This window comes from Gastrolobium bilobum, unplaced genomic scaffold, assembly GCF_033153095.1.
Source record: "Gastrolobium bilobum isolate Gb01-03AN ecotype WA unplaced genomic scaffold, APGP_CSIRO_Gbil_v1 utg9664, whole genome shotgun sequence".
Taxonomy (NCBI): Eukaryota; Viridiplantae; Streptophyta; class Magnoliopsida; order Fabales; family Fabaceae; genus Gastrolobium; species Gastrolobium bilobum.
Genome location: NW_026896200.1, coordinates 70,417 through 209,157, shown reverse-complemented (window position 1 = coordinate 209,157; position 138,741 = coordinate 70,417). Strand labels below are relative to the sequence as shown.

Genomic DNA, 138,741 nt, shown 5'->3' with positions numbered 1-138,741 from the left:
CAGAAATTAGGTTAAAAGGTGAAGAAATTCGAAATTTGAAAGAAAACAAGGAAATGATTTGGCGCTGATCGTGCAGGTGCCATGAATGCAGTCCTTGATTTGTGGAGTCACGGGGCGCTGATCGTGCGGGCGTCATGAATGCAAAATCCTTGAATTGTGGAATTATGATCAATCGGATTTGGTGCTGATAGCTTGTTGTCCTTGAATTGTGGAATTATGATCAAAATGAAAAATTAATGAAATTAAATTTAAAGATTATAACCTGATTGACCGGTTGCCTATTTAAAGGGTGGTCCTCCACCATTCCAAGAGATTGGAGACAATTTCGACCTATTTTCTTCAGAAGGAGACCGACGGCAGAGCTCAGGAGGATTCTTCCACAGTTCTTCTTCTTCATCTATTTCTCTGTAATTTTATGCTTTGGAATATTGGATTATTGTTAGCCATGATTATGCTTGGCTAATTCTCTTTTATTGTAGTTAGGGTCACGAGCCCTATGTGAACCCTTGTTACGATGGATTGATTTAGTTTTATTCATTTGTATAATTATCTTTGTCTCTACCTTGTGCGTATTTCCTATTCTCTTTATTAGAACTGATCAATCTGATAGTTGGGAATAGTTTGAGGGTTAGAACCCTAGATAGGAATATTGGGGTTTTCATCTTGAAAGGGGGTAGGACAACAATTGGTATGCATGCTAGGAATAGATGTGTATTTAATTGCGAATGCTTAAATTATTGCGTTCATTGCTTAATACCATGAGGAACATTGCAAGGAATTGGGGTTCCAATTGGGAATTAAAGGGTTAACCTTGCAAGGAATTGAGGGTTAACTAATAAATATTTTTAGATAATAATTTATCCGAGTAATTATATGAATAAATATTGTGAATCAATCCAAAGTAAGAAGTGGGGATCATAAGGTGAGTGCGCTCTAGCTACAATATTTCTCATATTTTTATCCAAATCATTTTGCATCATTCTCTTATTTTTAAAATCCAAAAATACGTCTTTGTCTTTAATTTCTATTGTTCTTCAAATCACTTGGGTTTTATATCTTGAAAGGACGTTTATAAGATATTCGCTCACAATCCCTGTGGAGACGATAACTTACTTATCACTTTATTACTTGAACGATCGGTACACTTGCCGGATTGTATCAAGTTTTTGGCGCCGTTGCCGGGGATTGTGATTTCTATATCTTATAATCTTGAATTTCAAGATTTTTCTTTCTTTTTGTGATTATTTTATTTTATTTTCTTCTGTTCTTTTTTTTTAATTTGTTTTGAACACTGCTGCTAATCTTCTCTTGAAGTTTTATGCGAGGCAAGGTTGATCATACAGAATTGTTATTTGATCCTGGAATTACAAGGTTTGAAAGGAGAAACAGGAGACTTGTTGAGAAGAAATCAAAAGTGTCAAGTGCTCAATCTAAAGAAGCACCTGAAATCCCAACCATGGCAGCAAATAACGAAGCTGAAAATCCACTTATGGATACCATCCTCACTCCATCCTTCAATAGGCCTAATTCAAGTATTGTCCAACCGAATATTGCTGACAATAATTGGGAGTTGAAGTCTTCCATAATTCAGTTAGTGGAGAGAGTTCAATTTGGAGGAGATGAGCATGAGGATCCTCACAGGTTCATAGACCGGTTCTTAATGATCTGTGACTCAACCAAGCACCCTCGGGTGTCTGATGATGCTATCCGGTTGAGATTATTCCCTTTTGCTGTAAAGGGAGAAGCACTTAGCTGGCTAGAGAGGCAGCCTGCACGGAGCATAGCTACATGGGATGATTTGTCTACAAAGTTCTTTGCGGCGTTCTTTTCCATGGAGAGATACAATTAAATGGTGAATGAGATCACCAACCTCACTCAAACTGAGGGTGAAACATTGTGTGCAGCCTGGAACAGGTTCAAGGACTTGATGAGGAGGTGCCCTCATTATAATTTGACTGCTGGTAATCAAGTTAGAATATTTTTCAATGGCATCACACCTGAAGATAGAATGGTTTTGAATGGTGCAGCTGGTGGTACTATTAAAACCATGAGGGCGAATGAAACTATGGAGCTGATAGAGAGGATGGCCAGGAATGAAAATCAAGGGGTATCTTCAAAGTCTAAGAAAGGTAGCCTTCATCTAGAAGGTAATGAGTCAGTTCTGGCTGAAAATAAATTGCTAGCTCAACAAATGGCTAGTTTGACTTCCAGGCTTGACAAGATGCAGATCGCGGGAGTTCAAGCTCAGTCTGTTGCTTTTGTCTGTGACTACTGTACGGACAGTCATGCTCCTAATGAATGTCCATCTCTTGCTTCTTCTGATTCACCTCAACAAATGCAGGTGAATGGTATATGGTATGTCCAGCGCCCTCAGCAGCCAAATCTTCAGAGAAACCAGAATTTTTCTGGTGGTGGTGGTAACAATTTTCAGCAGAGAGCTCAGGGAGTTGGCATGGATTTCAAATATAATAATTATACTCAGCCTCCACAGAGTCAACAACGAGAGCATGCTGAGTGGGAAAAAGCCTTTGCACAAATGGCCAAGACTTCTATTGAGATGGCTCAGACCACTAATACCTTTATGGAGGAGACTAGAGCCAACAACAAAAATACAAATGCTTCCATAAAGAACCTGGAGAATCAGATAGGCCAATTGGCAAAGCAAGTTTCAAAAAGAATTCCAGGTACTTTTCCAAGTAATACAGTTACCAATCCGAGGGAAGATTGTATGGCCATCACAATTAGAAGTGGAAAAATACTTCCATCTCCTGAGGCTGAAGAAAAGCTAGACACTGCAGGTGAGCCAGAAAAAGAAAAAGAAATTGAAAAACCTGCTGAAGTGGTGAAGCCAGTGGAAAAGAAGAAGCATGAATTGAGTCCCGAATATGTGAGGGCTATGGCACCGTATCCTGAAAGATTCAAACAGAACATTCAGAAGAAGCATTATGAAAGGTTCTTGGATATTTTCAAAAAGCTTCATGTTAATATTCCATTTGCTGAAGCTTTGGTCAATATGCCAAATTATGCTAAATTCATGAAGGATCTTTTATCAAGGAAGCACAAGTTACAAGAGTGCCAAACTGTAGCACTTACTGAGGAGTGCAATGCTATCATTACAAGGAAATGTCCTCCTAAGCTTCGTGATCCTGGAAGCTTCAACATTCCTATTGAAATTGGTAACACAAAAATCAGCAGGGCATTATGTGATCTTGGGGCTAGCATTAATTTGATGCCTCTTTCTGTTTGCAAATCCTTAGGGATCACAGAACTAAAACCCACTATGGTTTCTCTTCAACTTGCTGATAGATCTTTAAGGAAGCCTAGTGGAATAATTGAAGATGTTCTTGTGAAGGTGGACAAGTTCATCTTCCCTGCTGATTTTGTGGTGCTGGACATGGAAGGGGGAGTTGATATGCCTCTTTTGCTGGGTAGACCGTTCTTAGCTACATCTCGTGCCATGATTGATGTTGAGAATGGGAAGCTAGAGTTAAGGATGAATGATGAGTCAATTACCATCAATGTCTTTGACTCTATGAAACAAGCTTCTGGCAAAGGAGATTGTTTTAGACTCGAGCAAGTGGGTAAGGAAGAAAAATCTTCTAATCAAGAGCTTGATGAAGAACTTGAGGCGCATAAGATTGTTTCCGCTAAAGAAAAAAAGAATGTAGTGTTTGAAGTTCTTGAGAAAACAAATGATGACAAAGAAGATGGTGCCCCAAAATTAAAGTTGAAAGAGCTTCCTGAAACTCTGAAACATGTCTTCTTGACTAATAAGGAGGCGGTGATTGAAGCATTGAAGGAAGAGGAAACTGAATTGAAAAATAAAGATCCCTCTTCCCATACCAACAAAATCCCCAATGAGGATGATGACAAACATGGGAGGAAATCCAAAAGGAGGCGCCATCTTATAATGAAGAAGGTATTAAGAAAGGAGGTAGTGAAACTCTTTGATACAAGTAGGAAGAGACATCAAGAGCTGAAGTTTGACAAGAGACACCGAGACTCTATCTCTCGGAAAAATCAAAATTTCAAAGAGTTCTTAACATGGCTCCATGGTTTGGAGCAAATCTGGGAATGGTGGTCTCATACACCAAGGCAACCAGTACCACCGGACCTTCCATTTGCTGAGTCATCCCACGCTGCTGAGGGGGATGACATGGAGGGTTGAGGTTATCTCCTTGCTGATGGAGATCTTGTATATTAGTTTATTTTTTCTGTTTATCATTTTTCTTTTTTAGTTACTTTGTGTTAGTATATCTTTCTCTGATGTTTTAATGTGCGCATTATAGTTTCTTCTATATGCCACTGTTTGTTCTATTGTGCAGGTTTTTCTTCTTCTTGTGGTTTAATTATTGCTGAGGACAGCAATTCTCTAAATCTGGGAATGGTAGGCTTGCACCTTAGAACTGCTGCAATGCTTCTATCAGGGGAGATATTCTAACTCTTTTAATTTTCTTAGTTATTTTTATAGTATTTTGTGTGCTATATATAAAAAATAAAAATAAAAATTTTGAACATGTTTTCTGAGCAAGTCCCGGGTTTAGATATGCTTTCCCTAGTTAATTTTCCTGATTCATCCTAGGAATCATGTTTTGTATGTACTTCTGGCATAATATTGTATTGGCATGAGTAGATTTCATGATTGCTCGTTTGTCTGAATTTTGTGCTTGAATGATTAATGATGCCTGATGTTCTTTTAGAAGTCTAGCTTAACATCATAGCTGGTGAGGTTTTGTGCTTAAACACTTATTTTATTCTGAGAGACCTCACTGTGATAGCATTCTAGAACTTGCTCTGTTTCTCTGTTATGCATGTATTGATTGATATGATAAAGGCATTTTGTTCTTGTTAGCTACTGGCCAAAAATAACTCACCTGAATGAATTTTTCCATTGTTAGCCCCTTGAGCCTGAACCTATTTGTTGTTAAATGTCCTGTGGCCTGATTGATGGCTTAGCCTATATCCATATGACTTACCTTGATTGAGATTGAATTACTGAAATGTTGAAAAGAAAACAAATAAATTGAGGTAAGCTCCACAGAGGTCAAATAATTATGGGAGGTAAAATTTCATTTGTGCCCTTAAAACAAAAAGTTTTGAAAAAGAAAAAGAAAAAGGGTGAATGTAAAGAAAATGTGGTTGAAAGGAATTAATTCCCGAAATTCTGTGGGAATGTTAGTGGAGCAAAATCATTGAGTTGAAGGTGTTAAAAATGAAATAATATCAGTTTTCAATCTCAGTGTTGTTTGAGCTACTTTCCATATATTCCTACCCATTAAACCCGGCCAAGTTACAACCTGTGAAGTCCTTTTGATCAATTATGCATGTGTTAATGTTCCTCATCTTTAGGAACTTGAGAATATGATCAAGCTTATGGTAATGTTATTGCTGTGATGGATTGAGTGATTGTTACTCCCTTAAACACTTGAGTGTTGAGCGTTGTATGATTATCTTGGTGAGGGGTGTTCAAGTTAGACTCTGACATTTTCATGAGAATAGAAGGCATTGTTAGGAGTTATTTGCATTGATTCAGTCATGCTTAGCATAGTGATCTCTTGATTGTCTGTGTGATATTGTGTTGGAATAATTGATTGTTTCCTGGATTGAGCCTTGTACATTGCTGAGGACAGCAACGTTTAAATCTGGGAATGATTTGATGTGCCTCTGGCAAGTGTGGTTTTTCCATGTTAAAATTGATAAGAATTGGGTCATAAGAGAGCAATTTAAATACATAATTGCTAATTATATTGATTCTTTCTTTTCAATTATAGTTCTCATCTATTGGTTGTGTTTTTACAGGTAAAAGAAGTGAAAATTACAAAATTATAAAAAGCCTGTTGACGCGATTCCACGAGGGTATTTTTGGAAGAAGAAAAAGAGTCTTATAAATAGGAGACTTTGCACAGAAATTAGGTTAAAAGGTGAAGAAATTCGAAATTTGAAAGAAAACAAGGAAATGATTTGGCGCTGATCGTGCGGGCGTCATGAATGCAATCCTTGAATTGTGGAATTATGATCAAAATGAAAAATTAATGAAATTAAATTTAAAGATTATAACCTGATTGACCGGTTGCCTATTTAAAGGGTGGTCCTCCACCATTCCAAGACATTGGAGACAATTTCGACCTATTTTCTTCAGAAGGAGACCGACGGCAGAGCTCAGGAGGATTCTTCCACAGTTCTTCTTCTTCATCTATTTCTCTGTAATTTTATGCTTTGGAATATTGGATTATTGTTAGCCATGATTATGCTTGGCTAATTCTCTTTTATTGTAGTTAGGGTCACGAGCCCTATGTGAACCCTTGTTACGATGGATTGATTTAGTTTTATTCATTTGTATAATTATCTTTGTCTCTACCTTGTGCGTATTTCCTATTCTCTTTATTAGAACTGATCAATCTGATAGTTGGGAATAGTTTGAGGGTTAGAACCCTAGATAGGAATATTGGGATTTTCATCTTGAAAGGGGTAGGACAACAATTGGTATGCATGCTAGGAATAGATGTGTATTTAATTGCGGATGCTTAAATTATTGCATTCATTGCTTAATACCATGAGGAACATTGCAAGGAATTGGGGTTCCAATTGGGGATTAAAGGGTTAACCTTGCAAGGAATTGAGGGTTAACTAATAAATATTTTTAGATAATAATTTATCCGAGTAATTATATGAATAAATATTGTGAATCAATCCAAAGTAAGAAGTGGGGATCATAAGGTGAGTGCGCTCTAGCTACAATATTTCTCATATTTTTATCCAAATCATTTTGCATCATTCTCTTAATTTTAAAATCCAAAAATACGTCTTTGTCTTTAATTTCTATTGTTCTTCAAATCACTTGGGTTTTATATCTTGAAAAGACGTTTATAAGATATTCGCTCACAATCCCTGTGGAGACGATAACTTACTTATCACTTTATTACTTGAATGATCGGTACACTTGCCGGATTGTATCAAATACTCTATTGATATACCTTCGGGGCTCTCAATGATGATCCCGGCTCCACTCATTTTTGAATTGGAGGAGCCATCTACATATACTTTCCACATATCTGGGTTGTGCGCACTCTCGGTTTGGATTGAGGTGAGCTCCCTGACAAAATCTTCCAGTGCTTGAGATTTAATTGCTTTTTGATTTTCGAAGGTTATGTCGAACTCTGATAGTTCAACAGCCCAGTTCATCATCCGTCCTGCTAAATCAGGCTTGTGAAGGATTTGCCGAATTGGCAGATCCGACCTGACAACAATTTCATGCCCTTGGAAATAAGCCCTGAGCCTTCTAGCAGAAATTAACAAGGCAAATGCCACTTTCTCCAACTTTTGATATCTGAGCTCCGCTCCTTGTAAGAGCCGACTTACGAAGTAAATCGGCTGTTGTCCTTTCTCATCTTCTTGGACTAAAACCGAACTGACGGCAACGTCACCCACATAAAGATATATTATTAAAGTTTCCTTCTCCCTTGGTTTTGTCAAAACCGATGGAGAAGCTAGCTGCTTTTTTATCTCTTGAAATGTGACTTCACATTTCGGGGTCCATCCTTACTGTACTTCCTTCCTTAGTAATTGGAAGAATGGTAGTGCTGTTTCTGTAGACAGAGGTAGGAACTGGTAAGGGAGGCTATTTTTCCTGTTAGCTGCCGTGTTTCCTTTTTATTTTTAGGAGCCTTCATATCTAGAACAGCTCTGTACTTGTCTGGGTTAGCTTCGATACCTCTGTGAGTTAGCATAAAGCCAACGAATTTTCCTGCATAAACTCCAAAAGCACACTTTGCTGGATCTAAACGGATGTTGTGCCGCCTTAACTTTTCAAAGGTCTGCTCTAAATCTTCAATATGCACCAGAGACTCCAATGACTTGACTATCGTGTCATCTATATACACTTCTACACTTTTGCCTAGCTGGTCTGCAAACACTTGGTTCATCATCCTTTGATAAGTATCCCCCGAGTTTTTTAACCTAAAAGACATCACATTATAGCAATAGTTTGCCTTATCCGAGATGAACGCTGTTTTTTCTTGATCATCTGGGTGTAACAGAATTTGATTATATCCATAGTAAGCATCCATAAACGATAACATCTGGAATCCTGACGAAATGTCAACCAGCTGGTTTATATTGAGCATAGGGTACGCATATTTTGGACATACCTTATTTAGGTCGGTATAATCCGTGCATACCCTCTACTTTCCGTTTGGCTTTTTTACCATCACCACGTTAGACAACCAGGTGGTATACTGTATTTCCCGAATGAACCCAGCCTCTAACAGCTCCTTGACGTGATCTTCTAGCACTTATCGGTGCTCAAGGCTGAGCTTCCTCTTCTTTTGAGCTACTGGCTTAGATCCTGGGTAGACTCCTAACTTATGACAACAAAAAAACATGGTTTACTCCAGGAATTTTTGTTGACTTTCAGGCAAAAATATCCTTGTTGTTCTTCAAACATCTGACGAGCAAGTCTTTAATGTCATCCTTCAACCCTTTGCCGACCTTCGTGGTTTGCCCTTGCTCCCTAATGGTTACTTCCTCTAATTCTCCATCAGGTTCTGGCCTCGGCATCTGGGTGTCATCCCTCATGTCCAATTCAACCATGTTAACTAATTCTCCTTTCTTCTGGCTTGGACCGACTTGGCCATTGTTGTCATCTTTGAGTTGGGTTGAGGATATGGGACCCTTCTCTACCGCTCTAACCGACTTAAAGTAGCATTCTCGATATTCTTTCTGATCTCCAGAAATGGTGATCATCGTGTTTTGTTTACCAATCATCTTCATTTTCTGATGCTTTGTAGACACCAATATATCCCAATTATGGATAGTTGGTCTTCCCAATATCACATTATACTCCGAAGGAAAGTCGGCCACAATGAAATGTACTCTTTCTGTCTTGAATGCCTCCTTTGACCCGAGAGTAAGTCTGAGATCGATGTATCCTTTAGGGTAGGCATTCTGCCCACTGAATGCTATCAGGATCGTTTTACAAGGCTTCAGATCCTCCTCATCTAGGTTCATTTTCTTGAATGCCCTCCATAAAATTATGTCAGCGCAACTACCGTTGTCAACAAAGATCCTCTTGACTCGGCAGTTGACTAAGTCCCTATTATGACCAGTCCGTCAACATGTCTTGGCATTACGTCTTCTAGCTCTTCTTTGGTAAAGAATAGCAACGGCGGCTCTAACTGTTTAGGTCATTCTTTAAATTTGGGCCGCCCTTGGATTGACAACACCTCCCTTAGGTATTTCCTCCTAGCATTCATCGTGTCACCTTCTCCGCCAAAGGCTCCACTAATCACGTTACATTCGAATTCTGGTTCTACGAATTCGTCTTCTTCTCTGACCGGCTTCTTACCTCGGCTTTCCTCCTTCAGTCTTTTTTCTTTTGCCGGGCTCATTAGCCGACCTTTCCTTCTCCTGTTGTTCTTCTATCCTTGGGTTCTTATAAGGTACTGACACTTGCCATCCCTGATGTACCTTTCGATTGCGTCTCTTAAATCCCATCATTCATCAGTTGTGTGCCCCAGTCCATCATGAAATACACAGTATTGAGATTGATCTAGCCCGGCTTGATTCAATAACGGCCGAGGTCCATCAACTTTCTTCATCTCGGTAGAAGCCACCTCCTTCCAAATTTGGGATCTGGGTGTATTAAGGGGTGCGTATTTTTCAAACTTTCCTCTTACTGGGGTTCTCTCTTCTTGCTTTTTACCCCAGAAATCTTTTTGTCTTCGATTCCCAAGTTTTTCAAACGTATTTGGGTTCTGCCTCTGATCTATGTTCTCTAATTCTATCTGTTCTAGCTCAAGGTACTTCTTCGACCGAGCTGTGAACTCCACCAATGTTCGAACCGGATCTTTGTAGACCGATTTAGCCAGCCTGGAGGACCCATGCAACCCTGCTATCACCAGGTGTAGTTGTACGTTTCCAGATAACCTTGGAACCTGCAAGGCTGCCACTTTAAAACGATCCAAGTATTTCTGTAGAGTTTCGTCGGGTTGTTGTCTTATTTTCCCCAGTGCGAACTCTGATTTCGGCTGTTTTTTGCTAGTAGCAAAGTTCAACAAAAATCTTTCGCCAAATTCTTCAAAGGATCTGATAGACCCGACTGGAAATGATGAAAACCAAATTTGAGCTGCTCCTGTCAATGTGGTTGCAAAAAGTCGTGTAATTAAAGGCTCTTCTATCCCCTAAATATACATGGCCGTGTTGAAAGTGTCTAAATGCACCTAAGGATCTTGAGTTCCACCATACTTAGGGAGTTCTGATAAGTTTAAATTTTTTGGGAAGGGTGCATCAACAATCTCGTCCACGAAGGGACTATCATTATATTGCCCCCTGTTATATTTCCTCCTATGTACCCCGGATACATCATCCGGGTTTATGATTTGCTGTCTGTCGACTCAAGGCTAGAAGTTCTCCATTTTTCATGTCGGGTTCCTTTCTCCACCTCGGCTACCATCATGTTGTCTCTTGATTTTGAGCCGAGTTAGTAACTAACCTTTGACCTCGGCTGTCAATGTTCCTCATATGACCCAGGCTCCCCCCTCGATCATCGTTACCTTGACGAAGGTTCGTGATTCTCAAGTCCGTCATGACTTGTGTTATAGCTCGTGCAGGATCCGGGTTTCTCACTTGCCAGAGCTGTGATTCCAATTCCCGGATGTGCCTAGCATCCTCCTATCTTTGGAGTTCATTCCTTTTCTCCATCTCATCCATCCTTCTGAGCACCGCAGCAACAGCCAGATCTATCACTCGTTGGTCATTATTTGCATCATTTGGCCTTTGTCCCGCATTCATAGCCTGTCTGTCAATCGGCTGCAACCCTTCCACATACGGGGCATGGGGGTTAACTCCTGGAGTTGATGCCGAGTCAGAATGTACATCGCTAATATGGACACCGTTGGTGTCCACTTGCTGATGGTTGTTGGGCACCTGTCGTCCCGTTGGATTTTCCCTAATCGGGGGAATTGGTTCATGCCTGGGGTTCGACATCGACGACTGCCAATAACTGCTTCTAGTTGTTCGTACCATTTTGATCGTTGATCTTTACCCACGTGATCATGGAAAAGTGGGTTAGAAAATTCCCACAGACGGCGCCAATGTTCTGCCTGAATGGCAGAGGTGTCTAAACGGAGGTTAGCTTGTTGATGTTGGATCTAGTGTTTTTTCTAGATACCTATAGATTTAGGTATCTTGGGGACAGCAAATCACGACACATGATATGACGGCCTTAGCCAAGATGGGGGTTGGTGTGTGTGTGTTGTGTGATTGCATAAATAGGTTAAAAAGGGATCATTCATACATGTGGTCTTTAGCTCTTATTTATAAAACTTACTTATGGACTTTAGGTCGTCTGGGCCTCCCAAGGATATGAGCCTTACTCAGGTCCATAACAATAACTTATAGAGGAAATTTATATAGGGGAATAATATATTTACCACCATAAAAAATTTTCATCCTTACAACCAGTGGCGGACCAAGCAAATTATACGACGGGGGGCAAAAATTTGTATTATTGTTATGAAAAGACAATGTTAGTTTTGGTTGGAATGATCACGCTAAAAATGAAAAAATGCTTGCTAGGAAGAATCTAATAAAATTACATAATTATTTTAGACACACAATTTTTTTTAAGTTATCTATTTCAACCAGCTCAACTTAGCTTAGCTTAAGGTAGTGTTTGGTAGGAAGATTTTTTTGAGATGGATGGGGAAGTGAGAGTGGGTATTGTATTATACCATGTTTGGTACAAGTTTTAAAGAAATATGCCCACTAAAATCAGTTGCCCATGATTTGCTAATTGAGTGAAAATTATGTTGAAAACTACTGTTTAGAAATACCACTTTGTAAGTGGTATTTTTTGTTCCCCAGTAAAGCATGCAACTAAGCAATCAACGACAGCAAAAAGTCACGAGAAGTGGCATAATTATCAGCAGCAACAATTAGTTGTAGGTGGAAGAGACACAAGTTTAAGATAAAAATGTACATAGAACTCACAATAGCATTCATAATTATCTGCATCGAGTTGTGGTATCTACTAAAGATAGATAATATAACTGAATGAAAAATTATAAAGGGTTATTTTCGTATTTTCAACCTATTTTTCCATCAATATTTTACTTTCAACCAAACAAAGACTCAGTAAACTTAATCTAATTTTCTTGGTAATATTTCGGTTTACCAAACAACTTTTTTTTAACTTTCCTACCAAATTTCTAGTAATTGTATTTTCCTGGTAAATTTTTTTTCTCCTCTACCAAACACCCCCTAAGAAAAACTCTAGAGTTAATATAAAGTTATTGGAATCTATATCATATAGACACAAATAATCATGTTCTTACCACAAAAACAAAAGCATCTAATTCCCAATGCTTCCAAGAACCCATTTCCGTTTTCATTACAAGTTTCTCTCTCTAGTCACTAATATCAACTTTGCTATTCAGGTCTCTTCCGCATATGCACCACATCACAATTTTCTACTTATGTGCTTTTATAATTTAAAAAATCTATAATTTCCCACTTACCCAAAGTGTCATTTTCATACATAAAGAAAGAAATTCTTGCTTTGTTGATCTTGCACTTGAATACTTTGCATTTTATGACACCTCTTCTATTGTAATCAAGGTTCTTTTGGACAAGAACCAGTCCAAGAAACACTTCTTCAGTGGTTCAATTTGCGATTTCAAGAAACCTTTGGATAAATCAATGACCAAAGATGGGAACAAAAATCCCAAGCATTTCACTGATTTAATAAGATATTTTTACCTTGGTGGCACCCCTAGCCCCCCATGTAGGTCTGTCTTTACTTACAACCAACCTAATCACCGTTGATTTTCGTCAATCTAATAGTTAAAATTTTGTAAAAATTATTGGTCGCTCTTATTAGTTAATTGTTTATTTTCAATAAATTATAACTGATTAAGTTAGTTGTAAGGGTGGTAAACTTTTTTGGTGATAAGTATATCCCGCCCTATTTATATATATATATACTTCAATTTAAAGGATAAGGAAAAAAAATTAGTTTGCTAAGTTAACCAAATATCTGTAGCTAAGATGATAGAACAAGAGATTTGATTGAATGGATAACATGTTGGTACTTGGTGGTAAACTCCAAAAAAAATCTTGTGTCGCTTCAATATACAATAATCAAATTTTTTTCTACTTCTTGTCAATTATAAATTATCATCAAGTATGTGTCTTATCAATGAAGTGCAGCGATGAGAAACCTTATATATGCAATGATCTATATGGGATCATATACCAAAGCAATTGGGATGATAAAACTATTTAACCAAATCATGGTAAAGAGCATTAAAATATTAGGATCCTAAAATACATCAAAGGAACCTCAGATGTTGCATTGAATTTTGGAGGATCAAAGCTTATTATTAGAGAATATATAGATTTAGATTTTGTAGGTGATATGGATAATAGAAAGTTTGTTACATGCTATGGTTTCACACTTGCAAGAGGAATGATAATTTACTTATCCAAATTACACGTTGTTGTAGCTTTATCTACAATAGATTTTACATGATAACTACCCAAGCATTAAAAGAATAAATTTCGATTCAAAAGTTGGTGAAAGAACTTAGACACAAACAACAAAAGATTAATGTTTATTGTGACCATCATAGGGCCTTGCACATTGTAACAAACACAAAATTTTATTCGAGGACAAAGCAAATAAGGTTCAATACAAGAAGAAATAAATGATGGGAGTGTGAATATGTAAAAGATTTACACCAAAAATAACACAACAAATGTTATGACAAAACTAGCCACCATGGTTATCTATTTAGATATAGATATAGTAATTAGTTAATATTTTTTGTGAAATCTAAACCTTTGCTCTCCTTTTTTTTTTTTGTTTCTTTGCATAAAAAATATTTATTTTAGGGGTTGAAAAGCTGTAGTTTTTTTAAATTGATAGTAGATTTTACTGTGACATCTTCCACCTCTCTTTCTCTTTCCATCTTTCTCTCTATAACAAGTTAAAAGAGTATTTATGAGTTATGTTCTCTGGATTAGTGTTTGGACCTCACACATATTGTGGTTGAAGAGAGGAACAAATATTTAATTTTTCGTATTTTGACCTCTCATATATTAGAGAGAAACAAATGTTTAATTTTTAGCCCCCCACAGAAAAAATTTCTGGGTCCGCCACTGACCACAAGTCGACTTTTTTTTCTAGGAGATTAAAATAGGCCCCGTGATTTTTGTTGAGGACTCAAAAGGTACTTTACTCTTCAAGCTATTAAAAAAAATTTAAATGCTATTTCAAGCTATTCACATAGCAAATCCTACAGTAGTAGAGATGACTCACCAACTATTCACATATATCAAGCTTTGCTATTTCAAATAATTTTTTTTTGTGTGTTTGCACTTACACACATTGGCAAACCATGTAGGTCCGCCAGTGCTCCTCCTGGGTAAAGTAGAGCAACACTCTGTTGTAGGCTTCACAGTTCACAGAGAGATATCGATGGCTATTTTGTTATTGCAACAATGACAGAAATAGAGAAATAACAAGGAAATAGACTGAGACAATGTTGTAAGAAGAGTCAAGTCAGCACAACTCTTAATGCAATACGAAACCAACATAGTTTACAGTTCATTGATGCCTCTGTTTATGTAAAAGAGATCAACTGATGATTTGAGGCAAAATACAAAATAATCTAACATTACAATAAGGATGTGATAACAAGTTAAATAACACAATCCATTACAAACAATCCTAAACTATTAAAAAAACACAACTTACGGAATAAAGACACAGCAAAAGCTACACAAAGTACATAATTTTGAATAATGGTATGCTACATTGAAAGCTTCCACATCATTTAGGTTGAACAAATTTACAAATCTACATACCATTACAACTTGGTAATCCACAAAATTAACCATAAACCATTATATTACAATTCAACAAGATTTTATCATAGCATATATGACAATCCCAAATATTATTACAAGTACAATTAACAAAACAACTAATAGTTTCAACAAATTGTCATTCTTTTTACAGTTATGGCAACTGGGTTCATCAAACCATTCAAAGAAATGACAAGCCTGACTTGTTCTAAAATTAAGACATCCAAAAAACTCTCTTCCTGGATTCCTTGACGTCCGAGACTTACGCAACACAGCCGGCACTCCACAGTAGCATGTCTTCAGCCTCGATGAGGATAAAGATAAAACATGCCTAGAAATTAAGCTTTCACACCCACCTATTCCAGACTGATCTCCATCCACACCTTCAATTAAAGTTCTTGTTGTTTGCGAAACCCTTTTTAGCACCGTTAATGGTGTGTGTGTGTGACAGAGACCAGAGAGACAGAGAAGAGTAACGTTTCACTTAATACAACTTAAAAAAATGAAACCAAAATCCTTCACAGCATTCTTATGTTCTTTGCTATTCTTTTTTGCTTTTATGGGTTTTATTTCTTTTTTTGTTAATACCAATATTGAAAGGGAAAACGAAAACAAAATAAAAAGGATTGAAACCCTCAAAGCAAAGAACATGTTTTAACTGCTTGTAAAAGGTTAACATCGCTTACCAACTAATGGCGGCAGCTTCCAACTCAAATATGATCCTTAATCTCTCTCCTTGTTTGAATCTAGACTTGCTTTACTTTTCGTCTGTGTGTGGGTGTTGACTGAGAAAGAGAGATTGAGAGTTGAGACCAAAATCACGCCGTGCCGGAGTGATGGACGACGACTTTGATCGGAGACACGGAGAGAGGAAGCGGGGAATGAACGATGTTGTAGGAGGCTGAAAAAGCAAAAACGTTATAACCAAAATTAATTACAAGGGTTAGTTTCGTAAATTCACTATATATTCTCAGCAATGTTTTACCATCAACCAAACATAGATATATAAAACTTTAATATTTCCGGTAATATTTTGGTCTATCAAACAAATTTTTTTAACATTTTCAGAAAACTCACTTTCTCACCATATTTTCGGAAATTGTGATTCTCAAATAATTTTTTTTTTACCAAACGCCCCCTAAAAGAATGTTCCACAAAGATATTATTTCTTCCGTATTTTATTTGCATGTTCAAATAGGATTCTGTTCCTTTTTTTACCCCATTTGCTCCTTGCACCAACTTATTTCCTCACAAACCAAACAAACGCTAACTGAAAATACTAATATAATTTTTCACCAAAAAAGAAAAAAGAAAATACTAATATAATTTGCAGATAAAAATTTTCTCTGTATCTCACATAATTTTTACTACTGTTATTTATTTATTCTTTTATATTCTTTTATCCTTTTTTAATCATTTATCAGTATTAATGGTGAATATTTTTAGGAGAATATATATGTCATCTAATAGGACTGTAAATTTTTTTCCTGCACAAACAAATTTTAATGGTCCTTTCATAAAAGAAAAATAAAATAAAAAACAAAAGAAATATCTGCATGCTTATCGATGAGTCATTAGGAAATTTGCTTACATGACATACGTATTACCCGTAATTTTATAGTGTTATACATTACACCCAACTAACAATATTCAATTTGAAAATAATAGGACTCTGTTTGACATTTTATTTTAAAATTAAAAATTACTTTTAAATTAAAGCTAAAAAAATAAAATTAAAACTGTTTGAAGATTATATAAAATTTGTAATTTAAAAAATTATTTAAAAACTCAAATTAAAATATAATAATACAATTTCAAAAATGTTTTTTCTAAAAGTTTTTTTTGACTTTTTTCTCTTTATAAAAAAAGAATTTTTTTATTATAAATATTTTTATAAAAATTTGTTTGACCTTATAAAAAAAACCTCCAGGGCATTATAAATGCCGTGTAACTTTCATCTTACATACGAAAATCTAATTGAAGAAACAGACATGGGACATATGGCAAGGGACACATTTTTTATTCTTTTATTCCTATTTAACAAGAAATTTATGTCTAACCGTAGTCTCTATATACAATCCGTGTACAAAACTAAAAGTGATAATTAGTTTACATTCTCAAATCTTTTTGTCAGATGTAATTATTTTCTATTTACGCGTTAATTACTTCTATCTAATAACTCTTTCACATGTTGATTTTTAATCTCGTCCCTTCACAACCGACACGTAAATTCTTAGTAAAGGAACAAAACCAGATGCGCGCAAAGTCCCTGGCTGATCCCAATCTCTAAGCCATTTCTCGTCAACAAGCATTAAGCAGCGATCGCATTCTTGCACTGTTGCACAGTAGCGAGCGAGGTGTGTGGCCAGTGAAGTAAAAAACCAAAAGTCTACAACGCAATAAAAAAAATAAAAATAAAAAATAAAAAATCAGTGTCTCAAGTCACCACTTCGAGACTCACATTTTCCATCACGTAACAATCAGATCTCACTCGCAGCAAAAAAGAGAGAGAGAGAGAGAGAGAGAGAGAGAGAGAGAGGCGCAAACACAACCGATTCGTCTTGAAATGGAACTGTTACCGTTTGATCTCGGAGACTTGAGTTGAGATGCAGCCGAATTTGTTCCCCTTTGGAAGCGTTCTTGGTAATCCGTTTATTTTCAATGGTGATTTGAGTGAGGGAGGACTCGAGAGCTCTAGGGTTTTCTTGCTCCCTTTCTTCTTGCTCTCCCAGGGAGGAGCAATGGATTTGTCCAAGGTCGGTGAAAAGATCTTGAGCTCTGTTAGGTCCGCGAGATCGCTCGGATTGCTCCCTCCCGTTTCTGATCGCCCCGAGGTAAATCAATCTACGAATGATTTTGATGCACAATTGCCTCTGAATTTGAATTATTATTTATTTATTTTTTTAAATTTTATATTTGTGCCTTTAGTTCTAGATAATGCCGTATGGTTGGATTGTTGAATGGTATACTTTGGTTATGGTTAAGTTAGGATAATGCGTTAGCTTTGTTGCTTCTAACGCATTTGATGTGAGTTTCGGATTTGATGATGGTACGCGCTTGATTGCGAATCCCAATTTTGATGCTGCAGGCTAGCTTGTACTCATTCTTAATGAGCAGGACTTTCTGTTAAGAGTTCACAAGCTTATTTTATAACTATGAACGGTTGTATGTTGGATTCGGCTAGATGTTGAAATCATAAAATAAATTTTGTCACGAAACTCAGCTCTCTATAAGAGCACCTGCATTGACTCGTAAATGTTTAGGTCCGTTTGGTTGTAGGAAAGACAGAATAATTTGTTTGCATTGCTTAGTTGTTTGTGTTTCCCTGGATTAGGAAACTTGTGAGTTTTGGGTGCTAGAATTATTACAAGTGGGATAGAGTTGTACTTGTTATGCTGAAGCTATTTATAAGTTAAATGTGAAAGTCATAAAGATGTGATTTTACATATATTTCATATGGAGTACCAATAATATCTTGAGTATGGCTTGCTTCCATGTGGTTCATCTTCAATCGCAGTAGCTAACTAGCTACAATAATTTTAGAGCCTGTTTGGATTCTTTTTTTTTTAAATTAGAAGTTACTCATAAGCTAAAGCTAAACAAAAGAGCTTAAAAAAAAAGGTAGAAGCTGTTTGATTGTCACATAAAATTTTTAGCTTAAAAGTTACTTAAAAACACATATTTCAAGAAAATTCTCTCTCTTTCTATCTTTATAACTCTTCATTTTAAAAAAAAGCACACAATTCAAAAAAAGCAGATAAGAGCTTAAAAAAAAAACTCTTCCTAGGAGCTTTTAGCTTTTTTCTTCATTATAAAAGAAAGAGCTTTTCGTTATGAGAGCTTTTCCCAAAACCTATTTGGCCTAGCTTATGCTTATAAGTAGTTTCTAGCTTAAAAAAGAAAGGATCCAAACAGGCACTTAGTGAATATTAATTATGAACTGACATTTGTGTCCTTGCTTTTTATATTGAACGATTGAATCTTTCTTCACAATCAAAGCATAATCCTCTCTCACATTGGAGTTGCAGCTGATGTCAAGAATTCTTTTTATTTTTTATTTTTTATTTTTTTTTGTTCTAATTATTACAGTAGTGTTATTTTGTGAGGATGAGGATTTTGTTAGCTTAGATTCTTGCTATTGTTTCGTAGAGTTGATCATTCTGCATTCTTGATAACTTACTGGTCCAGAAGTGTTTTGAATATTATCTTGCAATTTCATCCTTTGGCCCACCAATGAACCTAATAATGCATGCTCTTTATGGTTATCCTGCTATGTATATACAAATACTTGTTGGTATTCTAACAATGACTCCTTGTTAGATTTGTGAGTTAGTCATATTTCATGTTTCATAAATCTTGTTGAATAGGTTCCAGCTCGAGCTGCTGCTGCAGCTGCTGTAGCTCGTGCTCTTGCAGGATTACCTCCTCATCAGAGGTATAGTCTTTCATCAAGTTCTGAAGAACTGAGTTCCATATATGGGAGCAGACCTCATGGCCAAGTAGTGGAGGAACTAGAGGATGAATACTATGAGGAGGTGCTACTTGCCTGTATCACTTTAGTTTCAAATTCATACTTATTTTTCTTGCAACCTCCCTTGTGTTGAATGATAGAACTCTTTTGATTTATGAAGGTTATGTTACCCAATCTGGAGAGATGTTTTTATGTATGTCCATGTTTATTGGAAGATGGCAGAAAGTTATCTTTTAGAAGCTTTGGAATATTTCCTTGTACCATGAGAATTAGTACTCTTCTTTGTAAACACCTTTATTTTTTTGCTAACAGTTTAGAGCACAGGACTCTTCTTTGTAAGAATTAGTTTTGTAGCCTTAGACCATTGACACAACACTTCATATTAGAAAGTTTTATATATACAAACTTCTCCCTCTAAATTTTTTAACATTTCATTAATATTTGATTATCCCTTTATTTAGAACTTGAACTTCTGGGAATGGGAATCCATATTCATTAGTAAATACCATTTCTCTGTTTGGGAATTTTTTATATTATTCTTTTGGTTCATTTACAGGACATATGCAATTTATTCTCTCTCTCCCTATTCAGTTTTGCTTATAACGGCTTCTCCTTATTAGCATAATACTATTGAATGAGTTTTATATTTTATTTTTCTTAATGTTTCTATTGATTATAAAATTATGCCACTATCACCCAATACAAAAAACAAGTAGGAAAATATTTAATGACATAAAAATTGTGCTACAACATAGAGAAAAAAGCCATTTCTATATTCCACGTGCTAATGTTTTGAAAATTTCTCTTCATGTTTTTGCTCCATTGAAATTTTATTCAAATTACTTGTAGTACATCACTATGAATTATTAGGTGAATGGATTCTTCATGAATGCTACTAAAATCTTTTAAAAATATTTTTATGCAGGACTTTGATCCAATTAGGCATGTTTTAGAGCATGTTCCAGCTGAGGAAAGTGAGCTGACATTTTTTGAAAAACAGGTATGGTTCATGTTTCTCAATCTTTGCTATCAGTGGAAATTTTTTGAACTTTTTCTTATCTTCAAGGGTAAAATGTTCTCTGTAATCTGGGTTCTCTGCTGAGCTATTCTTCTGCTTAACGAAAAATAGTGGCATCCATTTATTAATTATCCAATTGATGACATTTATGTACTTAATGCTTCCTCTTTATTTATTTATAATAAATTATTGTTAGCTTTGATGATCATCTCTTGCATTGCAAATTGTCATCTCGTGTTTAATGGTAAATGGTTGTGTTTCCGATGTTGCTTCATTCAAATGGATATGTGGTAGTTTCTTGTGGGCGTCTGTTTGGCAGTAAAAAGATACAAGATGTGAAAAGCCGTTCCTTTATTCGAACCATTTAGTGGGAGGAATAGGTTAGGGGTACTATTGGAGGAGTGGGATTTGCCTTACTGATTGAAGGATTGGGGGTGGAAATTGTTAAGAATGTGACTTCCATACGAGGGGGGTTGAATTAAGTATGACAAGATTTTTTGTAGATGCCCCATTCTTGTTTCTAAATTACAATTTCATGCAAACTTTGATATATGTAGAGCTTATTAAAATATTCAAATAACCTGTAATACATAATCTATCTCAATGATACAATATATACCAACACAAGTTAGATATCAAAAAAGCAATTAAAGTGCTAGAAATAAAGAGTTAAGATTTAGGAAGATTGCAAGCACAATTTATCTTTGTTCTGTCACCACCACTTGTGACCTACTTCTAGATTGCAAGTCGCTCAAACAATTTTTCAACTATAGGTCAAGCTTCGCGGGTGCTTGACAAACTCTTACAACGTTCAAGCTTTCGGGTGTTTGGAAACCTTACAATTCACGAAGCTTCACAGGTTCTTAGCAACATTATAATGTGCTTAGAAACCTTTCAACCACCAATCTTCTCTAGTTCTTGACAACCTTATAATGTGATCTTACAGTTGGAGAATGATGAAGAAATGGTAACTTTCTCAAAGAGCAAGTATATAAGTTGAATCTCTAATTGGGTATTATGAATTTGCAAGAATGAGCTCAAGATTGATAGATTTGTGTATATGATCTTAATGAATGTTTTTGAATCTTTTTTTACTCTCAATATCCGTTTTGAACATATATATAGTGTTTCCATAAAAAACTAGTTGTTTCTAGTCGTTATATTCTCTCTGGTTGCAAAGTACTTATATGCTTTTCGATGAGTATTCGAATACTTGCTTTTCTATATGAAACTATTGGAATACTTCTTGGAGTATTTGAATACTTGCTTGATAATAAGTGAAAAATGGTCAGAAATGTACTTTTTTGCACTCCTTTTCACTTTTAAATGGTTCCTAATATTATTGGTTCACATAACTAGCTTTTGGAAAGATGTTTATAAGGTTTTAATATGTTAAAAACATGTTGAAATCATTTTCTAAACCTTCTTGACTCTTGTGCATGAATTTTACAGATGAAAACCAATTTGATTCAAAAGACCTTTTTGTAAAATGGATTATTAGTATATGTTGGTTATTTTCCTTTGTCAGACAAATATGAAAAGATGATTTTGTATAAAAGTCATGCAAGTTTGAGAAACATGAAAGAAAACACCATAGTAACCTTACAATTTTATCTAAGTCATAAAAGTATATTCTAATAGGAAAGGGGACTCAACTTGTTGCATTAAATCTTGGATCTTGATTCTTCACATGAAGTTGATGCTTGACTAGTTGGATTTGACAATACTTAGTACTTTGTTGGATTTGATCCTCTTTTATTATCGCTTGTGACATTAAGCTTCCCTTGAAGGTTGTTTGTAGTTTGTTGCCTTTGATCTTGGTTTTACTTTTCTAATTCCTTCTTGTTGCTCTTGATTCCTTTCTATCTCTAAAGCTATTTTATGTTGTCGTCACTTTGTTATCTCATTATTTTTCTCTTTTGGCTCCATCATGTATCTTCAATGTCCGTATATGGTTGATTCTTTTTGCTCTTCATCAAAGTTTTTCTCTTTTTGTTGCTACTTTTTTGTTATAATCAAAACATGTCTTGTGTTTACAGAAACAAGTAAGGGTAAACTTTTCCTAAATAGGCCTAAGCCTGTTATGCCAAATGCTGGCTTGAGCCTAGCTTATTATAATAGGCTTTTTGTTGGGACTTGTTGCGTTCACGACAAGTATACTGGTCAAACAAGTAATGGAGTGATGAGAAAGTATCGTTCCCACGAGGATTAAGGACTCCAAACACTATTCTTACTAGTCCCCTTAATTTGAACAAATCGAAAGTAATTTGGAAAAAGTAATGATTAAACTGACAAAAAACAATTATCAAAGAAACAATTAATAACTACTCAGTAATAATGAACGCGAGAACAAAATGCAACGAATTAAAGGATGGATTAAAAATCGATAATGGTCAACTTCTCCTTCGTTTCACCTTGGTAATCTAATTCAATTCAATAATATTTTATCCCAATTGATTCAAACAATTCACTATCTAATAATTAATTAGTTAAATCCTAATGTCTTAGTTCTTTAACCCTTTAACCCAATTGGATCTCTAATGTCTTAGTAATTCCTTTTGGATTTAGCTTTAAGCGCGATGAATTACAAATGCTCGCAATTCCTAGAAGCCTATGTCTGGATCACGCAAGAATTGATGTTCTACCCCTGTCAAAGCTAAGATCCCAATATGTCTATTGTGAACCCTAACACTCTTTATCCCTATATGATTGATCAAGTCATACAAGAATTTAACATACAATTAGAGACAATTTATTAATGAAAAGAATTAAATCAAACAAGGATTATTCACGTCGGATCCATATCCCTAACTATAATGAAGAAATTAGCCAGACATATCTGGCTTAAACAAAGCAAAGAAATAAAATAAAACAGAAGAAGTCATTGGAAGAAGAAAGATGAATGATCTCCACTACACAGCTTTGATCTTCCTCCAATCTTCGTCTTCGTCTCAATTCTCTCGGTTTTTGGCCTTACCGTTCTTCAATTGTGCAGAAGTCCTTTAATTTCTTGCAAAAGCTTGCATTTATAATTGAAGAGCTGGTATCTTTTTAAATCCCGCAGAAATCTTAATTCAAATCCTTGATTAGATATTAAAATTGTATCACTTGAATTGCACGTGACAATTGGCGCTAGTATCACCACTGCCACGCTACTAGCATGGAGAAACATTGACAATTGCGAAATTGACGCTAAGGGCGCTATGCCCACGCCACTAGCATGGGAAGACTTTGAATGCTGGTAAATTGGCGCTTGGAGCTTGGACAGGGCGCTAGGATCTTGGACTCCACGCTTGGATCTTGCACTTTGGCGCTAAAATCTTGGGGTTCACGCTAGAATCTTGGGTGAAGGTTGACTTTGGCGCCAACATCCTTCTTTTTAACTTTCTTTTTTCTTGCTTCCTTGTAATGTCTCCAAATGTTCCAAAATCCTTATAAAACATGATAATTTCTTGTGAGAATATTACTGAAAATAAAATAGCCATTTAATCTCAGTTATCATGTGTATTTAATTAATTTTAGCTCAATTAGGTACTGAGTTAGTCACTTAATACATAGTGTTTTAGAGACACATCAGGACTCACCCAGGTATATTTGTGATAGTATTAAAGCCTGAGTTGACCCAAAAGCCTACATACATAAAGGTCTTGAAAAAGGCCAATAAGCTTAGACTTTATAATTTTGCAATAAGTCTGACCTTATTAAAGTATTATAAATTTTTAATTATATGTCTAAATAATAAAGAAACGGGCCAACCTAGTAAGCCAAATAGGCTTTTTGAAAGGCATAGGCCATTAGGTCTTAGTATCTGTTTGGCCTGACTTATTTCTAGCTTCTCTTCTCCTTAAAAGGAGAAATCAGGCAAATGATTTTAGAGGAGCTCTTGAAAAAAACAGCTTTTTTTATATAAAGAAAAAAAAGTAAATCTAGAAGTTGTTGGGAGGAGTATTTGGCTTCTCCTTTTTTTTTTTTTTGGTCAATCACCATTTTCGACTTTATGGGACACATGTTTGTGGGAAATCCTTTCCCTGAGTCTTATTGACCAATCTTCGACTTCGTTCTTTGCTCTCAGCATAGGCGGCCTCTTTTTCCAGTGACAAGATCTGTGTTTGTTGCTCTCAGCAACAACCTCTTACTTTTGCAATGAGTTCACATTCATTTCTCTTGGTGACGACCTCTTGCTTCGGTGATGACTTTTTGCTCTAGTGACATTTTTCTAACCTCCTTCCCTGATAACATCACTAATCTCCACCATCAAGTTTTTGGTAAAAAATTATTCAAAAGTAAGGGGTTGTTTTGTGAAATAGAAGTGTTCCCACTGCCTCAATACGTAATATTTATTTACATATTTTAATCGTGAGCAGCTATGAAGCACCGATTCCGACACGGCGTTTTTGATATGTTCCCGATACGTTCTCGATACGGGATGTCGATACGATACAATACGTTTCTGATATGTGTATCTGATACTTTGGAAAAAAAATTGAGGAGTATCGGTGTTTCATAGGTGAGCAGTTTTGAATTTAACTCGAACATTTTACGCATTTTGGCAAACAGTTTGGGAGATTTGTGGGTCAAACACCAGACAACTTTAGCTTAATTTTTTAAGAGCTCATTTTTAGATTTAGCTTTAAACTAGCTTTTAAGCTAAAGTAAACAAGACCAAACATGCTCTTAGCCTACTTAGTTGAACAGTCCTTTTGAAAAGCCGAAGCTAGACCTGTTTCATAAATAGGCTGGGCCAAAGTAGGCTGAAAATAGGATTAGGCTATAGGCTCTTGAGTTCTTGATTAGCCCCCTGGCCTTTTTCCATCCCATCAGTGAGTTTGAAGTATCTTTATGATATCTGCTTGATTGGCTGGAGTCTTCAGGCCATTCTCAATGTTCTTTTTTCTGACTAGTTAAGTTACTTTTCTTTTCTGTTTGACGCATGGGCTTATCAGGGTCATCTTGTGGTTCATGAAGTAATTGAGGCCAAAGACATACAAATGACCGTACTAACCTTAGTGTATCTTCTTGCCGGCTGAGCAGATTAAATACTACTAAGTTGACCTATATATCCTTTAACTTATTTTCATGGTTTATTTTGTTAGTAATCTTGTGTGGGTGTGCATGAAGTTCCACTGTTGTGGGTGTTTATGTTAATTTTTAAATTTTATTGTTACATATGCTCAAAGAATCTTTATAATTTTTGCTTGTGTGAATCCCGTTAATTGATTTAGGTTGTATATGTTATCCATTCTCTTGATAAGATGCTTGGTATTGATTTTGTCATATAGGCTGCCCTTAGATTGGCTCAACTGGATAGAGTAGCAGAGCGTTTATCTCGCCATGTTATGGAGCATCATGAAGTAATGGGTAAGTTCAAGAGGTGAATTCAGAGAATTGACCACCACCTTTGTACAAGTTTACATGAGGTTATGCATGTTTGATATTTTGTTTTGCATTTGTTTTCTGCTGTTCACTCTCTTTTTCTTGCTTATTTTAAGGTTATCAATTTTTGATTGCATGGGAATTATTATTAATTGCTCAATAAATAAGTTAGTTACTTTCTGATTGACTTAAAACTATGTCTAGATCCTGAATCTATCATTATGAGTAAATGTATTTGGAAGAATGCAGTATCCTTTCTGGTTTAAATAATTTACAACTTTAGTCCACATTGAGAAATTGGGAAGTTGGGTGCATGCAACTTTCTTGCAGTTGCCAACTTGTCATTTCTGGATCACTTGGTTTTTTAAATAAGTTTTAGTATAAGGAGCTGATACTTACTTTTGGCCAGTGAAGGGGATGAATTTGGTCAGAGAATTGGAAAAAGACTTGAGAATTGCAAATGTCATCTGCATGGTAAGAGCATCATAAGGGTGTCAACAAATAATTGTAGTTACCTTTTTGCTGTATCTTGCTCTTACTGCATTCTTTTCAATGGTTTTGCAGAATGGAAGAAGACACTTAACATCATCTATGAATGAGGTTTCAAGGGATCTGGTTGTGAATTCTTTTAAAAAAAAGAAACAAGCTCTTCTGGTATTTCCTCTCTTTGTACTTAAACCAGCCCCCGCTATTTTTTAATGTGTTTATGCTTTGTTTAACCTTTTCTCAGGATCTTATTTCATTATGTGTTTTGAAACTGATATCTTGTTAGGGGTGTAAATAAGCCGAGTCAGGTTTGGCTTTTTTGAGCCTGGTTTGTCATATTATCATAGTGTAAGTTAAATTATAGGCCTAGCCTTGCTTGTATTTAAAAAAATCAAAAGGCTAGCCTATTTAAAACTATCAAGTCTTCAATACCTATCAAGAATTAGAAAAAATTAATGAAACAATATTATTTCATTAATTTAAATTATTTAAATATTTATTTATTTTTTTAATTAAAATAAATAATATAAAATAGGTTAGCTTGTAGGCAATAGGCCAAACCCTATAAAAGTAGACCTGTGGCTTGTTTTCTAAACAGGATTTTTAAAGGCTTACGCCTATTTGGTTTTACTGAATATATTAGGCCAGACCTGGACCGACATAGGCTTGGCCGTAGGCCCTTAATAGGCAAATTGGCCCATTTACACCCCTATTTCTTCTTATTATTCATGAGTTTTTGTAGGTTGTAGGGGATATAAAGTAGTTTAGTTTAGGATATATGTTCCCTCTCTCTTTTTTTTTGGAGGGTGTGCGTGTGCATAAAATACATGCTTTTAGGCCGTAATATAAGTTGTGGTGGTAACTTCATGAATGCATCCTTTTCCATTCATAGGACATGCTTCCAATCCTGACTGAACTTCGACGTGCATTGGACATGCAATCAACACTTGAATCCCTTGTAGAGGAAGGGAATTATTGGAAGGTAGGCTCCTATATATGTTTTAACAAGCAGATTTACTCAGAAAACAATCAAGTTTCTATTATTGTTTTCCTTGTTTTTGGATATAAGCCATCTTCTAAAATGTTTATTTTTATTTTGATCATTATGCAGGCATTTCAAGTCCTATCTGAATATTTGCAACTCCTAGATAGTTTGTCGGACCTTTCAGTAATACAAGAGATGAGTCGTGGTGTGGAGGTAAATGTTGAACAACTACTTGGAAAGATTTAGCATGATATGTTGAGCACTGCTATATTCTTAAGATTTTCCTTGCATGTTAGGAACTTGTGTAATTAAATCCATTACTTGTACATGTGTTACCAAACATATTCCTGATGACAATGTAGGGTGCTTGTGTATTTAACTGTTTAAGACTTAGTTTTTCCATCATACTTTTAATGTAGGTTTGGCTGGGAAGAACCTTACAGAAGCTGGATGCTCTTTTATTGGGAGTATGTCAGGAATTCAAGGAAGATGGCTATATAACAGTGGGTATCTATTTATTTTTTTTCGAAAATTGGTTTGCTTTCTATGGAGCAAGTGTTGAGTATTTAGTGTCTAGAACAAGCATATATACTTGTTAATTTTGTCTCTCTGCTTCAAGGGGCTGTGTGGCAAATTAAAAACTAGTTTTGAACTTTGAACTTAAACTTGTTTCATAAATCCCTATACAGATGATCTGGTTCAAATTAAACTTGGTTACTGCACTAGTTTAATATTAAATATTGTTTGGTGGACCTTGGTGATAGTGAATCTATTTTTTTGTTGTTGTAAATTTCAAATAAATAGATGGAGGGAAGAGAAAGGATGTTCTAGTTAAAATTAAAAATGATTAAATAAAAACCAGTTTTGTATAGGATTTTGTTCGAACTAGCTTTGGATTAAAAACAGATAATTTTTCAAGTAATTGCCAAACACATGATTTCAAAGCTTACCCTAGTGTATCTAGTTATCCAGGTTTGGAGTTTGTGGAAAACACACTGCATTACATTGATCTTTTCTTTTCGTTATTTGTATGTTCATGCACTTTAATATGCTAGCATGTGCTCCAAGATATGGCAATAATTTCCATCCGTGGTTTGATTTGAAGTCTGAGCTTTAGCTAGTTTTGAAGTTTTTATTTGATGCAAGTAATCACCATTTGATATGATTCGTTGTTTTCCCCATTTTATGGTATATATGTATGCAGATATTTGCTATTGGATTGTTGGAAATATATTATAAATGATGTAACATAAGAAGAGGTGATGCAGGTAATTGATGCGTATGCATTAATAGGGGATACCACTGGTCTTGCTGAAAAGATACAGAGTTTCTTCATGCAAGAAGTTATATCAGAAACACACTCTGTGTTAAAGGCAATTGTGCATGAGGTATGTCAGTACGTTTTCTTGCCTTACTTCCTTTCAGTATCATCTGGATTTTTGAATTGTTTAGGAGGCTGGAGAATTAATAGTATAGTTTCCCTACTTGATATGTGAATAACATTGAGTGTGGAGGTAGTTCATTATATAGCAACAATGTTATTCTTTGTAATTACCTTGTGGACGTTTGTAATTATGGCACCACTGTACCATTCCCTCTTTTGAATTTATATAGACGTATCACGTATGCATGTATTGTAGTTGCTGAAGCATAGTGGTGTTATTCTTAGTTTACATATATTGGTTCAAGTGAGGATTGACAGAACTTTATTCCTCAGAATGGGTAAGAGTAAGATAATTGCTCATAATAATTTATATTTGAGGTCCCAAAACAATAGTACTGGCCATAGCAATGGATTCACATTAAAGTTTAGTTTGCTTGATTTAAAGGACTATGATTTCTTTCTTTTTCAAACAAAACTTGAAGGACTCTTTAGTTGTTTAATTAGTATGTTGATCTTTTTTGTAGGATGAGGAGGGACTTCCGCAAAATAGTAGGTACTTTTTTTTTTCCTCCACTAGCATATTTACCATCCTTTTAATTACTACTTTCAGTATTTTTACATTAGATCGGCTTCATAGTTGTTATTTCAATTCCAGGCTTACTTACAGCGATCTATGCCTTCAAATACCTGATTCTAAGTTTAGGCTGTGCTTATTAAGAACGTTGGCTGTTCTATTTGACCTTATGTGTTCATACCATGAAATTATGGATTTTCAGCTAGAGAGAAAGGTAAGTTTCTGGTTTCTCTTAAGTAAAATTTTTTTCCCCTTCATTATGCATTTTTTCCTCTCTGCTTTGTGCAATCAAATATTCATGTGGACTTGTACTCCCCCCAAAAAAGGAATTCATGTGGACTATATCAATTTTAGCATTTCTATTTTATTATTTTCTTTGCACTGGTTAGAGATAAAAATCACTTAGGCTTCCACCTAATAGCTAAATCTCTAGTTTTATAAGCTCTTCAGATCCAGAAAAGATCTCACTCAACATGTAAGTTGGAGAAGCCTTGATTCGGTTTTGATGAATTGAGCAAAGCACTTTTCAGTGATAGAGTACTCTTTTCACAAACATTCAGTATTTCTATGTATCCAAGCTTAAGACTGGGAAGAAAGCTATTCATGATTACATGGTCTATAGTTGTTTGATATATGTTTTTCAGTCTCATACATATGGTTGATTTTAATCTCAGGACTCAGCAGCACAAACTTCAAATAAGTACTATGAAGAAATTTCATGTAGTCCCAGTGAGGCTCGAGAGTCCAGATCTGGAGATATAATACCCAGCTCATCTTCTAGGGAGGAACCTGCAACAATTAGCTCAACAACTGAAACTACCAGAACTACTGGTTCATCATACAGTGATTCTCCTGATCCAGTTAATGAGGCCAGAAAGGAAGACAATGCAGCATCAAACATTGAATCCCCATGGTACCATCTTCGCAAAGAAGCTACAGCATTGGTTTCACAGACCCTTCAAAGAGGACGCAAGAATCTGTGGCATCTCACTGCAAGTCGTGTGTCAGTATTGCTTTCTTCGGCTGCGGCTTGTTCTGCAAGCATTCATCAATTCTTGAAAAATTATGAAGATCTCAGTGTCTTCATTTTGGCTGGGGAAGCCTTTTGTGGAATTGAAGCAGTTGAATTGAGGCAGAAATGGAAGGTTGTTTGTGAAAATTATTTCGTAGCTTTTCACCGACAAAATGTGCATGTAAGATACCTTAAGGCTTCCCATTCTTCTTGGTTGTTAGAGTGATAATGTTGATTGTGATTTCCTACTCAGTGCCTTTGAGCCTTGTATGATATGTTAAGTACAAGTGCAATGTCACAAGTCGCCTCTTATGTCTGCTCGGTGTCTCTAAGCTGGTGATGTGTTGCAGCTATCAATAAGATTATAATAACTAATATTATTAAATTAATGTAATAATTTTCTGTTTTAAAAATTTATTTACTTATTTTGTTCTTTCTAGTTGCATGTTGGGATGTCTGGCACAACTTGTTTCTGGTTCAGTATTCATCTAATCAAATTTTACTTGTAATAGAAGATAATCAAAATTGCAGAATTTTTTGCTATTTTTGAATTCAGAAATGTTCACAATAACATTTTGTTCCTGATCTAACATGTCAGCTATGTCATTTATGGTACTTTTGATTTTCTGCAGCCTTGGAGGATCAGAAGGTCCAGAATCCCAGAAACTGCTGTGCTATAATTATGTGGAAAATTAAGAACAGTTGCTTTAATTTGATGAAACTATTACAAAATGCAGAAAGTAAATAATTCATACTGGGAATGAAATTTATTATTTTATTATTTTTTTTTCGAACCGGAGCAGTGGTAAAACTGTTCTTTAATGACTGAAAAGTCATGGGTTCGAATCCAGGAAACAGCTTCTTTGCAATTATGCAAATGTAAGGCTGCGTACAAGGATTACCTTCACCCCATACTCGCTAGTCGGGTTTAACGGGGAGTGGTTCAGGCACTCCAAATTTGTGATGCTGAATAGTTTGCTATATAATTGGTAAATTGTTGTTTGGGCTTGTTAATATGCCATCCTCTGAACCTGAACAATGTCTATAATCATTTATAAATGGTTTAATTTGTTTTGTTGCTTTCTAATTTTAGGCACTAAAAATGGTTTTGGAGAAAGAGACTTGGTTGAAATTACCTCCAGATACAGTACAAATTATCAGTTTTGCTGGACTTATTGGTGATGGAGCACCGTTGATTTCTTTGTCTAGCGGTAAATCAATTAATGTCAGCGCAATCCATTCTGATAAATCAGGGAACATGCTTCACACCAGTGCTAGGAGGAATGGGTTCTCTCATTGGATTAAAAGTGGAAACCCTTTTTTGCAAAAATTATCAACCTCCAAAGAAGGTCATGGTTACTCCCAACCTAATGGATCAATTTATGCTGAATCGGATGGAGGTTCAACCAACAACTTTCAGGATGATAAAGCCTCACCTAGAAAGAATGATTCTGATCAAATGAATGGTGCCAATTCTGTTTCAGAAGATGAAAATGAGGATCTTCTTGCTGACTTTATTGATGAAGACAGTCAACTGCCAAGTCGAAGTTCTAAACCCCATATTTCAAGAATTAACTCTTCACATTGTAATGATGAAGAGAATACAACACATACCGGATCTTCTCTATGTCTTTTAAGGTAAATTGCTTTACATTTTTTATTAGAAAAATCAGTTATTTTCCTCCACATAGTTTTCATTATTAATATTATATTTAATGAGATATATTTTATTTCTTAAAATGTAAGGTCTATGGATAAATATGCAAGGCTTATGCAGAAATTAGAAGTAGTAAATGTTGAGTTCTTTAAGGTAGGCTAATTCTGCCCTTAAATGGTTTCCACTACTTTATGTCCCTCCCTCCCCCTCCTTTCTTTTCACGTTACTGCCTGGTGGTGTTTTATTTTTTTCCTCTAAATTCTTTTTTCTTATTCTGTATATTGGTGCAGGGAATATGCCAGTTGTTTGAATTTTTTTTCTATTTTATATATGAAACATTTGGTCAGCAAAACACAAGTTCAAGTGGGAAAAGCTCAACTAATTCTCTTAATTGTAAGTGGCATTGTGTATTACATACTCAAACATGGGTAACTAAATCCAGATTTGAGTTGATTAGTAATTAGTGATTGAATTCAATTGTGACATGTAGATCGCTTGAGGACAGCCTTATCCAGAATAAACCAAGAATGTGAAGAGTGGATGAAGTCCCAGATGTCTTCACCAACAGCTTTGAGTTCATCATTCGTACATGCAGAGTTGACACCTACGAACCCTCCCAATACGAATTTTGGCCACTCCTCAGGGACTTCTTTGGGTCTCAAGGTATATTCACGTGAAGCTCTTGTTTGGGAAAGAAGTTTCTCACACGCTTTATAAAGAAAGGTTTTCACATGACTAAAACAGTGATGCTTTCTATTTTAAATTTCTTTCATTGCTTATAAACTGCTTTGCAATGTTGATTTATTTATTTATTTGAAAAAATCCATCTGTATATTAAGTCGGAATTATTATTATTTTCTATAATTTGTCCCAGAAATAATACAATACTCAAATTTGATGGAGCAGATCTCTTTATATTATATCTGACTTTTCACTGCAACTTGCATCTTATCCTCCGTGTTACGACATTTGATGGTTATTTTTTTTTATTTACTATCCAAGCCACATCATATGGTTGAAAAGAAATGTTGCAAGATGAAACATGTTATATTGGGGAGATTTTTTCTCCTTTCACTTATTAAGTAATGTTATTGGAGTCTGTGGTGGCTTGTAAACTCTGATATTTTCTTAATTTGTATAGTTCCGATTTTGAGTCAAAGATGAAGCTGTGTATTACATGTACATGTCTCTATAAATTCATTAATATGTTTCAGGAAAGATGTGTGGCTGTTGACACCATATCTCTTGTCGCTCGAATACTGAATAGATCCAAATCTCATCTTCAATCAATGCTCTTGCAAAGTAATTCAACTGTACTCGAGGATTTCTATGTGCATCTGGTATGTGAAGTCTCAATATTTAAGTTGAAGTGGTTAAGATCTTGTCAAAATTGATATTGACAGATCTTTTGAGTTGACTTTAGTGACTATTCAACAAAAATTTGTTTGTATAATGACATCATGGAATACAACTTTGATTGACGAAGATTTGAAATGTTATGGCTTAGATGAAGTTGAAATCCTGCTAATTTTGATATTTACTGTGATTCATGTCTAAGCTTTGTTTGGTAGGGAGGATTTGGAAGGAAGGTAATGGAAATGGACCAATGTTATGTACCTAAACTGGAGCTAGTCTGCAACCTTTTCATCTCCTTTCAAATCCTCTACCAAATGTTGAAATCATAGGGTTTTAGGTATAGATGGCAAAAAGGGAAAAACTGAATTATATTGTTGCCGAACGATGTTGTTACAAAAAACAAAACACTAATTCCTATTTATACTAAGGGAATGTTTCTCATGTTGTACGAGATGATTTTATCTCCTATACACATATAAAAGTGTGTGGGCCCCATGTGGAGCTATGTCTAGAGGAGAGAAAAAAAAGAAAACATGGGCTCCACACACTTTTATGTACGTGTAGGAGATAAAATTATCTCCTACAACATGAGAAACATTAATCCCTTATATACTAAATAGAAAACTACTAAAATAAAGAAAAAACTATGAAATATAAGGAAATAGGAAAATTAATCCTAAAAGATCCTCTAATACTTTAAACTATATTAAGATATAATCTTAATATTATATGATATCTTCTAGATATTATACCACTCCCCTTCAAGCTAAAGTTTATTAAACTTTAAGCTTGTTAAATAAATGCTTAAAGAAAGGATATAACCAAATAATATAATTTGGGCTCCACAAAACATTGTTAAGAAAGGCACTTACGGGATCCGGTAGATATTCACCAAGATGATTGGAATGGCCATAAGCCTAAAAGAGTTGGTTGAAATATTGCCTGACCAATGAAGTAGAAAATTCACTGGAATGACCATTATCAGATTTGTCTTTGCAATCAAATGTACACAAGAACTTAAAACTTCTCCTTCAAGTTCATCAAGAACAACATTTGGATGCTTCAACCACATGAAAACTTAAGAGACCCAACCAAAGCATGCGTAGGACAAGGTTCGACGGGGTCAAGCTACACCTAGGAAAAATGTTGATGGGGCAGGTTGCTACTGGGACAATGACGGGGCCAAATAGTATCTGTGACAAAATTTGATGGGGCCAATTTGCATAGAAAATTTGTGGGTGGGTGACTGGAAGACGGTGGACTGTTGTTGGAATGACAACATGACAGTGGGCAGTAGCGAGCAAATGAGAGAAGGTTGCGGAAAGATGATATGACAAAGAGACGCTTGACTACTGTGAGAAGGTTGATGGAAATTCAGTTGACATAAAGTTTTAAATTTTTGGGAATTTAACTGCAGAAAAGTGACGGGACTGGTCACGGAGGATGGTACCGCTGCTTTGATACATGAATACAAAATAATATGTTGTATATTAATCTGATACAAAGAGTTACAATATATAGAGACCCTAATGGGCTTAAGTGAGAAACCCAGAACTAATCCAAAGGAATAATATTTACAGATAGGAAGTAATCTAATCATATCTAATCATATCTATTCTAACACTCCCTCTCAAGCTGATGCGTATATATTGTGAGCACCAAGCTTGCTACAAATGAATTCAACCCGAGGACCTCTAAGAGCTTTAGTGAAGACATCCGCTAGTTGATCATTAGAGTTGACAAAAGCTGTCTTGATTTCTCCTGACTGAATCCTTTCTCGAATGAAGTGACAATCAATCTCTATATGTTTGGTTCTCTCATGAAATATAGGATTAGAGGATATATGTAGCGCAGCTTGATTATCACAAATGAGTGTCATGGGTTGTTTTTGTTCACAAAAGCGAAGCACCTGAATCAACTGCTTTAACCAGATTAACTCACATGTAGTAATTGCCATTGCACGATATTCAGCTTCTGCACTAGATCGAGCAACAACAGGTTGTTTCTTGCTCTTCCAAGAAATTAAGTTTCCTCCAAAGAAGACACAATAGCCAGAAGTAGAGCGCCTGTCTGAGGGTGATCCTGCCCAATCAGCATCTAAATAACCACAAATTTCTGTATTTCCCTGATCTGAATACAATAAACCTTTTCCTGGTGCTCCTTTGATGTATCAGAGGATCCTCACAGCGGCATCCCAATGAGAATCACAAGGGGAATCAAGGAACTGACTAGCCGTACTAACAGCGAAAGAAATATCTGGCCTAGTCACCGTAAGATAATTGAGCTTCCCAATTAGCCTCCGATAACGACCAGGATCAGATAACAACTCCCCCTGTCCGGGCAATAACTTGACATTGGGATCCATGGGTATATCAATTGGTTTACACTCTAACATACCAGTCTCTTCTAGGATATCCAAGGCATACTTCCTTTGACAGATAGAAATGCCTTGTCTAGATTGTGTTACCTCAATTCCCAAGAAGTGACGCAGCTTCCCGAGGTCTTTTGTTTGCAATTGACTGAATAAATACTGTTTTAACTGACGAATTCCAGCTTGATCACTCCCGGTGAGGATGATGTCATCAACATAGACTAACAAATAGATGCACTTACCAGGAGATGTGATCCTATAAAATACAGAATGGTCAACTTTACTGCAAATTAAGCCAAACGCTTGAACACCAGAATTGAAGCGACTGAACCATGCCCGAGGAGACTGCTTGAGACCATGTAAGGATTTTCGAAGACGACACACCTTCCCAGACTCCCCCTGAGCAACAAAATCAGGTGGTTGCTCCATATAAACTTCTTTTTGTAAATCTCCATGAAGAAAAACATTTTTGATGTCAAGTTGAAGGAGTGGCTAGTGACGAACAGCAGCAAGAGCAAGAAATAGGCGAACTGACGCCATCTTAGCGACCGAAGAGAATGTATCGCTATAATCAAGGCCGGAGATTTGAGTAAAACCCTTTGCAACTAGGCGTGCCATGAGTCGATCAACATGGCTATCAGGTCCAACTTTCACAGTAAAAATCCAGCAACAACTAACAATAGACTTCTCTGGAGGAGCAGAAACAAGGTCCCAAGTGCCATTGGAATGAAGTGCAGTCATCTCATCAAGCATCGCTTGGCGCCACCCTGGATGGGAAAGTGCTTCACCTGTGGTCTGAGGAATAGAAACAGAAGAAAGACTAGAAACAAAAGTGAAATAAGGTGGAGAAAGACGGTCATAGCTCAAAAAGGTATAAAGAGGATAAGGGTTACGAGTAGTACGCGTATCTTTTCTTTGAGCAATAGGAAGAGCCTCTGGTGAAGGAGCCGGAGGGGAAGAATCAACAGCAGTGGGCGATGAGTCACAGGAGGCATAATTTCGCGACACTGATAGGTGAGAAGTGGACGGTCCTCAGGCATAGAAGCAATAGGTTGCTCATCTGGAATAGAAGCACCTGCAGCTGGCAAAGACAAGTCAAGAAAAGGAACAGGAAGAACATGATCAACCTATGACAATTGAGATGGGATAGAATTAAAGGTTTGTTGATCAAGAAAGGTGACATCAGCGGAAACTAAGTAACGCTTAAGATCGGGAGAGTAACAACGATAACCCTTTTGAAGACGAGAATAACCAAGAAAAATGCATTTAAAGGCTTTGGATGTTAACTTGTCCTTACCAGGAGTGAGATCATGAACAAAACAGGTACAACCAAAGACATGTGGGGATAGAGGATAGAGAGGAACATCTGGAAGCAATAAGTTATAAGGAATGTCATTATTAAGCACAGATGAAGGCATACGGTTGATGAGAAAACAAGAAGCAAGCACTGCATCGGCCCAGAAGTGAAGAGGAACATGCATGTGAATAAGAAGAGTCCGTGCAGTCTCAATGAGATGTTTATTCTTACGTTCAGCTGCTCCATTTTGTTGTGGAGTGTGAGGACAAGTAGTTTGGTTTAAAGTACCCTGTGTGGCTAAGAAATTAGAAAAGTCAACAGAAACATATTCCTTAGCATTATCACTACGTAAGATACGAATAGAAACACCAAATTGAGTATGAATTTCAACAGAGAATTTTTGATAAATAGAAAATAACTCAGAACGGTTTTTCATTAAATAAATCCAAGTATAACGTGAAAAATCATCAATAAAGGTAACAAAATACCGAAAACCTAAAACAGACACACTACGACTAGGACCCCAAATATCTGAATGAATAATTGAAAAAGGAGCATCAGCTCGTTTATTGACTCGATTAGCAAAGGAGGAGCATATGTGTTTTCTTTGCTGACATGACTGACAATCTAAAGTCTAAAGACCGGTAAAAGAGGAACCATCTTCTGTAATTTTGAAAGACTAGGATGCCCGAGGCGACTGTGAATAAGTTGTGGAGATTCTGTGAGAGAACAAGCAACGGAAGGACTCGGCACAACCAGGTAGAACAGACCTCGTGACTCACGGCCCACTCCAATCGTCTTCCCCGTACCCGGGTCCTGCACAGAAACAGAATGGTTTGAGAAGGTGACAATACAGTTAAGAGAGTTGATCAATTTACTAGCAGATATTAAATTATAAAGGATGTTAGGAATGTAATAGACAGATGTCAAGGTCAATGAGGAGGTTGGACAGATTTGTCCAATCCCATGAACAGGGGCCTTAGTGCCATCAGCAAGAGTAAAAGAGGGTAAATTATCAGAATATGTAAGGGATGAAAAAAGTTCCTTATTACCACAGAGGTGATCAGTAGCACCTGAGTCAAATATCTAAGGACCAAGTGATGCAGAATGAGAAACACAAGCAACGGGATTACCAGTTTCTGAAGCAGAGGCCTGAGACTGAGGAGAGGCCTTCCTGAGAAGGGTCTGGAGTGCTGCATAGTCTTCAGAGGAGAGAGAGACTGTACCATTTGAAGCAGTATCCGATTGAGCTATATTAGCAGCATGAGAAGGTCGCAGGTGAGGATACTTTGTGTAGCAACGTTCCTCGTAATGACCAAGTTGCTGACAATAATGACAACGAGGTCGCTGACCACGTCCTCCTGGGCCACGTCCTCCCTGGCCTCTACCACGACCACGTCCACCACCAATGTTCCCACGAAAGTCAGTACGGGAATCAACAACAGCAGACGATGCAGGAGCAGATTTCTTATTAAGATTCAGAAGACGCTGATACGTCATTGATAGATCAGGATCCCCATTAGTCAAGATAGTATCCTGGACATTATCATATTCTTCGGGGAGACCAGGCAGTGTGGCAACCATAAAGAGACGTTCCACCTGTTTCCGATATGCAGAAGCATCAGTAAGGTAAGGCAACATATCCAAATATGCCTGCGTCAAAGATCGACTTTTGCTAATATGTCTCCATCTGAATGTCGGATGATTTGCTCAGTTCCATAAACTGAGAAATGATGAAATAGAGCTGCTGAAGATCATTAGTGTAGAGGTTTTTTGCTTCCTCCCACACTTCAGTGCAAGTTTGAAAAGAATAGAAGATGTCCAAGACGACTGGATCAATAGACTGCCAAAGGATACTCAGAAGCTGGTTGTCAATCTTTTCCCAATAAGATTTTTCCTCTTTAGGAACATCAGTAGACTTAGTCGTGAGATGATTCCCATGTCCCTGTCCAAAGAACCAAACTCGAACAGAGGTGGCCCAGTTGTTGTAATTAACAGAACCCTTCAACTTTGAAGAGGTAATGGACCCAACATTGGTGGAGATGATATTGGGAGAACTTTTGACAGGAGGAGGTGGAGAACTGACCTCCGAATGAACAGGAGAAGTTGCTGCCATTATATTAAATCACAAAGATATAAACCGAGTAAATAGGAACGAACCTGATCACCGATCAAGAAGAGGCGCGCACAAAAAGTCAGACCCACAGAGAACCAACCACAGATCCGGAAAGAGGAGGAGGAGGCGAGCTTCTCTGTCCAAGACCGACCGGAAAAAGCTGCCGGAACAGTGCACACGCGCCGGCAGAAGGTGGCGCGTGAGGCCCACGCGCAGAGGAGATGGGCGGCGCGTGAGGGATGCGTTGGTGGCCGGACTTCCACATACTTGGTCGCCAGGAGGAGACGGTCCTGATCGCGTGCGGTCTGGGCTGAAAACTCGCCGGAAAACTTCTCCGGCGGCCTGAACAATGGCGGACGGTGGTTTCGGTGACCGTCGGAGGTGCTGACGCGTTCGGAAATTACTCAGAAGGGGCTTACAGCCCTTGATGGCTTGCCGAAAGGACGTACAACAAAGAAAAGATGACTCCTAAGCAGTGGGCTTAGGGTTTAAAGCGAAAACAAGGTTTTAAGCGGAAGCGAGGGTCCCCAGAACAAAAGAGCTCTGGTATCAACTTGAATATAAAATAATATGTTGTATATTAATCTGATACAAAGAGTTACAATATATAGAGACCCTAACGAGCTTAAGTGAGAAGCCCTGAACTAATCCAAAGGAATAATTTTTACAGATAGGAAGTAATCTAATCATATCTATTCTATAATGATATGATATGATGTGATTACAAAAGACAAAACACTAATCTCTATTTATACTAAATAGAGAACTAAAATAAAGAATCAAATCATGAAATAGGATACTCTAAAGAATATTCAGATATAATCTTAATATTAGTATGATATAATATCTTCTGGATTTTATAACACCAAACATGGCATAGAAATAGCACCGTGTTGTAAAAAATTATAATATTTTGGAGTGTCCTTACATATGCTTACATGTGGAGTAGCAATGCTTACATCCGAACTTGTATCCATTGGTGGCTGTAAGGTTACTAGTTTAAGAAACTCATTCTCCTTATCTTGGCTTAGGAAGGAAGGAATGAGAGAGCACCTTTCCTTAACCACAGGTGCGAGACTAATCCTCACTCTGGGTACTGAGGTTGCCCTTAACCACAGGTGCTTTCCACAGGCTTGTACCCTTGGCATTGTGGAGGCCACTTGAGTGCTAAAATCAAGCTTGCTTACCACTTGAACCTCCCCGGTTTCGGTCATTAAAACCCTTTTTGAGCATATCTATACATATACAACGAAGGTGTCAACTTCTAGTGGAAGATCATGTTTGGATTGTATATTTAGAATATATGTTCTTATCTAGTTGCTTATTTCCTGTTGATTCAATTGTTTTTGTTTTATTTTTTATATGAAAAAGCTAAGTATGGAAAACAACAATCTTTAATATATAAGGATTTCTTTAGGTAGATGCTGTACCAGATCTTACACAGAATGTTCATCAGACAACAGTAAGACTACTGCTGCACATTAATGGGTAAGACAAATGTATACCTAGCTAGAAGTCTACTAGATTGCTCTGGAAATGTTGCTAATATATATGACTTTTGTATTATCAAATTGACATCAAAACCACTTGAGAAGGGAAACTATATTCTACTGAAATGTATTTAGTTTAATAAAATTTTATATTTTCTGGTTTAAACTACAAATATTTTCTGTTTGTTGTAGAAAAGAATAATTTCCAAATATATTAAATAATACTCCTTTTTATTAAGTGAAATATTGTATTGTTATCTACAATTCAAATTCATATTTACTATTCCTTTATTTTAAAGGAAATTATTTATTTGAAATTGTTTTGCAGTAAAAATTATTTTGTAATATATTTTAAAGGGAAAAAAATTGTTACCAAATACAACGAAAGGAGTGTGTTTGGTGTCAGATGTGGTTTGGAATGATCAGAAATTGGTTTTAACTCTTGATGCTTGTGTTTTTTTGTAAGCCCCCGAGTCTTTACTGGCCTCCTAACCAGCACTATCGATATTGGGTTAGACGTTATAGAAACAGAAATTTCAACCTTATTTTGTGTGTTTTATACTTTATTATATTGCAATGCCATGGTAACTACTTCAATTTGTTTTTTTAATTTTTGCTCAACTTCTTACAGGTATGTTGAACGTGTTGCGAATTGTAAATGGGAAGTAAAAGAGCTTGGGATGGAGCATAATGGGTTTGTATTTTTTGGATCATCTTTATATTTGAATGCCAAGTCATTCTTTTTTCTTCTTTGTGTTACTTTTAATTGTTTACATCAAGTCTTGGGATTTGCTAATTTTATATCAAAGATAAAAAACTTACTGCATGCACTTAATTGCCCTATTTAACACCTGGATGCTTTTATATGTGTGAAATTTGGAATATATTTGCAATTTTGGATTAGGAACATTACTACTGGATGATTTTAATGCCAACACTTGTATTGTTTTTAGTGTCTAATCATCTTGGGAGAATGTATTATATATCATCAAATAGCCTTTGATATTTGGGTGTTGGGTCAGATACTATAGCTCCTAAAATTTAGTTCCGTTGGTATTATTGAGAGCTGCAAGCCTGCAACCATATCTATAGACATTAAATGTAACTGCTTTTTTTTCCTCAGAATTTTTATCTAGTAAATAAGCTGGCATTCTTTCTGCAGTTCTGGCTTAAATTGTGGGAAGTCCATGGCGGGGGACCACCATCAATGGGCTAAGGCTAAATCAACCGTAGTAAGTGGGTTCGACACCACATCTCAACCAAAAACCTTAAGACATTGGGTTTATAAGTCCATCCACATATATCCACTTCACTTAGCCCATTATTAATCAATGTGAGACTCATCACACTTGAATATCCCAACAATCTCCTCCTCAAGTGTGAAACTTACCATTGATATGCTCCCCCTCAACCGAGTACCCCAGGGCTAAAGTACTCAACTCGCCTCTTAGTCAAACACCTGGCTAGCCCGAACCCAATCCAGCTTTGATACCGCTGTCAGGCCCAGGAGAAGCCCATGGCGGGGGACCACCATCAATGGGCTAAGGCTACATTAACTGTAGCAAGTGGGTTCGACACTACATCTCAACCCAAAACCTTAAGGCATTGGATTCACGGGTTCATTCACTTATATCCACTTCACCTAGCCCATTATCAATGTTATACTCATCACACTTGGATATCCCAACAATTTATTGTAAATATTAGAATTATTTATCTGATCATTATTTTGTATCACTATTTTGTAATAGTTAGAATACTCTACAACTTATTTGGGCTTAGCCCATTAGGTCTTTTTAGTCTCTTTAAATAGAGAGTTTTTGTACAGTTATTGATACAATTTAGTAATATACAAATCTTTTTTCCAACATGGTATCAGAGCTTTAGTGACTATGAGGTCACGAGTTCGATCCTCATCTTGTAGAGTTTCTTAGCACAGATAAGTAGGCCTGTGTATTATCTACCCTTCAAGTCCAGTGGGCTCTCGTGTAAGAGAGTGTGTTAGAGAAATATATAAATAATTGATGGGTGTAATATGATTTGTTACTGGTGGAGTTTTAGAATAAGCTGCATTCTGTCTGCAGTTCTGACTTAAATTGTGTTGATAGGTATATTGATTTGTTACTGGGGGAGTTTAAGCACTATAAAACTCGACTTGCTCATGGAGGAATTCGTAAAGAGGTATTGCAGATACTCATTATATCATGAGACATACTCATTAAGTGTATATGTAACAACTTATTACATGAAGTACATATTTGTGTTTGAAAATCTTGCTTTTAACTTGTCGAAAAGGAAAAGCATAGAAAAGTAATTCCTACTGTCAAACATGACTTTGATTCACAAATTCTGCTTCTGTATGTGTAGATTCAAGACCTATTATTGGACTATGGGCTTGAAATTGTGGCAGAAACTCTTGTTGAAGGACTTTCACGGGTAAAGAGATGTAGTGATGAAGGACGAGCTCTAATGTCATTGGATCTGCAGGTTATTTCTCAGCTATGATAAAATCTTTGTAGTGCTTTCATGTTGGATTTGGAGTTCATATGGTAGATTAATCTTAATCCATTGTTAAATTATAAAAAGGAAAACCCCATGACACAAAGGCTCCTGACTTTGGGAGGGTGGGTTGAGGATGGATTGTACACTGCCTTACCCTTACAATTTTGCAAAGACATTGTTTACTATGTTCGATTCGAACCCATGGTGTTTCAGTTACTTACCACTTCTTCAAGACTCGCCCTGAATCCACTATTATATTATGTGATAAAAATTTTACCTGTGGCTGAATTACTTTTCAAAGTTAAGCTTTCAAGACTGTATTTATTTTCAGATCTTAATAATAATCATATCATGGACGTATTGAAATATCTTACGAAACAAATATGAATTCTGATGTATCGCAACGCAAAGTTGCAACAATGACCAATATTGATGAACCTTCCTTCTCCTTCAGTAATTCTTTTTAAGTTTTTATATGTTGGGTTTGGATTTCTGTCTTTCCACCTTTCAGGTTTTGATCAATGGGCTACAACATTTTGTGTCGTTGAATGTGAAGCCCAGGCTACAAATGGTTGAAACTTTCATTAAGGTAAGGAACAAAGGACATGGTAACACATTCCCACTATTTTGTCTGCAAATACAGATGAGTTTTGGTCACATGGTAGAATTAGTTGGGTGTTGATGCCCGACCTGTTCTATAAATTGGGATCTCACATGTTTGAAACTTCCTTTGGATGCAATCAACATTTTATTACTTACGCACATTATTAACTTGGACTTGTAAACCAGGCTTACTACCTTCCCGAGACAGAATATGTGCACTGGGCGCGTGCTCACCCGGTAAGAATAGCCCCTTCCTACAGCATCGTTACTGTATCTGATTGGTTAGGTTTTAACGAAGCAACCCATCCATTACAGGAATACAGTAAAAGTCAGATTGTGGGACTGATCAATCTTGTTGCCACCATGAAAGGTTGGAAGAGGAAAACTAGGTTGGAAATACTGGAAAAGATTGAATGAGTTGCTGTCTTTTGTTGTGTATGAGGTCAGGCATATAGAAACTTCTGCTCCTTTTCCCCTTAGTCTTTCATTTTTGGCGAGCTCGGTGTAAAGGTAGTGTATATTGCAGGGTATTTGATCCCTATTAATTATGGAGTATTTTCCATATTTGTGCTTCTGGTGTCCTGTAGATAGTCCTTTGAAATTAAGCTGTAATTGTACAATAATTTTACTTCCATATAAAAAGTTTTTCACATAACTTGAGTAACTCTGATTACCGCAATTTATTTCTCTCTCTCACCATCATATTCATCAATGTCAATGGCGCACAATGTACACAATTTCCTATGTGAGTTGAACAGTATGTGCCACTAACATAACTCCTGATTGTAACATTGGATCTCATGATATTTCTTGTTTACGTCAGTATTGTGAAGTCCCTATTATTGGCAGGTACAGTGGTGTAAGTTTCCATCAGAGACAAATATCTAACAGTGTGACCCATTTGTTTCTTTTTACCCATTTTCTATCTGGTCCATACCTGCAACGAACTCCTTCAGCTGGTTCGGTATTTATGTGGGATTCAGCACTTTCCATTAATGATAATCGACATACGAGAATGGTAGGAGAATAGGGAGAGCAGGAGAGGAAGAGGGGAAGAGACGAAGCAAGGGGGAATATTGGTTGAAATTTTATTTTATATGTATACATATTGGTGAAATATTGGTTGATAATATTATATAGTAAAAGCTAAAACAGCTATACTCGCGGTTAAAATATCATGATATTTAGATCAGTAAATTGAAACTTGAAAATCAATTTTTCTTATGACAGCGTTTATTGCATTCTTGTATTGTATCACTGCCTTATTTTCACTGTTCTTCTTTTTCTTTTCTTTTTTGAAAATAATGGAGGGCAATCAGCCCAAAAAGAAAACTGCAGCAAAGAGTGTAGAAACCAAAACAAAGTCTAGGTTATTGGGTCATGAACCCCCGAGCCAGCATGATCGCTAGCCATTCCCGTGGAAGAGGCAAGCACATCCCTTATACCATCAGGCGGTTTACTGTTGTTCTTTGCTTTGTCCTGTTCTTGCTTGTTGACTCCAACTTGGACCCAGGGGACTGTGCAATTTCTTCCACTCATGTTAATGTGAAACAGTGTTGATCAGTAGATAACTGCAGTAGATTCAGATTGTGCTAACAAAATAAATGAAAGTAAGTAGAGACACCCATACCCTACTCTAAGGAAAGAGTTTCAAATTCCTTTGTTCGTCTAGTCATTTTCACAGTAGATGGGTATTCCATTTCTCCTGGATATTTTGAAGCCTCTCCCATCTAGACAGTGAAAACAAATTAATACACATCTAGGTTTGCTTTATTTTGTCACGACTACGGAGAAGGAACGAGAAGTGAGGGGATAAATCAGTAGCCCATAGAGCGAGAGACCAAAAAGGAAGAGTTACTTGAGCTTTCCTTTGCCAAGCTCCAAACTCCCTTGGTTGGACAAATGACATAAAACTACAACAATCAGGCAGATAAATTATGTTACTTTACAATAGATCTGAAAAGACTTTATCAATGATTTCCAAAAAAGAAAAAGAAAAAAAAAGGACCTTATCAATCAGCAATAGTTAAGACAAAAGATGTAAAATCGCCTGAAATGGATTTAAGAGCAACACCGTTCATTAAAATCTCGTTATTTCCCTTCAGGTTAGCATTACTTCCAAATTCAGACAGCATGTCACATAATTGGGGTGTTGCATACCTAAATGAAGAATCTCTTGCCATCGATTCTAAAAAAATATTACTGAGTGTGCTGTCCAAAAAGCCTTTATTTTGTCCTTCTGCACGACAGTTACACCGACTCCCATAGCTAGCATCTTGTAAACCTGAGGAATCAGTTCCATATCCTAATAAGTCAATTTCGATCAAAGACTAAAAATATTGTACTCATAGTGGTACATAAAGGTGTCTCGTAGAGGGTAAAGTATGTTGATATAAGAGGTGTCCATAGTGGCAATGGTAGAGACCAAGGTACTAGCGGAGCTTCCCATGTATGTGCATCAAGGGGGAGTGTGTGTGAGAGCTCTGCATAGAGGCAGAGTGACAGCATAGGAGAAGAGTGGGAAAGAAGATCCCCTCTACATGTGTGAGAGGGGTATTTAGAGAGGAGAAACCTCTCTAGCATGGGAGAGCCCGTTGGTCAACCCCCCTTGAGCTGTCTCATCAAGCTGCCCACTGTCAGTGTACAGGGGCAGCAGTGCAGGGATGGAGAATGCCCCAGTGGTGAGCCTCTATGGCTTGCCATGGGTGTCCTCTAGAAGGTTCTAGATATGGGCTTTAGGAGATTGGGCACATCTGGTGGGCCTAAGGTAAGTAGTATCCAGAACAAGAGCCCCCCCAGCTTGATAGCTTGAAGGAGTCAAGGTGCCAAGATATATGGCAGCTTAGGCCGGATACCCGTAGTGTGTAGTGTTCCAAGCAGGATACAATGTAACCGGTTAGTAATACGTCAGCCTTCATGAGTTGTTTATTTGTTGTCATCAAGTATGAATTGTCTGGTTGGCGATGCTTAAGTGCTTCAAGAAAATATTCTATTATGGCTTGCAATTGTGCTGAACTTTTGTTGTATTCGAAGATGCGTCTTGTTATTGAGGAAGATCTTCAAATGTTTGAAGTAGTAATAATTTAATTGTAAGAATAAGTTGGCGAGCCCATGTTGAATCAAATAGTCTGGAGATTTTAACAGCTGGAATAAAGATGTCTTGACCGTATGATAATAATAAAATAATACTGTAGATGAAAGCTTCCGAAGAGGATAATTGTTCCGAGAGAGAGAGGTGATGAAGATCTTGATGATAAATATATATGCTCCCTTCTTCAGAAATAAAACTCGCGGGTGAGAAATACTATAGTAGATGAAAGCTTCTTGAGAAGAGAATATGTTCCAAGAGAGAAAGAGACTGAGAGTCTTCATAGATGATAAATATGTATATTCTTTTCTTTAACAACAAAACTCTGCGATATGAATGTCTAATAAATAATGCCCAGTGACTTGGGCCTTTGATGTCCGGTTGTTCCAATTTAAAACCTGCAACAACTAATATAGTAGTGTATAAATGACGATAAAAATGTGCCTAGTAGGACGTTGGCTAGACGCCGGCCATCTCGGACTTTTGCCGAGGGGTAGCACATCTCGGACTTTGTTTACCGGGGGTGAGATCCATGCCGGCCTTCATAATTAATTACCCGGGGTGAGAATCGTCCCAGCCTTCATAATTAATTACCGACCTTCATAATTAATTACCGGGGTGAGAACCATCTTGGACTTCATAATTAATTACCGGGGGTGAGAACCATCCCGGCCTTCATAGTTAATTACCCAAGGCATCTCTTCACGTTGGGCGACTTCCTGTTGCGCAGGCATAAGGGCTGCATGAGGGATCAGTCTCCTAACAAGTCAATTTCGATCAAAGACTAAAAAAGTCGTACTCATAGTGGTACATAAATGTGTCCCATGGAAGGTGAAGTATGTTGATATAGGGGGTGTCCATAGTGGCAATGGTAGAGACCAAGGCACTAGCGGAGTTTTCCATGTATATGCATCAAGGGTAGGGGTGTTAACGGGCCGAGCCGAGCCGAGCCGAGCTTTGATCTTAACGGGCCAAGCCTGTATTTAGACGTGTCTGACTGGCCTTAGCCTGTTACCTGTTACGAATATAATATTGGCCTGTGACCTGGTTTATTAACAAAAAATAAAAGCCTGTGTGAAGCCTGTCTTAGCTTGTTAGCATGTTAAAGAATAAAAATAAGAGAACAAAATTTCACAAAAAATCAATTTTCAGATAGAAACCTTAGCTTCCAATTTTGCAGCTATAATTTACAAAGTCTACAATAAATAAATAAAATTAAAGTGAGAGAAGGTAGATAACAGGTTAAATATCTTAGCCCATTATAAAAAAAGTGCCAACAAAAATAAAAATAAAATAAATAAAATAAAAAATAAATTGACAAAAAACGAGCAGTGCACAGTGGAACGAATGAGTTTTTGTGGGTTTGTTTGTGTGAAGGAGGATGAAGGGTAATATAGAACAGCACTAGTAATTCCATAAATATACATAAATTCAATATATATCCAAATAGCATAATATAGAACAAAATCATTCAAAAAGTCTGTTAAACCAATAAAATGGGGTGAAATAAATTGATGAGAGAGAGTTATTACAAGTAGTATAAAAAGTATAAATAAATATTTATATACTAGGCTAGCCTGGGAGGCTCTAAGGCCGAACTTCTGAATTAGAGCCTGATGTCTTTTTATTAAACGAGCTTTTATACAAGTCCAAGCCTAGTTCCAACACGAAATTTTATTAAACGAGCTCAGGCCTTTACGAGCCGAGCCAAAGGCCCCTGAAAGGCCCCTGACTCGTTTACCACCCCTAATCAAGGGGGAGTGTGTGTGAGAGCTCTGCATAGAGGCAGAGTGACAACATAGGAGAAGAGTGGGGAAGAAGATCTCCTCTCCATGTGTGGGAGTGTTATTTAGAGAGGAGAGTCCTCTCTAGCATGGGGGAGCCCGTTGGTCAACCCCTCTTGAGCTGTCTCATCAAGCTGTCTACTGTCAGTGTACAGGGACAGTAGTGCAGGGATGATGAATGCCCCAGTGGTGAGCTTCTATGGCTTGCCATGAATGCCCTCTAGAAGGTTCTAGATATGGGCTTTAGGAGATTGGACCCATCTGATGGGCCTAAGATAAGTAGTATCCAGAACAAAAGTAATATAGATTATCCCAACTTCATTGTTGATAACGATACGGAGTCCCAATCCAATAGAACATTGTAGACGTCCTAAATATACCCCAAATCAATGTCTTTTTACGACCATTAATTAATATACAAGTTAACTTAGTTCATTGGGGGCTCTAAGAAAGAGCCATCAGTAGAATATAAATTATAGTACCTCTTGGTTACTGCTCGACCGAATCACAGACTCAAGTTACCTTAACAACAAACGGCCTTTGATATTTAGTTTTTTTTGGTCACATGGTGTAACTATCACATCAACACTTATTTAATATCCAAAATATTGGAATGTTATGTACCTTAATCATATATTTAGACTGCACAATTTTTTGTTGCATGGATAGGTATAAGACTCGTTGATGGTGATTTTAATGACTACAGAACCGAACTTGCTCATGGGGCGCGCAAATGGAAAAGAGGTATTGCTCATCATCTCATGGTCATTATTATGTGGGATATAGTCATTATATGCATCATCAACTATCCATGGTGAAGAGAATTACTCATGAATGTTATTGGATCTTCAAGCTCTGTCTAAACTATGACCAAATTTATTTGGTTCTAATAACTGGTTTTTGGAGTTCATTTGGTAGTAAATTTGAATATTGTGGTTGAACAAGAATTTAGTGTGAAGTTATTAACTCTCTAGATTTACAAAATCACGTTCTCATAAAATATTATCAGTATTGAATTACTCTTCAAATTCGAAGCTTCAAGGCCTCATTTCTATACTTTTTTCTTCTTAAATATAAGATTAAATTAGGGGAAGATATACCCCATGCAAGACCAGGGAAGACCACAAATCTCATTAAGGATTTATGGTGTGATTATATATTGCTTATCAACGAGAAAAAATTGAGAATAGAACCCAAAACGGTACTATTGTAGACAAAAGATCCAACCAACCGTGTCAACCTTTCCTTAGCTCACTTCTATCTTTTTGTTTTGAGTAAAGATGTCCCTAACAAAAAAACATGGTCCTACTGTAGTCCCTTACAAAAAAAAAATTAGTCAGTTGGTCCCTAACAAATTCAAAGTGGACTCATTTTAGTCTTTTTGAGGGATTAATATGGGTCTTTTTGGAAATTGTGAGGGACCACGATTTCAACTAAATAGGTCCACTTTGAATTTGTTAGAGACTAACTGACTAAATTTTTTTTTTGTAAGGGACTAAAGTGGGGACCGTGTTTTTTTTTGTTAGGGACCAAAAAAAAAAATTTACTCTTTTGTTTTTTTGGCCAGCAGCACCAAGCAATTTGTCTTAAATATCCGGCTTTCTCTTTTTAATGTTAAGCTCTGAAAACCATAATGTTAATCAAATCTTATCCAAGTTCTAAAGCGGACAATAAATGTGTTAATAACAATTGTCTCTCATCCCAGAACGCTTTAGTAGAAGAAAAGAACCTTTTGCTCTTGTTTTAGGAATTTGTTAGACGATAGACAGGATTGCTGTCATTCTTCCTTTCAGGTTTGGATCAATGGGCTGCAACATTTTGGGACCATGAATATAAGGCCCAAGCTTGAAACGATTGAAACTTCATTAAGGCATTTTTGGTAACACATTTTTCAGACTCCCCAAAAAACAAAAAACTTCTAGACAATATGGTATACTAATATACATGTTCGGTAAAGTAAATTGATCTTTCACATCTTAAACATTACTTAAACAAAAACAAACATTTGATGATGTGTTTGCAAGAGATCTCACTGCCATTAACTCTCTTAAGGTTCTTCCCTTCCCCTCTCTCTATCTCTCTCAACAATATTCAACCACAAATAAAAATAAAAATAAAAATGTTGATGATTTCTATTATTTGAAAAAAAAAAAAAGACCTGAATAGTGAATGACCAAATTTTGAAGAAAAAAAGTACATATGATTATTACATTAAAAAAGAATGACAGTGTAAAAGCAAACAATAAATATCATCTCCATGAGTTCAATTCATTGCTATTCTTTGCTTGTTCCTGTTCTAGTTTGCTTGTTGGTGATCGCTTAGCTGATCAACAATTCTTTCTATAGTACGCTGTTTTATTTTAGAAATAGTTCTTTTCTATGCAAACCTCAAGTCGCAGGTGACTGTGTTATTGCACCCACCATGTCTAGTGCCAGGTAGGGCTGATCAGAGGGTACCTGTAGCAGTAAGCAAACAAATTATAAATTATTGTACTCTTACGAGACAAAGGAACTGAAACATAGACGCATAATCTGATTTTTCTGAAGAGACAGTACCACTACCATTGGATCTTATAACTAGGACTCTGACACTAAATGTTTCCCACAAAAGTAATAGACTAGTCAGCATCCCAATTAATCTCATAAATGCCTCTGCTTCAATTAGATCTTCATCATTAATTCTTACGTTAGTTTCAGTACCTTGCCCCTCCCCACACTTCAAGATTTGAAGGAGTAATTTTTCTTATATCATTGATTTCCAATTTAAAATTTTCATTTCATTTAAGGATTTTGTTAAGGTATAATTTTAAAACAGATGTTAAATTTTTTTTAAAAGTATAATAATTTAATATTTAAAAATTGTAAAAATTTCTGATTTTTTTTTTTAAACAATAAGGTGAATGAAGTCTTATGGACTAAGGAGACGTATTAACGTAATTTATATTTTGATAACAATTTTTTTTTTGAGAAAAAAGAATAAAGAAAAAATAAGGCTATCCTATGCCGAAAAAGTCATTGAATCTTATAGACTGAAAAAAGAAAATCATGGAATCCGAAAAAGCAAATTTTTATTGTTTGACAGCTACAGATGAATGGATTCTTACAAAAAATGTGATCCTAAGATGATACTTGTTAAGCGCTACAGAAGCTACTTTTTACCCCCCCTTCCAAGTAAATTAGAGCTATTCCACATTTCGAAGTTTATTTACAAAACCATGACATTGACTAGCAACAATTTTTTTTATATCTTTTGATTAAAATAAACAAACAATTTTTTTAGTTTTATCCTATTCGGATTTTGGTTTTTGTAGTTAATTTTTATGTCAATTTCTATAGTTTTACTCACTTAAATTTTGGACTCTCAAAAAAATTAATATCTTAGTAATTAAAAAAATATATAAGGATCAATGTATTATTAATAAAGACCAAAATTAAAATAAATAAATATAAAATTAATAAAAAAATGAATAACTACAAAAACAAAAATCCAAATCACTTTAACTAATATCTTTTATAGACGGCGAGGATGAGCACACGAAAAGCCACTTTGTTAGATGTTAGTAGTATTTTCAGGCATTGAAAACGTAGTATTTCACGCATTGAAAACATATGCATAGCTGTTGAGATTATGATTGATGTTGACTTACAAAATGGCCAGCTCCGAGAATCCAATAGAAGTGTAGGTTTTTGTATGACCTCACAAAGCCTTTGGTCGTTTTGTCACTTCCAACGTAGAGGGGTGTTCTGTCTTTCCCCAAGAAATTTTGAAGCCCTTCCCACCTACACAATAGAAAAAGATGGATAAACACAATAAGAAAACTTTTGAAGTTTGCTTTCCACCAATATTAAAAAATGATAAATTACTAGAGTTAGAGAGATATATATATGCATACTTGAGTTTCCTAAGCCAAGCTTCAGTCCCCTTAGTTGCACAAATCAGATCAACCTATAATAATGAGTCAGATTTTGATGTTAACTGATATTAAAATACACAAAATAAAAGAATCATATGATTCGACTTAAAGATAAAACAAATCTTCAAATTAGTCAAACAAGATAATTTGATTGCTTTGAAACCAAGTTAACATGTGAAATAATTGGGTTGAGCTGTACATATATCCAATCAAGAATCTCATCAATTCTTACTCTTATAGAAACTAACAAAAGAAAGGGACACTTACTTGGCCATTATACACAGTCACATTGATCCCCTTGGCCAGCAATTCATCAACCTGAAGATGTTAAAATAAAGGACATCAAATATCCAAAAAAATGAAAGGAAAAAAAAAAAAAAAATTGCCCACTTGAAGAAAACCAGGAGAACAGAGAGTTTACTAGAAAATATTGAGTTTAAGCTCAAATTGATCAATTAGGATACGATTGTCAATCTGATATGATATACATTTAAATTGAAGTTTAAAACCGAAGTTCCCAGCTTGTTTATTTCACTTGTTATCTTCTCACCTCATTAATTCTTGGCTTCATAAAATCACCTTCAAGGTATGTGAAGACCTCACCACCCTGCCCTCCCCATCTGTCAGCACAATAATCAAAAGTTATCATTTCATGGGTATGCAGTGAAATTGTGAGTAAAGTTTTCTTTCCTAGTCAAAGAACTACAAGACTTACGTGACATTCTCTGGTATAATCTTTAGCTTCTTCTTTATGACACCGTTTAATAACTTGTCAAGATCAACATCACCGCCAGGAGATGATGACCTAGACCTCATGGAAGTAAGATACTTGGAGTACCTCTTTATTGCTATTTCTTTGGATAACCCCAACTCCATTGCTGATAACGTTACTGAATCATTTCCCGCATCCACCATAAAATTATAAAAGTCCTAGAGTTAACCCCCACCACCCCCCAAGAAAAAAGTACATTGTGGGTTAGAAAGAGATCACATTTAAGGGATAGAAAGATGTTAATTGAAAAAATTGAAAATCATAGTACCACATTGTTGCTGCTCTCTGAAATTACGGACTCAAGTTCACTCCATGTGTTGGTTGCATCAACAAATTTACCATCCTCAAGTTGCTTCTTGATCTTTTGAGCTAGACTGGTCTCTAAAATGTGTTTGTTAGATAACAGAGAAAATGACCATTATATAAAATATTACTTTTTGCTGAACATTTTTGTTTCTATGTTTACCTGTTTGATTTTTGCAGCCCATTATCGTCAAGTCGTGAGAGGTCTTTAAGGAGAGGACCCCATGAGAACTGCAATTTTGGAATGAATATGAAAATTGTGAAAGTTCCAACAACATAAACTGTTGGGCAGAACAATTTTATTACATACCACAAAATCTTCTGGGGAGATCCAACTGTCTCCTAATGCCACACCTACAAAAGTTAAAGTTAGCCAATAATAATATCATTCATTTATTGGTGTTTTTCTGTTCTAGAACTATATAATATAAAGGATCCATCATTTCCTAAATAACAAAAAAGAAATTAACAAGTTAACCCCATTAATCATTAGTCATAATTGTTTTCAATTTCTGAAATCTAACACATGATATAATTGTAGAAAGGATTACCTCCAAATTTAAGCTTCAATTTCCCATCTTCAATAGCTTTTAAAGCAGACAACCCAAGAGTGACAGCAAATTTGCCACCATAAGACTCTGCCACAATGAACAGAGGACTCTTTTGGAGATTCTCATCTCTATTGAATAACTCAATTAACAATGTAGTCAAGTCAGTAGCTGCTTCCTCATCTGTTTTCACGTAGAGTTTTGCATCCTCCACAAAACTATACCCGGTTCCAACTGGATTGTCCTATGTAATGACATCAAAAGCATTAACAGATGAGAATTCAGAACCACAAAATGAAAAAGAACCGACAAAAATGTAAAAAATGATTTTTTTTTTTTTTTTTTTTCATGATGATTGATGAGTTACCACAAACAAGAGATCTGCTTTTTTCAACCATGTAGAATTCCGTGGCTTCAAGCTGGTATCTAATGGCCCAACCTCTTCAAAATTTCCAATCCCAACTCCTGAAGCACCCTATATAAATTCAATGTCTTCTCATTCAGAAACTCAGAATATGGGTTGTTCTTGTTCAAATTATAGACTAATCTGATAACACTTACAGGTCCTCCCTGCAACCACAGAATGATTGGCCATGGTTTTGAGGGATCTTCCACTCTATAGGGACTTCTGTATAGCCACCAGAACATGTGGGCTTCTGTGATAACAACACAACAAAGTAAAAATAAAATAAAATACAATGGAACTACTAGTTTCACTCTAAATTTCTTATCCACACACTAAAAAGATGCAGAAAAAATTGAATAGAAAAAAAAAAAAAAAAAAATTGTAGTGAATCACTTGGTATGCTACACTGTAGTTCAAGATAAGAAAAACCACAATGGAAATTACAGAATTCTAATGCATTGGCTTACTGGGTCTGACTTCAACATAACCCCATTCCTCTGATCCATCGTGGGTTCTCAGAGCTATTACAATTCCTCCATGAAATAGTAGACAAAGGAATAGAAGAATGGTGACAAAATCACGAAGCTTTTCCATTTGAAGAAAGGAAGGAAATAGTAGAGAGAATCAGTGGACAGAAGGAAAATGATGTAGCAATTTATATATTGTTATAGAAGAGAGAGGTGAGACTGGTGGGTCAAATATGAAGCGTGTTTTGTCAGAAAAGTACGCAAGTTACAAGTCATATGCACGTAGGAATGAGTCAAATATAACAACAACATCATCATGGGTTTTCACTTCTATAGCAGGTAAGATTATTCCTTAAAAGCAAGGTAACTCCTCCTTCTGCTAAGGCTCCTCCTACAAGAAGATCGTGTGAGTGTAACACGAAGTTAATAGGGTACCAAACTGCACGTAATCATGAATACTAAATTTGGAAGGATATTAAAAACAATTTGATTCTGATGCAATGTTATAAAAATTATCTTCCTCTATAATCCTTGTTCTTATCCCTATTGTTATCCATTGAATCCTGTTAATTTATTAATTATGTCATTAATAAAAGTTTGTATTACATAATTAGCATATAGAATTACTAAGAAAATTATTCGAAATATTCGTTTGGAGCATCTGGAATTATTCGTAGAGAATAATGTTAATATCCTTTTGCTAAACTTTTTAAAAAATAATTATTTATTCTCTAATTAATTAAGTAAGTAAATTATTAATAAGATAACAGAGGATGTAGAACTATTCAACAAAAGAATCGTAACGCGCATCACTAGTGTTCAATTCCTTGTAACCTCGAAAAAAAAAAGAATCGTAACGCCTAAGATATCCTATACACAAAAATCATCCTGGGTATTGTGTTGGTCATGTTACGATTCAAGTCCCTCCCATCCTCCACACACAAAAATCATTGCTGTGAACTTTTTGTTTTGTTTTTTTTTTTTGTTGAAACTCTCATGGGACACATTTTTTTTTGTTAGTGCAGGAAAAATATTTTTTTTCCTGTAACAACAAATCTATTTCCCTATCCTATATTACTTAAAATAAAAACTATTTTTTAAAAAATAACAACATTTAATGTCTTGTAAACCTGAAAAGTATAATTTGACTAGTTCAATTCGAGTTAGGTAGAATTGCATAAATGAGAAAGATCTCCTTACCAGGTTATATAGTTGCATTTCTAAAAACTCGAATCGACCACTGATTAAGACAATTTCTTACTAGTTGATTTACATGCTTAGTGATAAATGTTTTGTTCTTTAGTATGAAAGAGGTTATACTTACGTATATTTTCCCTAACAATCTCTTACAATTATATTTTTTTACCGTTGGATTAAAATCAAATTAACAAATCAACGATGTTGATTTGATTTTGATCCAGAAGGTAAAAAAATAATTTAAGAGGTTATAAGAAAAAATAGGTTGTAACTTGTAAGTATAAGTTCTTCACTTTAATAATTAGAAAAGTGTTAGGTAGGAACATATAAAATCACTTTAACCCTCCAAAAAAGTAAGGGTTTTATAAGAGTTATGTTGTAGAAAAAATGATTGTGTTATGTTATATAGATTTGTTTTGCGTGCCATAGTTTTTTTTTTTTTGCTCCAAAAAATACGGACCCCACAAAATATTGTGTGTGTAGAAAACTTTTTTCTCGTCATGTTAAATGATGAATGCAAATTCCAAAAAGTAACTCCTAATAAATTCTCCAAAATGATTCTAATTATTTACGTTCTTTTTTTTTGTGTGTTTTTTAAAGAGAAAAAAAATACTTTTTTTACTATAAAGTATTTTTAATAGTAATATAGATAAGTTCTTTTTATTAAAAAAAATCAAAAAACTATAAGTTTCATTAATGTTATTTCTTATTTTATTTAATAAAAAATATTATGAAACAAAAATAAATTTTAAAATTAATAACTACATAATTTTTTAAAATACCATAATTAATAATAAACTAAAAATTTTAAAGTAATAATTTTTTAAGGAAAAAATATTTATCATTTTAAAGAATATAACTTTGTGTTATTTTAAGTAACACTACTATATTTCAGTGCATATTTGATGATTTTTAATATTCTCTCTCCTTCATAAATTAGGATAAGAGAGAAAGAGATAGTATGGTAAAAAAAGGAAATATAAAAAAATATCAAAACAAATTGTGTCTCTAAAATAACAACCAACTTTTCCTTAACATTAAAATAAAAGAGTATCCATCAATTAGTTTTTGGCTATCTGTTTAAAACAGTGTTGTTGTTGTTGTTTTTTTTTTTTTTTTTTACAAGTATTATAGGAGGGCATTGCGCCCAAAAACACACAGAAAACGCAAAATAAAATAAAATAAAATTGCAATGTTGCCTTTTTGGCTTTTTCCCTTTGAGGCTAGTATTATTATAGGGAACCAAATACGAATCTCATTTCTTCATGAATTTGTTTCCAGAATTGTATTATGGCTGCCATTTTATGCCTTTTTCTTGAGATTTTGGTTAATGGCCAACAGAGGATGCATTATGATTACCAGACAGCTACTTGTGTGAAAGGAAGATTATTAATCATTATAATCAAGGTGGGTGGTGACCCTCGCCAAATCAGCAACCATGATTAACTTCAATAATTTTTTTTCTAATCATAACGGCTACAAAATTGAAGTCTTAAAAGCAAGACAAAAAAATTGGTTGTACGTTGAAAGTAGAACAAGGTGGGTGCGTCACTTTGCTTTGTGCGTTAATTATTTTGTGCTTTTTAACTGGCTGCTTGTGTGTGTTAACAAGTGATGGAAAAAAAACTTCAATCCAACCCCAAGTGTAGTGGCTCAGTTGGTAGTATGAGGACTGAGTAGTGAGAGAGGACCTCGGTTCAAATCTCACCAACACCATTTGAAGAGGGGCATAAGTACCGTAATCCTTGAACTTGCATCTGAACTCTGAATTAGTCCCATAGACAGCTCAAAGAATCGAACCAGTGAAAATACCAGGAGATTCTAATTCACCTCAAATAAATAATTAGGATGTTTTCACAAAAAAAAAAAAAAAACTTCAATGCACCGGGAGCACCAAATTCGATGCTTTTTTTATTAAAAAGAAAACAAAATGTAAGCTAAAAAGAGAAATATAAAAAATATGTTAAAAGAAAATTTTTTAATAAAAGAGAAGATCAAATTCGGAGTTCATGGTGCATTGAAGTTTTTTTTCCAAGTGATGTGGTCAACAAAATTTTTGTGGATGATAATCACAATGGCACGAAGAAAAATCTCCTTTCATTTTGCTCTTGCATAGGTGATGACAGCTATGAATATCAAAACTGTCCAAAATGTTTTGTATCTATATATTTTTTAAATAGAAACTGTCCAAAATTTCACCATCGGAAATTGACGATTATTAAGACATGTGACCCCAATTTTTTTAGCCTTACCTAATTATTGGTAGCTTGGTGCCATTCTATGTAATATATAATATTGTTACGGATACATAATTTGTAGGTTGTGGCCAAGGAGAGCCTAATATAGGAGATATTTCTATCCATGTATTAATGGATTTGAGCGACAAACCCACGTTAAATAAATACATATCATATATCAATCAAAAATCTTAAGGTATTATGTTTACGAGTCCTTTATTATATGTTTCATACTTAACCCATTCATTCCAAATTTTGATTTTATCACTTCATTCTAAACATAATTCTTGCCGAAGTCTATCAACCTATGATTTAAAATGGCTAAATGGATGAGATGGGTTTTATGGTACAGGCTACAGGGTCGTTGTCAAAGTATACAAAGGGACACAAAAATGGGAACACATGTGCCTCAGTTAAGAATATATATGAAATCATGTTAGAAGTATCAGCATCTGTTGGTCATCAATTAGCAGTCTTTATCCTTTTTTCTTCTTTATTTTATTTGTCATAGCAAGAGTCTTTAGGACCACCTACTTGAGCTGTCTTTCATAAATAACCTTAAGCTAAACCTCATTGTTAATCTATTGGGGACCCTGCTAGACCCTCCTACTCACACATTCACCAACAAATCACATACGCACACAATTTCACTTTTCACACCAAGCTCTTGAAATGGGCTTGTTAGGTTTGGGGGCCTGCGGAGACCATGCCCAGTTTTAGAAGAAGAATCTTTAAAAATTGTAACTTGTATCTGACCATGTTTCGGGAGTGTAGTGGATGCACTTTAATTTATGACCTACGCATTGCAGGGCCACACTACATTATGATTCCTGAAGCAGTTATTATTTTGAGCCTTTTGGGCCCAATCCATCTTAGTCATCGAGGGATTTCTGAATTCTAAAGAAATGCTAATCAAAATGCTAATATATATATATATATATATATGGGCAGTATTTATCTCAAGCCACGTAAGATAGAAAATTATTCCTACACACTCAATCAAAAGGTGGGACCCATTAGAAGAGAAGAAAAAAAAGAAAAATCAAATTAACTCTATTATGGATGTGAGTGTAGGTGAGAGTTTCATTTTCCTATCACATAAGAGTATTATTTCTCTCTCTCTCTCTCTCTATCTCTCTCTCTCTCTCTCTATATATATATATATATATATATATATATATATATATATATATTTACATTTCTGCAGCTGCTGTACGTGCAACAATCAAATACTCGTTATATATATACTTGAAAGCATTAAATGCGGAAAATCATAACCATACAAAGGGGGTGATGTATTAATATTGCTTACAAGTACAATTCTCAAGAACTAATATATCATTTCAATATTAAGATAACTTTTTTAATATATTAATTTTTAAAATATTAGATGATATTATCTTATACAATACCATACCAAACGCTGAATAGTATTAAAATTTAATCAGGTTTTATACTATAAGGCCTTATACTATCAGGCCTTATCCTATACTATACACCAAACATGCTCTTACACTAGATCATCTTACACCGTATAAGAATAATAAGTCTTACACTAGATCTTAATCGTTGATTTATGTGCATCTAATGGTTGAGATTTTTGTGTCTCACTCATTAATTAATTATTAATTTCCAATAAATTTCAACCGTCAAATGCACGAAAATGAACGGTAAAGAGTTATATTTACCACAAAAAAAGGATTTGAGTTATTATTCTTACACCCGTGTAAGTTGATGTTATCCTTATATATATATATATATATATATATATATATATATATATATATATATATATATATATATATGGGAAAAATATTTCTCCGGCAACTTAAGATAAGTTTATCTTCGACCACCCTAAAACTACGTCGTTTTGTTTATTTATTTTCTTATATTAATTGATTCACCTTTAAATGGTTATGATTCCCTTTTTCTCTCTCTTCCTTTATCACCAGTGGCGGAGCCACATATGATCTAGGTGTGGCCTTGGCCCGGGCTAAATTTTAATAAATTATACTTTTTATATATAATTATATAATTAATTATAATTTGGCTTGGATTGAAATTGTAATTTGGCCCAGGCTACAATTTGTAATTTGACCCTATCTAAAATTTAAAATATTTTTGGTGTAAGATTTGGATAAGTTGTGCTAGATTATGTATTCAATTTCCACTTGTATAAAAAAATAAAATATTTGTAGTAAAATTAAAAATATTTAATAAAATTATAACTCTTCTTAGTGCTGACTGCTCAGGTGTTTTGTATTTAATATAATTTAAATATGTTATGATATGAATTAATTAAAATTAAAAAAATAAATATACATATAATTTTTTGGCCCGAGCTCAAATTGGAGTCCGGCTCCGCCACTGTTTATCACTATTGATCCATCTTTGTATGGTTATGATTTAGTAGCAGAAGATAAAATTATCTCAAGCATCTTGAGAAACGATAAGCCATATATATATATATATATATATATATATATATATATATATATTAGCATCCATTTTTTATCGTTTCAAATTTAAATTAATTAATTAATTATTTAATTATTTAAAAAGATACAACTTTAAATACATCTTAAAAGGATAAAATATAATCACTTAAAACACCGATTAATATAATTATTAAAAAATAGAATTAGCAAACAAGTAATAATGGAAAAAAAATTTGGTGCTCTAGGTCCCATGTGGTCCTTCCATCCAAAGGGTGACACTTGGATAATTTTTGTTTTATTTCTCCTCTCTCCCCTCTCTTCAGTAATTGTCTGATTTTGATTGATCCGGGGTACTGAGTTAATGATGATCCCGGATCACCAAAATTATTCTCATAATACCGATCAATATGCTAATGTGTGCGTACACACACAAAATTATAAAGGAAATCCCCTACTTTGGTTTTTGTTTTTTTTTTATTATTCAAATTATTATTATTAACTACTTATTGAAGGCAAAAAAAATTAAAATATTATTATTTAAATAAAAGTTATGAAAACATCGCATTTTGGAACCAATTTACGAATTTATTGTACTCAGTCACGCCCAAAATGGGCGTGACCACTCTTATACTTTGTCAGTCAAATAAGTCTTAATATCTACTTTCTACATTATTGAATTACAATAATAGATATGTTATACTAGTAACCTAAGAAATTGTTAGTGACTTAGAAAATTATTAGTTACCTAGAAAATTGTTAGTGACTTAGGAAACTGTTAGCGACTTATTGTATAAATAGTGACGTGGGATATTCTTATCCGACCACGAGCCAGAGCCTATCGATCCCACCAAATATGGTGAGAAAATTCAGGAATCACGAACGAACCTAAATGAAGTATGGGGTGTGTTGGGATCTTAAGTAATCCAGGGAATCATAAAGTCTGTTGTAAGGACCCGCACCGCTAATTGAGGAAATTAATTAGATACTTACGAGATAATTCTATAATTGATCCTAATAATTATTATGAGGCTTTAATAATTATAGTAAGGGAGTAAGAATGCTGAAAGTCGCTTTTCTGACGAAAAGTGCAGATACCGGTTTGCTAGTCGGTATAAATGCGTATCTTTAAAGTATCCCATAAAATTATAATAAGTGCATGTATATTCCTAGAATTATATGTAGGACTGTGACTTCAAGTTTCAAGTTAAAATAATGAGAACTGGTGCCAGAACTGATAGTGGCTATGGAAAAGCGCGTACCGGAAAGGTGCTCCGAAAAATAAAATAAAAATATGATAAATATTAGAAAAATGAGTAGGTTCAGAATCCTAAGTTTGGGATTAAAATGCTAAGCGTAGCTATTTTTGCTAATATTGTGTTATATTTTAAGCAAGCTATAAATATTCACTTTGCACAAAACCCTAGGCCATAATTTGGCTGCTACGTGAGTTGTTTTCTAAGCTCTTCTTCAACCTTGTGTTTTCCTTGTGTCACCTTCACTCCCTACCCTCTTGTGAGCCAAATGTGTCACCTTTCTCATTGTTGATGCCACTTAAACACTTAGTGTATTGTGTGAGGTAGCCTTGGTGGTGAGTTGAGAAGCTTTTCTGAATTTTACTTGCTGTTGGTTGGGAGTGTTTGGAGGTTGTGTTGCTGAGTTGTGAGGGAGAGACCTTGTCATGGCATTTTGTGGTGCCAAGATGTGATCTTTTGGCTTAAAGGACCAAGCTTGGTGTGCCATTTTCGTGTCTTGCTTTAGTCTGAACTTTGGTGCTGTGTAGAGTGCTCCATTTGTGTCTCATTTTCGGAGTTTTGAGCCTTGGAAGGTATGCATGATCATCTTTTGTTCATTTTGATGTTTTAAGCTTGTTTAAGCAATTAAAAATCGTAACTTGAACCATTTGATTAAAGGAATGTGTTTCTGGGTTCATAGCATGTTAATAAACATCTGTTTAAGGAGTTCTTGGACTCCAAATCGAGTTTGGATCATTGGAGGTCGATTTTACCTTTAAAACTCAGTTTTCTGCATTCTGTCGAAGAAGTATTCGAATACTTTTCTGGGAAAATGCAGTAATCGAATACTTCGCGAGACAACAACGACCTAGTTTAGTAAAATTGCAATATCTTAAGCTTCAGAGCTCTAAATTGAGTGAGGTTTGGACCTATGTGAATCTAACACATAGGGCTACAAACCTGTAAATTTTCAGATCCATTGGATAAGTGTATTGCTCTCAGTTTATGTTTCAAGTCGAGACCCTATTGTTGGAAATTCAGCTTGTTGTAGGAACTTTGAAAAAATCATAACCGGAGTTATACAACTCCGATTGAGGCATAAGATATGTCGTTGGAAAGCTTGAGATGTCTAGTTTAACATAGTAAAATCTTAGAGTATACGGTAAATATTTGCTTTGGTAGTTTTAATCTGGTAGTCGAATACTCCTTGCGGGAGTATTGGAATACTTTTCTGGGAAGAAAAGTATTCGGATACCTTTGAAGAAGTATTCGAATACAGTGGGGTTTGGTATTCGGATACTGTGGTATTCAGATACTGGGGGGAAAGTATTCGGATACTTGGTAGTATTAGAATACTTAAATGAAAGTAATCGAATACTTTCTGGAGAGCTGGAGTATTCGAATACCTCCTGCAGAAATAGCATGTAATGAGTCAAAATGAGTAAGAAAGACTTAATCACTTAGTGTAATCTGTGTTATGATTATTGATGATTAATTATGGTATGGCAGATTGTGATTGTGCTGTTTGTGAACCTTGAGCTTGTGTGGACTCTTGGTTTGGATAGCTAGTTTACAAGGTAAGCTTTTGTGTCCTCGGTTTAGCCATGTTGTGGTTCCACCATGTCCCATGGGGGTATGGTATATGCATGCTGTGTTACATGCTTTTGATATTTTGGAAATGCTATTGAGCTGTTATATGCTAGTGCCTTTATGATATGCATGTGGTGTTCCACCTATACGGTAAGCCTGAGTATGTAGTACATACAATATGGTGAGGCTGTGGGTGAGGTGCAAGCGGTGTTCCTTGTACTATCTGTAGGTAATAGACGTATTCCGGCATTTCTCTGGCCAGTAGAATAGTTTAGACACCCATGTCATGAATATCTGTTGCACTGCATAGTTTTGAGAACTTATATTGAATTACTGCTTTGAGAACTTATATTGCACATGTAAGTGAGCTTGGAGTGGAAGATCCTTGAGGACCCCTTGTCTTACTGAGATTTCTGTGTAGAGATCTTACCCCACGTTTGGGGAATGCTTATTTCAGGTTCAGGTAATGTTGGGGTTAAGACCTCAGGCGGCAGGAGGCCGGAGCTGAGTTAGATATTGTTGTTACTATATGCTGACTTGTTGGATGCTGATTATGCATGCTGCTTTTATGCTTTTAGCTTCATTTATGATTTTGGACTATCTTGTTGAGACGCTGTTGATTTGGTAAGCATGGGGATTGTCCATGACATATAGACTTGTTTATGTCTTGTTTTATTTGGAGTTGTAATAATGTATCAGGATTATGGTCCGGACTACGAGTTGTAGATCCGTGATTTAGATACGCACTTTATTTATGTATTGAGGTATTTCAGTTAGATGTCTATTTGCAATTTACATACAGGCGATATTTTATGAAATTGATTAAGTAATCAACTTGGCTAAGTATAATGACGTCATAATTGGAAAAAGAAAAAGATATTCCGCATTTTTAATTAAGCGCAGTTTAATACGATGTAATGTTAATATTCCGGGAATACACGGGGTGTTACATTTTATGGCATCAGAGCAACGGTTCGATGGAAAAACCTGTATGTATTGCAAGGATTAGGATGTTTAGTGTATCTGTCTCGTGTGTTCTATTTGTTAGGTTTTATTATGATGATGCATATGTGATCACATCGCGTGGGCATGATCAACTCATTCTTTGTGTAACTTGTGCAGAGTCATGATAATGCTTGGGAGAAACCGTGAGGCCACTGAGGGTCAACCCGACCCGGTCCTGACTGCATTGGCTGAGATGCAGGCAGCTAGACTAGCCGATCAGGAGGCCGCTAGATTGGCCACCCTGGCGATAATGGACGCCATTCGCGAGGCGAATCGGAAAGCCATTGAGGATGTTTTGGAGGCGAATCGACTGGCGTATATGACCTTGCTTCGGGTCGTATTGGAAGAGTTCATGATTGGTTGTCATGACGGCTAACATCCTCCGCTGCCACCACCTCCATCCCCTCATCGGTGTGGGAGTGGAGCTACAGGGACGTTTGTTGGGAATGAATCCTCGCTGTTTAAGTGCATCCCGTAAGGAAAAAATCATGAGGGTACTTGCTAGCAAGGACAAAATGTATGTTTCAGATGTGGCAAGCCTGATCGCCTTATCAACAGGCGCACTACCGTGGAGAAGCAAGTTGCAGGAATACAAAAGGTTTTAGTATGTTGCAGGGAGAGGATAGCTGGATCGACATCCAAAGACTTCGATACTTGCTTTCAGCAGGACAGTGATCTCGAGAAGTTTCGCGTGAACCACGAGGCAAGGAAAGTCAAGAGATCTGAGGTTAAGGGAAACAACAGTTCCATTTCCTGGAGGGACAGGAAGTTTAGAGGCAAAGGTAAAGGGAAGCAGCTTCAGGTCAAACAATTGTGCAACAAATTCAAGAGGTCTACTACTCTAGCAGGCCACCTTACTGGATCGTTGACTATCCCGAAATGTACAGGATGTGGAGAGGGTCATCTGGGACCGTGTGCTACCGGTCAGACTTTTTGTTTCCAGTGTGGCCAGGAGGGCCACTATGTTAGAGACTTTCCGTCGTCGACAGCGAGGGTTGTAGCGGTTCAGGCAGTTCCGTTACTGATGGTTCCCCTTCCACCTACTTCGACACCAGCAGTGCCACCTGCTCCTGGGCGTGTTTACTCCTTGGATCGTCAGCAGTCGGATAGAGCTCTGAACCTTGTCAGAGGTACGGTGTCTCTTGGTGATTCATCAGTTGATGTATTTTGCTTCCGGGGCTACGCATTCTTTTGTTGCAACCTCGATTGCTTTGGGGCTTGAGTTGCCCATGATTGTGTTTTCTGCACTGTCGTTGTTGATTACCGCTACCGGAGAAAAGTGTGTTTCTACCACTGTACATCGAGATGTCATGTTTCAGTGGGATGGCCGTGAGTTCTCTGTAGATCAAGCAGGATTACCGATGGCTAAATTTTGGAAGTCATCCTTGGCATGGATGGATTGTCCAATTGTTGTGCGATGATTGACTGTTTGTTTGTTGTGCTTAGTGAGTGATGATGTCTCCGTATGATTCCACAGCCAGTTCCTCGCCTATTTCATTGCTGCGGGCTAGGAGAGCCAGGTGAGCAGAGACATTGATTATGTCACGATTGAGAGGTTTGGTGAGTGAGACACTGGAAGATCTCACTGGCATGAGGGAATTCCTCGAGGTGTTCCTGAGGAGATTCCTGAGTGTCCACCACAGAGGGAGATAACGTTCTCCATTGAATCGTTGCCTGGTGTGGGCCTATTGCATTAGCTCCATACCGGATGTCGCCACCATGAGTTGGCAGAGTTGAGGTAGTGTTCTAAGGGTCTTTCGGCGAAAGACTTCTTCGACCGAGCGTGTCTCCTTGGAAGCACCGGTAATTTTTGTTGTAAGGTAAGATGCCTTACGCCATTACTTAAGCGTGATGGTGCTCTGTTTGAGGATGTGAAATCCTCTCCAGGGAAACTGAGTGTGTAACACTTTGAAGTTGTGGCAAGGCCACGTGTGATCTTGTATATGCGAGGCAGTGCATGTACAAGTAGCTTGTGAGTTGAGTGGTCTCCATGACTCTAGGATTTTATGTTGATTTTGTTATGCTTCATAAGTAGTTGGCATGTTAACACCAGGGGTAGTGTTAAGCATGAAGAGAGTACAATGAACTGTGGTAATATGTCAATGTTATTTCACCTTTGACTAACTCTCGACTTTGCAGATACCATGGAGATTGAGGTATACCGTTACATAGAGTTTTGAGCTATTATGTTATTGAAATTAAAAAATTTGCAGGTGTACGTGAACTAAGGTACGTTACTATGTAAATGATTTGGTTAACTAACATGTATTGGTGGAATTGAACATGATTATGATTTTGTACTTTGAAATGAATATGAATTTATTTTTAAGGATATTGATTTTTTTAAATTGCTAGTCTTGTTGAAGTTAGAGTCATGGAATAGGACCCAACTCACTCGAATATTGTGTAGATTAGAGTTTGTGGGGTAGGTCACCTCTACTGAGGGAATGACTGATGATCCCAGAGAATTGGATGACGTCGTGACGTCATTGTGAAACTTCGAGTTCTGACGGTGACCTCTTGTTTGAGGGTGCACTTCTCGAATTTGAGACTTTGAAAGTTGAGTTTGAGCTTATGGAGAAGATCCTAGAGGCGCATGTGCAAAGAGAGTACCTCGACTTCGTGAAGAACCAAGACGGTGTATCTTGGAATGAGGATGGACTTCTGTCGTTTAAGGAGCGGATGTGATTCCTTGAGGTCCTTTGACCGAAGAGGTTATGGCAGAGGGCCATAAAGGACAGTTTACTGTTCCCCCTGGTGCTACAAAGATGTATCAAGACCTGAAAGGGAATTTCTGGTGGCCAGGAATGAAGAAGGACATAGCGGTGTATGTGTCCAAGTGTTTGATTTGTCAGAAAGTGAAGATTGAACACCAGAAGCCGTTGGTAAACTTCAGCCTCTTGAGATTCCAGAGTGGAAATAGGAGAGCATTTCCATGAACTTCGTGATGGGTTGGCCTAAGACCCAGGCTGTTAATGAATCTTTTGGGTCATTGTGGACAGATTTTCAAAGTCTGCCCACTTTCTTCCAGTAAAGGTGAGCATCTCGTCAAAGCAGTTGGCCAGACTGTCGTTCGTGAGATCGTGAGTCTTCACGGGGTGCCCGAGAGTATCATCTGTGTTAGGGACCCGAAGTTCACATCCCGGTTCGGGGAGGCGCTGCTGAGAGCTTTTGAAACTCAGTTGAGATTAAGTACAACCTATCACCCTCAGACTGTGGGACAGACTGAGCGGATCCTCCAGATTTTAGAGGACATGTCGAGGGCGTGCACCTTGGAGCAGGGCCCCGCATGGGATAGGTACCTGGCATTGGTAGAGTTTTGTGTTTGTGTGTTCCTTGCTAGCCTGGGCAGGGGACCCTACGAGGCGCTGTTTGGTAGGAGGTGTAGAACTGCTACCTGTTGGTCTGAGGTTGGAGATAAAAAGAGTTGTTTGGATTGGACCTTGTCCGATTTTCCATCTGTCGAGTCAGATGATCGGAGGAAAGCTGATGCAGACGCAAAGTCATCATGAGAACTACGTTGATGTTGAGCATCGTTCTCTGGAGTTCAGTAAGGGTGAACACGTGTTTGTGAAACTTTCAATGTCACCGGTGTTGTTCGGGCACTTGGAGTGAGGAAACTGAGCCCGCGATTCTTTGGCCTTACCAGTTATGTGGTAGAGTAGGATATGTTTCCTACCGGTTTGCCTTGCCTTCGAACTTGGACAGCACCCAAGACGCGTTTCACGTGTCTCCACTTCGCAAGTTTGTAGCGGATCCTTCGCACGTGGTGCAACCAGATGTTGTGGAGGTTCGGGAGAACTTGAAAACTCCCGTCGAACCACTCAAGTTTCTCGATCATGGCGAGAAGCAACTGAGGAGCGAGATCATTTCGATGGTCAGAGTACGTTGAACGGGAAGAATTCCTGAAGAGTAATTCTGGAAGCGAGAGGACGAGCTTCTCCGACAGTATCCCGCGCTTCGTGACATATATGTTTCTGATTTTGAGGACACAATCCTAAAAATGTGGGGTGAATGTAAGGACCCGCACCGCTAATTAAGGAAATTAATTAGATAATTATGAGATAATTCTATAATTGACCCTAATAATTATTATGATGCTTTAATAATTATAGTAAGTGAGTGAGAATGCTGAAAGTCGCTTTTCTGACGAAAAGTGCAGATACCTGTTTTGCTAGTCGGTATAAATGCGTACCGATAAAGTATCCCAGAAAATTATAATAAGTGCATGTATATTCCTAGAATTATATGTAGGACTGTGATTTCAAGTTTCAAGTTAAAATAATGAGAACTGGTGCCAGAACTGATAGTGGCTATGAAAAAGCGCGTACCGGAAAGGTGCTCCGAAAAATAAAATAAAAATATGATAAATCTTAGAAAAATGAGTAGGTTCAGAATCCTAAGTTTGGGATTAAAATGCTAAGCGTAACTATTTTTGCTAATATTGTGTTATTATTTTAAGCAAGCTATAAATACTCACTTTGCACAAAAGCCTAGGCCATAATTTGGATGCTACGTGAGTTGTTTTCTGAGCTCTTCTTCAGCCTTGTATTTTTCTTGTGTCACCTTCACTCCCTACCCTCTTGTGAGCCAAAGGTGTCGCCTTTCTCATTGTTGATGCCACTTAAACACTTGTGTATTGTGTGAGGTAGCCTTGGTGGTGAGTTGAGAAGCTTTTCTGGATTTTACTTGCTGTTGGTTGGGAGTGTTTGGAGGTTGTGTTGCTGAGTTGTGAGGGAGAGACCTTGTTATGACATTTTGTGGTGCCAAGAAGTGATCTTTTGGCTTAAAGGACCAAGCTTGGTGTGCCATTTTCGTGTCTTGCTTTAGTCTGAACTTTGGTGCTGTGTAGAGTGCTCCATTTGTGTCTCATTTTCGGAGTTTTGAGCCTTGGAAGGTATGCATGATCATCTTTTGTGCATTTTGATGTTTTAAGCTTGTTTAAGCAATTAAAAATCGTAACTTGAACCATTTGATAAAAAGGAATGTGTTTCTGGGTTCATAGCATGTTAATAAACATCTGTTTAAGGAGTTCTTGGACTCCAAATCGAGTTTGGATCATTGGAGGTCGATTTTACCTTTAAAACTCAGTTTTCTGCATTCTGTCGAATAAGTATTCGAATACTTTTCGGGCAGTATTCGAATACTTTTATGGGAAAATGCAGTAATCGAATACTTCGCGAGACAACAGCGACCTAGTTTAGTAAAATTGCAATATCTTGAGCTTCAGAGCTCTAAATTGAGTGAGGTTTGGACCTATGTGAAGCTAACACATAGGGCTACAACCTTGTAAAGTTTCAGATCCATTGGATAAGTTTATTTCTCTAAGTTTATGTTTCAAATCGAGACCCTATTGCTGGAAATTCAGCTTATTGTAGGAACTTCGCAAAAATCATAACTGGAGTTATACAACTCCAATTGAGGCATAAGATATGTAGTTGGAAAGATTGAGATGTCTAGTTTAACATAGTAAAATCTTAGAGTATACGGTAAATATTTGCATCGGTAGTTTTAATCTGGTAGTCGAATACTCCTTGCAGGAGTATTGAAATACTTTTCTGGGAAGAAAAGTATTCGGATACCTTTGAAGAAGTATTCGAATACTAGAAAGTATTCGAATACAATGGGGTTTGGTATTCGGATACTGTGGCATTCGGATACTGGGGGGAAAGTATTAGGATACTTGGTAGTATTCGAATACTTAAATGAAAATAATCGAATACTTTCTGGAGAGCTGGAGTATTTGAATACTACTCGTGAAGTATTCGAATACCTCCTGCAGAAATAGCATGTAATGAGTTAAAATGAGTAAGAAAGACTTAATCACTTAGTGTAATCTGTGCTATGATTATTGATGATTAATTATGGTATGACAGATTGTGATTGTGCTGTTTATGGGCCTTGAGCTTGTGTGGACTCTTGGTTTGGATAGTTAGTTTACAAGGTAAGCTTTCGTGTCCTCGGTTTAGCCATGTTGTGGTTCCACCATGTCCCATGGGGGGTATGGTATATGCATGCTGTGTTACATGCTTTTGATGTTTTGGAAATGCTATTGAGCTGTTATATGCTAGTGCCTTTATGATATGCATGTGGTGTTCCACCTATACGGTAAGCCTGAGTATGTAGTACATACAATATGGTGAGGTTGTGGGTGAGGTGCAAGCGGTGTTCCTTGTACTATCTGTAGGTAAAAGACGTATTCCTGCATTTCTCTGGCCAGTAGAATAGTTTAGACACCCATGTCATGAATATTTGTTGCACTGCATAGTTTTGAGAACTTATATTGAATTACTGCTTTGAGAACTTATATTGCACATGTAAGTGAGCTTGGGGTGGAAGATCCTTGAGGACCCCTTGTCTTACTGAGATTTCTGTGTAGAGATCTTACCCCACGTTTGGGGAATGCTTATTTCAGGTTCAGGTAATGTTGGGGTTGAGACCTCAGGCGGCAGGAGGCCGGAGCTGAGTTAGATATTGTTGTTACTATATGCTGACTTGTTGGATGCTGATTATGCATGCTGCTTTTATGCTTTTAGCTTCATTTATGATTTTGGATTATCTTGTTGAGACGCTGTTGATTTGGTGAGCAAGGGGATTGTCCATGACACATAGACTTGTTTATGTCTTGTTTTATTTGGAGTTGTAATAAAGTATCAGGATTATGGACAAGACTACGAGTTGTAGATCCGTGATTTAGATACGCACTTTATTTATATATTGAGGTATTTCAGTTAGATGTCTATTTGCAATTTACATACATGCGATATTTTATGAAATTGATTAATTAATCAACTTGGCTAAGTATAATGACGTCATAATTGGAAAAAGAAAAAGATATTCCGTATTTTTAATTAAGTGCAGCTTAATACGATGTAATGTTAATATTTCGGGTATACACGGAGTGTTACATCTGCGACGATGCAATCAAGTGGGTTGTTTAATGATTTAGACACCCAGAGGCGAGGATATTTTTGTAAAGTCAACTCATATTTCCAATAATATTTGACAGTCAATCAAATATATAATCAGTAATCTTGAGCCAATATTCCCGGTAATATTTTGGTTTACCATAACATTTCTGGAAATTTCCCTTTTCTACCATATTCTTGAAAATCATGATTCTTAGGCACAAAAAAATTTCTCCTCTGCCAAACCTATCTGAAGGATTATTCCACTGCATATCTTAAGTGGGACTTTTATTTTAAAAAGTCTTATTACTATGCACCTAACACAACTCATACCTCACTTACAAATGAGTATATTTACCTTACATACAGTGGGCCCACTAAGACCAAATGTTTATGACTTATTCTCTCGTCCATCATTGAGAAATCTTTCCCATTGTAAATATCCTTTATTGAAGAGAAACTTTCAATATATTATCAATAGAACTATTACTTTGTAGAAATTAGACCATAGCTACCGTGGCTTTGACACCATCCCCTTTTGCTCTTAGCTTTTATTGGAGATTATTCACGTTGATTCTCTGTAGAGTCTTAGTCTATATCATTACTTCTTTGATAACTGTTATAATGAGATACTTCCTCCGGGACATTGACCCACTTGCCACAATTTTTAATACTATTAACCTGAAGTTGTTGGTTAGTATAGCGTCTTTTATTTGGCCACATGACGTGTTTATGTAGGCCACAAAAGTCACTGGATAGTTTAGAGACTTTTTTTTTTGGAAATATAGTGTAGAGACTTTTGTGGTCAAAGTGTCACCTTTTTTACGAAACTTTTCTGACACTTGACAGAGAGTAAACCAAAATTTCTGGATAGTGTAGAGACTATAGTTCAACATGGCAGGCCACTATAGCCTCCACACTTTTTTATCCTGCTTAATTTATCAAATAACACTCTATACCAATTTTATTTTATTTAAATTTTTGTATACAATTCCTAAATCTTCATTTAAATTTATACGATGTTTTAAAACAAATCTAAATTTATATAAAAAAAAATTGAGAAGGAGAATTTCAATGCTTCGAAGGATGATAAATAACATCTCATTGTGTAAGATCAAAAAAATATTCAATCTTTCTCAATATATTTCACACTCATAATATTAAGTGTGGGCTTAATTACACAATTGTACAGGAAATCTCAACTTTTGATTGCAGAAGTAGAATAAAGAGCGCACAAAATAGAAAAAATGGCTCTGATCTTTTTTAATAATTGCTTAAATAATTTTTTTAAATATTAACGTGTTAATAAATTAACTTTTTTAAAAAATATTTATTACTAAATTGATTTATTAAAATATTAAATTGTGTACTTATTTAAGCAATAGTTATTCTACTTTTATTAACTTTCTTAAATATTTATTACTAACATTTTTTAATAAATATTATTTAAGCAATTATTAAAAAAAGGATCCATTTTTTCTATTTTGTGCACTCTTTATTCTACTTCAGAAATCAAAAGTTAAAATATTCCTGTACAATTGTGGAATAAAGCCACACTTAATATAAGTGTGAAATATATTGAGAAAGAACGAATATTCTTTTGATCTTACACGATGAGATGGTTATTTATCATCCTTCGAAGCATTGAAATTCTTCTTCTCAATTTTATTTTTTTTTGTAAATTTAGATTTGTTTAAAAGCATCGTATAAATTTAAATGTAGATTTAGGAATTGCTTATAATTTTTTAAATAAAATAACTGGTATAGGGTGTCGTTTGATAAATTAACCAGGACAAAAAAATATAAAGACTATAGTGGTCTACCAGGTTGCACTATAGTATCTGTACTATCCAGAGACTTTGATTGCACTATAATCTCTACACTATTCAAAAACTACGGTTCACTCTCTGCCACGTGTCAGGAAAGTTGCACAAAAAAATTGACATTTTAACTACAAAAGTCTCTACACTATCTAGCAATTTTTGTGGCCTTAATAAACACGCCAAGTGACCAAACAAAAGACGCTATAGTAACCGGCGACTTTGGTGACGTCAAACTTTAGAAATTTTTTTATATTAAGTGGCATTCAAGTGAATACTATTGAAAATTGTAGCAATTGGTCAATGCCCCTACTTTCTCCCCTTTAAGTGAAATATACCAATTGTCACCACACAAACAATTCACGGTTTTATTACTATTTATAATTGATTATTAACAAGTTAACTAAACAACACATTATATAAATCATAAACTTATCCATCATTCGCCAGTATAAAAATGATATAAGAATGTAACAAAAAAAAAATGATATAACAAAAGTTGTGTGTATGAATATAGTGCTGTAATTTAGCAGTAACCAGGAAGATTCCAAAAAATTCTGAAAAGGGGCAGCTGTAGCGTAACTCCTCCAAATACAAACACATCCACACCTGATAGTCTCCTCCAATCCAACGATCCAAAATCAACTTGACCTACCATCCTTTCATTTGAACCATAACTTGAACCTTTTTTTTTTTTTATATACATATAATCGCTTTGTCCTTTACTTCATTCACTGTTTTGTTGATAAATCTTATGTTACTCTTTCAAGTTCTCTCTTGTCCCTCTCTTGTGTTCCTGAGTTCCTGGTATAATTAATCTCCAACCGTTACTTATAGCTTATGATCAAACCTCCACATAATAGATGGTAATGTATAGACATATATATATACCTTCTTTGTTCAACATCTTTGCTTTTCTTCCTCTTAGAATTGTTGGGTTTGTGTTTGTCTCTCATCAGGAATTAATGTTGGTGCCACCTCCATGGCTGGAACCACTATTATCAACCACATTCTTCTCTTTGTGCAAAGTACACAACAACGCACCCAGAAACGAATGCAACATGTTCTGCCTCGATTGCGGAGACCAAGCATTCTGTTTTTATTGCAGACAATCTTGGCATAAGGATCATCATGTAATTCAAGTGGGTGTTTTTATTTTATTCAATTTTATTGATTAGATTCGAGCAATTTTGAATGTTATTAGTTAAGGAAATTGTGAGGATTGAATATTTTTGTGTGCAAGTGCAATGCAGATAAGGAGGTCTTCGTATCATGATGTTGTGAGGGTGGCAGAGATTCAGAAGGTTTTGGACATAAGTGGGGTTCAGACATATGTGATTAACAGTGCGAGAGTTCTTTTCCTGAATGAGAGGCCTCAGAATCAGCCTAGGACTAATAATGCAGTTAGTAGTGGTAAAAGCAACACCCATTTGTGTGAAATATGCAGAAGAAATCTCTTAGACCCTTTTCGTTTTTGTTCTTTGGGATGCAAGGTTGGTCTTTCATTAAACTCCCCTTTTTCTTCTTCAAAATATCATCTTCTTTTTTCTCCTTAATTTGTGTTCCTTTTTGTTTGTTTTACTTTAAAAAAAAGGAACAAATTAAATAGGGGCAGATCATGGAATACTTTTTTTGTTCATTAGCAATTAGAGAGTGTGTCATTGTTCATGATAATCGGTTATCAAACCAATGTCATTATGCTGTAAAAAGCATAATTATGTCTAATTGTTCATTTAATTGAAGTCATGGATCAGTCATGAGATAATGCTGATAAGGCTGAAGCTGTATTTCCCAGGCGTTAGTTTTGTTTTTACTTTAATTTATTTGTTTTTGTACCAAATATATGTATATATAATGCCATATTGAAGACTTGAAGTAGTTTGTTTCTTTTCTTATTTCGTTTTTTTTTTTTTTTAATTGTAACAATGTTGTATTGTGTGTATATAAATAATAATAGGTAGTAGGGATAAAGAAGAATGGGAATGCGAGCTTTGTCTTAAGCGCAAAGAAAGACGAAGAAATAGGGAGAATGGAGGAAGGAATGGCGAGAAGATTGCCATCAAAGGAAGAAGACGAAAAATTGCGTGAAGGAATCCACAAACAAGTATACCAAAGCACGCCTTGTCCTTGTCTTGGTCAATCTCAAGCACAAGCTTGCTCAAATTCAAGGAGAAGAAAGGGAATACCTCGCAGGGCACCTTTATGACCCTAAAGTAAAAAAATAATTAGTTTTTGATAATATGGTTTCATGATTAGTTTCAAGCTCTTTATCCAGCTCATTCCTCACAATCCCCATGTGGGTTTGAATGTTCTTAAACCAAAGCATTCTAAGCTGTCTTAATTTGTAGCATTAATTTAAGTACAAAACAGAGGAGGGGAACGTTTATATGTTACTTTTGAAGATAGGCTAGGCTGGCTTTGGGAGCAATAATGTTTTGCTTTGCATTCCTTAAATTAATATATGAAACATGCTAGGTGTAAATGTCCCCTATACACATGAACGGTTTTATGTAAGGAAACAACTGCTTAGCTTTTGATCTCTTATCTTCTTTGAATAATTCCTAAGTTAATCATGAAACGTGCTAGAATATGTAATGGTACTTAACCCATTTAGAAATTCATGAAGTTGTAAAGGAAAATTGAGAAATGTATCCGAAGGTTGCTTCTGATTATACACCTGAAATGATTATCGTCACCATAAAGAATATTGAAGTTAAGGGATACGTGCTCCATGATTAATATTATTGTATCTAAATTTAAACTTTTTATATGAATTTGTTTAATTATATAAAAAAAAAACTCATAATTCCCAATCGGATCCATGGAGAGTTGATTAGCCACCATTTCACGGTCAAATCCTCAATTTCTCACCTTCTAAGTCCAATGTCAATCGGAGGTGGTTTTGGAAGATTACCATTGAGATATCCCAACTTGCCTTTTCCCAAGAAATACGTCTCAACAACTGGGGTGGGACCAATTGATTTCTTAATTTTTTACTCAGAGGCTCTTGGATCATAACAAGGCTTTGATACAATGATGTAATTATAGGAATTTAAGTATAGATGGAGAAAAAGGAATTTTTTTATTAATGTTATGTATTGATGTGGTGTAAGTGTTAAAGAGATAAAATAAAATCATTTGTGTTGTGTTTTCATCCAATGACTTAAGTTTTTCTTGAGAATTGATTCTGCGACATGGTATCAAAGCCTATGACCAAGTAGTCTGAAGTTCTATTATAGCTGCCCTCATTTCTCTAATAAGAAAAATTAGACACAAGGTAATAAAAAATAAAAAATGATCTATACATTATCCACCTTTCAAGAATCCAAATAATTCTTGTATGAGAGGACGTGTTAAGAGATATAATAGGGACATGTTAAGAGATATAATAAAATTATTCATATACCTTCGTTCAACGAGCTAATCTTTTGGGAGAGTTAGTACATGACATGAAATAATATATAATATAAAGCACTAATTGCTATTTATACTAAGAGTTTAGTGTTTGTCATTTAAAAGGAGGGTCCTTTTAGATGAATTTAGTGTGTTTTTTTAAATTTTAAATTATAAAAATTTTTCTTCATTCTCTCTCCTCCATAATTTGTTCTTTTATCTCTCTTAAAAGAATATAAGTGTGTGTCCTTTAAAAGGACACACACTTTTCCCTTATACTAAATATGCGACCTTTAAATAAGGAAACAAACCATGAAATATAAGTAAAATAGAAACAATTCCTAAGAGATCCTATGGGATACTCTAAATTATCTTCAAATGTAATTGTAATATTAAATTATATCTTCTAGATATTTTTTTTATAAACATATCTTCCAGATATTCTAATATATATATATATATATATATATATATATATATATATATATATATTCCTTTTTAAGCTAATTAAATCCTACAGTTATAACATCACATTATTACATCCTAATTTATGACTAAACTCAAAAAGAAATAATTGACTTAGCAATGAACCAAACTTTTAAGCATCATAATTAAATATTAAAAGATTGAATCAATGTCAATCAGGCTAAGTAGTAATTGGTGATCAGGCTGAGTTTCATAACATTAAAGTTAAATTAAGAATGGAATGATATGTTACATAATTTTATAATTGTCTCACCTCTTTTATAAGGTGGAGGATGAATATATAGTTATGTATGTTGTTACAAGCACACACAAGTCAATGAGGAAAACTAGAACACCAGCTTGGAAGGATGTCTATGTTAGTTAGTTAGTTTTAGTTGGTTAGTTAGTTAACCATTGGATCCATTAAGATGAGGCCACGTGCCCTGCTTGTAATGGAACAGAACCTATAAATACAAATTGTTGAATGTAATGAAGGATATCAATGAAACAAATCAGTTTTCTCTTGTTTTCTCCTCGTGTCTCTTTGTTCTCTCTGATACTGTGTATCATTTGGTGCTTTCATCTTGAACACCACTGTAACTATGAAGATTCAAGAAATGGCTGATGATCTTCGCTCGGAATTTCAGCGGGAGATTCAAGCTACACGTATGGATCTGAATCAGAAACTGGATGTGTTAATGGATTCGATGATGGCGGTGGACGCACGTTTGAAGGAGTTCATCACTCATTCTTAACCTCAATCGTTCTCAGCGGGTTCCAGTAATCACTCCTCGATGACGAACAAGAATTTCCATAAGGAAGCTCCTGATCAACGGCTTTTGAAATCGGTTAAGATGGAAATTCCATCTTTCCATGGGTCAGATCCCAATAATTGGATTTTTAAAGCAGAGCTCTACTTCAGCATGCAACAAATTCCTCCTCACCTGAAAGTGCAGTTAGTAGGGTTGAAGATGGAAGGACAAGCAGCTCCTTGGTTCTAATGGATGTTTCACACAGGAACTATCAACCAGTGGGAGGAGTTCACGAAAGCGGTACGTTAGAGATTTGGGGTTTCAGCGTTTGTGGACCTGAGAGGTTTTCTTTCTAAACTCTCTCAAACAGGATCTTTGTGTGATTATGTTAAGGAATTTGAGATTTTGTTGAATCAAGTTCCTGGATTTACTGATGATGTCTTGATGAGTTTTTTTTATCTCGGGTTTACATTCTGATTTAAGGGGAGCTATTCAATTACAATGGCCCAAATCCTTACATCACGCTATGCAATTAGCCTATGCCATAGACACTCATCACGAACAGTTACGTTCTTCACTGCTTATTCCTCCCAAGAAACCAGCCTGGTCTACTAGCCAAAACAGTAATTCTCATACTTCTTCATTCCATAAAACCATTAAGAGACTTCCTCCTGAAGAAATTGCAAGGAAGAGAGAGCTTGGGTTATGTTACACTTGTGATGTAAATCGCAGATGCTTTTGTTATTTGGAGAAATGGAAGAAGAGACACCAGAAGCTGAGGAAGAAATTGTGTGGACACCAAATATTCAAGGTGAATCAGTCGAAGCTACTTTACATGCTTTGTCTGGATCTCTGAGTCCTCGAGCTCTAATTCTGGAAGCAAGAATCTCTGACCAATTGGTGAGAGTATTGGTAGATTCAGGCAGCTCCCACAACTTTATTAGTAGAGAATTGGCTACTACATTATGGATTCCAACTATCCAAGCTCGTGGCATGAAGGTGTTTATGGGGAATGGTGATTTCCTATCATGTGAATGGAAATGTCCTGAAGTTAAATTGGTTATACACCACCATTCTTTCCCAGTTGACTTATGGATTCTGGACCTACATGGGTTGAGTGTTGTGTTGGGCATGAATTGGTTGAGTAGCCTTGGCCGTGTGACTCATGACTATGTTGTACAATCCATGGAATTTGTTTGGCAGACTCAAATGGTGAAGTTACAAGGTGTTGATGATTGTTCAAATTCAAGTGACAGGATGCATACATCTCAGGCTTCTTGCTGCACTTTGCTAGCTCAAGCAGGGTCAGAAGCTGGAGTAAAGGTAATTCCTGAACTAAAGGCTCTCCAATCTACACTTGCTAAGGTTTTATGGCAGGTTCTTGAAGAATATCAATTGGTTTTTTAAACACCTCATACATTGCCACCTTTTCGAGGGATGGACCACTCTATTCACCTAGTGGAAGGTGCCAAACTTGTCAGTGTACGGCCTTACAGATTTCCACACCACCAGAAATCTGAGTTGGAGAAGCAAGTATCGGATCTTTTGTCAGCAGGCATGATCCAAACCAGTAGAAGTTCCTTTTCATCACCTGTGCTATTAGTAAAGAAACAGGATGGCAATTGGCGGATGTGTATTGATTATAGGGCATTAAATGCCATCACTATACCTGACCGTTTTCCCATTCCAACGATAGATGAACTTTTGGATGAATTATTGGGAGCAACCATTTTTAGTAAGCTAGACTTAAGAGCAGGATATCATCAAATACGTATGCTTCCTCAAGACATCCATAAAACAGCATTTCGAAGTCATGAAGGACATTATGAGTTTCTTGTAATGCCATTTGGATTAACAAATGCTCCATCCACCTTCCAATCGGCTATGAATCAGATTTTTCGTCCATTTCTAAGGAAATTTGTCATAGTTTTCTTTGATGACATCCTTGTCTACAGTGCTACTATTGAAGAGCATGCCATTCATTTGGAATCAGTCCTAGCTTGTTTGCAGTAGCATGTGTTCTTTGTTAAGCTTGGCAAATGTGCCTTTGGACAATATGAAATTTCTTACTTGGGACACATAGTTTATGCTGCAGGTGTCAAGGCTGATCCTCAAAAGGTAGCAGCTATGCTTGATTGGCCCCAACCTGTGAATATTAAGCAGTTACGAGCATTTCTTGGGCTAACCAGTTACTAGAGGAAATTTGTCCACCAATATGCAAATGTGGCTTGGCCTCTTACAGAGCTGTTGAAGTCCGAGAAATTGTGTTGGTCCCCTGCAGCATCTAAAGCTTTCGATGATCTTAAAACAACAATGAGCTCCACTCCTATATTGAGCTTACCTGATTTTTCTGTTGTATTTATCGTGGAAACCGATGCTTCAAACTGTGGTATAGGGGAAGTTCTCATACAACATGGCAGGCCCCTATCGTTTTTCAGCAAGAAACTAGGTCCTCGAATGGCAGCTTCATCTACATATGTGAGGGAATTGTATGCCATCACTGAGGCAGTTAAGAAGTGGCGACACTACCTCCTTGGTGGGCATTTCATAATCAGGACCGATCATCAAAGTATAAGAGAATTACTTTCTCAGACTATACAAACTCCAGAACAACACAGATATGTCCACAAACTCCTTGGTTATTCATTTTCCATTGAATACAAACCTGGCTCTTCTAATGTTGTGGCAGATGCTTTATCAAGACAATTTGAGGATGCCACTAAGAGTTCCTTACTTGCTCTTATGTCAGAACCCCAATTTGAGCTTCTGGATCGTATCAAGGCTGAAAATTTGCAAAATCCTGAGTTACTTTCACTACAGCAGAAAATTAATGACGGTTCTTTGGCTGATACCTCTTTTACTTGCAGAGATGGGGTCGTTTATCATCAAGGAAGATTATACTTAAGCTTGGACTCTCCTTTGAAATCTGAATTTATGGAGGAGGCCCATTCGACCCCCTTAGGTGGCCATGCTGGCACCCTTAGAACTTTCCTTCGCTTATCTGCCTCTTTCCACTGGAAACATATGCACCGCGATGTCACTTAGTTTGTCAGAGAGTGTATTATATGTCAGCAGATCAAAACCAGCACCTCCGCACCTTTGGGATTATTACAACCACTTCCCGTTCCTGAGGCTGTATTTGAAGACCTTACATTGGATTTCATAACCAATTTACCAGTTTCGCTGGGGCTCGCTACTATTTTGGTAGTGGTGGATCGACTATCCAAGTTTGCTCATTTCATTAGACTACCTGCTTCGTATACAGCAGCTACAGTGGCTAAATATTTTTGTGAAAATGTAGTTAAGCTACATGGTTTTCCTCATTCACTGCTTTCAGACCGAGACCCAATCTTTATGAGTAAGTTTTGGAAAAGACTTTTCTCATTGAGTGGTACTAAACTCAAGGCCAGCTCCAGTTATCACCCCCAAACGGATGGCCAATCCGAAGTGACTAACCGTTATTTGGAGCAGTATTTACGCGCCTTCTGTTTAGAACAACATCACAAATGGTCCACTTTTCTATGCTGGGCCGAATTACATTACAATTCTTCTGTTCATTCAGCCATTGGGATGTCCCCATTCCAAGCACTCTATGGTCGGGCTCCTTCAAGCATACCTCATTATCCTAGAGGTTCAGTGACTATTGAAGCATTGGATACAATTCTGTGTCAGAGGAATGAGCTGCTATCTGATTTAAAGGCTAATTTGCTGCGCGCCCAGAATCGGATGAAGAATCAAGCAGATCGCCATCGTCGTGATTTGGATCTTTCCGAGGGTGATCTTGTGTTAGTAAGGTTACAACCTTACCGTCAGATGTCAGTTATTAACCGTTCGAATCAGAAGCTGGCAAGTGTTTCTATGGCCCTTTTGCGATTAAGAAGAAGATCAGTACAGTTGCATACCAATTGTGTAACACCCCGTATATATCCGGTAATGTTATCATAATATCGTATTAAGCTGCGCTTAATTAAAATGTGGAATTACTTTTTCTTTTCAATTATGATGCCATTAACATTACCAACTTGCTTAATAATCAAGTAATAAAACATCGCCTGTATGTAATTGCAATAAAACAGCTAACTGAAATACCTCATAACATAGATAATAGGAATGTGGCTCTAGTCACGGAACTACAACAATGTAGACCGGATCATCTAACAGTTTATACAACTCCAATCTAAAAAGTACTAACAGAGAGTGTCATGGACAATCCCCATGCTCACTCAAATAAGGCAACATGCCCAACATCAGTCTCAACAACAACATAATGATAAAAGGCATAAAACATAATCAGCATCAATATTCAGTCATGCTAACAAATAAGCAGAAACAACATATCAAATATCCAAAAGCATGTACACAGCATGCATAAACCATACCCCCATGGGACATGGTGGAACCACAACATGGCTAAACCGAGGACACGAAAGCTTACCTTGCAAGCTAACTCCAAAAGCCAAGAGTCCACAGCTCAAAGTCCAAACACAGCAGATTCACAATCTGTTATGGACCAACAATACATCAACAACATGCACCACAAGCATACAATATTAAGACAACGCCTTTCCATACGTTTAACGTCTTAAGGCTCCATACCAAGCCATAAGTCCTTAATCACTTGATTCTGACTTAGTTTAATTAAAACAGAAGTTCAGCTTCATCAATCTAGGGTCCACAAACCCCCAATAGCCTACTGTACACAAAGCACAGCTACTGTTCTACGAAATCCCAGAATATCCGGATATTCCTCGGGACCATATCCGGATATCCAGAATCCCATATCCGGATATCTATTATCGGGATACTCAAAACCCATATCCAGATATCACGTATCCGGATATTCATCAGGCACATATCTGGATATTTCACGACAGAATGCAGAAAATGCATTTCGTGAAGATATCCTTCCAAGGTTGGGTTTTTAACGATTTTAAGCACCTAAACATGCATTTCTAGGTGTGTTCAACATTACCCAACAACAAGTTATCAGCTTTAAGCCTTAATATGCATCAAGCTTTCATTTTTAAGCATTAAACTCAAGACCAAAGGTTGGTACACATACCCCAGCTCAAAACAGAATAAGAGGTTGCTCTTTGGAGCTCACAATCAGCCCCTCAAGACTGACTCAACAAGGTGCACGAAAATGGATCAACAAGCTTGGACCTTTCAACACAAAGGGAGCTTCTTGGACCTCACAATGCCAAAACAAAGGCTCCCACAAACAAACAACCCAAGTCAGCCTCAAAACCTCACACACAGCAGCTCTTTCAACTCAGAAAAGACCAGCAATGGAGTCCCAAAGCTAGCTCTCACCCTCACCAAGTGTCTCCCAAGTGAAAGTGTGAAGAAAATCAAGAAAGGAAGTGTCTTGGACCCAAAATGGAGAAGAAACCCCGAGGAGCAGTCAAGTTGATCAGCCACCCTCACTCACTCACGTAGAGAATGTAATATGGCCTAGGGTTTAATGCCCACTAAGGCTTATATAGTGGTTTAACAATTAAACACACAATATTAACTTTAATTGCTACGCTTAGCATTTTAATCCCAAACTTTGGATTATGAAACTACATAATTTTCTAAGAATTAACATATTTTTCTTATATTTTTCTGAGCAACTTTCCGGTACACTCTTTTCAAAGCCAGTATCGGTTTCTAGCACCAATGCTCATTATTTGGACTTGAAACTCGTTTTAAAAGTCCTACATATTATTCTAGTGATTATCATGCACTTACTTTAATTTTCCGGGATACTTTTTCGACACGCATTTATACCGACTACCAGAATCGGTATCTGCACTTTTCTTCCGAAAGGCGACTTTCAGCATTATTACTCACTTACTATAATTATTAAAGCCTCATAATAATTATTAGGGTCAATTATGGAATCATTTCCTATTTTCTCGTAATTTATTAATTAAATTCCTTAATTAACGGTGCGGGTTCTTACAAATTGGACCTTCCTGACTCATCAAGAATTCACCCTATTTTCCACATTTCCTGCCTTAAACCTTTTCGCGGGAATATGATTGTTTCAGTTACTCCTCTTCCATCACTGAGTATGGATAATAAACCTGTTCAGCTACCACTATCAATTCTGGCTGCTCGTTCGATAGTGATTAATGGCACATCTCAGAAGCAACTTCTCGTTCAATGGTCCGACACAGTTCCGGAGGATGCCACCTAAGGAGCCAACTGAAGCATTTCGCTCAGCTTATCCGGATTACAAGCTTAATAATTCCAACGCTGGAGAGAGGAGCTGTTGTTAGTTAGTTAGTTTTAGTTAACCAGCTTAGAAGGATGACTATGTTAGTTAGTTAGTTTTAGTTGGTTAGTTAGTTAACCATTGGATCCATTGAGATGAGGCCACGTGCCCTGCTTGTAATGGAACAGAACCTATAAATATAAATTGTTGAATGTAATGAAGGATATCAATGAAATAAATCATTTTTCTCTTGTTTTCTCCTCGTGTCTCTCTTTTCTCTATGATATTGTGTATCATATGTGGTATAATTGAAGTTGTGGAACTTTACCTTAACTCTTAAAACATGCAAATATTGTTAACGAGGATTGGTATATCTAGTCAAACCTTTCGCTCATGCTAGTCGTGGTTTGCGTTCGATTCAACGGATACAAGTTATGTCCTTTTAGTGACTTACACAGAGTATGACCTCTGTGTAATTCTGAAAAGTTTTTTTTCACTTTACACGTCAGCGATGTGACTGAGGAGAGAGAAAAAAGAAGCTTTTCAGATTTACACAAAGTATGACCGGTCATACTTTGCGTAAATTATCTAAAAGGACACAACTTGTGTCCTTTTAAATGATAATATTTTTTCCCTTGATAAGTAATATATAATCCCACTATAAATCCTCAATGAGGTTGGTAGTCTTTCCTAACCTAAAGGAGATATCTTCCCCTGATATAATTTTTTCATCTAAAAAAATGTAAATATTTATAAAATACATAAAATATCTACGATATTTACTAATAGGTTTTTTTATGTGATCTTTAAAGGCTAATTATATTCAATAATTTATATGTTTCTTTAAATCAATCAACTTACTAGTGGATTAACTTTTTTCCTATAAATTTTACACGACAAAATTATGCAATAGATGTAAAGTCACAGGAGATTCAAACGCTTATTTGCATATAAGTGAATCACATGTAGAGGATACATATTTAATTAATGAACTTTTTTATTTGATTTTAATTTAATGTATCATCATTTTATTGGAAATTGATACTATATCGAACCATTTTTTAAGGTATCCAACATGAGTTGTCTAACATTTTATAGGATATCACAGCGACTATATTGTGTTCTAAAAGGGTTACACTATTAGAAACTTCAACTCTATCCATGGAGATTTCGCGATAATATGCAAGACAATTTATTATAATCAATTTGACTAAATCTATTGTTGTTGTTTTTTAATTAGTTGGTAGTTTTTTATTTGTTTTGTTATTTGAATTTCAACTTTACTAAAAGATAGGTCAAAGTTGTCATTAGGTAATTATTTTTATGGTAGGCTTGCATTATCTATTTAAAGTATTTGAATAAAAAAAGATAAAAAAAAAAGAATTAGTTTTTTTAATGCACTTGTGTGCTTTCGGCATGATTCCCTCAGTTAAACTCAAATCCCTAATTTTCTTCCAAAATAGGTGTACGTATCAGCTTGGTATTAGAGTCAAGCATGAACAAATGAGTAGGAAAACTAGAAGACACAGTTCAAGCACTACCCGTTCAGCTTACAGAGATGTTCACCCAACTCTCCAATCAGCTAGATGTTTTAGTACCAACCATCAAACCACAACCTAACACCCATTGTCATTGCTTTCATTTCATTCTAGAGTCTCCAATGGCTTCAACACCCAAACCTTTATCTCTTTCTCTCTCCACCAAACAAAACCTAAATTATTATCTTCCAACCCTTTATTATGCTATCTTATGAACAATTTTCACTTGAACCCGAAATGGGATACTCCACAGCCTAGTCACCGATTGGCATTTGAAGAAAATCAAAGGCAAAAAAGACTGAGTTTTCACTATAATGATACTTGTGTTTTAGCCCATAGATGTAAGAAGTTGTTTTTAATCTATGCCATGATTGAGGGAAGTAGTGAACATACGAACATGAAATTGAAAGAAGATGCAATTATGTGATCTAACTCTTGAGAATGAGAGTAATTTTGAGGGGTGGAGAATTATTACAATCTATATGACCAAGTCTACTAGAATATTGCTATTGTTTTCAATTAGTTGATAATTATTTGTTTGTTTTGTTATTTGAATTTCAACTTTGCTAAAAGATATGTCATAATTGTTAGTGGAGCCTATTTAGTGTTAGCAGGTAGTTACTTTTATGGTTAGTTGTTCTCGCACGACAAGTGCACCGATCACACAAGTAATAAAGAAATGAGTAGAGTATCTTCCCACGAGGATTAGTGTTTCAAACACTAGTTCATTATTTTTTCTTAAGTTGGACAATTCGAATGAGAGATTTGATTTAAAATTAATTAATAATTAAAATAAAAACAAGAACAAAATACAAAATCAAAGATTCAGCCAATCAAGAAAAGCATAGTTAGGGATTCAATCTCCCACAATCTCCCTTTTATGTTCTGAATTAAACCTTAATTAATCTCCCTTTTTATATTGTCAATTAGTTAATCTAATTTAATAAAACTCAATCCCTTGGTTTTCTAACACTTTACTCCTTCAATCCCTCAAGAGTATCCTAATTCCTTGGTGTTTCTCAAAAAGGATTTAAGCATTAAAATCAAGAATAATAAAAATGGTATAAGCATTGCATGATTCATATGTCTATCCCTAGATTCATACAAATCAATAATGAATTTACCAACCCCCATTCATCTACCAATATCTCTATTGTTATACATGAACCTCATATCAAACTACAAGAGGATTGACTCATAGAAGCATGAAGAACAAGCAAATTTATTCAAAATAAAAAGGGAAAATTGCATTAAAGATTGATTCAGGAATATAAAGATTCAATTGGGTTCCATGTCACCCTAACTACAAAGAAAATTAGCTACTCATAGAAAAAATAAAGACAAAAGAAATCATAAAGACTTCCCAAAACTTCATCGCAATAAAGGCGGGATGAATCTCTATGAATCACAGCTTGATCTCCCTTGGTGAAAAATTCTCTCTTGGTCCAAAAAAGCTCTCCTATAAAGTCATGAAGGTAATATTTATAAACTCGCTAGCACCTAGGAATTAAGATTGGGCTTTCCTTTTGGGGCGCTCAAGTACACTTTTGAGATTTTTTCTTTTTTTGCAGCAATCATGATATTTGTAGCTCCAAATCTTCCCAATTATCTAAAACACCAAAATAAACATAAACATTAACTAAATTTATCATAAAAAAATAACTTAATAATAATTCATCTCAGTATTTCACTATTAACAAATTATAGACATTAAATTCATACTTAGTCCTTAATTTAAGAGTTTTAAGACTCCATCTTGCATTCAAAATTTATGAATTTTAGGTAAGTCATTGGCTTGTATTATCTATTTAAACCTTGAAGTATTTGCATAAAAAAGAAGAATTAGCTTTTTTATTGCACTTGTGTGCTTGAGACAAAGTTTCCTCAGTTGAACTCAAATTCCTTATTTTCTTCCAAAATAGGTGTACGTAACATAATTCCATTGAAATTATGATCTTCAACAAACTTTTCCACCACAACAAGTCCGTCGAAGACTTCACATGGGAAAGAATTTTTCTATGATAAGAAATTTGTCGTCACAACTAGCAATGACAAAACACTCGTCAAATTCCATTGGACATTCTCCCAATTCTATTCTGACAGAGAAGGATTATGACGATAAAGGTTCTTTGCATGACAAATTATTTCAAACCGATGGTAAAATTGATACTCACTAAACATTGATGATATGAATTCTCCCAAAATCAAAGCAAATCACAATAGATGAAGCATGGTCTGTCGTCCTTCAAGATTGATTTTACAAATGTCATGCCTCTAGCATAAAGATACGAAAATGACAATGATTGAAGATGCAAGTTTCAGTGGTGACACACTTGTGCAAATTTGGATAGCAAGAATGAAGAATGAAGGAGAGTGAGAATAGAAACTCTAATGCAAGTTCGAAACAAAGGGTTGCACAAGAAGAGTAGAACGTGTGTTTAGACCATCTAATGATCATTGAAATAGAAGTCAAAACTTATAAAATAATTTGGGCCATCTATAATCCACTTATCCACCCATGATATCACTCGTCAATATATTCCACGAAACTAACGTTGTTGAAGAAGCATGGTCATGTTTTCAACCATCATGTTTCGTCTAAAGATTCGTGTGAACAAAGTATATCAAAACAATGCATTCGATAGCCAATATTTGTTGGCAAATTTATAGACGAAAATTTCATTTACATAATTTTACGTAGGTGACACTGTGTAACATACTTCGATTATTAATAAAGAATGTGACCTACATATTTTGAACTCTAATTATATACGTATATTATATAGAAAGCTTGGAATATAAGTCTTACTAAAATTGACTTTATTCAAGAATATCAAAGTACAAATAATTAAACCAACATAGAGTATTAAATAATCATTACAAAATACAAATAATGTAACCAAAATATAATTATGATCTAATACAGAACTTCATAACTAAATAAAAATGTAGACTTCTTCTTGCATACATACAACATCTATATAATTTATAGTATGAAACAACATCAATTGCAGAAAAGTAAATTACCGAAATATAAATTGCTAAATTATAAATCAGTAAATATTTATATATATAATTATAAATTGCAAAAATGTAAATTATTGTAATATAAATTGTCAAAATATAAATTATAAAAATATAATTTCTAAAATATAAATTACTGAAATAAAAAACAAAATAAATTGGAACATTGTATTCCATCGGGATCGGTTAGGGAATAAGAGAAAAAGTTAACTAAATAACAAAATAACACTTGCATGGAGTTTATATTTTAGAAGAAAGAAGTTATCCTCCGCCTCACCCTTAGTATTTTAATTTTATCTTTCCTTATTATCTAGTTTCTTCACTTTAAAATTTCTTTCTTTTGTCTCTCTTTATTTATACAGTTTTCTCTAAATCTCCCAAGACCCTCATCTCATTGATTTCTCTTAAATTTGAAGCAATTAGGGTGTTCATCAACCGATTCAAATAGCTGCAACTAAACCGAAAAACTGATAATCGAGTTAACCGAAAAACCAAATTTTTTTTGCATATTTTAATTGGATTGGATCGGATTTGATTCGAATGGTGAAAACCGATTCAATCCAAACCGATCCAATGTATTATGTATTTATTATTTCAAAATATGATGACTTGGGATCTTGTTGTTTTGTAGACTTGGAATCTTGGATGTTACTGATAGCAAATTATCTTGTATTAGTTTTTATTATCTATTAATATATATTAACTCTTTGTGAGTTTTAAGACTTATTTTAGTTTGAAGACTTGAATTTTTCAGTGATTTGTAATTTTGAATGGCTTTAATTTGATATAGTTAGTGATTTGTATGACTAAAATTTTAGGATTTTTGAACAATCGAAAACCGATCTAATCCAAATTGAATAAAATTGAATTTTTAAAAAAAATCTAAATTGAATCGGATAATTTTTGCTTTAAAATCGATCCAATCTAGACCACAAACACCCCTAGAAGCAATGACTAATGGTTCATTTAACCTTTATTTATAGGAAAATTATTTCCATGTCAATGGTAAAAATTAATTTGGTTATAGTAAAACATTATTTACTTAATAATTATTAAAGAAAATATTCCCATATGAAATGGATTGGAATATCGTTTATCGTAATTTATAATTAATTTATATTATTATTATTACTATTATTATTATTATTATTTTATTGTGATATTTAGGGTTTTACACATTGTGGTAAGTCCATTAATTCAACCTTCATCTTTGTTTCCGTCACAATTTTTGATGGAGTTAAATCCATTAAAAACTTTGTCGCTGATATTTGATTTTCTAATAATGTTCCTAATTTTCATATCAACATCCAAATTTTATTTGAACAAAACATTGATTTTTTTATCAAATAATTTAGTATTAAGAATATTTTAATAATTTAAAATTATTAATTTTAATGAAAAAGATGAATGGTGTATATTATAATTTTAACCAAGAAGAGTTTAATAAAGAGAGACAATATGGTATAGATATTAACTTATGAATTAATTTTTAAATATTAAAAACTATTACATATTTTAATAAAAAACAATAATAATACTTAAAGTTAATAATAAAGTTATATTTTCTTTGTGAATATAAGTATTTATTAAAGAGAGCAACGACTAAGAAAAAAGTCAATTCAACTGTTGTTCCTGGATATAGATTATTTTGTTAGCGGAGAGCCTCATCCTGGAATTCAACTGTTATTTCTGGTTGACCTTGCTGCTGTGAGCAGACCTCGTACGTTAGTTGTTCAATGGTTTTTTTTTTTTTTTTGGTGGGCTAAGGCCCTCTGTTTTACAAAAAAAAAATAGCAATGACTAAGCCACTAGGATTGATCTAATGATGAGGGGTTTGGATAAGTTGTATTAGATTATGGGTTTAATTCCCATATATATAAAAGAAAAAGCAATGACTAGAACTCTCTCCTTCTTTATAGAAATCTCTATTATTTTCATATCCTTCCATCATTAGATTTGTCTCCCTTTCTCTAGAAATATCCTTACTTAGTATCTCCTTCCCTCTTTAAAAATTTTCATGTATTAAATAAAGAAACAAAGAATATTCTAGATACCTCACTAGGCAAGTATAAATAAGAGCAAGAGTCTTGGTTAGATACCACAAGTGAGAAAAAGCAATAAGTGAGGAAGAAGAAAGAGAAAAAGAAAGAAGTGTAAAGTGAAAGTGAGCTTGAGAAAATAATTAAAGTGAGAGTGTGTAATTCAAAATAGTCTTTGTAAAATTCAAGTGTGTGAAAGTAATTATAATTTGAGTTTCTCTTAGTAAAAGTTGTATACTTTATTTCTTAACGGTATTCTTTCTTTAGTAAAATTAAACTGTTCTATTCTTTTTTTTTTATTGAGTAGGTAAAAATATATATATATATATATATATATATATATATATAAGTTTAATTTCTCCTAATTACTAAGTCTCGATTGTTAGAAGAAATTATAGAAAAAAAATTTATGAGTTTATATAACAGAGTTTTATATGGTTGTGCAAAATCGGAAGTTAAATTTAAGTTATATTTAAGGTTTCTTCTTGATTTTATATAATCAACAATGTTATTTGGTATGAATGCTTGATGATCAATTCAGATTCAAGAAGGAAAAGTATTAATCAATATATCAACTATCAACTGTGTATTTTATGCACGTGTAGTTTTAATCTCAACTACTGTATAAGTTTGTTATGTAACTAAATGCAGTTATATTAGTTATTCAATTCCCGCCTATACTTGACACTTGTATTTTATATAACTAGTTCCTATATATACCAGTTAGTACTCATTCAATAATATAATTTGATTCGTTTGCTTATACTCATTTGTGATATTGTATCAGAGCTCTGGTATCCAAATCTTTTTTTCTCCTTTTCTCTGTGAATTTTCTCAGCAAGAATTTCTTTCTTCAACCATGGCATATCAACGAGAAAATCCTAATTCTCTTTCCAATCCTATTTTCTTCATCCTAATGAAAGTCCTTGTTGGTGTAGTACCCCCACCAATGAATGGAAAGAATTTTCACACTTGGCAGATATCAATGCACATGGCCTTGCTCTTTAAGAACAAGATTGGATTTGTAAATGGAGATATCACATAACCGAATGTAGATGATCCTCTCTTTGGAAATTGGGAGAGATGTAATACAATGGTGGTTTCTTGATTACATAGATCCATCACAGAATCAATCGCTCAATCAGTTCTGTGGATGGATAAAGCAAACAACGTATGGAAGAACCTTCAAGACAGATTTGCTCAAATAGATGTCTTCAGAATTTCAGATCTTCAAGATAAGATCTTCAAACTTCATCAGGGAGATAAGTCTGTCTTTGACTATTCCGCTCAGCTAAAGATTCTATGGGATAAACTTAAGAGCCTCCAACAGTGTTACCATCGTGCACATGCAATGCTGCAATGCAAATCAAGAGTGTTTATGAAAGAGATTGTGTTATGAAATTCTTAAAGGGATTGAACAGTCAGTTTGAACATGTACGAGCTCAGGTGATGCTTCTAGATCCTTTACCTTGTGTAACCAAAGTCTTTTCTCTCATTATTCAACAGGAAAGACATTCGAAACAGGTAATCTATAATGACCCTCACTTTTTATTATGGATTTAATATGAAAGGATAATTATAAGGAAAAAGAAATAAAGTCACCTTTGATGAAAAACAAGTTAAAATGACAGTTAAGGAGTAAAAATGCGGGTAAATAAAGTTACTCAAAAGTAAAAAGTAAAATTATAAATATTACCATAAAAATATTATGGACTAGTGTGCAAAGTTTGGTGGTGAATGGAGGTGCGTAGATAGATAAGATTTTACCCAATTAAACTAACTTAAATACTTTAAGTTTGCAAACAGAAACCTCATTTCCTTTTTTTTTTTTTCTCACGCGCGTGCCTCGTTCCTCTTCTTCTCCGTGCGTCGTCTGTAGCCATTGTTGGAGAGCTTAAATTCCAACTTCTCCATTTCTTTATGAAATCAAGTGAGGTAAAAACTAAAGTTGCTTAGAATTGAGAGACAAACACAACCCTTAATCCATAATCTATCAAAAAGCCTTGTATTGAGAGAAAAATGGAAGGGAAATTGGCGCCCCTTTGTTGATTGAAGGTCCAAGAAGGCGTTTTGATCTCGTTTGAGGTTGAGAATCCACTCATTGGGTGATTCTATGTAAGTCTATGTCAAGAAATCCTAGTTTCCTTTGAGTTTTGAGAAGGATTGATTTAGGTTTTCATTTTTAAAGTTTGGCTTGATTGAGCATGTTAGAGCTTGATTGAGGCTTATCTCATGATGAGAAAAATGTTTAGATGAGGATTTTAACGGTGAAAATGTATTCGGAAAAATTTGAGATACCGTATTTTTGAATAGTGAAGTATATGAATAGTACCGTATACATGACTAGTGACGTATACATGAATAGTACTGTAGAGGTGAACAGTACCGTATGTATGAATAGTTAAGAAATATTTGATAAGTAAAAGATAAAATCAATAAATGGTGTGTCTGGTTAACTACTTGACTTTGAACCATTTTATTGATATTTGTGTGAATTCCTTCTCTAGATGTGCCTAGGGATTGTGAACGTTTGGATTCTCGTGGAGCAAGACAAGTAGCTTGTTCTTCAAGTAAGCAAATTGTAAAGCTCCAAGAGGTAAGCTCTATGTTTATGAGGTTCGCTCCTACTTTGTGTTCTGCCATAGAGTACGGATTGTGGTTAGGTTGTATGATATGTATGAGATATATGATATAGATGCATTCATATAGAGCTATATGATAATATGATATGTTTTGTTCTGATGTGTTTACTTTGATATGTGTTAATATGATATGTTTTGTTGAGTTCCGCTTGGGGTCCACCCTTGGGAACACGTACACTGATTCCCACTTGGGGTCCTCCCCTGGGATTGACTGTGTACACATTTGTTATATGACTTGTTATGATATGATTTATGTATTGATCTTTGGCCATGGATTGTATGGTACACAGATGTCTTCTTGGGTTCCCCTGAGATTGACAGTGTACGCCTCTAATATGTTATGGTTCCGCTTGGGGTCCTCCCTTGGGAATGACTGCGTACGCCTCTAATATGTTCTGGTTCCGCTTGGGGTCCTCCCTTGGGAACACGTGCGTTGATTTTCGCTTGGGGTCCTCCCTTGGAAATGACTGCGTACGCCTCTGATATGTTCTGGTTCCGCTTGGAGTCCTCCCTTGGGAACACGTGCATTGATTTCCGCTTGGGGTCCTCCTTTGTGAATGACTGTGTACACCTCCGAAATGTTCTGGTTCCGCTTGGGGTCCTCCCTTGGGAACACGTGCCTTGATTTCCGCTTGGGGTCCCCCCTTGGGAATGACTGCGTACGCCTCCGAAATGTTCTGGTTCCGCTTGGGGTCCTCCCTTGGGAACACGTACGTTGATTTTCATTTGGGGTCTGTAATAGCCCGTTGTACACCGGTATTGTTAACATTAATTATGATATTAAGCGCAGTTACAATCACAGCAATTCATTTATAAAAATGCGAATAAACTTTTTCCGATTATTACGCGAGCATTTAAAACATAAAAAGGCGTAATAATTAAAAGCTGTGACTGTAACTGTAAACTCTTGCGGAAGACTTATTTAAACTATTTTTATAACGTACATTACTTATTATAAGTTACTAAGGGGTTCCCATAAACCCACTTAGCCAATTTCCAAACTTTACGTTTTTACCTATTCGAACATGTTTCACTCTTAATTTTTTTGCGAACACACCGCTCTCAATCAAACCTTCTTCTCAGATTATATCTTTGTCTTACTTGATTCCCTTTTTAACAAGCTATCACACACTCAATTCGGAGCTCATTTGCTCCGGTTATCACCGTTTGAAGTTGGATAAGCAAATAGCCAACCAACCCCAAAAACAGCTCCAAACCACTCACATTACTCGAATTACTGCACTCAATCCACTCATCCATTTGCTCTCAAATTTGTATCCTACAAACTAGACATCTCAAAATTCATTTTGATATATCTCACGCTTAATTTGACTGAGAAACGAAGTGGAAATTAATTTCCCAAATCAGGTCCAGAACTGCCTCAGATGCAGTGGCACATGAGCAGTCCGCGTTTCTCCATTTTTTTCAGGCCGAAGATCAACCCAGATTTCCCCCAATTTTTGACACAAGATAGAGGACATCTCAACCTTCAAAATGGAGTATGGCACGTCTCTATTGTACCTCTATGAAGGGAGATATGCTCTCCCGAAGTTCGCCAAAAATCTGCCAATTCTACAGAAAATTCGCCAGAGTTTCTTTTGTTTTTCCAATAATCCCAAATTTGTAAAAGATCATTTAAACCTCAAATGTACCTAATAATCACATGATAATACAGTAATAATCCAATGGGTGGAACACACAAGGACCAACAACGCCTTGGGGCACTTACAACCTAATCCAGTTTATAGTTATTAGGCATATAGTTCATATTAATCATCCTTAAGTAGTTGCAATCACTAACACCTTTTTCATGCATATTTTCATCATACATGTAATCATACCCTGAAATAGGCCTAAGACCCTTCCATCATAAATAGTCATGCATCAAATACGATTACAATATTGTTTTACAACTTACAACTTGAAACTTTAACTTTAACTTACATTCTTCCAATAGTACAACTTAAATTCAAATAACAACATAACCAAATACATAACTACTAGACTTAGGCAAAATGGCATGAACAAATATGTTAATGAAGCTCATACCACATACATATGAGATGTTCATGCCCTAAGTCTAGCCGAGGCCACACGGCCAACAAAATGCAAAATATGAAGCACTTCACTGCTCACTCTGCGGGCCTCTTGCCCGCTGCTCCGGCTCCACTGCTACCTCCTGAAATAAATGCCCCGAGACGGGGTGAGATATACGAATATATCTCAGTAACCAAGAGGTTCTGGAGAAAACTCCACCCAATGGTTCACTTCGATGCATATCAATAGAATAAAACAACCACTTTGAAAACGGGATATAGCAAGGGATTTAGATAAATGGGGAATATAAAGATACAAACTACGACGATACGGGATGGTAACCCCAATTCCACGTACGCCCTGGGCATATATAAGCCTATGGGTATCATCCATGGTGCGTTCAAAGAAACCACAACCATGATGCCCCAACCATCCAAAACGCCAAAGACATTCCTAGTGTGCTCCTACCCGGATCACACACCATGACACACGGTCAACTGGAACTCCCTCCTGGAGACCTATCCAGCGGAAGTCCGAAACTGCCCGAAGGCTAATAAAACTGTCTACTGGCCAGAGACTCGGTACAAAGTACCCATTGTAATAATGCATGCATGCTCATGTGTTCTATACTACTTATACACACTTCCTACCGTTGCCATCAACTGGCAAGGTGGAACAGAACAGGGGAACAAGCCCCAGTACCAAGAGGTTACCTCAAATATTGTTTTCACAAGCTCCGCAACAGCTTATCCCTCAACTTGGTACACAGCAGAATGCCTACACATAGGACATTCCCAATCTCTTATAATTCAAACAATACATGCTAATTTACAATTATACATGCATTGAACCAATTACATACCTCAATCCACTTGGTCCAGGACCAAGGAAAACTCCCAGATTCAAGTTTCGGGGTTCAAGTCAGCGTACGGCAACCTATACAATTGCATACATCCATCAGTACGCGTCAAATAGCATCAAAACGCAAAATCACAAAATCCTCCCCATCCTCCCTTGATGGTTCGGCCATTCAAGTGTTAATTTGAGATTTATTTTTCTAAATTTTCTTTCTCATTTTGTTACGCCTCATTAGGTTGTCAATAGGCCAATTCAAGTGCCGATTCGTCATTTTCGCGTCGAATTACATCAGAATGCGAAAACCGCAAAATCCCCCCCTTTTTCCCTTGAAGGTTCGGCCATCTAGGTGTTATTTGGGGATTTATTTTTCTAAATTTTCTTTATCATTTTATAACACTTCCTTAGGTTGCTTAGAGGCTAGTTCAATCGTCGTTTTTCCGTTTTACGACATTTACACATCGTTTTGCGAAATATTTCACTCTAGGCTCATTTAGGTCTCTAAACACAATTCATTTTTCCCATTGATTCAAACACTTTCCAACCACAACACAACCCATCTAAGCACCATATAACTACACAAATCATCATCCAATTCATTTTTCAACATCAATTCCTCAATTTTTCCTCAAAGGTTCGAATTTTGCCCTATGACATTCCAAGGAATTTCCATTCAATTTTAATCATTCCAACCTTCACACAACCTATTATATCATCACACCATCATGCCACAATTCATCATACAAAGTCTCAACACCAAAATTCAAAAGTCCAAAGTCATGATCATCAATTTTTCTAAGTTAAATTCATCAATTTTCACCAATAAATTTCATCGCATTTCTAGCTTTAATACATCATTCTAACACATTATCATCTAATACACATTTTCAAATTGAGCTCTCTAACATCACAATTCGTCAATTCAAAGCTTAGGTTTTCAAAACTCAATCACAAGAATTAACCAATGAAGTGTTGAAATAACTCACCCAAATGCAAGGCAAATGACTCCTCCTAAGTATACTCCACCATTGGAGCATTTGAAAACTCCATGAACCCTAAAACTCCAATGTGAGCCGCGGTCTTTGAGGGGGAAGATCTCAAAATCCTATCACTTTCACGGCTCAACAAGGCCACCAATGGCTTTGGAAGACAATTTTCAACAAATTTCAAGTTAAACTTTGTTGGATTTGGTTAGGATTTGAGTGGTTAATGGAGAGAAGAAAAATTTGCACAATGATGAAGGGGGAGGGGCTGAAGCTCGGGTTTGGGGAGAGAGAAGAGATTGAGAGTGATGATGAATAGTGGAGTGAAGAGATGTTTAAGTGACTTTCAAGTGGGGTGGGTCCCACGCCACCTCACGCGATTCAAAACGCGTCAAAACTCTCACTAAACGTCCGTAAATTCAAAGCCTATTTAGAAACTCTAATTTTTAACATTAACTATTCCACTTTAATTAGGCTTGATCAGATGAATTCAGAGTCCTCCATTCGTTCGGAGAAAACACTGTTTTTAAGCTATCGCGCGCGCCGTTGGCACGCTTCCCCAAAATGACTTACTTTCATCAAATTTCATCAACAATCATATTTCCTAACTCATTAGACCATTTATAACTCATATTTGAAACCTAGAGCTCAAAATTCAACTGGCACGTTTTACGGTGCAATCGTAACGCGATATTTTTACCCGCGAAAAACACTATTCACTGATTTTTCTGAAACTTGCCTATCCACTCAATTTTTCGTTCTGAACCCATTTCCAGGGTTATTTTTACCATATGATACCTTCTACTCAATTTTTATCTTCCTAGGGTTGCGTGTTTGCTAATTACCGTTTTGCCCTTTCTTTGTATTTTGGCCTAATCTTTAGGATTTTCACTAATCCATCGCTTGATTACACACTTAATGGCTTAAATACTTAATTTAAATTTGTGAGGTGTTATAGGGGTCATTCCTTGAGAATTACTATGTACATCTCTGATATGATTTGTTTTGTTCTGATTTGATTATTGTAATGTTTTGTAAAGGATATTTGTTACGTACGTTGATTTCCGCTTGGGGTCATCCCTTGGGAATGATTGTGTACGTCTCTGAGATAACATGTTTTGTTCTGATGTGAGTATTCTGATGATTTTTGTAAAAGATATTTGTAACGTGCGTTGATTTCCGCTTGGGGTCATCCCTTGGGAATGACTGCGTACGTCTCTGATAAGATTTGTGTATATGCTTGGTTTAGTTATGATATTGGATTACATGATATGTTATATGAGATATGTTCAGCTATGATATTTGCTTATATGATATTTTGTATATTATGTATTTGCCTGTCATGCAGGAAGTGAGCCTAGGGTATGGAGAGTTCTCTATAAACCTGGAGCTTACTAGAGATTCGTCTCTAACCCCGTTTGGGGATATGATTTCAGGAACACAGATAATTGAAGAGCCATCATGGTACAAGGACACTACCCGTGGCTAGAGGTACTAGTATAAGGATATGGAGTTCTGGGTAGCCGGAGGCTACGATTTATTATAAATATTATTTTTGGAGAACATGTACTGTTGTATGGTGTTCTATTCATTTGGTTACCATGATGTCTGATCCTTTATTTTGTATATGTTTTGTACATGTCTTTCAGTTGGATGCATGTACATTTGAGTATTCAGGCATGTTGATATGATGATGTAGTATTCAGTTTATGTTTATGTGTTGGATTGCATGCTGTTAGACATAGTGGCACGAAGCCAAGTTATGCATGCGCCCATGGATGGGTATATGATCCTATATGGATATCTGGTATGTCTGAAAGTACATACTGTAGAAATTGTCTATCAGGATACCTTGAGAGTGGGATTTGCAAATCCCCAGTTGTCCGATTTACAGAGGTTACTCTGTCCGATTTTCGTCTCCGTCCAATAAGAATTAAATTAGAAGAAGTATGCAATGTGATATGTCATGTGAATGAAGATTAATGAAAAAAAAAAAAAAGTTAGCTAGTATTTTCGTAAGTTAAGTCTTCCGCTGTTTCTGTTTGTATCATATGTATGTTAATTGAACCGGCTCGAGACGGGGATGTTACATAATCAGTGGAGTCAACGAGCCATAATCTTTCATTAATTTCACTGAACAACAAAAGCCCAATAATCAGTTTCAATCATCCTAACAAATTCGCCCCAGCTATGGGAGAGGGGCGTGGAAGCAAGTTTTGCATATATTGCAAACGAACCAACCACACGATTAAGACTTGCTACCTCAAACATGGATTCCCACCTAGATACAAATCCAAGAAACCACATACAACAAACTTTGCTTCTCGAGATTCTAATGATGAATTCCATGACATAGTTGACAAACAAGAACCTAATACAAATCTTAGTTTCTCAAAGGAACAATATCAAGAGCTACTGAAACTCTTACAATGTTCAAAGAAAAACCATTCAACAAATATGGTGCAAACTTCTGCCTTTAACCTTGATAGCACACCATCAAGTATCTGTTCAACTCGTTGGATATTGGACAGTGGAGCTATTGATCACATCACTCTCATAGCTTCCAAATTTTTGTGCATCTAGCCTATAAAGCCTATACTTATTACCCTTCCCAATGTACCTACATCATCACTACTCATTCTGGCACAATACACTTGTCAAATTTCTTAATTCTAAAGAATGTTCTTCATGTGCCTTCATTTCGTGTCAATTTAATATCAGTTACCAAGCTCTTACAAGACACTCATTGTTATGTTCTCTTTCGTGATATAACGTGTCTCATTAAACAGATTTCAACTAACCAGATGATTGGTTTAGCTAAGCAAATCGATGGATTATACATTCTGCAACAGATACATGAGGATCTTGTCCAAGATAGCTCTTGCAATAAGGAGTCTTCTGATTCTTCGAAGATATGGCACCAAAGACTTGGACACCCATCTCAGCCAATTATGAAGACTATATTCCAAGTTTTTCCTTTTGTTTCTTGTAATAACATTGATCCTTGTGATGTCTTTCATTTTTTTTAAACAAAGAAAATTACCATTTTTGTCTAGCAAATCTAAAATTACTGCCCCTTTCCAATTAATACATACAGATATTTGGGGTCCATTCTCATCTGTCTTTATGCATGGTCATCATTATTTTTTAACCATTGTAGATGACTTCACAAAGTTCACATAGGCTATCCTTTTGAAACACAAAAGTGAAGCACATACAAATTTGAAGTATTCTTTGTCTATGTAGAAAATCAATTTCAGTCCTCTGAGAAAACAATTAGAAGTGATAATGGAATAGAATTTCTCATGCATGATTTCTATCGATCCAAAGGAATAGAGCACTCACATTCTTGCGTTGAATCACCACAACAAAATGGGGTTGCAGAACATAAACATCAACAGATTCTTAATGTAGCTCGTTCTCTTTCTTCAAGCTAACCTACCCATAAGCTTATGGTGTTATGTAGTTTATCATGTTGTCCACCTAATCAATCTCTTATGCACTCCAAACCTCAATAACAAAACACCTTATGAGCTGCTATATAGAAAACCTCATACTCTTATGCATCTACGAGTATTTGGTTGTCTTGTCTATGCCACTTCTCTTCAATGCCATCGAACCAAATTTGATCCTCGAGCCCAGAAAACTATTTTCCTTGGATATAAACAAGGTACAAAAGGTTACATCTAGTTTAATCTTTCAAATCGTAATATTATACTATCCAGAAATGTTATCTTTTACGAGAAAATTTTTTCCTTTTACCCCTACATCTAATTCACCATATAATCCAACTCTAGAACATATAGATATCCCTGATCATGTTCCTGACTATGATAATAACCTCTCAGTCCATTGCTACCACAACATCAAACCTAAACATTCCTCAAGATTCTATACCAGAAGTCAATCTTCAACAACCTCAGAATATCCATCTCAAACGTTCAACCAGACCTCATATTCCACCCAAGTATTTACAGAAATTTTATATATCTCTATCGGTTGCTTCTGACACCAGTACAGTCTCAGGTTCCATTTTTTCTACTCCTTATCCCTTTTCTGATGTTTTATCCTATAATCGGTGTTCTTCTGTCTTAATGTTACTTCTTGCACTGAACCCAAGTCATAATCCCAAGCATCCAAACATGAATGTTGGAGAAAAGTCATGCTTGCTGAAATAACAGCACTAGAGAAAACCAAACATGGTCCATTGTTGATCTTCCTCTCGATACCACACCTATTATATGTAAATGGGTTTATAAAATCAAACACAAGGCAGATGGTTCAATAGAACACTACAAGGAAAGATTAGTAGCCAAAGGCTACAATCAAGTTGAAGGCATCGATTATCTTGATACATTCTCCCCAGTTGTGAAAATTACTACAATCATAATATTAGAGCAACTAGATGTTAGCAATGCTTTTTTACATGGAGACTTACACGAAGATGTATACATGGTGCTTCCCCTAGGCATCGTCTCTGAAAAATCAAACCAAGTTTGCAAGCTGCAGCGTTCTTTATATGGCCTTAAACAAGATAGTAGACAATTGAATGCTAAACCCACTACTTCACTCTTCTTTTTGGGCTATGTTCAATATGAAGCAAAGACCACTCATTGTTGGTAAGAAAAAACAATGGTTCTTTTACTTCCTTACTCATATATGTCGATGACATCGTATTAACTGGAAGTAATGGAGATGAAACTCAGTGTGTTAAACATCATCTAAATCATTTTTTTTAAAATAAGGGATCTAGGTTCCCTTTGGTTCTTCTTAGGACTTGAGGTTGCTCGTTTGAAATCTGGTTTCATTCTCAACCAACGAAAATATGCTCTAAAGTTATTATTTGATGCAGGTCTTCTTGCTGCCAAGCTAGCTATGACACCAATGGACCCTTCTCTCAAATTACAAAAAGAACAAGGCAACCCCTTTCATGATGCAGCAGCTTACAGAAGGCTTGTTGGTAGGTTGCTTTATCTCACCACCACAACACCTGACATATCATTTCCAGTGCAACATCTTAGTCAATTTATGGCTAATTCAATGGATACTCACTACAAAGCTGCAATTAGGGTCCTTTGATACATTAAAAATTCACCTAGTAAGGGCTTATTTTTTTCCATCTGACAATAATCTTCATCCATCTGCTTTCTCTGACTCAGACTGGGCATGTTGTATAGACACTAGACGCTCCATAACTGGCTTCTATGTTTTTCTAGGCCCAGCTCTAGTTTCATGGAAATTCAAGAAGCAAAACACAGTTTCTCGAAACTCTTCTGAAGCTGAATATCGAAGCCTTAGTCTGGTTTGTGAATTTCAGTGGTTATCATACTTATTCAGAGACTTGTCTATTCCCCTATCACAGCCTATCTTAGTTTTTTGTGACAACCCTGCATTCCATGAACGTAGTAAACATATTGATATAGACTGTCACATTGTCAGGAAAAAGTTCATCAAGGCCTTGTTCATCTTCTTCCCTTTCAATCTGCAACCCAACTAGTTGACTTACTGACTAAAGCTTTACATTGTACTCAGTTCCATACTCTTTCAACCAAGTTGGGAATGAAAGACATTCATATCCCAACTTGAGTGGGGCTATTGATCAATATATCAGCTATCAAATGTGAATTTTATGCACGTGTAATTTTAATCTCAGCCATTGTATAAATTTGTTATATAACTAAATACAATTATGTTAGTTATTCAATTCCCGCCAATACTTGACACTTGTATTCTGTATAACCGGTTCCTATATATACCAGGTAGTAGGGGTGTTCATCAACCGATCCAAACTGATTCAAACCGCAGTGACCGAATCGAAAAATCGATAACCGAATAAACTGAAAACCGAAAAACCAAAAACCGAAAAAAAAAACCGCAAATTTTAATTGGATTGGATCGGTTTTCGGATTGGTTGATGAAAACCAATCCAATCTAAATCGATCCAATATATTAATTCATCTCTACTTACTTAAGCCTTTCTCCAATCATAACCCAAAAATTTTTAAACGCAAGACCCATCAACCCATCAACTAAACTCAAGAAAAAATCTAATCACATCTTATCAACAAAATTTCATCTATGTAGAGCTTCATATCTCATTCCCTAAAAAAAACTATATTATCGTTTACTAATGCTTTTGTATTTCAAATTTTCTTTTATAAAGCCAATATATACAAAAGATGTTATTTGCACAATAATCATGAAACAAATTTTAAAATTTTCAAAAAATCGAAAACTAATCCAATCTAAACCAAAAAAAATTGGATTCGATCGGATCAGATTTGAAAAAAAATTCAAACCGAATGGATGATTACATGATCAAACGGAAGGGATTGGATCAGATGATTTTTGCTTCCAAAACCGATCTAATCCAGACTGCGAACACCCCTAGCAGGTAGTGCTCATTCAATAGTATGATTCGATTCATTTGCTTATACTCATTTGTAATAAAAAAAACAAAGTAAAAAGTGTCTATAAAAAAAAACAAAGTAAAAAGTAATTAGATTTTAAAATCAAAAATAAACAAGTAGCTCACAAAACATAATAAACTTTATTTATTTTTTTAAAATTCCATTCGTGAGTCATTTCACAATAATATATTCACACCATTTAAATTTTTTGTGATATATATATATATTGACCAAAAGGAGTACCGCTTTCAAAAATTTTAAAAGCATGCATTGAAATATTTTTTTTAAAAAAAGTACACATGTATCTCAATAAATACATATTATCAAAATATTATATTAGCGGATAAGTGATTCAAAGCTCATTGGAATTACTTATTGACAATTAAAAATTCATGATCAAATTAATATTAGTTTCATATTTAAAAATTTTGAGAATATTTTATATTCTTAAAAAAAAAAAAAAAAACTTATATTGCTGTTGTTGGTATATATGGCCAGAAAATAACAAATTCAAACAACGCATAGCTTATTCAGCTAATGAATTAGATGTTATTCATTAATGAAATCATTAGGAACAAGAATTATATAAAATTTACGATTATTACAAAGTTACAAACTAAATAGTCTGAATTGAAGCCTATAAGTCTAGCTACCCAAATGAATCCAAAACGTTCTTACACAAATAGGATCGAGAGACTTGTTCTCACATGGTGCTGTCGTTGGCAACTATAACCGCACGGCACTGACACTCTTTCAAGTTTCGAGCTTGAAGCAAAAAGGTTGAGAGAAAAAGTCTCTGAACAAGAAAGGCAATAGGGTACAAATTAATAGCAAAAGGTAACAATTTTCAAGTACTAGTTCTCTTTCTTTTTGAAGATCTAGCGCATTGGTTGGTTATATTGCTTACACATAAACATTTTTTTTTCTTATTGAAACTCCATGTCTACAGGGACAACAGAGCATCAAGTTCCTCCACAAATGGAAGAATCAATTGTTCCAAAACAAGGAGGAGGAGAAGAAGTATATGCTAAGATAAAGCTGAGTGAAGCACAAGAGGTAATGGAGGATTTAGAAGAGTGCAAAACCCCTACATGTTCAGGTAATCAGATTCCTGTCGTTCAAAATTGCCCACCAACCCCAAGAAAGAAAAGAAGGCAAGTGTCACCATTTTCATCACACATGAAAAGTTCATCATCGACTGAGTTCAACTATGTAGTGAGGCATGAGGAGGTAGAGTCTTTCTTCCAATCAATGTTCGAGTTCACTAGGGTTAACAAGAGATGTAGAAGTATATGATGTAGTTCTTGGTGGATGGATGATTGTGGGTGTGTATCCTCACATAAATTATAATCATTCAAGTTTATTTGGATTATAATGATCCCTTCCATAAGTGGAAAGAAAGAAGAAGAAAATGATGGATGTTAATAAGTTTGCAATTGAATCGATCACATATCTATATATTGTTGTTTGGCTGTTTGATTTCTAAACATTTTTCATCATCGTAATCTAATTCATATAAGAGTTCATTTTTTCCACATAATTGGCAAATTCGTAGGTTCAATTCCCACTCGATGCACGCCAATGGAACCCCTCCAATAAGTCTATCGGATTTTTGTTCAAGAATGAAATCTTATTGGAACCGTCCAGTTTATCCTTCGGAACCATATCACGATTTGATGAAATAGGATGAATTGAGACGATATTTTGTAAACACGTAATTATCTTGAATATATTAACCATTTCTTTCTTTTTCGATCGCCCGGAAAGAACAAAAGAAACATCTTGTTCTTTCTTCAACAATTTCTGATCTCTAGTGGACCTCTCAGTAGGATTCAACCCCAGTAAATGCAGATAAGTTATCTGTTTTGAGTCCAAAACGATGTCGTATTGGGGCAGAAATCAAAGTGTTTTCGTAATTTTAATTTATTTCAGGATTATAATAGTGTTATTAATTATAATTTTTTAATATTTCAACACCAAAACGACGTCATTTTGAGAGTAAATATAGATAACTTATCTGCAGTAAATGTAGAAATATTTTTCTGTTCATATAAAATGTCATTCGCTTAGGAAAATTACCAAATTTAACTCAACCATACATGTACTATATTTTCATCTTGCCTTCACTTAACTAGAGAAAATTGCGTAAATTTCACATGACCAATCAATATTTGTGAATACCTATGAACAGAGAAATTTGATACAAATTAGAAGATTCATTCCCACTCAAGTGTATAGTCTAAAGACAATATGTTGCGGGAAAGAATTAATCACACCTATATTTTATACTTTCAAGTTTCATGGCCTATTCTTACAATAATTTTGGCTTCGTTCAGAGAATAAAAGAGACGACCCCTCAAAAGGGTACTCACTACTCGACAATTCCAAGTTGGATATCATAGAAACACCTCTAAACTTTTGCTTTAGTTATTAATCAAGGTTATTCACACATTTTGGATGTTTATATTTTGTGTTATTTTGCTTAAGTTACTTGCAGGAATGAAAGAAAACTTTACGAATTGAAATAAACAACTCACCAAAAAGGAAAATAGAAGAAACTTGGAAAGCAAAAGAAGGAAACAAACAACATAGAGAGGGAGGGAAACAGAGAAACCCTGCTCCACTATTGATTAACTTTATATTCATAGGAGTACTCACGCTCAATCAATAAAGCAATGCTATCCCTGGGGACCAAGACACACACCCACGAGCAGCACGAGAATAAAAGCTTTATTTCATTGTAAGCGTGTATGTCCTCGTTTTTCAGCCATCACAACTCATGGATATGGGCCTTTAGATTTCAACATTACCCTCTTGGGCCTTTAAGATGACTATATGTCACTCTTTTCTCTCATCAGGTTGATATGTGAATTGGACACAAAAATGTGGATTGGGCTTGATGTGCACCACAAACCGACGTATTAAATCCAATCTGAACAATTGAATACAACAATTTCTTCTTTTTTATATGAATGGTACCCATTGCAACTAAATGGGATAAAATGTACGTAACTCCCTCTATATATAGGTAAAGAACACCTTCATGTTATTTAAAATAAAACATTCAGTAACCCAATTCTCTAAATTTACTAAACCGTAAAGAGTAATCAATTGAATCCATTGTCATGTATTAAAAATGCCTTATACAGGGAGTCAATATAATAATGAATTTATAGAGTTAAGTTCATAACTTTGATCCATATAAAATATATATATATATATATATTATAACGACCTTAATTACCTTTTTGAGACGAGTCGGTCTTCTGAGAATTTTATAAGTTTTAACTCTTTGAATTGACTATGAGACTAATCCTGTGCAGAGACTTAGTCACAATTAAAGTTTATCGTCACTCTCCAAATATGTATTTGGTGAAAATCAAATATAGATTCTCTTCCCACTCTACTCAACCTGTGTTACCAACGCTGAGAGAATTTATACAATTTTCACGTAATCTTTTACATTCTTTTCCTTTCACGATACTCTCTTGAATAGCAATTGAACCCATACATAAGAATGTCAGAATAACAGTACTGAAATAGTTAGTTTTCCATATCTTTATGGGAGAATAGTTTCTTCTATCATAGGAGAAGTCTACTCTCGTGTTACATACATCAATTTTTGAGTCAGTTTTTTGTTTTTTTTTTACTTTATGATGGAATCCAGCTAAATTATGTCTCTGCAGAAAAATTCTCCATCTCCTGAATGAGAAACTCAAAGTCCTATCTTTAATCTTTATTGTATAAAATAGAGAAAATTCTTTGAAAGTATGTTTTAAGAAAGAGTGTATTTATTCTTAACTTTTAGAGTGTTAAGACTACATTACACTATAAATTAAATCAAAATCAAATAAACTTTTATTTATTTACTTTAAAAACAAATTGACCTAAAGAAACCTTATTTTATTTATATAAATATTAACAATTTTTACAAGAGATTCAATATATAAATAATGTAAAAACAGAAAAAATTCATTGCAAAGTAATAAACTATAGGGACAGTCTCTTAAGACACTACGTCTGACTTCTGGTTCTGGTGATTGATCTTTACCTTTTCCGAATTTGATGGTCATATGAATTTGATGGCCAGGGAAAGTCAAGCACGGTTTTGTTAGTTGTTAATCATTTATTTTGAAGGTGCTTGTGATATATAACTTGTCACCTTAGCTTGAAAACAGGTAAGAGCTTAAGAAAGAAAGTGGTAAATACTAAATAGATTCTCATTAGTCCATTCTAACGAGGTACCAACAGCTAGCTACCAGTTATCTTACCGAAACAAATCCAAAATTTTGGATTAGATACAATGCAAGATTTTGTCAAGAAACGTGCAAAAGTTGTCATGTAGAGACAATTTAATGGTATAGCAGATTAGCAGCCAGACTAGACTAACAATGTAATTCTGGAATTTCCCATTGTAATTTTCAGCTTGGTAAGCTAGTATAAGAGTTGCTGATGAATATCAACATTTATCTGATGAAGATAAACATCTGTCCCATTGAATGCTAAGAATTTAGGACTAATTATTAAAGAGCTCAGCAAAATTCTGGACAAGGGGAAAGAGAATAGATCACTCCCGGGTCTCTTGAGTATCCTATATTGAACAGGAATCAAAATTGAGCAAGGACATATGTTGATCAAGAACTTACCATTAATGTATTGATTAATGTATATGACCAAATTCTCTTAACATCAGACATATAAAATACCATTCTTTGTTGTAAATACTAAAAGGAAAATGCCAAAGCAAAGAAAAAGGGAGAGAAAAGTAAGCAAAAAATACAATATTAAAACTTTTAAAGGGCACTGTGGGGACCCACAAACACAATGGCACATCTATCCCTCCAGAACTTACCATTCACTTTTTAACCCCCACGTATCAACTTCATTCATATGCACTTGACACCTAGTCTCCACATGTCATCATCTAGAACCCCCAAAAAGTTTAACTGGTTATAAATGATACTCATCAATGAGTTTACCTCCCTCATCAACTTTCCATTTCCACCATTGCAAAAAAAAAGCTTCAAGGGTAAGTGAAGGGATTGTTCATGGCTCCAAAGCGTGCTGGGAAGACTGTGGTCAGATCCACCAAGAAAGTTGTGCAAACAAGTGTACAGTTTTCGGTTGTAAGCAGCAGCAAAAGATTAACCCGAGGAAACAGAGATATTCAGACAGGGGAAGAAGCAAGTGCTCTTGGCCAAGAGCATGTGAGGGTCATTCCCGTTCAAGAAGTGACTCCTAAGGATGCAAGTACCTCTACTACCACTACTGAAAACAAAGCAGATCAAGAAAACACTCAAAATGGTCGAGTCAAGAATCAAAAGGAAGAGCAAAATAGTGACATTATTAACGAAGAGCAAGTGAAGAAGGCCAAGACTCAAGAAAGGCATGTTAGTAAAGAAAAAGGGAGGAAAAAAAGGGGAAGAGGAAATGTAGAAGGGTACCAGAGATACGTGTACAAAGTATTGAAACAGGTTCACCCTGACATGGGAATTTCTTCTAAATGCATGACTATATTGAACAATTTCATGAATGACATGTTTGAGAGGCTAGCTAATGAAGCTGCAAAACTGAAGAACTACACTGGACATATGACATTGTCTTCAAGGGAGATTCAAGGAGCAGTGAAGCTGGTTTTGCCAGGAGAGCTTGGGAAGCATGCCATTGCTGAAGGGGTCAAAGCTGTGAACAACTTCATATCCTATGATGCATGATATAGGTCTAAGTCTCTAGAGATAACTCCTATGTTTGAACCTGTGGTATTTGTAAATATAATATAATGTGTTTTTATGTACTATGTGGACTAGTGATGTTTTGTTTTATGTTTTGCTTGATGGGGTTATGGTTGTAGATTACTAACTCTTAAGATTATGACCTTGTTGTTCTGTAATGTTAGTTGCTACTTTGGTTTTTTTGATTTTCTGGGTTGCTTATCCGTAGTTTGGTTTTACACTTCACAATATTCTATTGCACTTGTTTTGTTAGTGCTAGTGCAGCGGTGGGAAAGGAGAACAATTTACATGATGGGCACCAATTCTATTTAACATTAAACGCGTGATGTTCTTAATTTAGGGATAATTGTATTTTTTAACATCGTTCATATAAATGAATATTTATGATAGGTAACTAAGAATTTGTCAAAGACAATGTAGTAACAAAATAAGCGGAATGCGGAGCAAGCATAGTCAGTGTAACTTAATACGCCTACTTATTGGTTGCTGAGTTTAACTTATTTCAACCTTCATTTCATTTTATCTTTCAAATTAAATTAGATTTTTATTAATATATAAAATTATTAATATAACTTCACCTACCAGCTTGAATTGATTCTTTATATAATATTAGAATTCTTAAAATCATTAATATAAATTATTTTATTATATTTGTTTGTTTTCTTTTTTGCTTTTAGTCCATTTTGTTCCAAAACGGTGAATATAAGTTCAATAGTATTATATTGTTGCACTCTGCACGGTGATGATAAATTCATTAATATTATATTGTTACACTATATATACACTGATTATCTGCATATGGAATGATACATTTATGGTGGTAATATGAAATTTTAGGCTTGTATTAACTTTTCAAAACTTATGAAAACATATTCACCATCTTAAATAATTAATTTATCAAACTAGGAATAGTAAGTTATATTGTTTTATAATTGTCTCACCTCCTTTATAAGGCCAAAAAAAAAACACTTGTCTATGTAATTGTTATATGTTCCTTTAAAAGTAGGCTTTTGTATTTACCAAAAAAAAAAAAAGTAGGCTTTTGTATATGTTCCTTTAAAGTTTATTTGTTATATTCAATAATTTATATCCGAATTGGACAGGGCAACAGGCCCAAAAGAACTATTGAGGGATTATCAATTGCGGATATTGGATGGCCCAGTTGAAGATTAAACTCGTTAAATGACAATTTTCATTACTTTGTTACTCGACCCAGAAGATTATGTTTTTACAAAATGCTGTTTCTCCTTTTACTTTCGATGAACGGTACTCCTTATTTAGACATAATATAATTTTAATATGGTTCACATAAACTAATGATCAATGTTGAATGAAGTACACTACATGGCAGTGCTTAGGGAAAAACACTGCCCAGTGCGGGAACAAAATAGTAAAAGAATATTTGCATCTTTGCTCGTGCACTGTCGTCAACATGTTGACATAGTCTATCATGATGTTTTATTCTATTGAAACATAGAAGAAATCGCGGAACAGTGACTCCCCAACTTTTTTATCTATATGTCATGCCAACTAACAGTGTTAATTCTCAATATGTTACGTGAGCAAGTTCATTACAATTAATGCACATGGATGTTTTCACCTGTCACGCCATGTGGCAGATATGGAACGAAGTTCGCTGTCCGCCCTAGCGAACTTCGTTGCATGTCTGTCACGTGTCATCGTGACAGATAAAAACGTGCAGGTGTAATAATTGCAACCAAGTTCACTATTCCAGGTAACGAATTTGATGTCCACTAATAACGTGACACATCAGCAAACTAATCAAATTTACCCATATAACATATTAAAAATTAATACTGTTAACATGACATTTAAGAAAAAAAATTAAAAACTAATGACATTTTATTCATTGTTCCAGAAATCGCAAGAGTATTTACAAGAATTTGACAATGACACTTTGCCACGGTACCAAAAAGAACCTACGGTCATTTGGAGAATCGATAAAGTTGGAAAAAGTTTATTACGATTCGTATTTCATTTAGAAACTGCAAAATTCCCGCAAACTCTAGAGTCACTTATTAAATACGGTGGCTCCCACAGCCATTCCTTGTCACCTCACCGTAACAAATTATTTTTAAAAAATATATATATTATATATATATTACCAGTTTTTAAAAAATATATATATTATATATATATATATATTACCAGTGTTATAATTATAAGTTTATTGTATAGAAAAAATACGTGTCATTTTAAAGGATGTAAAATTATGTCATTTAAGATAGATAAAAGAGGAGAAAGAGTTAACAAAAAAAAAATAAAAGTATAAGTCTTATCTCTTTGTAAGAGTGAAAAAATATAAATTGTGTCATTTAAAAAGATAAATATTTTTCTTATTGTATACACAGCTCAAAAAAGATGGATTATCTTGTAAAAGAATTATTTTTCATATATATATATATATATATATATATATATATATATTCGTGAGTATTTTTTTAAAGAATACGAGTTATATTCTTTTAACGGTTTTAATTATATATTTTCAAAAATTTATAATAATAATATTAAAATTATATTTTTCTTTTCTTTTTACAAACTATCTGATAACACAAAAAATAAAAATAATATAATTTTAATATTATAATCATACATTCTGGATAATACATAATTAAAAACTGACATAAGCTAGTGTCCTAAAAATTACACTCTTTTTTCCATCTTCTATATATGTATATATGTTTGTTCAAGTTGGAGAAAGAAAGTGAGAAACCATACTATCTAGATTTTCTCGACATTGGACAGTGTTTGGTTTGCTGAGAAAACATGGAATTTTCCAATCGCAGGTTGCTCCTAGTGAACGAGGATGTACCCATCACCACATCCATACCCCCTCTTCCTCACATCCACGGCACCACCACCAACAACAACTCATCTTCACCACCGGAATCAATGACGTCATCGTCATCAATGTTTGGAAGGCCTTTGCCACTGCCACTACGTCCATTTTTCACTTCAAACTTAGCCTTCGCCTTCCTCATCCTCTTCGTTGCGCTCTTCTTCATTGGCTTCATCTTTTTGTACATTCGTCAATTCTCCGACACGGATTCATCATCATCCTCCTCCTCCTCCTCCCGCCGCCGCCGCCGCCATCTTTCACACCAGGGTGTGGACCCCACCTCCGCGAAGTCTCTACCAGTATTTTCGTACAACGGAGATGCGAAGCAAATGGATTGCGCGATATGTCTGGACGAGTTCCGAGTCGGTGACTCGGTGAAGATGATTACTTACTGCAAGCACGTGTTTCACAAGGAATGTATAGACACGTGGCTCGCTGCGCACGTGACGTGTCCCGTTTGCCGGTGCACCAAGTTCGCGGATGAGGATGGAGAAAGATCAACGGCTGAGAATGGAGAAGATGTTAGAGAGGTGGGGTCTGAGTCACAGTCATAGAAACGCAGTACAGTATTCAGTACAGTAGTTGTTCCCCGTTGGGATCAGTTGACACTGGAACGTTGCGTACAACATTTGAGTCATTGACATTAATTAAGCTTCAACAACTCATCACACGTGTAAATATAGAAAGTTTATCCACACATTATTTTACCAATTGCCAACAATCTTCATTTTCTTTTATTTGGTTCATTCTTAAATTTTTAAGAAGCTTTTTTAAAAAAACAAATTCTCTATATTATTTTTCTTATATCTATTCGCTATTTCGCTAAATACAAAGGATTTTTAAAGCAACACGTAAAAAACCTGTACTCCTTATTGAAATACTATTACATCCATTTTAAAATATCTAAGGATTGCACTTGCACACATTAAAAAATTATTAAGTATCTTCGCTTAGAAATATATATAGTTATTAATATTATGATATCAAAATAATCTAAAAATAACAATATTTTCTCAACTTGTGGTATGTATAATATAATAAAACTTATTCTCACTGATATTTTATAAGAATAATATTTTTTGAAACTAAATAATTATGCGTACAAACAGAAAATGTCGATGCTAATATAGTTTTGCCACAACGTTATATTACACACATAAAAATATACAGCTGTTTTCCTTTATTATACAAAGTAATTAAGTAACAAACAAAAATGAAAATTATCTCAAATTTTCTGCTTGCAAAATTATATTTACGATATTTTGCATAATTATATTTAACAACCATCACGCTCACCAGTTAACCTAAAAATAGTTTCTTACCATTAAAACCTATGTATCGATATTTTAAAATTTCTGAAGTGTTGTATTCAATATTTCTCAACATTTTAACACTAGTTGCAAAAACTCAAAAAAAAATTCAAATGTTGCATTTCATTTTTGTTTCAATTATTAAATTTATCAGATTACAATTATTATTTTATTAAATTTAATTTAAATATTTATAACATCTTATGTTTCTTTGTAAAATCGATAAAAATTAAAATTTTAACTTAATTTTTTATTAAATTATTAAATATTAAATAAATATGCATTACATAAATTAAAAATATTATCCAATATCAAAATATGTCATGCAACGTAAATTAAAACACTCAAGTCCTGTACCAAAAAAAAAAAAAAAAACACTCAAGTCCTGCCGCATACATCTTAACTTCAATTGCGGCAAAAAGAATAAAAATATTTGAATAAAATGATAGAACGAGCTTAAATCGTTGATTTGAACACTCCTTGTTATCTTTTTCTTATATCCTGGTAGTTATATAATTATTTCGTTCTCTATCTTTAACCAAATTCGTACATTGGATGTTATTGGGTCACTCTCCCAAACCTTATAGCCAAAACATACGCAATTAGTTACGTGGATTAATGAAAGTGAAAACGTTGCGTAAAAAGGGATGTCAATATCTGTTGTCTCACCAAACTACCAACCGAGCAAAAGTAATAAAATTTAAAAAATAAAGAGAACAAAATGAACATTTCGAGAAAGTATTTGATCCAACGAATTCTTTCTAGTTGTGATATGCCATCATTTGTCAAGCAACTTCTACTTATCTGAATAACCAAAAGACTGCAGATGCAGGTTTCATGGTACATCAACATTGGTTGGGTTCATAACAGCCAGGCAAGCCCTCAATCAACTCAAAGCCAAACCAATCTGACTTTGATATGGGTAGCATACAACCCAAATATATGTCTTGACACTTCAGAGCAAACACCATAATCACAAATAATGCCCAGAGATAGGTCGTCATATATGCCTGAAACCACCGTCCAGACATCTAAATTAAAGGACGAAACCTCTATCCCCCAAATCAAACAAAACGTGCAAATCGAAACTTCAAAAACATAACATTTTTATTCATATCAGAATCATGGCCCCAAAAAATTGCCATCATGTGTTCCATTGATGCACTCGACATAAGTACAGTAATCACAGCAACAAACAGATTTTTTTTATAAAAAAAAAAACAAGTACCTGGAAACGTCCAGGAGATAAAGCTTGTTAGAGTCCTGTATTTTGTTAAGTGTGACCTAATTTCAATGTCAATATCATAGTATGCAATAAGCACGTATCACCTCCACCACAGGCGCTTGACACATTGGGCACTTCCTTCTACTTTCGAGCAACTCATCGGCACATTTTGAACATGTACACAAGTGCCCGCATCTGCACCAAAAGCACAACGGTATTCTAAATTTGTAAGTGATTATAATCAGGTGCAAACTAGCTACAGATGTGTCCAACTGATAATGAACAGTACCTGTACAACAAAGAATCAATATTGCTTTCGCAGCAAATACAGCACAGTCCTTTTCTCACACATTCCCATTTAGACTTATCATCTGGTGACTCGCAATCATGTATTCCTGGGATAAATTCAACTTAGTCTTCTCAGTTAGCAATCATTGAGGAAAGTTATTTTTCTTAAAAAACATCACAGGTTTGAGTTGGATGGCCAAGAGGCATGGAAAAAGGAAATATGAAGGGGTAAAAGAAATTGCAAACCTGATGAATCAGCAGAGCGATTTAGGGCTGCAGACACTTCTTGTCTTATTGAGCGCTGCAACTCAAGCTGCATATCCATACAGGCCTCCAGCGTTCTCTGCATATTATTCATCCTTTGCTGTAATCTAGCCATGTCGATTCTCAAGTCATTAATAATCTCCCAATCCTGCCCCCACAAAAAAAAATAAAAACAAATGAGAAAATTCTTTAAATGATAACACATTGATAAAGAGAAAGAAGTTAACAATCTACTATCCAAACGATCAAACATATCAGCTAAGGAAAAATAGTTACAACCCCATAAACGCCAATTATTTCGTACCGAGATATACTTGCATAATAAAATCATCATGAATACAAATAAATTTTATAACATTAACTAATAAAAATCATTTATGGGGTGAATGCCCCATAAAATCTCTTTTCATTATATTGGAGCATATGAAACAAAAAAATCACCAAAGAAGATAAACGCACAATTCCAAGACGGTGATTATTTATGTCATTCTGTGGCCAGTTGTCACGATGAGAGTGCTGATCCCAAATAGGCAGAGGAGGAGGCATAGGTAAAGAGGGCAGGTCAAGTGGACTATTAACAGTACCCTCCTGACCAACAAGCTGATCCCTATTCTGCTGCTCAAGGTCCTGTTCTGCCGAGGCTGAAGAAGGGGTTGTTTCTTGCAGCTCCCACTCAGTGTGAGCATGACCTTGCCTTTCAACATATGATTGTATCAACTGGTCAAGACTATCACGGAAACTGCTGTGAAGGAGGTTTGAGACACTTCTCCTGCAAAATGATCAGAAACACATATGCTAGATTACATCTTTCATTTAAAAAAGTACAGAAACTCTTCACTCGTATTTATATACCTACTAAGAAGTTCCCTGAGTTCAACACTGTACACATTGTCATCATCAGGAAAATAAAATCCATGAACTCTATCAACTGGAGCACTTGCATGATTGGAAGGTCCTCCCAACCAATTTTCCACAGCCTCATGGAAGCCACGATCTTCTTGCCACACCTCAGGAGCTTCTTGCACATGAGAGTTTTCTCCATCCTCATTTCCCAAACTGTTTTCAGGCCACTCATTTGCTGTATTACTGAGCAGATTATCATCCACACTTTCCACAGTGCTATTTCTCCATTCCGTGTTACTCCGATGCCAGTCGCTTCCTTCATTTCCAATATCGTCTTCCAGCTGTTCTTCCAGAGCACCAGATTCATTCCAATTCACATCACCACCAATAGTTCCCTCCATACAATTGTCATGATTTGATGAATTGTTTTCACCATGACTTACATCACCCAGTTGGGATTGCTCATTATGTACCCTGCTGAGTTCCTGAAAATTACTATGCTCTGAATCTTCAATTCGCAAGCTTTGTTGGGAAAGTTCATCAGCAGTATCTTCGGGAGGCATCACATCAACATTTTGCTCAGCACCATCCCTTCTTTCAACACTAAAATTGAATGATGATTGCAAGACGACTGATTCAGTTTGCAAATACTGCAACCGATCTCCATCTGCATGAGCAGTAGAGTCTTGCCAATCTAAATTCTCACATGTTCCTTGTAAACAGTTCTGGCCGCCTGACATCCCAAGTCCATTACTTCCTCTGTTGTTAGGTTCAGTCTGTTCAGAATGTACACTTGGGACCATACGTGAACTGCTTGCTCCATTTTGTTCATTCATATTAAAATCAATATCAATGTTAGATGAGGAATCAGATAGCTTACTGGTTGCTTGAATGCAACCAGTATTGTCCCTTTTAGAGAAGAATCCTTCCCTGTTCAGAAGACAAGTTCATGTCATTAGCATAAAGCAAATGTACAAAAGGAATTAAAATGAAGAAATGGCAAAAATAATAAACATAACCTTCAGTCAGAACAAGGATTAATAGCTTTAAGTGCTATAGTAACACAAGAACAGTTATGGCTCTAACGGGCTTAAATGGATATAGGGTATAGAAGATCATTTCCACCCCTCTAAATGCAAGGAGAAAACAGGGAACGGGTTTTTTTACGCAATTTATTAATTTCATAATCACCCTAAAACAGTAGTTATATTCAACTGCAAAAATGTCATTTCCCAACAAAATCCACACTGTAGAAAGGCACAGTCCATCAACCCCATATAAAACTAGATAAAAATATACTTGACAAAAAACATTCCTTTCTTTGCTTTTCTACTAAAAGAAATTAAAATTTGAAATTTCTTTAAAAACAGAATCGTAAAAAAAGTATAGGCATGTGCATCTAATATATACAAAATTAATAAATTAAATGGTAATAAATTTATCAATTTATTAAACATTTAAAAGAGGGCACAGCAATATTTCAACACAAGCCATTACAAGAAAGGTGTGTGTGTGTGTGTGGGGGGGGGGGGGGGGGGGGTGTTTAGACAGAGAGATCTGAAAGATTTCAGATAAAAACAAATAGTTAAAGGTTCTCATCAACTTAATGGCATAAAGAAATGCATACCTTAGACCTGATACAGTTTGTCTTTGCCTCAATAAACCCAATTCACCTTCTGCAACAGAAGTGGGCCTGTTATTATCAACTGATCTATCATTTCTCAAGAACCTTCCTCTAAGCAATGCCTGCAAACATTTTAACAAACACTCATCAAATAGAGCGCAAAGCTCTGGATTTAAATCAAGTCCTAAATTTTAAATTATGTTTGACTGGATTAGCATTTACAGTATTTCTCTTTCACATTTCCTAGGTTTTCCACACTATTGTATACTTGTATTTCAAATTATTTCTGCATTAGCAAAGTTTTATTCTATTCCTCATACTATATTATACTTTGGATTGTAAAAATAAGTTTACTATGCATACAACGAAATTATCCTACTTCAATTTCACCTAGAAAATTCAGTCTAAAACCAAAGTGCTAACTTATAAGTTTACTGATGTGAATCTTTTATCCAGTTCACAGTAACAAACAGCTAATAACCATCTGTTACAGGAAAAGTGAAGAAATTAAAAAAGATATTCATCATTTACTGGACAAACCTGAATGCGATTTCGATGGGGGAAATGAGATACAGCCCGATGGTCCAACAACTCCTGAATTTCTCTTTGTCTTTCCCTCTCAGCCTTCTTAAGCATATCAAGCATAACCTGACGGCCACATAATTTTCGGATACCCCTCCGTGTATGCTCAGTCTGGCCCTCACTCTGATTGACAACTAATCCATCACGTACACGTTCAATTTGTGTATCTATTTCAGCAGATGGTTCTTCCCTACTTTCCCCAGAAGAAACATTTCTCTGCTGGCTACTCATTTGTACCCACTCCCTTATAATTCTCACCCTTTCCTGCTCAGTTTCTCCAAGCCATTCTCTCCTTGAACTGTTATTTCTTCGGGAAATGTTTGATCCATGATCCCTAGCACCATTATTCATCCATTCCCTGAAAATTTTCCTCACTCTTTCCCTTTCAACTTCTCCCAAGTCAGAAGAGTTTTCACAGCTAGAATTGTTTAAATCTTCATGTTCATCATGGAATTCATTCTGACTCGGTGACTGTGACCAAGTTTCAGACTCATTCCCACCCAAAACTGCATCTTCTACCATATGCCCCTGCCCTCTCCCATGGCTATCCAGCGTATCTTCCTGTGAGAGGTCAACAATTAACCCATCACTCCTTTGTTCAAGTAGAACTTCACCAGGTCTTCCTTGAACTTGACTCTCCACATGTTCATCCTCAATCTCTCGCCACATTCGCAAGAGTGAAGATGACCGGGTGCTTCGCCTTCTTCCATCTCCCCCCCTCCTGGATGACTGGGAATGGGAGTCCCTCAAGAAAGAGGAGTCGAGCACAGACACGCTATGCAGACCAGCAATAGCCATTTCTAGTTTACTTTACTAGCAAGCTTACACATCCATTCAACCCATCTCATTCAAATGCACTAAAATTTGCATTGGGTAACTGGGAAGGAAAAAAAAAACATAAAGGAATTTAGAAACAGATCCTTTATATTTTCATGGATTCAACCTAGATCACCTTTGCCAATAGCATTAACCTCCTTTCCACCATCATCACCACTATTAAACCCAGAAAGGAAGGGAATTACGAACTTCGGAATTTTCAAATTGAAGGTATTACTGCTAGCTATACCTCAACCTGCAACCCAAAAAATAATGATAATAAGGAAAAATAAACTATATGAATCGACGCTCTTTTTTAATTCAGAATCGAAAATATAAATTTAACAATAAGAAGACATATGTCAGAGACTGGCCAAATAAATAAATTGCTACACTAAAATGTCCAGAACTGAATTTTTCCAAATTTTCCATTATTTGAACCTCAGATTCCACAATCACAGTGAACCTTAGCAAAACACGGCCATTCGGGTCACTGCGCAGGAGTTCTTCATTTCCACTCCAGAACAAGATATTCGAAAATTCATTTCTCACCATTTCACTCAGAAACAGAAATCCACCGCAGACAAAGAGAAGATAAAAAACCAAAAACAAAAACAAAAAATTGCAAACGGAATTCAAATCCGCATTGCAAAATACACAAATTTCCGACAGAAAAAGGCAAAACCAAACAAATCAGAATCCAGAGGATTCAGCAACAGAATCCGAAACACAACACAGCATTTTCAAGCGTGTGTGATAGGAGCCAGGATGTAAAGCATGAAAAAAGGAACGTACCAGTGAAGCTCTGCTTCTGATTTCGAAGTAAAGGAAACGAAACCCTAACAGCTAAGAAAGAAAATTCTGAGAGCGAAAGAGAATAATAACAAAGAAAACGGGAAAATGGAAGCAGAGAGAGAGAGAGGGATGAGAGAGAAGCGGGGAAGAGCGGCGATTTAGAAATAATAAATGTTGACACGTCGTTTTGATGTTAGTACTATGCATGGAAACTGCAGTAACACCAACGTTTAAATAATAAAAAACAACTTAAACCACACACACACACAAAAAACAACTTGTAACTTTATATTTATTGATTTTAAGTATTTTAAAAGAAGGGTTTGTTCTTTGTTATATAGATGGGAAAAGTGTTTGTCATTTTAAATTACACAATTTATATCATTTTACTCTCATAAAGAAATGGGATCGACACTTTTATTTTTTTCTGTCCACTCTCTCTCCTTTTATCTATCTCTTTCTCTATATAGAAATGATACGCACTTTTTCCTATATAGAAATGTGTCTTTCTAAATGAAAGAAAGAGATATAAAATGAATTTTTTAAAAAAATATATAGAGTTATGTCATTTTAAACGAGAGAAAGATATAACAAAAAAATTATAAAAGAGAAAGTGAGCATTTTTTAATTTAAATTTTAAATAAAAATATTAAGTTATATCTTTCTCTCACTTAAAATAATATAATTATATGTTCTTAGAATGATAAATATTTTTTTCATAATAACTAATTTTTTATATTTTTCTTTTATGATATTTTATGGGAAAAATATGTGTGCTTTTAAGATATATAAATTTAGATCTTTTTAAGAGAGATAGACACAAAGAGATATGGTCTTACTGGAAAAAAAAATAAAGATATAGATTTTACTTCTTTATATCTAACTTTTTAAAAAAAAAATTAGTGTATATTATTTTAAATGACACATAAAAAAATAAAGTAAAAGGTCATTATATATATGTTCCAAATATTTAAAATCACACAATTTGTATCTTTTAAAATATAAAATAAAATAAATATGAATTATATTTTAAGCTGTTATCATGCAGTGACACGTGGCTATCTGCCTTTCCTTCCGGGCAAATCACGAAACGTTCCAAATCTTGAAGTGAACATGAAGTTTTTTGGGGAGCGCAGAGCCCAAACCAAACGCTACTAATATTAAACGACGTCGTCTCCTAAATATTCCGCATTTTGAAAAACAATTTCAATTTTCAACGCTCCTCTTTTTAATGAAAGCAGAGCAGTTATCTTCTTTTTCTTTTTCTATTAAATCCTTATTTAATACTCACCTAATGACAATTGATTCCGAAGATCGAACGCATTAAAAAAAATGTGCATGTTCAAAAAATGTATATTTTGTAGATTATTATTTTGGAAGAAAAATTATAACTTACCAAGTAAATTTTTAATTGTAAACAAATTTAAGTAAAATTTTATATATTACTTATTTTAAACACAAAAAATATTTTACTTAAAATTTTGATTTTAAATTTAGACTAGATCAAGTTTATTTTTCTTTAAAAAATTTTATAAAAAATAATAACAATAAATAGTAATAAATAAGGATCACTTATTATATTTAATAAGCTTTCAAATTTAACTAAAATAATAATTGACAATTAATTTTCTTTTTATCACCGAGCCCAAATCTTGGAGATTTATATTCACACATCAAATGAGCTTGAAGTAACAAATCCAGGGGCCAATACAAAAGGATGTGCACAATGACTCAAACAATTTTATTTTATTTTTTTAAATAAATTCAACTCGTTTAAACCAATTTGTTGTTTCAAAAGAACTGCTTTACCAGCTTCGGTTATGGAACAAAAACAAAGTCATTCGAACAAATGCAAGTTGAGAAATCAAGTGCAAGTATGCTAAACATTATATATATATATATATATATATATATATATATATATATATATATTTTCTCAAGTTGCTTGAGATAATTTTATCTCTCGCTATTAAATCATAACCGTACAAAAATGAAACAATTGTGATAAAGAAAGAGAGAGAAAAAGAAAATCATAATCATTTAAAGGTGAATCAATTAATATGAGGGAATAAATAAATAAAACGATATAGTTTTGGAGTAGCCGGAGATAAATTTATCTCAAGCTGCTTGAGAAATATTTCTATATATATATATATATATATATATATGAGGTAGGATCATTTGACACCAGTGTCAAATTTGAAATTTGACACCTCATCTCAAAGCCATTAAATCAAAAAAGATCAACGACTCTGATTTGTAAGCATATGACACCATTGATTTTTTTTGATCTAATGGCTCTCAGATGAGGTGTCAAATTTCAAATTTGACACTGGTGTCAAATGATCCTACCTCTATATATATATAGGAAAAAGTATTTCTATAGCCACTTTAGATAAGCTTATCTACAGCTACCATTTTTAACTAAGCATGATTGGTCATACTTAGTGATAAAAATAAAGCTGTTCTTTTTTTCTCTTTCCTCATACACTGTCGGCTGACATGGCGGAGAGAGAAAATGTAATTTTAAAGTATGACCGGTCATACTTAGTTAAAAAGGTAGTTGTAGACAAGCTTATCTAAAGTGGCTGTAGAAATATTTTCTCCGTATATATATATGACGTAGGATCCTTTGACACTCGTGTCAAATTTCAAATTTGACACCTTATCTCAGAGCCGTTAGATCAAAAAAGATTCATGGTATCACATGCTTACAATCTTTTTTGATCTAACGGCTCTGGGATGAAATTTGACACCGGTGTCAAAGGATTCTACCTATATATATATATATATATATATATATATATATATATATATATATATATATATATAATAAAAATATTTCTGCAGATAAATTATCTGCATTTATTTCTAAAATTACGTCATTTTGAGATTGAAAGATTAAAAAATTATAATTAAAAAAATTATAATAACTCTGAAATAAATTAAAATTATAAAAACACCATGATTTTCGTCCCAAAATGACGTTGCATTGGGCTTACTGTAGATATCTTATCTACAGTAACTACAGAAAAAACAAATCATATATACATATAAGTGAAAGAATTTATAAATTAAATATTTTAGAGATTTTGAGTCGAGGTGTAGTGTGTAAAATAACTTAACTGAATTTTACTTTTTTAAAACTATTTTTTTTAAAAAATAGTCCTCTGTGTTAAAAAAAAGAAACAAAACAAAACAAGGAGAAGTGAACTGTCCGTGATTGTTGCCCGATCAAGTACATGCAGCGAATTTCCAAAATATGTCAATTTCTCACCTTCGTTAAATAAATAAAGCTAACCATCAGCACTAAAGCATAAAATGGTAGTGCGTCTCAATAAATTTGAGTAAAATCTCAAAATGTTACAAACAAGGTTCTAATTATACAGTGATTCATAAACAAGGTTGTGGGGAGTGTGTGAACCATGGTTCTCTCATTTTATGTTGATTTTGATTATTTTCTTATAAGCTTGCTTCAATTCTCTGTTGTGTTAAGGTTATTATTTGGTGTGAGGAAATTCAACGTTATTTCACATTAAATTTTGGAATCAAGTAACATTCCTATTGTGAATTATAATCTATCAATAAGTACTGGGGAATAGTAAGTCAAACGCATCAACCTTTACCCTTTCGATAAGGTAATTATAAGAATCATCTCTTAGACTTTGTTTGGAAGTTAATTTTAGGAGGGAAAGGAAAAGAAATGGAGTGTTTTAGTAAGTTCTTTCCTTATTTGTGAGTTTAAGAAATTGAAGGGAAGAAATTGTGAATTTTTACTAAACCATTCAAAATCCTAATTCTTCTAAAAATAAAGTTCCTCCAATTTAGGAGGTTTAACGAGAAAAATATTAAAAATTACTTATCTACCCTTAGCATTAAAATGTGAAGACTACATAAATGTGAATCATTTTTAAATGTGACATTACTAGAAAAGTCTCAAATACTGACAGAATTTATCGACGAAAAATATTTCGTCAAAAACAGCGATAATTTTTTTGATGAAAATCATATACGTCAAAAAAATTTCATCAAAACTAAACATGAAACCAGATTTTGCCATAATCACTGATATAAGTTTTTTACGGAAAAAAAATTCAGTCAATATTATTCTATACGTCGAAACTTTCAACAAAAATATTTTCGTCCAAAATTTTGACAAAACACATTTCCATCGAAAATTCGACGTAAAACAATTACGTCAAAATTTTTTAGGTAAAACATTTCAATCAAAATTTTTGACGAAAAATATTTCCATCAAAATTTGTGACTCAACATTTCCGTAAAAAATTTTGATGGAAAAAATTTTTGTCAAATTTTTTTATGGAATCTTAATTCGTCAAAATATTTAAAAAAAAACATATTCATCGAAATTTTTGACTAAAAATATTTTCATCAAAATTTTCTATGAAACACATTTGCATCGAAAAATTTTGACGGAATAAAATTGCGTTGAAATTTTTTACAGAATTCAAATTTCGTTAAAAGTTTTCGACGGAAACATTTTCGTTAAACTTTTTTACAAAATAAATTTCTGTCGAAATTTTTAACGAAAAACATTTCTATCGAAAAATTTTGATGAAAAATATTTCCATCAAGTTTTTTGATAAAAAACATTTCCATCAAATTTTTCATTGGAACACATTTTTGTCAAAAAAATTTGACAAAAAAATATTTTCATAAAAAATTCTGACAAAAAATATTTCGATAAAAAAATTTGACGGAAAAACATTCTGTCAAAATTCTTTATAGAATCTAAATTTCGGCGAAAGTTTCGAATGGAATATTTCCCTCAAAATTTTTTACAAAACAATTTCCGTCGAAATTTTCGTCAGAATACATTTCCATTGAAATTTTGAACGGAAAACATTTCGTTAAAATTTTTGACGGAATTCTTTTTTTGTTTAAAACATTTGATGGAGGAAATCATTCTTGTCAAAACTTTTGACGGGATTTCGTCAAAAATTTCGATAGAAAATTTATTTTTGTAAAAATTTTCACTGAAGAAAAAATTCCGTCGCTTTTCGACAAAAAGTATTCCTACGAAAAAATAATTTTGTGGCGAAATTTTCATCGTTTGCAACGTAGAAATTTTATTAAAAATTTTAAATTTAATTTAATTTGTAAAATATAATAATTATATTAGTTTAAAAAAAGGTAAAATGGTAAAAAATATCTCATTAATCCAATATTTTTCTCTCTTACCATTTTTTAACTCCCAAACAAGGGAAGAGAATATCATTCAATTTCCTTCTCTTTCTTCCCCTCCCTCTCCCTTTGATCCCCTTCTTTCCCTTCCCCTCCAAACTCCCAAACAAAGTCGTAATCGTAATAATGTTTTAATAAGTAGTCTCATATAAACCAAATAGTGGTAGCTCAGTTGGTAACATGATAGCTGAGTAAGTAGAAAGGAAAAGACCTCAACCCTTGGTTCAATCTCACGTGTCATCTTTGTAAGGGGTTTAAATATCTTCATCTCTGACCCAAGTCAACTCCCTTAATTAGGGTTGAGTTAACTCCTAAAAAATAGTCTCATAGAAATACATGTAATTAAAGAATAAAATTATGAATATTGTTTATCCAAATTTTGAGGAATCTCAATCTTCCATAGAAAGAAAATGAGATTCCATATATTCCTGAAATAAGATTCCGTAACTTTTACTAATTAATACATTCAATTTATAAAATGAAGAAGATTACATTTTTATAATTAACATAACTAACTATATATTTAGATTAGTTTATTATGTGCTAGAAAACTTATAATCAAAAGCTTCATAAAAGAGCTTTTGAAAATATTATTATTATTATTTAAAAAAAATTCTTAAACATGCTACAAATATATCTAATTTCAGTTAGCCCAACCCCCAACCTTTAAACTTCATGCTCTACTTTTGAAATAGAAAACTCTTATGCCCATGCTCATGCCATCAGAAGTTTTAGTCTCAAGAAAATTTAATCTTACATATTTCGAAAATTATGTTGGGCTTCCTCCTTCAATGCTAAGCCCAAGTTCATTTGAGGGGTTTCCTAAAAACCCTAACCCTAATCTACACCTCCTCTATATATACTCATTAGTTGAGGGTGGAGGCTAGGTCAGATTTGAGAGAACAAATTTGAGAGAATTATTTGATTGTTTGAGCAAGTCTTTATGCTTTGCATTTGAAAGATCTCTAGAGAGAGAGTTTGAGTGAAACATCTCTAGGGTAGTTTGATTATCACCATTGTTGGAGAGGTTGAGTTAACCACCACATTAGTGTATTTGATTATTTGTAACCATTATTTTCATAGTGGATTTTTGATCTGGACTAGGTCCCGTGGGTTTTTACTTCTTCATTGGAGAAGGTTTTCCCACGTTAAATCTGGTTGTGTTCTTCTTCTCTCTCCTGTATTTACGTTTTGATTTTTCCGCTGCGCTGCCTGACCTGGTGAAGTTCAGGCTAAGGTATTGCTGAGATCCGAGATCAGGATCTTGTTGATTGACTTCTGCACAAAGGCCCCTGAGTCGAGCTTGAGGGAACCGGGTTTTCCCAACAAATTAAACACGGGTTTACCAAAAAAAAATAAAAATTGTCCTTTATATGAATCTGTATTGTATCTCATACACTAAATTTTGAAATCATTTCTTGATTGATGTTGTATCACATCTTACCAAATCACGAAATTGAAAGGATTCGTACACTAATTTATCAATTCACACTCCAATTCCTATTCTTACTCCTTGGAATTCCGTTGTTTGTACTAAAAGTAACTTATTATACTTGTTTTTCCTTTTCTTTTCTTTTCTTTTTCCTTTTTTGGTGAAACTTTTATTATACCTGGTTTTTCTTTTCTTTTCTTTTCTTTAACTCTTTTTTTTTCTTTTTTCTTTTTTAACTCTCTCTCTCTCTCTCTCTCTCTCTCTCTCTCTCTCTCTCTCTCTCTCTCTCTCTCTCTCTCTCTCTCTCTCTCTCTCTGTGTGTGTGTGTGTGTGTGTGTGTGGGGTAGGCAGGTAATATTGGAAATTTGGAATGGACATAACTCCTTTTATCTTTCCCTAGTCTCTACATAAAACTGATAATTTGATTGTGCATTGTATTTAAATACTTGTGGATGACATTTATTTTGTTATAAACTCATATTCTATAATTTTTTTATTCTAAAGTTATAAAAAACGAAAAACATTATTCTTTATTTTATATTAATTCATTATTCTTTATTTTAAATGATCTCGCACATCACCCATGTTCAAACATTAGCCTTTTTTTTTAAGAAAGAAAACGTGCGCATGAAAAATTATGAATAATCATATGGATGACAATCAACTTATACAAGTACGCAGATTTGGTAAATAATTAATTGGCAGAAGATTATTGCATAAATAAATATTGTCTCTCACATTTCACCCAAAAAAAAATATTGTCCCTCACAATAAGAAAGCAATTTATAAATGATCTTCATTCTTTCTTGTTATTAAGTAAAAGGGGTCATTGTTTATAACTCATTTAATATTCTGCAGCGATATCTCTCTTCGTTGATACAATAGTGCTAAACTGAAAAGTAAGGCAATTTAATCATAACCGCTGTACTTGCGAGCCTGTAAATTTGATGCCCTGGTCAAGCTCTAAAATATTGGAGCTTTGGCGCGGCCTATGGCCATTCAAGTTAGCTATTTAAAGAAAAAATGGTCAATCATTAAGAGAAAGTATAGTTATCATGAAGTTCACAAAGGCTGCCTCCAACACATGACACTTTTCTTCTCCCTTTAGATTGGTTCCTTAATTAGTACACATGTTTCCTAAAACCATGGATTAATTTGAATATAAGTTAACAATAAAGTCCAATTAAGTTCAACTAGTTGAAGAAAAAGTTATTTATTAATATTCATAAACATTTCTACCTAAAGTCACTTAAACCTAATCATCAGCTTGCTTTTTATCCAACATATATATACTTAAGATGCCTCATTAACTTTATAACTTTACCTTGTACATTCAGTCTTCTTGAAGCTGAAGCAATCCCAAATTTAAATTATGTTCGGCTTAAGTTTTGCAGCCCCATCACCAACCCCCCCTACCCATTTTGATTTTGTTTTTTCCCCACTCTTCCACATGTGTGTATGCAAGGAAACCTCTTTAAGTTACGGCTTATCGGGTTTTCTTGGCCCATGCATAAATCTGAAGTTCAAAGAATGAGTTGACTTAAGCCAATGCCGACAACGTTAGTGCAAATAATTGTGTTTATAATTTTATTGAACCGCTAACATAGCTAATAAAGATAATGTAGCGCCCACACAGGTATCCCTCAATTTATGTGAAGTTTATCCTCATTGCTCCCTACTGTACATTGATATCAACATTTTACAGCCATATCTTAAAATCAATATTCAAGTTCCTCGAAGGGCTAGCATAAAGTAGCCCTGTTATATTAGCTGGATTCATGGATTAAATCCATATAATATCTCATCTTATGCCCTCTTAAACTATCCCCTTGTCTCCCCCCCACCATGTTGCCCGTGATTGTCTTTTCTTTGTGACAATTTTTGCCAACACAAGTGCATGCATACTACGAAAGGGGAAGGTAATGGTCATGTCCTTTGTCTTGTCTCGCTATCACATTAAGCATATCAAGACAACTCTTTATCTAAATATGGTACGATCTATCTTTCATTTTTATTTTTATTTTACTTTCCAATTAATTTGCTATATTTTATAAAGATCATGATATATTCGGAGTAACCATTTTGGAATTGACTTAAATTTGACCGGATCCTTGAAATCAATCTTCAAAGCAAGGTTTGTGTTTTATCATGAGCCCCACTGTTTTTTGGATCGTCGGGATTTGTTTTCATTGATTTTTTAATTTTTAATTTCTTAATTTTTTTATTGGGATAATTTCGTAATTATAATTATTTTCCTTTTCATTAGCTATTTAAGGATATTATAAACCCTAATTTATTTGGTTATTTTTTATTGAATGAAAATATAATTAAAATTTGTCGCTATTCTGAATTCTTGTTCGTTTTGTTTACCCAATTTTGTATATACTTTGATATTAGATTATTTTCAAGATATATAGAAGAAAATAAAAAGGAATTGAGGAATTAAGTAATTGTCATACCTTCGTTGAAGAATGAGGGTGAAAAAAAGGTATGTTTCGAAGAATGAGAATGCAGAAAAAATAGAAGAAAACGAAATATCCAAATTTGTTAAAGTATCTTATTAATTTAAAATATGCTCATTCACATTTTCCTAGCTAGTAGACTTTTTTTGTAATAAATTAAAGGGAAAAGTTTAAAAAAACCGTTGTGATTTGCTTTATAATTATTTAACTCTCTAGTCTATATTGTTTTTATCACTCAACTTCCTTGTGTTTTTTCATGGCCATCTTAATTTAATGAGGTTAATAATTGGACTTTCTATCCATTGCGCCTAAGGGTATTAACGGACAAAGCCAGATCGAGCGTTAATCTTGAAAGACTAAGTCTATTGTGAATAAATTATCGATATGTGACGTGATTTATTTACAAAAAAAATAAAAATTTGGCTAAGCCGGTTAAAAAAAAATAAGACAATAAAAATTTATCTAAACAGAATATAAGGTCAACAGCACTATTAATTTCACAAAGATTCATAAATTCAATATATATCCAAACAGTATAATATAGAACAAAATCATTCAAAAAGTCTACTTAACCAATAAACTAAAATAGTACAAAGTTCTGCATATCAACAAGAACAAAAGATTACAAATTATGCATAAATAATTTAATATACGTATATCAACAATTTAATATATTGTATGTTGCCTCCTCCTATATAAAAAAAAAGTTAGTAGGTCAGCCTGATGGGCTTTAAGGCTGGGCTTTTGAATCGGAGTCTAAGACTTTTTTATTAAATAAGCTTTTATACAAGTCTAAGTTTGGATCTAATAACCAAAACACACAGACCAAGTCAGGCCTATACGAGTCTTATACGAGTCAGGCCAAAAGCCCTTGACTCTTTTAACACCCCTAATTGTGCCCCTATGAAGAATTAAAAAAAACTAAGTGATTTAAAAAAAAAAAAACTCAAGAGGATAAGTAATGAAAGATTAAGTTTTTGAACTTTTCCTTTACAGTAATTTAAAAAATGAAAAAACTTGATGTGAGGAACATTGTGGAACTAAAAAGGCTAATGATGTTCTACTAAAAAAAAAGCTAATGATATAGTGCAGGAAATGACCTCAATTCGATCCCCATCAAATACAATCTTGAAGAGGGACATAAAATGATAGGGTTCCTTGTAGTAACAGAGGAAAAAAGAAAGAGTAGAAGAGAATTCAGAGAAAAAAGATAAGGAATCAGATTTCTTTTATTGAAACAATCAGAATGAATACAATGCTTTACATTTTCCTTCTATTTATTAACTACCGTAACTGTATACACGTGTTATCCACGTGTTGTCTTATTACAATGATTCTCTAAATCTTAGAGGTTTCCTTCTGTCACGTGGAACTCTTCTAAGTGCTACACTTGATCCTTCTTCATTTTGCTGACAAGTATTCACCTCCTCTGCTCCTTCTTGTAGCTGCCTTTCTTGGTCTCCCATTGTATCAACAACCCCAACATGGAAAATAACCTTGTCATCAAGGTTAAAATGAGGAAAGTGGGACTGGAACTCCTCAACTCTTTCCCAAGTTCCATTTTCTGCTGGCAACCCGTCCCAGAGTACATGGATCTCTTGAATTCCTTCCTCTGAGACTCTTGAAGCTAAAATCTGTTTGGGTTGAAGCATGGGTAGGCTCCCAGTGAACATATCAGGTAAGGGTAGAGGAGGAATAGTATGGTCTCCTTGAAACGGTTTCAAAAGGGATACATGGAAAGTATGGTGAATTTTCGCTGTTGGAGGAAGGTTAAGTTTATAAGCTACCTTTCTTATTTTTTTGTCTATCGAGAATGGGCCAAAATAACGATAGGAAAGTTTATTAAAAACTCTTCGGCTAGCTGATTGTTGTCAAAATGGATGTAGTCCGACCCAAACTAAATCACCTGCTTTAAATTGAACATCCTTTCTTCTGGTATCTGCAGTAACCTTCATCTGTTGCTGTGCTTTATCCAAATTCTTTTGAAGCTGCAACAATAGTTCTTGTCTATCCCACAGCAAGTCATCAACTTCAAGAATGGTTGCTGAATGTGGAATATAGTCCAACAATGAGGGAGGGTCGCGTCCATATACCACTTTAAAAGGTGTCATACCTGTTGCTGAATGGACAGCAGTGTTATAACATAACTCATCCCATAGAAGCAATTTAGACCATTGTTTTGGAGCTTCAGTTGTCATACATCTCAGATACTGTTCCAGCACTCGATTAACCACCTCAAATTGGCCATCAGATTGTGGATGATAAGTTGTAGATCGCCTTAGTTTAGTGCCACTTAGCTCCCATAATTGCATCCAAAAAGTGCTAAGGAAAATAGGGTCCCTGTCTGAAATAATAGAGCGAGGTATACCATGTAATCTGCATATCAGCTGAATAAAAAGACTAGCAACCTTATTAGCATTGTATTTGCAAGCTAACAATCTGAAATGAGCCATCTTGGATAGTCTGTCCATAACCACAAGGATAGTTGTATAACCAAAGGAATTGGGAAGACCGACAATAAAATCCATTGAAAGATCCTTCCATATTCTCTCAGGAATCAAAATTGGTTGGATTAACCCTACTGGTTTTTGAGTTGGAACCTTAACCTGCTGACAAGTTAAACAAGAATGGACAAATTTCTTGATATCTTTATGCATACTCGGCCATAAAAAAGTAGCAGCAATACGGGCTGTAGTTTTTTGTATGCCCAAATGACCCCCAACAAAGGATGAGTGGCATCCCTGCATAATGTGATTAACCAAAGGGGAAGTGGGATCCAGGAACAGTTTGCCTTTCTTCAACAGTAAACCATCTCTGATTACCAGCTCCTGGTTTGATGCAGCATCAGTTGCTACTGATTTGTGTTTCTGGATAAAAAATTCGGATGTCTTGTTTTCTTTCCTCAGATCATCCAATATGTAGAATTGAGTAGCTGTAAGGGACATGAAACTCATAATTTCTGGTTGTCTAGAAAGGGCATCAGCTGCTCGATTATCCTTGTCAGGTTTATAGACAATAGCATATTGAAACCCCAACAATTTTGTAAGGTAATATTGCTGCTCGGGTGTTTGAATGATTTGGTCTAATAAATCTTTTAAGCTTTTGTGATCTGTCCTAATCATAAACTTCTTGCCTAACAAACATTGGCGCCACTTCTTAATTGCTTCAGTAATAGCATAAAGTTCCTTGACATAGGCTGCAGCATGTTGCATTTTGAGGGTCAATTTCTTGCTAAAATAGGCTAGAGGGTGATCTCCTTGTAACAAGACAACACCAACTCCTATATTTGATGCATCTGTCTCAATAATAAATTCTTGTTCGAAATTAGGCAAGGCTAACACAGGGGCAGTGGTCATGGCCTTTTTGAGTGCCATAAAAGCTATGTGAGCCTCATTAAACCAGTTGAAGGCATCCTTCTTGAGAAATTCGGTCAATGGAGCAGCAATAGAAGCATAATTTTGGACAAATTTTTTATAATAGCCTGTAAGGCCTAAGAAACCACGCAGTTGTTTCACATTTTTGGGAGCAGGCCAATCAAGCATTGCCTTGATTTTATTTGAATCGATGTTAACCCAAAGACTGGAAACTTTATGCCCGAGATATTCCACCTCCCTTTGTACAAATGAACACTTGCTCTTTTTAATAAAGAATTGATGTTGCTGCAGTGCTACTAGTACCTGCCTCAAGTGAGGTATATGCAAATCCAAAGAAGCACTATATACAAGTATATCATCAAAGAATACTGTAACAAATTTGCGTAAAAATAGTTGAAGAATGAAGTTCATTGTAGCCTGGAAAGTGGAGGGAGCATTAGTCAAGCCAAAAGGCATGACCAAAAACTCATAATGGCCTTGATGTGTCCTAAAGGCTGTTTTATAGACATCATCAGGTTTGAATCTTATTTGATGGTAACCAGCCCTCAAATCCAACTTAGAAAAAACTTGAGAATGACCTAGCTCATCCATTAACTCATCTGCTGTAGGAATAGAAAATCTATCTCTAATGGTGATAGTGCTTAAGGCTCTATAATCAATACAAAACCTCCATGTCTCAGGGCTCAACTTCCTCACGCCCAATGCACGTCCAACACCCGTAACTGGAGATAACCGCACAAACACATGATCACCTTCTTCAAATTCAAGCGGTCTGTGTCTATTCTCATAATAACTTTTCTGCCGATTCTGTGCCTGTTTGAGTTTCTCTCTGATCATTTCAATTTGTGTTGTAGTTTCTTGTACAAAATCCGACCCAAATCTCTCTTTATCACCTACCTCAATCCAAAAAGTAAGAGTACAACATCTCCATCCATACAATGCCTCATATGGTGCCATGCCCAGACTGGAGTGAAAACTATTATTATACGAGAATTCCACCAGTGATAAATACCGGTCCCAAGCAGTGCCCTGCTCCAATGTGCAAGCTCTCAGCATATCCTCGAGTGTCTGTATGGTCCTCTCAGTCTGACCATCAGTCTGCGGGTGATACGTAGTGCTCAACCTGAGCTGAGTGCCAAAATCCTGCTGCAAGGCTCCCCAAAAACGAGAAGTAAATTTCGGGTCCCAATCACTAACAATGCTAACCGGTATCCCGTGGAGCCTTACAATCTATTTTACATATAACTTTGCTAATTTCTCCGTAGAGAAGTCCACTCGCACTGGCAGAAAATGTGCAGACTTCGTAAGCCCGTCCACTATAACCCAAATCGAATCGTGACCAGCCTGAGTTCGAGACAAACCAACAACGAAATCCATAGAGATGTTCTCCCATTTCCACTCTGGTATATCCAACGGCTGAAGTAAACCAGCAGGTTTCTGATGTTCTATCTTGACTTTATGATAAATTATGCACCTCGACACATACTCAGCAACATCCTTCTTCATCCCAGGCCACCAGACCTTAGTTTTCAGATCTTGATACATTTTTGTGGCACCTGGGTGTACAGCATGTTGACCCTAACGGGCCTCAGTCATTTCTTCATCTGCTAACTCCTTGGGCACAATAATCCTGCCCTGATACAATAATAACCCATGTTCATTCAAAGATATCCCACTCTGCCCGTTCAAATACTTAACATTGTCGTTCCGTACCTGCTTTCTTTAATTTTCTCATGTAATTCATTTTCCACCCGTAAACACTCAAATTCATCCATCCTGCCTACAAAGACATCCGTCAATTTCAAATCACGGAATTGTTCAATCACTTCATTATCCCACAACATCAGCTAGGACACACTAACATACTTCCTACTCAAGGCACATTTGCTCTACCCGGATGGTATTTCAGCTCAAAATCATAATCTTTTAGAAATTCAACCCATCTCCGCTGTCTCATATTCAGCTCTTTCTGATCAAACAAATATTTCAAACTCTTATGATCACTGAACACAGCAAATTTCATCCCATACAGAAAATGCCTCCAGATTTTCAAGGCAAATACAATAGCAGCAAGCTCCAAGTCGTGTGTCGGATAATTTTCCTCATGAGGCTTCAATTGTCTAGAAGCATAAGCAACCACTCTGCTCTCTTGCATCAACACACACCCCAAACCTTTCTTAGAAGCATCACAGTATAATTCAAACTCACCTTCCGGATCGGGGAGGGTCAACACAGGAGCAGTAGTCAATTTCTCTTTAAGATCTAGAAAACACCTCTCACATTCCTGGGTCCACACAAAAGGAGTATCCTTTCGTGTCAATCGGGTCAATGGCAGTACCATTGTGGAAAACCCCTCAATAAATCTCCGATAATATCTAGCAAGTCCCAGAAAGCTCCGGATGTCAGTAACAGTCTTCGGTCGTTCCCAGTCAATTACCGCATCAATTTTATTCAGATCCACAGCAACACTCGTAGCAGAGATAACGTGACCCAGAAATTGCACCTCAGATAACCAGAATTCACATTTAGACGGTTTCGCATACAACTTTTTATCCTTTAATATCTGCAACACAGTCCTCAGATGCTCTATATGCTCCTCGTCACTCTTAGAATAGATCAAAATGTCATCAATGAACACAATTACAAACTGGTCCAAATACGGTTTAAAGATGCGATTCATATAATCCATGAACACCGCCGGGGCATTAGTAAGCCCAAAAGGAATCACCTGATACTCGTAGTGTCCGTATCTAGAACGGAATGTCATTTTAGGCACATCCTCCGGCTTCATCTGAATCTGATGGTATCCGGACCGGAGATCAATCTTAGAAAACACACAGGCACCCCTCAGCTGATCCAACAAGTCCTCAATACGCGACAATGGGTACCTGTTCTTAACCGTAACCTTATTCAATTATCGATAATCAGTACACAACCTCATACTTCCATCCTTCTTTTTTACAAATATTACAGGTGCTCCTCACGGAGACACACTCGGTCTGATAAAATCCTTTGCAGACAGCTCCTCAATATGTTTCTTCAACTCAGCCAACTCCAGCGGAGACATCCGGTATGGAGCCAAAGAAATAGGTCACACACCAGGCAACAATTCAATCGAGAACTTAATCTTTCTCTCAGGTGGAAATTCCGGTATGTCATCAGGGAATACATCCACAAACTCATTAACCACGAAATAGTAGAAATCTCAATCTCTTTACCACCCACCAATCCACCCAAGAAAATATAACCCTGATCCCCAGACCTCAAGGCTTTAACAGCTTGACACACAGACAGAAAGGGAGACGGAGTAACCGAGGTCTTCTCGTGAGATAAAATCAACCTCTTGCCACAACAATCAATCATCGCGCAATTTTAAGATAATCAATCTATGCCCAATATCAAATTAACAGAGGCCAGGGGCAAGATAATCAAATCAATAGTGTAACCCCTGCCTTCATAAATAAATCCAACCTCTTTACAAATAAAGGAGGAATCACTAACCTCTCCTGTAGCCGTAGTAATACGCATATGGGGAATCATCCGTGATACTTTTAACCCCAACCCCTTAGCAACATATTCTGCCGCGAACGAAGGCGTAGCTCCCGAATCAAACAACACAGACAAATCAATATTTGAGATAAAAATTATACCTTTAACCAGATTAGGTGCCTTCTCTGTTTGCTGCACATTTGTAGTGTAAACACGCCTAACTGTAGGAGCAGATGGCAAGGCCTGCAGATTCGCAGCCTACCCAATATTACTGTAACAATTATTGGCATAATGCCCAACCTTACCAAATTAAAACAAGCATTTGGAGCCACAATACAAGGGCCTGGATGAAACCTCTTACACTTATCACATCGAGGATTAGAATTCCTGTCATTAAATCCGCTCCTCTGACCACCACCCCTCTTGAACTGACCCGGAGGCTGCCTTACCTGCAACCCCCTACCTCTATTATTATTCTGATGGTAGCCACCTTTGTTATTATTACCAGGAGGACCAGATGTCCTCGAAGAGCTAGACTTCGGATACCTGCTATAAACACTTTCACCCTTTTGCACTGGGTCACTAGATCAGCAAAATTTCTCACCGCAGTATTAGACATCCTCTTAGCAATCTTCTCATTCAGACCTCTCTAAAACTTAGCAGACAAAAACTCAGGAGTCGACAGCGCACCCCCACAATTAGCAAATTTCACTAACTCATTAAACTTTGCCACATAGGCATCAACAGTCATAGTACCCTGTACCAATTTCTCAAACTCACCCTGCTTAGCTTCCCGAACATCCCTGGAAAAATACTCTTCATGAAATAATCTTTCGAATAATGCCCAAGTAATTTCTTCCCCCTGAATAGTAAAAGGTTATGATGTATTATACCACCACTCGTGGGCATCTCCCTCGAGCATATAAACAGAATACAGTAATCTCTGGGGATCCTGACACCTCATAATCTGGAATATTTTCTCCATACCAATCAACCAGGCAGTCACAACCTTCGGGTCCCTTGACCCCTGAAATGCTGGTGGTTTATGCTTCCTGAAAGAAATGAGTCTCTTCTCATAAGTACCAACAAATACTTGCCCAGCAACCCCAGACGACTGAGCCACAACAGAAGGATCCACAGAAGGCTATGGGATATACGTGGATCAGTAGTGTGGTGACTAGCCTCACCAGACTGACGACTAGCCCTACTCCCCTCCTGATGAGGTGTATCAGATGGCGTACGGGTATGAGTCTCTGTAGCCATATGTGTAGGAGAATCATCCCTCTTGTGTCGAGTCCTATCTTCCCTCATCTCATTCATGAAGGCATGCATCATATCCTGATTATTTTTTATCAGGTTCTCGGTCATTGTTCTATTCGCAGCAGTCTCTTCCTGCAGAGCATTTAGAACTGTAGTAATAGGATCTGATGCTTCTAGACGCCCTGCACCTCGAGTTCCACGGCGACCTCGTGCCCTACTCATGATATCTGTACATGTAACACAAAGGAATGAGCTGATCAGACCCACACTGAGGAATCACATATACATTAATCATAAACAGTTCGCAAATAGCTATGCAACACGAAATACAGTAATACATTATCAGAGTTTCCTTACAAAATTGCTCTGATACCATAAAATGTAACAGCCTGTTGCACACCGGTATTGTTAACATTAATTATGATATTAAGCGCAGTTACAATCACAACAATTCATTTATAAAAATGCGAGTAAACTTTTTCTATTTATTACGCGAGCATTTAAAACCGTAATAAGGGGTTCCCATAAACCCACTTAGCTAATTTCTCAATTTTACGTTTCCTACCTATCCGAACATGGTTCGGTCTTTATTTTTCTGCGGACAAACCACATTCTACAAGCCTCCCATATTTTGATATGTTATTGTACACTCAATTAAATTTCTAGGAAGCTATCACACGAGTTATTTAGATCTCGTTTGCTCCAGATATCGCCGTTTGAAGTTGGACAAGCAAAGTTGTCAGCCAACCCCAAAACAGCTCCAAACATCCCTCATTCCACGAATTACTGCAGAAAATCCACTAAACAAATTGCTCTCAAATTTTTATACAACAAACTAGACACCTCAATATTCAATTTTATATATCATAAAACAAATTTGACCAAGAAAAAAAGCAAGAATAAATTTCCCAAAACCGGTCCAGAACTGCCACAAGTGCAGTGAGCAATTGGGCAGTCTGCACTCTCTGCCTTCCCCAGGCCGGATTTCAACCCATAATTCTCTCAAATTTTACCACAAGATAGAGGACATCTCAATATTCAAAATGGCGTATGGCACGTACCTATCAAACCTCTGCGGAGGGCGATATGCTCTCCCGAATTTCGCCTAAATTCTGCCAATTCTACAGAAAATTCGCCAGAGTTTCCTTTGTTTTTACCAAAAATCCCAAAGTTTGCAAATGCTTTCTAATACCTCAAATGTACCTAATAACCAATGGGTGGCACACACAAGGACTAACAATGTCTTGGGGAACTTACAACCCAACTCAGTTTATAGTTATTACATAATTCATATCATATTGCTCACTTTATTAATCCTTGACTTATTTCAATCACCAATGTCCATTTACATGCATCTTCTAAGCATACACATAATTATAATCCTAAAATAGGCCTAAATCCCTTCCATCATATTACATCAAGTATTCATTGTACAATTACAACATCTCAATTACATATTACAACTTACAAATTTATAACTTTAAATTACAACTTGAAACATAACGCTTAAAATAACATATACAACATGTACCTAGACTTAGGCAAAAATAGCATGAACAAATATGACA

At 35.3% G+C, this 138,741-nt stretch overlaps 7 protein-coding genes across 9 annotated transcripts; 4 read left to right on the top strand and 3 right to left on the bottom strand.

Annotated features, from left to right (window-relative positions):
• Positions 1-9,491: 9,491 nt before the first annotated feature.
• On the bottom strand, positions 9,492-10,584 carry LOC133298224 (uncharacterized). Its single transcript, XM_061497479.1, has 2 exons — positions 10,490-10,584; positions 9,492-10,083 (listed from the first exon to the last, which is right to left on the bottom strand). The coding sequence occupies exons 1-2, from the start codon at positions 10,582-10,584 to the stop codon at positions 9,492-9,494; spliced, it is 687 nt and encodes a 228-aa protein (XP_061353463.1).
• A 6,671-nt stretch (positions 10,585-17,255) lies between these two features.
• On the top strand, positions 17,256-44,354 carry LOC133298220 (uncharacterized). 2 transcript variants are annotated; one of them, XM_061497473.1, is made up of 25 exons: positions 17,256-17,699; positions 19,233-19,400; positions 20,262-20,336; positions 25,634-25,712; positions 26,137-26,201; positions 26,292-26,381; positions 27,106-27,195; positions 27,325-27,411; positions 27,618-27,701; positions 28,467-28,586; positions 29,107-29,135; positions 29,238-29,370; positions 29,831-30,349; positions 31,262-31,806; positions 31,915-31,978; positions 32,116-32,218; positions 32,316-32,488; positions 33,040-33,165; positions 40,383-40,453; positions 41,087-41,149; positions 42,564-42,636; positions 42,823-42,942; positions 43,469-43,546; positions 43,747-43,797; positions 43,876-44,354. In XM_061497473.1, exons 1-25 carry the CDS (start codon positions 17,472-17,474, stop codon positions 43,975-43,977), a joined length of 3,336 nt encoding a protein of 1,111 aa, XP_061353457.1. In that variant the 5' UTR covers positions 17,256-17,471; the 3' UTR covers positions 43,978-44,354. The 2 variants fall into 2 exon arrangements, with proteins under 2 accessions (XP_061353457.1, XP_061353458.1); XM_061497474.1 differs by lacking the exons at positions 17,256-17,699; positions 19,233-19,400 and having other exon boundaries at positions 20,306-20,336; positions 26,142-26,201.
• A 6,214-nt stretch (positions 44,355-50,568) lies between these two features.
• Positions 50,569-54,986, bottom strand: LOC133298225 (serine carboxypeptidase-like 51). The gene is made up of 13 exons (XM_061497480.1): positions 54,843-54,986; positions 54,531-54,625; positions 54,337-54,444; positions 53,973-54,213; positions 53,732-53,775; positions 53,585-53,652; positions 53,387-53,492; positions 53,062-53,276; positions 52,897-52,966; positions 52,614-52,664; positions 52,326-52,378; positions 52,080-52,212; positions 50,569-50,889 (listed from the first exon to the last, which is right to left on the bottom strand). The coding sequence occupies exons 1-13, from the start codon at positions 54,967-54,969 to the stop codon at positions 50,821-50,823; spliced, it is 1,380 nt and encodes a 459-aa protein (XP_061353464.1). The 5' UTR covers positions 54,970-54,986; the 3' UTR covers positions 50,569-50,820.
• Positions 54,987-64,791: 9,805 nt separating this feature from the next.
• Positions 64,792-75,475, top strand: LOC133298223 (uncharacterized). The gene is made up of 6 exons (XM_061497478.1): positions 64,792-64,856; positions 65,070-65,635; positions 66,681-66,697; positions 74,229-74,411; positions 74,523-74,762; positions 75,227-75,475. Exons 1-6 carry the CDS (start codon positions 64,792-64,794, stop codon positions 75,473-75,475), a joined length of 1,320 nt encoding a protein of 439 aa, XP_061353462.1.
• A 33,168-nt stretch (positions 75,476-108,643) lies between these two features.
• LOC133298228 (uncharacterized) lies at positions 108,644-109,323 on the top strand. Its single transcript, XM_061497482.1, has one exon. The coding sequence runs from the start codon at positions 108,658-108,660 to the stop codon at positions 109,321-109,323; it is 666 nt and encodes a 221-aa protein (XP_061353466.1). The 5' UTR covers positions 108,644-108,657.
• Positions 109,324-112,131: 2,808 nt separating this feature from the next.
• On the top strand, positions 112,132-112,758 carry LOC133298222 (RING-H2 finger protein ATL57). The gene has a single exon (XM_061497477.1). It carries the CDS (start codon positions 112,132-112,134, stop codon positions 112,756-112,758), a length of 627 nt encoding a protein of 208 aa, XP_061353461.1.
• Positions 112,759-114,221: 1,463 nt separating this feature from the next.
• LOC133298219 (uncharacterized) lies at positions 114,222-120,079 on the bottom strand. 2 transcript variants are annotated; one of them, XR_009749756.1, is made up of 9 exons: positions 119,952-120,079; positions 118,299-119,412; positions 117,762-117,880; positions 116,144-117,064; positions 115,751-116,060; positions 115,274-115,439; positions 115,029-115,134; positions 114,743-114,934; positions 114,222-114,524 (listed from the first exon to the last, which is right to left on the bottom strand). XR_009749756.1 is itself a non-coding variant. In XM_061497472.1 (8 exons), exons 2-8 carry the CDS (start codon positions 119,136-119,138, stop codon positions 114,817-114,819), a joined length of 2,580 nt encoding a protein of 859 aa, XP_061353456.1. In that variant the 5' UTR covers positions 119,139-119,412; positions 119,952-120,079; the 3' UTR covers positions 114,632-114,816. The 2 variants fall into 2 exon arrangements, 1 of the variants encoding a protein (XP_061353456.1); XM_061497472.1 differs by lacking the exon at positions 114,222-114,524 and having other exon boundaries at positions 114,632-114,934.
• Positions 120,080-138,741: the final 18,662 nt, after the last annotated feature.

What these genes read in the sequence shown, in the direction of transcription:
- LOC133298220 (XM_061497473.1), top strand. Translation starts at nt 17,472, where the DNA reads ATGCAGCCGAATTTGTTCCCCTTTGGAAGCGTTCTTGGTAATCCGTTT. An exon ending in AGGAAGGGAATTATTGGAAG is followed by an intron (nt 27,196 to 27,324) that starts GTAGGCTCCTAT and finishes ATCATTATGCAG; the next exon opens with GCATTTCAAGTCCTATCTGA. An exon ending in GGACTTCCGCAAAATAGTAG is followed by an intron (nt 29,136 to 29,237) that starts GTACTTTTTTTT and finishes TTTCAATTCCAG; the next exon opens with GCTTACTTACAGCGATCTAT.
- LOC133298224 (XM_061497479.1), bottom strand. Translation starts at nt 10,584, where the DNA reads ATGACGGACTTGAGAATCACGAACCTTCGTCAAGGTAACGATGATCGA. An exon ending in ATTGACAGCCGAGGTCAAAG is followed by an intron (nt 10,084 to 10,489) that starts GTTAGTTACTAA and finishes CGGGTCTATCAG; the next exon opens with ATCCTTTGAAGAATTTGGCG.
- LOC133298222 (XM_061497477.1), top strand. Translation starts at nt 112,132, where the DNA reads ATGGAATTTTCCAATCGCAGGTTGCTCCTAGTGAACGAGGATGTACCC.
- LOC133298223 (XM_061497478.1), top strand. Translation starts at nt 64,792, where the DNA reads ATGGACGCCATTCGCGAGGCGAATCGGAAAGCCATTGAGGATGTTTTG. An exon ending in TTGGAGGCGAATCGACTGGC is followed by an intron (nt 64,857 to 65,069) that starts GTATATGACCTT and finishes TGTATGTTTCAG; the next exon opens with ATGTGGCAAGCCTGATCGCC. An exon ending in AGGATCATCATGTAATTCAA is followed by an intron (nt 74,412 to 74,522) that starts GTGGGTGTTTTT and finishes AGTGCAATGCAG; the next exon opens with ATAAGGAGGTCTTCGTATCA.
- LOC133298225 (XM_061497480.1), bottom strand. Translation starts at nt 54,969, where the DNA reads ATGGAAAAGCTTCGTGATTTTGTCACCATTCTTCTATTCCTTTGTCTA. An exon ending in TGAAGCCAAGAATTAATGAG is followed by an intron (nt 52,665 to 52,896) that starts GTGAGAAGATAA and finishes TAACATCTTCAG; the next exon opens with GTTGATGAATTGCTGGCCAA. An exon ending in TTCTCGGAGCTGGCCATTTT is followed by an intron (nt 50,890 to 52,079) that starts GTAAGTCAACAT and finishes TTACTGCTACAG; the next exon opens with GTACCCTCTGATCAGCCCTA.
- LOC133298219 (XM_061497472.1), bottom strand. Translation starts at nt 119,138, where the DNA reads ATGGCTATTGCTGGTCTGCATAGCGTGTCTGTGCTCGACTCCTCTTTC. An exon ending in CCCATCGAAATCGCATTCAG is followed by an intron (nt 117,881 to 118,298) that starts GTTTGTCCAGTA and finishes AAATGTTTGCAG; the next exon opens with GCATTGCTTAGAGGAAGGTT. An exon ending in CTCAGGGAACTTCTTAGTAG is followed by an intron (nt 116,061 to 116,143) that starts GTATATAAATAC and finishes ATCATTTTGCAG; the next exon opens with GAGAAGTGTCTCAAACCTCC.
- LOC133298228 (XM_061497482.1), top strand. Translation starts at nt 108,658, where the DNA reads ATGGCTCCAAAGCGTGCTGGGAAGACTGTGGTCAGATCCACCAAGAAA.